At 40.4% G+C, this 143,586-nt stretch overlaps 4 protein-coding genes across 5 annotated transcripts; 2 read left to right on the forward strand and 2 right to left on the reverse strand.

Annotated features, from left to right (window-relative positions):
- Positions 1-18,847: 18,847 nt before the first annotated feature.
- Positions 18,848-42,679, reverse strand: CGA (glycoprotein hormones, alpha polypeptide). The gene is given in 4 exon segments (XM_008495380.2): positions 18,848-19,260; positions 20,736-20,920; positions 22,646-22,748; positions 42,560-42,679. Coding segments are annotated over 4 exon segments (486 nt in total). The 3' UTR covers positions 18,848-19,182.
- A 10,035-nt stretch (positions 42,680-52,714) lies between these two features.
- Positions 52,715-105,337, forward strand: ZNF292 (zinc finger protein 292). The gene is made up of 8 exons (XM_030447331.1): positions 52,715-52,876; positions 78,517-78,671; positions 79,187-79,265; positions 80,681-80,816; positions 91,068-91,270; positions 94,061-94,197; positions 95,416-95,557; positions 97,221-105,337. The coding sequence occupies exons 1-8, from the start codon at positions 52,715-52,717 to the stop codon at positions 104,397-104,399; spliced, it is 8,193 nt and encodes a 2,730-aa protein (XP_030303191.1). The 3' UTR covers positions 104,400-105,337.
- Positions 105,338-105,527: 190 nt separating this feature from the next.
- On the reverse strand, positions 105,528-111,670 carry GJB7 (gap junction protein beta 7). The gene is made up of 2 exons (XM_008495383.2): positions 110,977-111,670; positions 105,528-105,657 (listed from the first exon to the last, which is right to left on the reverse strand). The coding sequence occupies exons 1-2, from the start codon at positions 111,668-111,670 to the stop codon at positions 105,536-105,538; spliced, it is 816 nt and encodes a 271-aa protein (XP_008493605.2). The 3' UTR covers positions 105,528-105,535.
- A 16,284-nt stretch (positions 111,671-127,954) lies between these two features.
- On the forward strand, positions 127,955-130,582 carry SMIM8 (small integral membrane protein 8). 2 transcript variants are annotated; one of them, XM_030447629.1, is made up of 3 exons: positions 127,955-128,009; positions 129,061-129,190; positions 130,106-130,582. In XM_030447629.1, exons 2-3 carry the CDS (start codon positions 129,083-129,085, stop codon positions 130,262-130,264), a joined length of 267 nt encoding a protein of 88 aa, XP_030303489.1. In that variant the 5' UTR covers positions 127,955-128,009; positions 129,061-129,082; the 3' UTR covers positions 130,265-130,582. The 2 variants fall into 2 exon arrangements, with proteins under 2 accessions (XP_030303489.1, XP_030303488.1); XM_030447628.1 differs by lacking the exon at positions 127,955-128,009 and adding an exon at positions 128,066-128,283.
- Positions 130,583-143,586: the final 13,004 nt, after the last annotated feature.

Consider the following 143,586-nt stretch of genomic DNA (forward strand, 5'->3'; position numbering starts at 1 on the left):
CAGTTCAGCCACAGAAGAAGGCAGTAATACTTACACTCCAGCTTCTGCTGAGAATGTTTGCTGACAGCAAATTTTAAATTTGCTTAATATTTGCTGAGTAAACACTGGCTGCAGAAAAATACATGGGAAGCAAGCCAAAATGTTTGGCTGTAGACAGACATTCAGTGTTAAGTGCAAGAAACCACACACTGCAAAAGGAGATATTTAACACCAGTCTTCCCCACCATCTCCTACCTGCACCTTCAGCCAGGATCTGCATCCTGGACTCCTCAGTACTGTTTCCCAATCCATCAGCCTCATCCTTGAGGCATCACCTTTCTTAGTGTCCTAGTCTGCCTCAGTGCCCAGCAGTACTGCTGCAGAGCCCAAACCAGCAAGCTAAGCTCTATGGGGTGGATGCTCCTCTAAAATCATGATGTATAATATTGGCAGCACTTTGAGGTCCATTTCACCATTAGCCACTGGTGCTTGTAGGAAACATGAAGGTGGGATTTGCTTCCCCTATTTTTAGCCCTGCACAAATGAGGCACCTGAGCTACTCACGTGGTCTTCCTCACTGTGCAACAAAAAGATTTTACTCTACCAAAGACATCTTTTATAACTAGAAGGCCTACAGGGACACATCTTTCTCTCCAGTGGCTACAGAGGCAGCCCTGGTACTTAGGTGATTTAACAAATTCAACTCCTGGTGAAGAGAAATATTATCCATCATCAATCCATCATCAAAGCCATTGGATTTGTTTCCAACAAAGCACAAACAAGGAGTGAAATGAACAAAATACCACTCTCTCACACCTAATAATGAAGAGGTCAAGGTCAGTATCAAAACCTGACTGCACAATTACCATTTCTTCAGATGCTTTTTTTTCTGCACATCTTGGTACACAAGGAGCCCAAACCTCATGAGTTGTAAGTGAAAAAAAAGACCATGAAATTCCCCTCAAATCAACAGGAGTAGAGGACAAGAAACCAGCCTATATTCAAGATGTTATTCAGAATCATAGCATGTAGAATAGTTTGGGTTGGAAGGGACTTCTAAAGGTTCCTGCTGTAAGGAGGGACGTTTTCAACTAGATCAGATTACTCAGAGCCCCATCCAACCTGACCTAAAATGTTTCCAGGGATGGGGCAAGAATCATAGAATCATAGAATCATAGAATCATAGAATCATAGAATTGTCTGGGTTGGAAGGGACCTCAGAGATCAAGTCCAACCCTTGATCCACTACCGCTGCAGTTACCAGACCATGGCACTGAGTGCCACATCCAGTCTCTTTTTATATATCTCCAGGGATGGAGAATCCACTACTTCCCTGGGCAGCCCATTCCAATGCCTGATCACCCTCTCCGTAAAGAAATTCTTTCTAATGTCCAACCTAAACCTCCCCTGGCACAACTTGAGACCGTGCCCTCTTGTCTTGCTGAGAGTTGCCTGGGAAAAGAGACCAACCCCCCCTGGCTACACCCTCCTTTCAGGGAGTTGTAGAGAGTGATGAGGTCTCCCCTGAGCCTCTTCTTCTCCAGGCTGAACAGCCCCAGCTCCCTCAGCCTCTCCTCATAGGATCTGTGCTCGAGTCCCTTCACCAGCCTGGTTGCCCTCCTTTGGACCTGCTCCAGGACCTCAATCTCCTTCCTGAACTGAGAGGCCCAGAACTAGACACAGTACTCGAGGTGTGGCCTCACCAGGGCTGAGTACAGGGGCAGAATCCCTTCCCTGGACCTGCTGGCCACGCTGTTCCTGATACAGGCCAGGATGCCATTGGCCTTCTTGGCTACCTGGGCACACTTTCTTTTTATTCCTGACACACTTCCTTTTTATTCCTCTTTAGCTAGGAGCCTATTTCAAGATGTACCTACAAGTCTGCGATGCCCCATGCAGTGTATATTAACTGTCAGAATACTCTTCAGCAACTCTTATCTCAGGAGAGAAGTGTTCCAACTAAGAACAACACTTAAAAAAGCATGTGTTTACCAGGAAAAGAAATTACCTTTCATAGCAAGTTTATACCAGTATGTGAGCATCAGGCTTTACATCCAATTGCTTTCTAAATGCCTGGTACGTATACATGAAAAAGTTGGTTTCACTGACATACAAAAGCCCTGTATATATAATAACCATTATATAATATGTAGATATTATGTAGATAATATGTAGATAATATATAGATAATATATAATATTATGTAAATATTATATATCTAATAACCATTTATCCTCAGGTCCCATTCCCAAATATCCCTGGCAGATGCTGACTACAGAAGGAAAACACAAGTGATTCCCTGCTCAGCTAGCAGATGGGATGGCAATCCATACATCTAGCAGATCTAGGACTAACTTATACAACAGTGCCAGTCCTTCTCACCTGAGTCTGTCTTCTTGCTCCATATATATACACTGGTAGCTGAGACAGTGTGAGGTAGGAGAGTGCATATCCACATACCTAGGACTGGATGGGATGACCATGTCTCTCCCCTGATGTTGTCCCTCAAATGCCATGTCATATCATATCATATCTTTTACAAACAGACCACATGCCACTTCAGTCTGTTTCTTTGTCCACCTCAGAACAGAAGTCCACTGATCTGATGGTGGTGGAAACTTGAAAATCATTGTTCCTCAGCCCATGGGGCCTCTCCACAGCATCCTTCTAGGATGGATCTAGATTTAAGATTTACCTTTATATTACCTTACTTACCTACCCTGACAGACTGTGATTTATGTGTAAATCTCCTTGCTTCTTTGCCCACCCCACCACATTACTTCACAGACCAGCAGCAAATCCCCTTTCCATCTGCAGTCTTTCTGAATGTAAACATCAACCAAGTTCAGGGCCTCAGACCTTTTTGAAAAAGTAATTCTTTCTGGCTATGAAAGATATTAAGAGAACAGCTCTAGTTCCCTTTCATGATCCTGAGGCAAGGAATACCTTTTATTCTTCATTCATACAGTACACACACACACACACTTTTGGTTATTACCAGTAGCAGACCCTACCATAATAATTAGCAATGGCTCAGAATTAGTATGCCAAGATTTTACAGGTTCTACTACATGCTAAATATGCTATTTAATAAAAACATCCTTTGCATAACTCAGTGTGTAATTTACCTGAACTCTTCGATAACAAGAATATTACCATTCAAATACATAAATATGTATAGCAATTAGCTACACAATTAGCAATGGCACAGAATTAGTATGCCAGCATTTCACAGGTTACTACTACATGCTAAACATGCTATTTAATAAAAGCATCCTTTGTATAATTCAGCATGTAATTTACCTGAACTCTTCAATAACAAGAATATTACCATTCAAATACATAAATATGGGCATGCCCATTCTTCTCATTTGAACTTCTCTTTACCTTTAAACTCTTTCACAAGACATTACTGTGGTAACCAAAATCTCAGACTGAAGGCCCTCCTCAACTTCTAAACCTCCTACCAGAGTTCACTGCCTGATTTTGGGTACTGAATACATCCAGTGCAGCTGTAGCTCCTACAGGTGTTCCCCACCTCTCTTCCCCAGGTGACAACTCCTGATGGAGGGATTGCTTAAAAGGACAAATATCTCCTCTTCAGCAGTTGCAGTTTACAGTTCAGTGATCTAATAATGTATGTAACATAGCATTAGCTATATAAATAAACTATATATATTCTTCTCTGCCTCCTCCGTGACAGAACAGACAAATGGCAGCCAGTGGGAATTTTTAAAAGGGCACTCAAGACAATCGAGAATGACCATGGACTAAATGGACTAAAGTCCCTTTCCAAGTATTTAATTCATCCCTTGGATGAAAAAAAAAATAGAAAGGAATCTATTTCAGGAGATTTTCAATATAAACCAGCAATATGGCCCTCAGCCTCGCTTACTTTGGGAATCTTGAAACTGCAGTCATCTTAATTAATCTCAGTGTTCAATCACTGATGTTTATTTGTCAGCTCTAACAGTTCCTTGAAAAGAGCTTTCATGAAACAAGTGGTAGAAACTGTTTTCAGAGTTGGCAGACTCCCCAGAAAATCAAAGTCTAGGCTTCACTTGTGGATGCAGAAGCAACAGCAAAGCAAACGACTTCACTAAGTGGCACTTCAAGTTTGGGTTCATTTGCATTGCAGTAGAGCATTGACAGGCAGCATTTGCTGGGGAAGTTTTGCAGATGATTTCTAGAAAAGTATTGACACACTTTCCAGCAAGACAGTAAGAAAGGGTTCCTAGTTAAAAGTGTAATGGACAGCTACAAACTTCTCATACACGTTCTCCCATCTGTCCTTGATAGACTGAACTCACCATTTGGATTTCTCTTGACAAAGAAACTAAGTGAGAAATGGTGTGGTCATCCAGTTCAAGGGAAAAGACCCTTCCAGACTACAAACTGATTCAGCTCATTGTCCTGTGAGGTTGTTTAGTTTAGGATGCCCCCCAGTCCTTGGGGTCTCCATTGCTAACTATTTTTAGCCTACTGCTATTTAAAGCTCCTCTTTTCCAAAAGCATTCCCAAACCATCAGGGCAGAGCCTCAACTCTGCACTGACTGGAGTCTGACTTCTCTTTCTTGCTCAATTGGGATTACTCTGCAGTCTTAGTTTTTTATCCACAATCTCACCCCAGCCACGCACTCAGATAATTCACCACAAGTCTTCAGGAGAACAGCTGAGTTGCATCCCCACAGTGATGGGAAAAGTCAGTCCACAGAAGAGCAGAAAAAAACTCTTCAGCTGACTTCAGGTTGGGAAGGTTGGGTTCACATGAATGAGACATAAATAAAAACTCGAGGTAACTGAAGGAAACTCAATTAATTCAGAAATCACTTCTGGGAACACAGGTAGGATGGGGCTGTGCAGTTCCCAGGTGAGAGATCTCTACCTTTCACAGCCACTGCCCCAAGCACCTCTTGGCCACTGGCAGGGGGATGCTATCTTCTCATTGATGTCTTCACTGAGTATCTCCTCAGTGATGACTAAAGCAGTCTGTTCCAGCTGCCAGTGTAGTGTATTTCCCTGATTTTTTTTACCTAAACCTTCTTGACTGTACATTAAGCTGTTTTTCATTTTTTTAGTTTTCTCTTATCACACCAGCCCTTCTACTGATACCTATCTGAGAATTCTGTGTCTGCTACGTGACTATTTAATTTCCTCCAGTCCTCTCTTTCCTGGGCCAAGTAAGTCCATATCTTCCATCTTTCCTTCAGAGCCTGTGTGTCCTATATCTCTGAGCAACACTTGCAAACTTCCTTGCAAGCACCCTGCCCCCTGCCCTGAGCTGAACAGAGGTAAGTAAATACCTTTTTCTCTCATAGGTTCCTGTGTAGTTAGTTCAGTACAAGCTGTCATTTGCCTTTTTTTTTTAGTTTTTCCATAAGTAATGCCAGTTTCATTCCCTGCAGCTTATGACAATTGGCTTCTATTCTGTTGCTGCAATGATTTTACACAGATAATTAATTTTAATGCTTTGCATTAGACTTCTTAAGTATTGTGCTTTCACTTGTCTTTGTTTTTATTTCATTTCCTTGTTTTTGGAATTTTGCTCAACTTATCAAAATCCACCTGAATTCTTCTCCTCCAAAGTACATAAACCCACTGTCCACTTAATGTCATCTGCAGGCTTTGCAAATATCCTATCTAGTTTGTCATTCAAGTCATCAATGAAAATAATGAATAGAGTTTCCCTTAGGTCTTGTCTCACAGGACTGCATTTGCAAAGTCCTCCTTCTTTGACAGTGAATCCTTGAAAATTATTTGTGAGCAAAATTTTTCAGCTCATTGTGCACCTATCTAGGAATGAAAATTTTCTCTTTTGAAAACACTGTATGTAGTAACTGTACCAGAAGTTTGGTTTAAATGCAAGTTAAGTTATATTTCTCATTTCCCTTCATAGAGCAGGCCATTATCCTGCTAAAGAATGAAACTATTTTTTTTTGTCACAATTTACTTTCAACACATCTATGCTATTTCCTTTTAGCTAAGGAGATGTATAAAGATTGATTGCTTAAGGTGTCCTACACCTTCTTAGGTGTCAATTAGTCTGTCTGGGCCCGTAGAAGGATTTTCTTTCTTAGGAATGATACTATTCAAGTCCTATTTGCACTTTTTCTAAATGCAGGCACGTTAAGCTTCCCTGCACTCCTTCAGTTTGTGGTGATAGATGTTAATTATACAGAGGTGGCTTTGACTAGATCTTTTCATGCTTGTTTAATTGGATGCAGTCAGCCTGAAGACATCAGACTTGTATGCTCTCGGGATTAACTCAGTGTAAAAGTCCCATTCCCTCTCTGCTCCCTCAATCAGCTTCCTCTATTCAGGGGGCATTAGTGGCTAACTCCAAAATGGAAGGGAGATGCTGAAATCCCTGGGCAGCCAGCACTGGGGAGCAGAGGCAAACACTGGAAGGGCCAGCAGGTAGCCCTGCCTGCCTCTGCTTGTGTCTGCTTGGGTGCTTTCCTCCAAGATGGATACAAGGAAGGCAGGGAAGCTTGAAAAGATGGTACCACTAAAAGCTGTAAAGCTAGCAGGTAAATAAATTCACAATCCATTGCTGCAAATAATTTCATTACTTTTACATTAGCCTCTCAATTTCTGAGGCTTGATCTGTGCCTATTTTTGATCACTGTGAGCACTTTGCTTCTTGAGAGATGTGGCAGAGAAAAGAGAGATGATTTGCCTCATCAAGAGAAGCATGTGCATGATCTTAATGAAAAAGGCATTGGGAATACATCTGTCAAAGCAAAGCGTAAGGAAAATTAACATCAGCAGAACTGAGTGATATCTCTTTCCTGGGATTAGTGTTCAGAGACAGGCAGATTTGGGAGTGTTAATCTCCCAGTGCTGTTGCAATAGCTTCCCTGAAAATTGTAGCTCAGGAGGTCATCAGCTTTGCTGACCCCATAGAACCCATCCCATAGCATTTTAAAAAGTCAAGATGAAAAGCAAGCAGGAGTAGGTACCATTTCATGCCTCACTACAACAACTGAGGATTGAGTAGTCATTAATGCCATTGCCAGACATAACCATAAACACAGTCTGAGACTCAGAATTTATTTGAGTACTATATTCTGTCCAGGACTTGTACACAAGAGGTGCAGACACTCAGCCATCTAACAGTACAATCCTTGCTCCCTGTTCCTAAGGCTAGCTGGCATGGCCTGTTCTTCTCCCAACTTGTCCTCCAAAACTGGGACCATCATGGAATAACATCCCAATGTTCACTCTCAAACCAGGTTTGGGATTACTGCTAGATGGCATAAAGCAACACATCATGGAGGATGCTAACAGGTCACCAGGATGAATTATCAGGTAGCAAGGGAAAAAAGTACTGTTAGATGGAGACAGGTGGAGATGGAATGTCTCTTATGTGCTCCAAATCCCAGCGAGGCAACTGGTGAGGAAGGGTCCACATAGGAGCTTGAGCCTTCAAGATAAGAGCTGACCCTCACTGTCAAACTGGTGGTCTCAGACTGGGCAGCGTAAGAAATCCCAGCTCAGGGTGCAAGTGGGGAATCTTGCAGGAGGACAAGAAATGAATTTGCCATGCTTCTCACTGAAAAGCAGGGGTGACTGGGCAGAAAATATTTTTAATACAAAAATTTGCCCCAGATGACTGTAGAAAAGCTACGAACAGCTTTGAGAGGTTCAGAAATACTTTGAAAATGAAAATTTTGCATATATATATAAATACATATGCATATTCTTCTTTGCAGGAAGAATTTATAAAGTAAGAAAATGTTCCCTTTTTTAATTAAATTGTTTCATTATTTTTTCTTTCCATTTACATCTTTGCTCATTCTATGTTGCCATCATTAAGTGGCAGGGATGGGAAAAGCAAAACTAGGTGAGAAAAAACAGTGAAAACCTGACTTTGTAAACTGTAGTTTAAGAACTGAGAAATGATATCTATTTGAAGAATTATATGTATTCTGTATGTTGTCTAGGGTTTTTTTTATCAAAAACAAACTTTTCAAAAACAAGTATTTTTTACTTCGAAACAAACATGTTGTTTGTTGGACAGCTTAAGAGTTTGTTTTTACCTGCAGTCTGTATTTTTGCAATTGCTTGGAATCAAATCCTGACTAAATTCAAACCACGGGAAAATCAGAAAGTACTTTTACTGAATATTCACTCAACAAGGCATATTTTACAATGCCCATGTGTCCATTTCTGAAATATTAATTATTCCAAAGCTTTGTATGGAGCTGGTTAACAAATCAGTCTTCCTCCATGTGAGCTCACATTTTAGATCTCTTGATCTGGCAGCCCCCAAGAAAAAGTTCTATCCGAAAATAAAAAATGATGGAAATGAAAAATTCATCCCTTGTAGTTGATTAAAGCTTAAAGATGTTTAAAGCTTCAGCTCTAAGGGTAGAAAAATTCAAATCATAAATAGGGTCTATTTTAAAGAGCTGTGGAACAGCAGATGGCTTTTCTGTTGCCATGACCTGCCATATAATATATTTTTTTATGGTTTCTGATTTTACTAGGAATAGGGCAAAAAAATGATATGCTGTTAATGTAAAACGAATTTTACATGTGCACTTGCTGTGTCTGGAGGCAGTTCATCAGCAGGCTGGAAGATGCTCATCCCACCACTGGATGGCATTCAAGGGCCATAAAGACTCACACTGGGAACTGCAGCAGAAGAAAAAGCTGCTTAGAGAACTAAAACACAGTGTCCAAAGACTTTGCATTCTCGGCAATGCTTCTGTAATATAGTCGTGTTCTTGAATTTCCATGGGAATAAACCCGGAAAAATGGAAAGAACAGTTTCTGAAGAGAAAGGAGCTTTCCTCTGACATGCAACTTAATATGCATGTAGGACACAGGACAGAAGAGCTGAAAGCAGTATTTCTATTGGGAAAATCCAACAGTCATAATTAGGCACCTTAGCTTATACCAACATTACTAAAGGTTGGTAGGAGACAATTGGTTGGGACTTTTTTTTCCCTTCACCTCGAGTACTGTGTCCAGTTCTGGGCCCCTCAGTTCAGGAAGGATATCGAGGTCCTGGAGCAGGTCCAAAGGAGGGCAACCAGGCTGGTGAAGGGACTCGAGCACAGACCCTATGAGGAGAGGCTGAGGGAGCTGGGGCTGTTCAGCCTAAAGAAGAGGAGGCTCAGGGGAGACCTCATCACTCTCTACAACTCCCTGAAAGGAGGGTGTAGCCAGGTGGGAGTTGGTCTCTTTTCCCAGTCAACTCTCAGCAAGACAAGAGGGCACGGTCTTAAGTTGTGCCAGGGGAGGTTTAGGCTGGATATTAGAAAGAATTTCTTTACGGAGAGGGTGATCAGGCATTGGAATGGGCTGCCCAGGGAAGTAGTGGATTCTCCGTCCCTGGAGATATTTAAAAAGAGACTGGATGTGGCACTCAGTGCCATGGTCTGGTAACTGCAGCGGTATTGGTTCAAGGGTTGGACTTGATGATCTCTGAGGTCCCTTCCAACCCAGCTAATTCTATGATTCTATGATTCTATGATTCCAGACATAGACCCAATAGGGAGAGAAAAAGTGAGACGTATTAACTTGACCATGGGTCTACACAGCCACAACACCCTGGTTGTGCAACACCTGAACACACAAAAAAACCTCTTTAGAAAATTTCTGCCTTTGTTTTCCTTCTTTAAATCTCAGACCCATCCCAGCATCACTGAATGCCACCTGATCTCACATCTCAGCCAGATGTGAGCAGGAGGTAGGGCTGGAGACCTCCTTGGGTCTATTCCCACCTGAACCACCCTGTGCTTCCAGGGCCTCATTAAGAATAAAGACAGATTGGCATTTTTTAATAGATGAGGAGAAGCCTGCAGCAGGACCAGTATTTGCAGGGTATAGATGCAAAGGTTTGAAGTGTGAGTAGGGTCAGGTTTGCAAAGACAACTGATTCTACACACCAGATGATATACCCAAAAAAAATAGTGAGCTCTGGAATAAATGAGCAACTCCACAGATATGAAAGAGCACAGTAAGCTTCAGGCTATGTGCAGAAAGACAATATTTGCTGAGTTTCACCAATTAAAGGACATTAAAGAAAAGGATCATTTGCACCTCTGTGGTACAAAGAAAGAATCAGAAGAGAGATGACTGAGCCACAGCCCCTGTGGTGTAAAAGACAGGGCAGAAGCAATGGAAGACTCCCCAGGAAAAGCTGTGGTTTTCTAGGAAAGCAGTGCTCCTGCCAAGTCTGTAATGTTTGCAATGAAGGCCAACTATAAATTTGAGGTCTCTCTTTAACTTTTCTAAGTCTTCCTTGGGAAACCACTGTTCCTGCCACTTGCTGGGAGTATGGCTGGTGGTGGTGGTCTGGTGTCATTCACACAAAGGTGTGTGGTGAGCTGTGTTTCTTAGGTTGTACTCCCTGGGGCACTTACTGAAGTTGTTTCTAGTGTTTTAGACAGGATTTGTTGCTCTGCTGCAGTTTAGATCTATTTGGGGGATGATAGTGACATGATATATATGCTTCCAGAGAGGATTTTGCCATGGCTCAGGGATTGATACCTGAGGGTAGAATGTGGACAGTCTGAGAATACCTAAGTTAAAATATCATCTCCTCCAGGGCACTTTGCAGCACAGAGAAGTGTGCAGTATATGGGGATGCACTTTCCTAATATAGTAAAAAGGTAGTATGTAGAGTTCAGGTAGGCAGGGAAAAAAAAAAAAAAAAAAGGTATGTGTATATATATTCACATCTCTGGAAACATGTCTTTTGTTAGATCCCCAGCAGGCTGGTGGTATTTTAAAGCCTAGCTACTCACAGCTTTTAAAGGTGTTTGTGTTTGGCTGCTGGTTTTCTGGAGAGGACCACGTTGCTATCTGGCTCTTTGATATATGGTAACTTGTAATTATCTCTCTGATATAGGATATGAAGCCTAGAAAGAAGATGAGGGAGTTACAAAAGTCCTGCACATACAACATTGTTCTCCCAGCCTGTGCACTATTCCCCAAATCAGGGCTTGAGGGAGGGGAGAGGTTCTCAGGAAGCAATCTTCCTGACATCTTTTACAACATCTGCCCAGAGTACTCCTTATCAGATACAGACTTTGTCCAAACCCTCTATGCTGTAAGGCCCACTTATGTTACCTGAAGAGGTGGAAATGGGTGCACTGGTTTCCAGTCTTAAACTGTTACCTACTCTGCACAATATTTTCTGCCCAGTCCATTGAAATGAGGTTTTAAAACAACAAAAGCTGGAAAGCACTTTTTTTTTCCCCTGGAAGAAAATAGTAACAATTTTACATGACATTTATAGTAAAATGTAATATAAACTGTGAGAAATAGGAAATACAAAGAGCAGACTTTTAATTGTATCAAAACATGGACTGCAAATCAGATTTTAGAAACTACAAAGCACTGTTCAAATATAGGAACGTTTCTAAACAAAGGTTATTTACACAACAAAGGCATTATGTTTTAACACATCCTTATTTAAGACTCCTAGGGATATCTTCATCCCTTAGCCACTCTCTAATCAAACAACTCAAAAGGGAAAAAACCCTGCACTATGTTCATTGGCACACAGAGAGCCATAATCCCATCAGCTAATAAGAGATCGTAGAATCACAGGAAATTAGGGGTTGGAAGGGATCTCAAAACATCATCCAGTCCAACCCCCCATGCCAGAACAGGGTCACCTACAACAGGTCACACAGGAATGTATCCAGGTGGGTTTTGAATATTTCCAGGGAAGGAGACTCCACAACCTCCCTGGGCAGCCTGTTCCAGTGTTCTGTCACCCTCACAGGGAAAAAATTCTTCCTTATATTTATACGGAATCACCTACGCTCCAGTTTATGCTCCAGTTCATAACCATTGCCCCTTGTTCTATTGTTAGTCAACCCCAAGAAAAGCTCGACTCTATGTTGATTCACAGTCATCAACTTCTGCCTGTAGAGCCCTAAAATCCAGTTTGACAGCTGGGAACTACGACTCCTTCCTGAGCTGATCCGCAGCGCAGCCACCAGACTGATTCAGAGCATAACCACGGGACTGATCCATAACATCACCGCCCTTTCTCTTTCCAAGCACATCACAGAAATCTATCACACTGATGACACCAACAAAAAGCGCATGGGCTAATATTTCCCAAGGATGGCGAAACTGCAGAGGACAGCAAGGGTGGTTGTTACAGTAAATAGCTTCATAATATCTCCATCAACTCCTTTATTATTGCAAGCACTCTGCTGGTTTTCAGCCTCCCTTCACTCCCCACCACCTGACAATACATTCAGAGCAAGATCATGATTTCTCCTCTGCTTGGGACAGAAAATATTCAGTAATACTAAGAAAATATAAAGGATCTCAATTAGGAATGCTGTCTCACTAGGAACCCCTGTACCACCACCCCAGCAATGGTTAAAATATCACAGCCAGGGGAAGGTAAAAAAGTAAAAATAAAGAAAACCCATCATGAACAAATGTATGATCTGACTAAAATATAATAGAGAAAAACACTGTCCTAAATGCCTACAGGGCCAACCTACTTCTTTGAACCACTGGATGCTTGCCTTTATCTTTGCATTCATGGCCACAAATGTTACTAATGGCCAAGCAATTCTCTTCTAAACGTGAAATTAAGAGTCCTTTCAGACTCTTTACTTCCCCCTCAGGCCCCCAGGCAACTGCCCCTTAGTTCTTACCTCTCTGCAAGAATCCACAGCTCAATGTTTTGCGCTTCAATTTATTTGGTGACTTTTCTGAATTGCTTTGTTGTTGTAGCCTCCTCCGGGAGGATATTTGCATCAAAGGAACATTATGAGCCACTTAGCATAAAGACATAAAACAAGTGAAATGACAAACAAATGTAAAAACACAGCTATTCCAAGTAAAAAAAACTTGCAGGGAAAGAAAGATAATTCTACCTTCCTGCTCTCATCTTGTCTAACCTTACTTGACAAATCAGTGAATGTATACTCAGGTTAGGAAGTGAGAACAAGGAAGAACATCCTCCATCCCTGCCTGCTGAGGATGAGTGCTGACAGGCCTCTGCACTCACTTGAGTACCACTATGAATAAGATGGGCAGAGAATGATGGGGACACAGAAAATTAAAAGAAAAAGAGAGGAAAAGAGCATGTTGGGTGATTAGCTTAGTGATTAGTTTGTCTGTGACTGTGTGGTAAAAGCCATTGTGTTGATACAGGTTAGCAGTGACTTACTGTAATAATTTCTGGAAGGAGAAGAAAGAGGAATAGGAGCTGTAGTTCGAATGATTGTTCTATTTCTGGAGTGGTTCTTCTCTGGGTTCTCTCCATGTGGAGGTGTGGATGTGCAGGAAGTGGTGATGCATCCAGGAAGCTCAAGACTTGATTTCTCTGAGCCTAACCATAGCAAGGCTTGCTCCAAAAGGACACATCCTTAAGAAATTTTAAAGGAAGGAAAATAGATTCATCCATAAGAAGACCTGACTTCCAGCCCAGGTAGAGGCAGTCAGCAGCCACTGGGCAGTTGTTAAATCTTTCTGTCAAGCAGCAGTCTGAGACAGCTTGAGCTGGATACTAGGATTCAGAGAGTTTTACAATTATAACACCACAGAAAATGGAGACATCAGAACACTGGCATACACTGGAAAAGTGTTTTTAAAGAAACTGAAGTGGCGACAGGGTTGGAGGAAAGGCTTTTCTTATGAAGCAAAAGCTAGCTAAGGGATAGGCAACAAGAGGTAAGGCTTTCTCCTTTCAAAGAAATATGCTGGAATCAGTTTTCTTCAACATATTTGTCAGAGATCTAGTGAAGGAACGTCTGAGTATTACAAAATAATGAAGACAACATTTCAGAAGTAAGTTTAAAAGACATTGAAGTATTTTTTTATATTCTATGACTTATTGTGACAGATAATATCAGCAGATTCAAACCAGACTAGATAAAGTAACAGATGAGAAGTGCATGGGTAGGTACAGAGAGGAACAAAGCAGAGAAGTACTCTCTAACACTCTCCAATAAACAAAAGTGGAAAATGGTGACGGCACAAGAGCTGCATCACTGTAAGAAGTGACAGGACTCATGAGCTATCCTAAACAGCATCTGATCTTGCCGTCAAGTCAGAAACAGTACCTGGGCTAGAAGGGTTATTGCTTTGACCAGAAAGACATTTCTTGTGCTTTTAGACCACCCAAATCATGGACACAGATTATTTAAACACAATTTTTAAAACAACAAAAAAATCCCAAGTTCCCAAGTAATTACACTGAGCTGAAATCCTCTCCCAAAGCAAAATTCGATCACTTTTTTGTTTCCTTCAAGCAAAAAAATGCTGGTTCATTCATATTTCAACACCCAAAATGGTTTGGCAGAACTGTAACTGCTACATTTACTGCTTACATGTGTGCATATAATGAGGTGGCATCAATTCCAACCTGACTGTGTGCCAAGTGCTGGGTTAACATATGCCAGAGATGTGGGAAACTGCAGAGCAACAGGGAAACCCCTTAAATGGAGACAGCCTTCAGACACTACTGTTCTATTCCATCACTAAATATGTTTACGTTTCCAGACATCACCTTCAAATTTCTCTTATTTTCACAGCCAGACACTATCCCTTCTACTTCAAGAGGTTCCTGCTATGTATTTAGGTGACTACCAAGTTAGTAAGGTGCTTTCAGCCAGTGTAAAAGGAAGACATATACCCTGTACCTAGCCATCAAAAGCCCTGGGACAGCCTTCTCTTTCCCTCTCCCCTCTGTTTAAAAACATTGCTTAGGGAGGGTGGCAAGGAGAGAAAAAGAAGGCTACTGCTCACTTGCAGCTTTTAGGGCTTACTAATGGTAAGAAGTCTGGTCTGAAATGTCAGTTCATTAAAATCCCTGCAGCTCGACAGCTTTATCTTTCTGCCGAGGAAGCACCCGTCCTGCACTCCCCAGCTGTGGGATTTTTAGCCTGCCATCTCCTGACAGGGAGGTACTCACCCGTCCGTCTGTCTGTCTGTCTACAAAGCTGCCTGAAAGCCGCTCCCAAGCAACCTTTTAACCCTTTGGTTTCTCTTTCCAGCTTTTTCGGATGATGGTTGATGATCTCAGACCTTGGAAGCTCTTAAAAGTTCTCTGAAAATCAACACCTGTTAATGCCAAGCGTAAAATCTTGGCTGTGGTTTAAAAGAAGACAAGAGCAGCCCTAAGAAAACACCCTGGATGGTCAGAGGGTGGGCTGGCCCCGGGGGATGGCTCTGCAGAGCTCAGGGGGGCTCTGGGTGGGGATGCCCAGGGAGGAGCGAGAAGGGTTTGCTGACACTGTGGGCAAAATGGGGCTTCAGAGAGGCAGGGCACAGATTGTGACAAAATCAAGCTTTGTTAGTCCCTCTGCTCCCAGAATGAATTAGTTATTAGGGCTATGGTAATACGGGTTTATATAGGTCACCGTGACAGTAAAACATACCATTTTTATCTTCAGCTTGCTTGATCTTCAGCAATTTTAATCTGCAGTATCAGCCTGACTGATTTATTACTACTTACAAACCACACCGACAAGGACTTCATTTTAACTCCCTGCACCAATACCCTGTTACTAAAACACAGAATATTCATGCTGGCTATCTGTAAACAAGAGATTAGACTCTCTTCTGATTTGTGACATTGTGCCCTTTCAAATATAACTGATCTAGGGTCCACCTCAGCCGTTTTCTAATATAAGGGAAAAATATATTATACCTTCTTTTTTTTTTTTTTTAATGTTTTTCATTCCTACTGGAATGTCTTCCAGTATATATTCCCATTCACACATTCCAGTATATATTCCCATTCTATTTATTTTCTTTTATGGTCAATTGTATTAGCTTCCAGGCAGCTGGACTTACAGACTACAGATGACCTAGAGCACTGCCTCTAGCTGCACTCACATAAAAACCAACAACCCCTATACTAATATTAGTAAGCTCAGTCCTGTTCCTCCTCTCTGATCAGGATTGGAGTCCTCTATGAAAACACGTGCCCTCACCTTCCAGATCCACAAGCACACTGATATTCACAGATCCTCAAACACCAGCCCAGCCTGTAAACTGCTCTAATGTTCATGCCCAGACTCCCTTACTAGGTAAGCAAGTCTCCTCTTACTCTCCAGCTAATCCAGTTTGAAGTTTCCTAGAAAGCAGATGCATGTGCTACTTACTTTTCTCACAAGTGTCCCCACAATCATGGATCCCTTGAATATTCCTTTGTCCACCTCTGCCCAGACCCTGGGTCCCCCTTACCTAGCATGGGCCCTGAGGTCAAGTCCTTCCTGATGTAGGCTGCTTCTGCTCACCAGCAAATCCATCTTACAGTTTGCTATACAGTTGCACAAACACAGCCACACAGGATTAAATTAACTGGGGCAAAAAAATAAATACACTTTGGCATTTACAAGTGATGGTATTTAGACCTCTCCTACACAAACATACAGCGTGGTCCCTTCATTTGCTAACACCTGGACCTACAAGCTACACAGCCTGGTGTTCCTCCAGCTGAGACCACCCACACCCTTCTTACATATTGGTCTCTCTACTCGCTGGCACCAAAGACACAAAGTGAGATTACACAGAAAGTCACCCATAATGAGTTTTGCACAGCTCATGGCTGAGGAGCTTTGCTCTCTGTCATTGTCTTCCACCTGCCCGCTGTCAGGTCAGTGTCTTTGAGTGTTTATTTTATCACTTTTTTTGTCATGTGCTGTTTCTTCTAAACTGTGGAGTTGGAGCCAGTTAATAGGGCAGATGCTCCCGCGTTCCACAACCCTCACAATATACACCTTTTGGGAACTCTTGATGTCTGAGGTCACTTTAGGGGGAGAGGGATCCCTGAGCTAAATTCATGACTTGAGCTAAATTCATGACTTGAATAGCTTTGTACCAACAAGAAGGAAAAGCTGCTGAAAAACACACTGGGCATCCTGGAATGAAATGGAGTTATAGCATCTCACATCTTTAAAGCATGATTTTCACTCCATTTGGTTGCTGGTTTTCAATATTTCCATGGCTTAATGCAAAATATAGACGTTGATTAAGAAGATGAAACCAAAAGTTCATAATGTCATCACCTTGCTGATGTTGGCAACACAGGCAAAGATAGACAAGCAAGCACTTGATAGTTCCAGGAGCTCACTTGAGTAAGAGGTCATCCACGAAGCTTGGCAAGATGAAAAGGCACAACCTCTCTGAGAGTGAATTTGAGAGCCTATGTTTCCATGCTCTCACTTGCAGTCCTGTCAAAGTTATGAGAAATACAATACTATTCCCAAAGGTAATAATCTTGCATCTTACTCCTCTCTCATAGCCCAGAAGTCTCAGGAAGAACCGGGCTCTCCTGCAAAAATACCTGCATCAATCATGTTTCATAAAATTGTAGAACTTGGAGTTGTGAGTCAGCTTTAGCAGCTGCTTGATGGGTATTCCTCTAATGTCTTAAGTGATGATCCAGAATGATAAATTAGACTTCTCACTGTGAAAACCTGTTCTGCTGACATTATTAAATTCATCCTAAAGGCCACCCTACTGGACTACTTTCCCTTTGACCAAAAGTCATGTTGAAGAAAATGAGACATGGATGAAACATTAGGGAAAAACTTTCCAGAAGACTGAAAATTTCCGGCTTCATAAGAACAGTAAAGCAACAAGATCAGTTTCCTTGGAAGATTCTTGAATAACCACTGAAGGTTTTTTTAAAGAGTGAGTCAGGCAAGACACTCCCAGGAATGGCATGGTGCAGCTGATTTTGCACTAGGGACATAGAACTGGACCAGACTAGTGGTTCCCTATGAAGAGAGACTGAATCAGGGGGTTAGGGCATGTAAATCAGGCCCTATGTTTACTAGACATATGCTGAGCAAGAACCTCAACTCCCCTATCTATAAGAAGTCTTTTCTTCTCCATAAAGCCCCATAATTGTAGTCTTAGAAAACAGCACTGAATTTGCACCCCAATAGACAAAAGAGTGGATGAATAGCTGATCACTACATCCTGCCAACCTTGAGCTGCTCAGGTGCCCTATCATAGCTTAGCCCTGGAGACCTGTCTAAAATACTTCACTAATTTGGCACTGGTGAAGACATCATCCACGGCCGTGCCCCAGGAAGGACCAGCACCTTCACAGTCTGACCCCAAGAAACCTTCCCTGTACTCATCAGAAGCTCTGACTGATGTCTTCACAACATCTGCTACAGGGGAACCCCCCCCCAAATAGGCTTTTTCAGACAGCACATTTAAGCCCTTGCAGCCAGCAGTCATAGCAAGACTGATGTTCTCACACATATCAAGGTGAAGGTCAGGGTAATTCCTTCACTTAAGTTCTCATGAGCAGGCTCCAGACCTGCAAGCAGTTCCTCCAGAGACCCCAGTCCAACCCACTACAACCAAAAAAGTGCCATCTTTAAAATCCCAGCTTATGATATTAAAGTCATGTACTCCAAATACATACTCTGTGGCCCACTTCTCACCTGACATATTCCCTACCTTTCCCCTTTGTATATCTGGGTCCAGCACATTGCATTTGGGAATTACTAAAGCCCTACACCATGTTGCTCAGACATACCCTAAATAGCTAATACTGTTATAGCACTCTTCTACTGTACTATTGATACACCAAGCTGTACAATTCTTCATAAAGTTCAATCATGCATCCATTTAGCTATATAAGAGAAGACTAAGTCAAAAGAAAAATAAAAGATGGCACAGAAGGGCAGAGCCCTGCACATGGATGGTATGCTGTCAAACTTTCTGCTCACAAGGTAAAGAAAAAGCAGAAGAGAAACAAGAGAAACAAAATGTGAGTTTTCAAAAAAATCTAATGACTAAAGGAATATGGGAAAATTATTGCTTCTTTTTCTGTTCACTTTCCCATCCTTCCCTTCCTCCTTCCCCCCTCGCCCACAAAAAAAAAAAAAAAAAAAAGAAATCTAGAAACTAACTGCAGCAAAATCTTCTTGTTTGTTTGTTTGATACTATTAAATCATCGTTTTTCCTCAAGAAACATTGATGATTTAAAAGATAGTTTATTTTAAAAATAAATCAAACCTTTGGTTGTCATGCAAGCGCTGTATTTTATCCCTAACGGAAATAATGAAACTTACTTAAATGCATGAAGAAGCAAAGAGGAAATAAAAGAGCCATCCATCTTATTCAAAGGCCTATTCAGTGTCTTGAACAGAAAATATAAGATTTTACACAGCGGTGCTGTAAAAGCTGAAAAACAAATATTCCATTCATCGTTGTCCTTGATCATTAATAAAGGGACAGGCTTTAGGATTTATGATAGTAGCAGGTACTGCAGTGACAATCTGTATGGTTCTCTATCTTCACATTGTCCTTAAGGGTAATCTTGAAAAAAAAGAAAAAACACATATATATAACAAATAATTAGGATTACCTCAATAGTAAAAACAGCATTCTCAAGTAAAAGATGTCTGAAGCTTTTTTCTTAACCACAAGGTACACAGGTTCTTTGGGGCACATGTACTAGAAACAGCCTGTGAAGCTGCATCATCAGTGGTTTCCAGAGCTGTAAAAAGAAGGTTTTCAACAGTGACATAGTTTGGTGTCCTTAATTTGGCACTTCTGAAAGCATCTAATTTTCAAACAGTGTAAAGTAACCAGTCAGGAAGTGTTCTTTGAATTTTTTCACATGGAGATTATGAAAACAGAGACCACAAACATGATGAGTCATTTTTACTCTTCATCACAACCAAATTCTAGTTGCTGCTTCAGGGGAAGCATTATGTCACTGGTCTAGAAAAAGATCTGTGCTCTCCTCAGGTGAAGAGCCAGTACTCAGCCAGGTTCAGCTGTAGTTGTCTACAGGTAAGTCAAGCACCTGGGCTCTCATCACAGACAGAGGAGACTCAGAGCTCCATTCAGCTGCACACACAGAGCCATCCACTACCATTTGAGATGTCAGGAAATCCTACCAAGCCTCCAGCTGCCACTCCAGAAGGTCTTTTATGTGTCCTCTGTCTGCCAGTTGTACACAGATGTCTCAAATACCACAAAGTGTCTCAAAAGGCACCAGATCTGTGGGCAGGGAACTGAACCTCTAGTCAACACACTTACCAAGCCTGGTTCAGATCAGATCACCACAGGACAGACACTTTAGGCACCTTAGCTTGTTTCAACTAGATCATTCACCCAGAGCTGAATCACTCCCAAAACAATCAGCTTTAGCAGAACCTGTCTTTAAGAGAATCTTCCAGAGGAGAGCATTAAATGCTTGAGGTAGCTGCACACGTTTAAAGTTCCCTTTTGGTTATACTATTAAAAGTAAACACAGCCTCATTTCATTTAATGAGCACAGATGGGGTTTGTTCCTCATTCCCACATACATAACTCGTCACACTGACCAGCCACCTTCCCAGAGAACGTAAGACATAAGGAAAGACCTTAGGAAAATGACATAAGGAAAATGACATAAGGAAAGACATAAGGAAAACGACCCATTAAAATCAAATACACACTGTATTGCATTAAAATGGAGGCACATCCAGGAGAGTTAAAAACAAGGAGACAGCAATTCACAGTCAAAACTTCAGGTGTCATGAGTCAAAACAGTTACTGAGTTCAGTGACACTGCATCAATTTCCACATCCCAACTGAGTATCAGACTCAATACTGCTTGACACTTTCATTTCCTCTTCAGAAAAAAATAAAGAATCCAAAAGCAAAGGATATAAATGCCAAGGATGTTTCCCTCAAGTAGCTCTCCAATGTCTTCCAGCAAAAATATATCCTTTCCTATTCACTAGTTGAGCCAAATATTGCATCCTACAACAAGCATAACTGAGTCTCATTTGCAGGCTCACCTTGGTAAAAGCCTTTGCTACACAGCATGTTGCTTCTGAAGTAATGTTCTTTGGAACCAGCATGGTCTTCTTGGACCTCATCGGTGTGGGATAGGCCCGGGAGAAACAGCACCCAGTGCACTGGTAAATGGGTGCTCCTGGCTTGGAAAAGAATCTGTTCTCCCCTAGCTTGCACTCTGGACAACCTGCCATAAAAACATAAGGAAGAAACTTTAACTTGGTCTAGAACAGGTGGGTCCTGAGGCCTCATTAGAACTCCATAGGGAGTGATGCCCCCGGTGTAAGCCAGATCCCTGTTAGCATTCTAAAAGGACTGCTGGAGAGGAGGGAGGCACTGATGATTAGGGTCTGCATACGCCCTAGGGTCTGGATATAGATAGAGGTAAGGATTGGGGAGCAAAGCGGGTGAGGTCTGCTCCACTTGCTTGATGTGATTATGTCTCAACCATGCTTACTAAGCCTAGAAAACAAGGGGAAGCATTGGTGGGCCTCAGGAGTTTCTTTGACACCAACCCTACCCTATGTGCTGGCCCAATGCTGGATCCAGAACCTGTGATTTTCTGTTCTCTCTCTTTTCTTCTCCTACCCTCTCGCTTTCTCTTTCTCTTTCCTAAAATTGTGAAGTAACCACAATTTTTCCAAGGTTATGCAGCTTTAACATCCATGAATTGTGGCTTTTTTGAACTAAATAATCAGCTTCTATGATTGCACAGCCTGAATACACATAATACAATATCAGCTTTTGTGCTTTTATGTTCCATGATTCTATGATTCTATTCCTTCTATAGTTCTAATTAATTCTTACATTCAAATACAGACCTTGAGTGTTGTTTCACCTTAACCTAACCAAGGGGTATTGCACAGTCTGAGGGGGCTGCCATCATTTCGTTACCCTCAAAGGGTAACCTTTCCCTCAAAAGGGAAACCCAGGCCTGGGAGAAGAAATTTCCTTTGGCTGTTGTCTGAGTTAGGTCACAGACATGGATTTTGGCTGTATTTTCATATTCATGAAGAAAGGGAAAGTGCGGGTGGTTAAAGGTAGCATTAACCAAATTTTGCTACTTGATGTCTGCAGAAAAGAAAAGCACAGATGGCAAGTTCTCCTCTTTAGGGTCCTTCATCTCTGCCACATGCACTACCTGTAAAACTTGAGCATGGCTTTCTGGGTAAGGTACAAACATCATTGTATCTCTTCTCATTTTCTAACTTAATTTTATTGACCTTTGATGGGGGTGGAGGGTGGGGGTCTGTATGTCTACTTCACCAGCTATCCTGAGAGAACTTCCTACCAGCTATAGTTAAATAGCACCAGCAGGATTTATGCTTCTTAGACATTTCCTGTTTTCAGACAAGATTTTGTTTTAAAAAGAGCTTTGTGAAAAAGAGATTTGTGTAGCTCACATTTTTCTACATTCAGTTTGAGGCTGAATAGAAAAAAAGAAAGAAAAACCTACCCCCAAAAGAACTCTAAAATCTTTTTAATATGGCTCTTTCATAGAATGCTACACCACCGTAGTCCCATATTCTGGGATCTATAGAAGAAAAATATTCTGCATATTATGAGGAGAAGCTATGGCTCTGCTATTCCCTACGTTAAATTGCCATTCAGGACTTAGAAGTAAAACAAACCAAAATGTTTCCATTTGATAGTACTTCAGGGATTATGATCACCCACGTCAACATGAGAACACAGTCATCTGAGTGACTCTTGACCTGGAGATATCAAGTTTAGAGAAGAAAGGAAATATAGTCATAGCAGAATTATCTTGATTTATTACACCTTCATATCTCAGTGTCAATAAGTGCAACTGAATGATAACATTTATGACAATATTTATAAAACATGTGAAAGTTTAATTAAAATTCTTTATGAAAAATTGCCTTATTTCTGAATGCTGAAAGCAGCTTACCCTGCATGAGAAACTCCCCATCTGGGAAAGCATGAAGAAGATGCAGAAATACAGACAAAATGGTCAAAGTGACAGCTGCATACTTCCTGTAGCAATCCATGATCTGTCTGGAAATACAAATACACATATTTTTTATGAACTGTTTTGCATTGGGTACAGTACCAGTATCTAGGCTACACACTGATACAGCATTCAGTTCAAGTAACAAACACAGTTTAGAACAGTGATTGGAAATGGAAAATGCAGTGTACTGAGGTACAGAAAATTGACTTCATCACAGTAACAAAAATATGTCTTTCTTTCTGGCCTTAACAATTTTTTTTTTAAATATTAGCATAAGCCATAGCACATAAACTTCAAATGTCATAACCATCTAATATTTGTGGTAGACAGGATAATGCCAGCAAATGCCTGCAAAGAGGATGAAGGAATCTGCAGAATCTAGTATTCAGGGAAGGACTCATTTCAGGGAAAACACTTTCAAATCAAGATATAATTTCCTGAATCAAGGGTCAGATTATGTGTACACACACTGACAGAGCCTCAAGTTCCACCAAGGGAGATTTAGTTTGGATATTAGGAAAAATTTCTTCACTGAAAGAACTGACAAGCACTGGAATGATCTGACCAGGGAAGTGGTGGAGTCACCATCACTGGAAGTATTTAAAAGAGGTGTAAATGTGGTGCTTAGGGACACGGTTTACAGGTGACCTTGCTGGTGTTAGGTTTATGGTTGGATTCTGTGATCTTAAAAGGTCTAAACAATAGACTGAGACAGTAAGGCTGAAAGACAGAGGTGGGGCTGTTTAGTCTGGAGAAGACTGAGAGGGAATCTTATTAATGTTTATAAATATCTGAAAGATGGGTGTCAAGATGGGTCTAGAGACTTTCAAGACCCATCTGGATGTGTTTCTGTGTGACCTGACTGAGGTGATCCTTCTTTGGCAGAGGGGTTGGACTTGATGATCACCATAGGACCCTTCCAACCCCTGCCATTCTATGATTCTATGATTTCTTTAGTGCCAAAATTTCCATAAACAGATCTTCACAGTGCTGTACCTTGATGGCTGAAAGCTCCTCCAATTTGTATAATTAGAGAGGCCCTACATGCTGTGCTCCAGAGCAGAGGAGCTGGCACTGAGAGAGAGGTACTGAGGGAGGTACTGGTATTGAGAGGGAGGTTCGGAGAGCCTGAAACAGCCCCAGGACCTTCTACATCATGCAGGGTCAAGGGGGTCCCAGAGAGCTCAGCACAGCCACAGTGTTCTGGATCAAGATTTCTTTTAGGCTTTGTTTCACTGATGCAGAAACTTGGCTTTTGGGTTCTGAGTAACAGAAAGCTGGTCTGGTAGAAGCAAACCCTGGGTGGCTCGAACTTTTCAGTAGATTAATTTTGTGCAAGAAAGCTACACGTGGCACTGCACATCTGTCCTTCTGCAGCTAGCACACGAGATGAAGTGGCCATAAATAGCATATTACATATTCTTTGGGCAATTCAACAGAAACACAGTTGTGTGGTTGTATTTGATCCAGATCAAATCAATACCACAGGGTAATGTGTATCTCTGATATGAATAACTGGTGGAACCATAACATAAAGATGCAGAATATCTAAGTCACATCTGTTTGAATATCACCCCAAATTCTCTGTTTGATTTTCTTAAAAAAAATTTTTTTTTCATTATTATATGTGATAAGATTTCATGGAGGTGGGCAGGGGAAACACACACATCAAACTTCAATTCTGTTCATATCCAAACAACAGATGTACTAAGTAAGGGCTACATGCAGATCAGCAAGATGCTTTTTTGGTAATTACCTTCCAATTTTTAAAATTATTCTGAACCATTCTGCACCAGGTTGGCCAGAGACAAAAAAAAAAAAAAAAAAAAAAAAAAAAAAGTCTTAAACTGCTCATAAGAACATAAGAAACTGGTGTTTCTTTTAAGCCAGAGAACTATGTGCCTGTGGCATGGGAGGACCTCCCTCACTGGAAAGTCAGGCAGGACTGAGTCACCATCCCTGGAGGTATTTAAAAGACACATCGATGTGGTGCTTAGAGATATGGTTTAGTGGTGGACTTGGCAGTGCTGGGTGAACAGTTGGACTTGATGATCTTAAAAGTCTTTTCCAACCAAAATTATTCAATGATTCAATTATTCTTTTCCAAGATCTGAATTAGGCTAAGGACACCACATGCTTTTTCATATCTTCATTTTATAAGCATCTGGTCAACTAATTCTTCTTCTAAAAATCTTAGATTCATCTGAGCTATAAACACATAAAACAAAAAAATGAACCTCCTTCCTCTTCCTGTCAGTTTCAAAATGGAGTATTTTAGGCATGAAGTTTGTAACCTTCCTTCTCAAACACTAAGCCTCCTTATTATCTGGCAATTTCTTCAATTTTCTTCCAAAGCATAGGCCCAATACCTTCCTTTAGGAATTAATATGAATTATTTATATCCCATTGTGAAGTAATTGAATCCATGGAGAAAAGAGCCATATAAAGGATGCTTAAGTATTAAATCCTAAACCAGGGCAGCCTGTGTGAGCAACAGAGACATCAGCACTCCTTCACCCAACCTGGCTGGCCAAGGACAGCCTTGCCTTGCAGGATTGAGTTTCAGGTCTTTTTATTAGAATCATAGAATTGGCTGGGTTGGAAGGGACCTCTGAGACCATCAAGTCCAACCCTTGAACCACTACTGCTGCAGTTACCAGACCATGGCACTGAGTGCCACATCCAGTCTCTTTTTAAATATCTCCAGGGATAGAGAATCCACTACTTCCCTGGGCAGCCCATTCCAATGCCTGATCACCCTCTCCATAAAGAAATTCTTTCTAATATCCAACCTAAACCTCCCCTGGCACAACTTGAGACCGTGTCCTCTTGTCTTGCTGAGAGTTGCCTGGGAGAAGAGACCAACCCCCCCTTGGCTACACCCTCCTTTCAGGGAGTTGTAGAGAGTGATGAGGTCTCCCCTGAGCCTCCTCTTCTCCAGCCTCAACACCCCCAGCTCTCTCAGCCTCTCCTCATAGGGTCTGTGCTCGAGTCCCTTCACCAGCCTGGTTGCCCTCCTTTGGACCTGCTCCAGGACCTCGATATCCTTCCTGAACTGAGGGGCCCAGAACTGGACACAGTACTTGAGATGTGGCCTCACCAGCACTGAGTACAGGGGCAGAATCCCTTCCCTGGACCTTCTGGCTACACTGTTCCTGATACAGGCCAGGATGCCATTGGCCTTCTTGGCCACCTGGGCACACTGCTTGCTCATGATCAGCTTCCTGTCAATCCAATTGCTGAGATACAGAGCACATTTCAAGAGTGGGACCTCCAGACTTCCTCTGCCTTTGTAGATTATCCTCTGAGGGCTCCTGGGCTGAGCATTACTCACCTTTACCCTGAAGGGAGGGTGTTTGGCTGCGCAGCAGCAGCCGATTCACGGGGCCCAGTTGCTCCTGACTGGCTCCAGCTGAGCACCCCAGGCAGCCTCCCAAACCCAAAGCTCCTTATCAACAAACTTTGCACCTGCATTCTTAGAAACCTTATCTGATCATGCAGATATCCTTCCCCCCTCTGCAAGCCATTTCCCCAGGCTATGCCTGAAGCTAACCCACAATTTATTTAGGCTCTGCCTGAGCTGCCTCCAGACTCTTGTGACTGGATCTTTTGAATAGTTTCTGGTGTGCCTGCATAGACCATTTGAGCCCCACTTTAAAAGACTGAAACTGCCACACAAGTGCATATGTACTAATGACTGATGTTTGGGATAAGGCCCCAAGCTGACAACACTGATACATGCATTTTAGCATTCTAGATCCTGGAAGCTACTGTGCTTAGCAAGCAAAATATAATAATAATTAAAAAATAAAATAAATAAATAAAACAAAGAATAAAAAATTCAATCCTAACTACCTAAGAGCTTCTCTTCTTTCAAATATACCAGTCAATGCTGCTACTCCATGATAAATATTCTCCAGGGACAGATCAAATTATGGTCTTAAATATTTCTAAAAATGAGGTGGCAATAAAAGGAGATTAATGCCAACAACAAAGAATTTAACCTTGAGGTTTGATGTAGAGGTTATAGAGGTTATTCAAGCATTCTATACTGACCAGAGAAGGCACTGCCAGCCTTAACCATGAAAGATGGGAGAAAATCATGTATAATTAAACAAAGAATGCTTTCACTTAATGGAAACTTACCTCTTTGCAGATTTTGCACCTTCTCAGCAGAATCCCTCAGCCACAATGATACAAATATACAAATAATGCCAGCTTACATCTGGAGGGTGTGCAAAGGTGAGGTGCTTCAAGAAGTGATGCCACTTGCCTCGTATCATTATCTGAGGGTGAACCTCTAGCACTGGGTTGTGTGCAACGAAAGTATTGATTAGCTGAGTGATGCTCCATCACTGCAAAAATTCCCAAAGATATATTGGGATGCCAGACTGCTACACACAGGTCAAAAGGCCTTGTTTTATTGATTAAACAGACATCCCACACAGTCATCAAAGGTAGCAGTGAAGATGGCAGTGAACTTACAAGGTAGCTCTGAAACCAGGAAATAAAATCAAAGAGAGCTCCATCCTTGCAGCAAAGAAAGATCATGCCCAGGCAGATGGAGCAGAGCCCAAAGGCAGGATGACAAGAGCATGGCCCTTGACTGGGGTTAGCAGAGTGGAAAGAAACAAAGTTTATGAGCAACACAGGTACTATGCTCTCTGATACAAGACTCTCTAATTTAGACAGCAAAAACTAGAGGCAAGAGACTGACCTGGAGCCCAGCTAAACTGAAGAACTAAGAGGTCAATGGGGTTGCAGTTAACAGGTGGCAAGGCTTGGGTGCTGTGTAAAAGTAACTTTGCCTTCTTCTTCCCACATGCCCAGAAAGTCAGTCCATGCTGGCAAAAAGTCCAGTTGTCATGCTGTCAGAATTTCACTTGACAAATTAACTGTCTAAGCCTGAGTTACTTGCTCTAGGCTGCTTTTATAGTCAGTGGAGAAAAATAGCCCGAAACATCTATTTTGCTACAGAATTAAGTCACTTTTCTAGTGCCCCAGAGTTAAAAGCAGCCAAGAATGAACAGGAAGAAAAAGCACAGGCAGCTATTGTGGAAGCACTGGAAAGAAGCATTTGGAAGAGGTATCAAAAAGCCAATTCAGTGTATGTATGTATCTATATACGTATATGTATGTATATGTAGGTATTTATATACGTACATATATACAGTGTGTGTATGTATTTACAAACATACGTATGCATGCAGGGTGAATACAACCTGTAGTTACTCATCTCTGCTTGCACTTTTACCAAAACCCATCCAAGCACAAGAAATAACCTTTGGATGCCAGTCAGAAGGTGCAATGAGGGAAATGAGGGGTGCCATTAACATGGTAGCCCCATGGGAGTGTTGGACATGACTCTCAGGTTTCTGAGCAGCAGCTGCCAGCTCCCTGCACTCTGTTCCCTTAGCAAGAATCATCTGTGTGCCCAGGACAAAGGTGGTCTCTCACACCATTTAGATCCACAGCCTCCTATGGTCCTGCTAAACATTTTGGGAACTGAACTGGGCTCTGTCTCATCTATGGAGGCACCTTGAATAAATTAACTGGATCTCTCCCTCCAGCAAATAAGGGGTTTTTAAAGGTTACTTAATGTAAATGCTCTTTCCAGTCCCATAGAGGGTGTGTGACTGCTGGCAGACTTGCCTGACCTGGAACACAACCCCACAGGATAACATCAAGCCTTGCTCTATCCAAGGGCACATTCCCCAGAGAGCAAGGCGCTGGCTGGAGGGGCTCATGCCCCAGCAGAAGACAGTCAGTCTGCTACATACAACCTGTTTCCACGTCATCCTCAGCCTTCTGATAGCCTGGATGCACCAACAGCTTCAATAAGATGCTAGCCACAGGAATAATACCACAACACTTGATTGATTATGCCACGATTTCCTGCTCTTTCCTAAGGGCGCAGTGGAAATCTCCATTTTAATTTTTCTAAGAACATACAATGCTGTGATTTGGTATATTTTAAGTGTTTAAGATAATTCAAGAGGGAAGCTGTTTAAATTACACTTACCAAAAGAGTAATTGAAATTGCCGTTTTGCACTTCCTTTATTGAGCCAGACTTTCAGACTGACACCAAAAACACCAAAGATACCTGTCAATAAAACTCAGATGTGATCTTCTCTACCCTTCTAATGCAACAGGAATTTTGCCTGATCATCTCACTTGTTTTTTTTTGACTGTGCCCATGCTGCTAACAGAGTGTCTACACTATGCATTTTATCTCAACATCAAATCAAAGGAAGCTTTTACTTTGCTCTATTATCTTTCTTAATCTACTGGGATATGAGACAATGCACAAATTTCAGCAGCTCTTTAGAAAGTTGGTGATTTTAAGTCTTTCTCAGCAGTCTGAAGTCTCACCTCACTATTTACAGTATCCTGCCTTTTCCTGTAAATGATTTAACATATTATCAGTTCTCATCATAAAGACAGGCAATGATCTGTATTTGCAAACAGCTTTCCTGTCGAGGCACACGTGGGACTTTGTGGATGTCTTTACACTTATGTCAAGTTCCACCAGATCAGACCTTCCAGCAGGCTTTTTTTAATAGGCATTCTTTGTACTGACTTGTATGAAACACCCTAATTTTTCCAGCATAAACTTAGGTGCTCATTTCTTTCTGGGATGCTCGGCCATGGGTTGTGGCTGTGTCACAGCAATGAGGAACTTCAAGTGCCAGAGCTTCACTTGCAGCCCAGTGTCGTGTACACAGTACCCTGTCAGCAAACCACTGAAGACTGAGAAATACTGACTCACTTTTTATTTTCCCTTTCCTTAACATTGTTAATCATGACTGGCAATTTAGGGACTCTGAAGCATGCATTAGTACCCACATTGTGTAATATTTGGTATTTGGCAGAAATAACATCGATACAGAGAAAAACACAAGGTTACAGATGAATTAAGAAATCACAAAATATCACCACTTAGCTGCATTACAATTCTAGAATCTGATTTCCTCTTATTACAAAGCTAGTTTAACCCTTGGTGTTTTAGTCCCAAAGCAACATTTTAAGTTAATGTTCGAATTTCAACAGAATGGAAGAAGAAGAGAATTTTTGGAAAGAAGAGAATGTCAAAACCCAAGTAATTATTCCTCTTTAACATCAAGAAAAATATAAAAATGCATTACCTTCCTTGTTCAACAAGAATAACCAGATGAGAAGCTACAGGATAGTGTCTAAAGGTGAGCTGTCAGACGTTTGGATGTATGTCTCAGAAACTGATGTATGACAGAGTTGCAGCTTCCTTTTATACCAGTAAAACTAGATCATGCTCCTCGCCCACATCTAAGCCACAGGATCAACTGTACATTTTATCTAATGACTAATTGTTACTTTATGTAATTACCAGCCCACCATGCTGATCTTATCTTCAACTTGGCTTTCATAAAGATTGGGGTTTTTTCTTACATAATGAAAGAAAGGTCAGTTTATGAGCAAAAACTCCATGCTGATGTCTGAGTTTCCTGGGGAACACAAATACCAAGCATCCAGTTACTTGCTGCAGTTCTTAGTGAACTGCATTTATATTTTAACTGCATTTTATATAACTGCATTTTATATTTTTAAAAAAAGAAGAGTTACTAAGGTTTCATAATGCATCTTTATTAAACTGGAGAATCATTTACAAAAAAAAACAAACAAACCCACTTCTACAGCAATGTCATAACAAAAAGGAGCAGCAGAGATCTACACAAACATTTAAAAGAATAATCTCTATTTGAATTTAATTCCCAGAAAACAAATGCATGGATAAACACGGAAGGATTACCTTTTTAAATATAATATTGCTGGCATTATCTGACCTTGTTTTAAGAGTAAAGCTAATGCAAATGAGGCCCTTATGAAAACTTCACCAGAGTGCAGATTTTTAAGGCTTAAGGACTGGTAAGTCCTCACTGACAAGTGACAGAGTCCATGTCAGTTCTGGCTAAGCAAGACAGGTCCCTCTCTGCCTTCTGTCACCCATGCCCAGCAGTACAGTGGGAGTTGCATCCACTCAGCTCTCTCTTCTCCTTCCCAAAGAGGGGCACACATCCAAATGCCCACTGGGAACATCCTCTGGCAATGCAGACAGTGCTGGGTGGGTTCTGAAGGCCATTCCTGTAACCCTATTGTGTGTTCAGTCTAGGACATCCAAGGGAAATTCATATCAGATGCAAGTTCACTTCATAAGTTAACTGCCTAACCCTGACTTACTTGTTCTAGGCTGCTTTTATAGCCAATGGAGAAAAATACCCCTAAATATCTATTTCAATACAAGATTAAGTCACTTTTCCACCTATTTTTTACCATTGACAGCCCAAGGTAAGTTGTTTGGACTGCTCTCTGTTGGACCCATAGAGATTTACAGATATTTTATAGCTTTAAGAAACTCCTAAACATCCAAAGACTTAAAGCCACTTTTTACATACCTAATTTCTGTCACTGGACGTGTGATATTGAAAGAGACCCCTATAACTTCTTATGTTCATATGAAAATTAGGTTTAGATACACAATTCAAATAATTTCTTCCAAAATCTTAGTCTGCAGTCAGGATTTGGTGAACAGTATCTGTCCAGATTTCTTTCATTCTGTTCTCTGGTCTCTTGCCTCAACTCTCTTTTTAAAAGCAGCAGCACTCCTGGATTTTGTTAGCTGCTTCAGACACATTTATCACAACCATATCTGTTCTACCTTCACTAACATCTTCAGCTTCAAGGTTTCAGACACCTTACTCTCTTCTACTTGTTAAGCTGATCACTATAACAAAGTTAAACTCAAAACAATTGTACCCAGACTACACTGGAAGCTTGTCTGGGCATGAGCCAACAATATGAGCTGGTCTAATAAAAAGTAAAATGAAAAAAGTCTGTGTCCTGACCATCTTGCTTCATTTAATAACAAAAGCATAAGACTGAAATTTGAAAGCTACTGGTAAACACAGTTTACTGAGAAATATTCCCCTGGGATGTAGGCTAATATTTCATGTCATTCAAAGTCAAACTGATGAAAATCACTGAATTTTATAGCTTGCCTCTGACTGAGCTCTGTCCCACCCATTTCATACTCACCCCAGCTCACAGTCCTACAGGAAACCCGGGATGACTTGTGATGCTTCACAAAAACTAGAAAGCTATCTTCATCACCAGGACAATAAGTAATGATTGCATTGTATGTTCATATTTGGTACTTTTTTACCTATGCCTTGTAGCATGTCATCAACTAGTAATAACAAAATGCAATACAAAACAGCTCTTCCATTAGAATCACAGAATTGTCACAGTTGGAAAAGACCTCTAAGATCACCACGTCCAACTGTCAGCATTCCCCATGAATAATGTACATGGACAAATATCTTTATCACCCGCTAAAGCATGTTCCAGAGTGCCTAATCAACATGGGTTTCAAATACCTCCAGGGATGATGACTCCAACACCTCCCTGGGCAGTCCATCTCAGTGCCCAACTACTCTCTCAGTAAAGAATTTTATCCTCAGATCTAGTCTAAACCACCCCTGGTGCAACTTGAGGCCATTTCCTCTAGTTCTATCATTATTCACCTGAGAGAAGAGGCCAGCACCCACCTCCCTACACCCTCCTTTTGGGTAGGTGTAGAGAGCAATAAGGTCTCCTTCAGCCTCCTCTTCTCCAAACTAAACATTCCCAATTCCCTCAGCCTCTCCTCATAGGGATTGTTCTCCAGACCCTTCACCAGTTTGGCTGCCCTTCTCTGAACTCATTCCAGCAGCAAAATCTCTTTCTTGTAGTGAGGGACCCGGAACTGAACACAGTACTCGAGGTGCAACCTCACCAATGCCAAGTACAGGGACACAGGGATCACTTCCCTGCTCCTGATGCCCACACTATTCCTGATACAAGTCAGGATGCTGTTGGCCTTCTTGGCCACTTGGGCACACTGCTGGCTCATACTCAGCCAGCTATCAACCAGCACCCCCAGGTCCATTTCTGGCACTCAGAAACAATTACTCAAGAAGGACACTCAAAAAGGACTCAAGCACAGTGTCACCTCCACAATGTAAAAGAAAAATAAAAATGCCCACAACCTGGTACTCTTTTCCTATCAGAATGTATTAGGAATAAATCTTGTGAAGCCAATGGAATTACACTGGTATAAAAGATAGTTTGAAAAAAGCTCCTATTTTTATTAAGAGGATTTCTTACTTTAGCCGCTCCAAATCTCCAACTAAAAATACTTGGTCAAATCTCTCTTAATGTGTGAATGAATGAGAAATGAGAGAATGTGGTTCTCTGTATTAGAAGGGTGGAAAAACCTCTCTAGTCTATTAAACAGTGTACCTTTTACAGGATATCACTTAGCAGTACTCTCACAGTTTTTGCTGCACCCTGATATTATGATTATATGGTCTATATAAGTCTATGGATGAGTAATAGGTAAATATCTACTCAAAATGGGGCAATTGGATTTGCTTTGCCAAGATCAGTATTTTGTTTCCTATTTGTCGGTGCAGAAAAAGCCACTCTGAGGTGGAAAAAGGCAACAAACTGCTAAAAATTTTCAAGTTTCTTTGAGGCCATTATGTTCTGAAATAGGACTGGAACTCTATTAAGGAGCGCAATTGAAACTAAATATAGCACTTTTTAAGACTGAAATCAGTGTGAGCTCAGAACTTTTAGCTCTTTTCTAGGAGCTGAGTCCCTGCAGCTCCTCTCTAGCTTTTTGTGGAATGGAGAGTTCAGTGTCCCTTCCCTTGCTCTGCCAGATGCTGTCTCAGGGTATCTGTCCTACTTCCCTACTTAGCAATATCTGCTTATGTACCAGCTGCTTCCTGATGCTGCCTCTTCCTCACTAGAGGAAAGCTTTTCTACTTTGCCACTCAGCATTGAGAGTGCTGGGCATTCCCCAGCTCTGTCAGTGAAAGCATGGGAAGAGGCTCCCTTGCTTCAGAAAATAAACTCTTCTGTTCAAAAATAACTCCACTCAATCAATAAACAGGGACACACTCCCCAGGCGGGGTCACAGATTCGCACTATTAAAGAGTCTACCTACTTTTAATAAGGGTTATACAAGATTTGCTATACCTTACCCCAGCAGAATAGTAAGCACAGAGCACAACTACTGTTTTCTTTTTCAGTCACTGCTGCATTCATCAGAACCAATCCTGCCTTCTTTCTTGGCCTTCTTGTTCTTTGAAGATAAGCAAATGAAAAGAAACAACCTTTAAAATGAAGTTCTGATAGCATTTTTGGCTTGGATGGTCAAGTAGGTTGAGTTCTAGAGGGGTTTTTTTGTTTTTTTAATAATAATTAAAACACATTTCAGAACTTCCTCCATCTGCAACCAAAATTCACCCTTCATCATTCATGCAAACTCAAAAAACAGCAGCCCTCCTGTCTGAAAAAGAATGGTTCACCAACCACCAGACACTCCTCTTTCTTTCTCCCCTGCAAACTCTGAGTAACTCCTTGGCTCTTTTACCCTACAAACTCACACAGTGCTCACAAGTCTAAGCCTGCACCAGTAGGCATTCTGAAGCACTGGTACCACACACTGGTAAAATATCTTGCATTCTGGGTGTCCCTTCCTTAATTTCTCACCTTATCTCCTAAGCATCCCAGGAGAAGAGAGGCTCTTACAAGCCACTCTGCACTGACACAGGCAAATTATCAGTTGCTGAAGACATAGCAACAAAAAACCCTACCACAACGAGTGAGAGCATATCCTGGAGAGATTTGCTGAGGATTCCAAGAAAAAAGAAGTAGCTTGACTGTTAAACAAAAAGATATGCAGGTATTTTAGCATTTCACTGAGTGTCCCTACTCCTTCCCAGTTTGTAACTTTTCCAGTTTCCACCCTTTTCCAGAGGTAGTAACACCAGCTCAGTAGACCAACATTTAAACAAAAAATACAGATAGACACCATTTTGAAGTTAAGGGCTCCTGTCTCCTGAAATACTGAATATCTTATTATGTGACAAGTGAGAGTCAAGTTTTCTGTCCTTTTGCAGATGTTTTCAACTGATTATCTAAAATTATCTCTCAAAGCAATACTTTCTGGCCTCATTCTCCTGCACTTAAAATCAATAGGAGTTCTGCCATTATTTCACTGGATCAGGACTTTCAAGATTAGCTATTAGTGTTCTCAAGCTTCAGCCAAACATTGATTATTCTAAGATAATAAGGCTTTCAGTACTTATTGCACATAAATAATTGACTACAAAGCCTCTAATATTCTAAAGCCATAGTGCAAAGAGGGTTCACTAATACATTATCTTTTTTTGTTTTTTGAAGGGATTAGTATTACAGATGATGGCACTTCAGAAATATGTGCAATAATCACTATTTCACCAAAGCTAAGTATAAATTGTGCCTCTGAAGAAAAACAGTAAGATTATAAGAAATACATACACTTTCCTCTCCCCTTTTACTGTGACTTGTCAAGTCTAAAATGTTTAAACAGGGCATATTATTAGGCTATTTATGGCACCAACAAGATAATGGCTTCTGTTTAGCTCTGGTTTCATGCTTCTTTTAGGAAAAGGTTTATTTGAAATCCAATTCCTTTGAGCAAAATTAGAATAGATAATATTACAACTGTTAAAGCATTGTGAAAAAGTAAACAAAATGTCATTAGTGTGTCAATTTGACCTCAAGGCCTTCAGAGATTGTATTTCAGTATTCTTTTTTCTCTACTTTTAATTAAGAAAAGTAACTACACCTGATATAAGGTCAGGAAGGACTGTTCCTATTACATATAACATCGCTCAGCTGAAGTAACCAGGATTATTAGGCTCCTGAAACAGTGTTTATCATCAGACAGGGGTAAATCATTAGGTTAGGGAGATTACAGATCTAACTGATTATGTCAGTGAATGTATTCCTGCACCATACAGAGATTAATAATGGAGTCTTACTTTAAACATAAAATTACCATGTGGATGGATCATTGCTTGTCAGGCTTAGATCTGATAAAACAGTCACGTAAAAGTGAAATGTACACTTTCAGTGTAGCTAAAACAAAGGATCTTGATCAGTAATCCAGGATGTCTCGATTATACAACTAGCAATTTCAGGAACTCTCGTTATCTAATAAAGAAATAATTATTCACATAATTCACACAATTAGCTTTCTCTAGCCCCAACTCTCAACACTTTCATATGCCTGCTGTACCACCTCTTCTATCAGGAGAGATTTCTATTAAAAATTGCTTTCACATTTCATAGAACCCTATTTCTTGCTTTGCAAAAATGAAAGCAGAAAAAAATCTAAAGTTCATCAAATTCCAATCGAATTGCAGCAAGCAAGCAGTAAGCAGCCTACAGTCCTGCTGATAAAAAGAAAAAAGGCACTGACATAGAAAGGTAGCTAGAAAATAGAATCTGAAGAAAAACACTTATTTCCATCACATTACCAAGAGGCTTGTTACCAGGTTGCTGCTGCCCTCTCTACTGTCACTGCACAGAGAAACCTGGCTGCCAGGTCATTCAGCTCAATAACTCATTCACAATCCTTACAATCTGTATTGTAGCAGCACCTAAGAAACCCAGACAGAGCCTGAGCAGTCATGGGGCTGCACGGCACAGAGAGCAGCAGATGGGTCCCTAATGATACAGAGGATCTCATTATGCTCTGCACAGGAGAGCCAGGAAAAGGTGGTCTCCTGCCCATCTCATACCAGGTTTGAAGCAGTAAAGTCATTCCCTCAAACTCCTGTTGCATCTAACTGGATATTTTTTTGAAGACATCAGACTTTGAACTGATGTTCTGGGCTTTGCTGATATTTCCACACAACGTTCTCATCAAAGAGGTAACTTCACCCACACACCTGCCCCTCATGAGGAACTGTGCATTGCATACATTTCAGATCTGCCAGAGACTTCCAGAGCAATGAATGAAGGGAATTATACATGGTGTTCAGTTTTCAGTGTGACTTAACACACGGAAAATGGGCATTATAATTAATGCCATATTAGAAAGTAAAGGACAATACTGCCCACCTCCATGCAGTTACCTTTCAGAAACAATAAGGGTTTACAGTGACACAATAGCACCTCAACACAGAACTTTAAAAGCTGGGTATTGAGAGTTGATTTCCCACAGAGTTGAAATTTAGCTGCTGTCAAGAGGCAGAACAGTAACCATTTTCCTGCCAGTAACACGACATGGTTGTCCTCAGAAGGCCAGCAATGAATCTTAGCAACATCTCAAATTCAAGCTAAAAGTCTAAGTAGACTGTAAGAGTCTAAGTTGTAAATCTGGGGAGAGGGAGAGTGAAGGGAAGAAAGTCAAGAAACTAGTAAAAATTTAAAGATGCTATTTTTATTATTTTGTGGTCCAGGCTGCTTCTTAAACTAAACTTAGATTATAAAATGAAAGAGCTGAGAAAGGACTAAATAAAATCTCCTACTTCAAATGGTCTAGACAGTGCATGTGTCCTCTTTCCAGATACAAGAAACACAGTGGGAAATGCTTCAGCAGACTGCTCCCTGCTTCAACAATCAAGAATTCTTTTGTTCATGCTAACTTCTATGTGCAACTCAATAAAAAGCTGTCAAGAAGCACCGTTTGCTGATATTTTACCCTTGCATGAGTGCACAGAAGGAGAAAGGAAACCATTGTGGGATTCAGTTCCCCCAACTTCAGACATCCATGCTACAGCTGGCAAATATCCAGGCTGGTTGCTCTGTCTACCTCTATTGCCAATGGGAAGAGACAGACATTTTCAGGGTGCATTTCACCTCTACAGTATTAGTACCCTCCTTAGAATGAAATCAGTGATGCCCTCTCATTGCTTGGTTTTCTCTACTGGCTACATACAGAGCCAAGAAAACTGTCTTGGTCATATCCATTTTTCAGATGTCTGCACTTGACCAGCTGAATCCAGCCCAAATCATCTTTCATTTTAGAGCTAATATGCAAGGAATAGGTACCATCATGGGGTTTTTACATTTAGACAACCTGAGAGCCATGCTGTTGCCCTTTAACTTCCTACAGCCCATCCCCAGGAGGCTAAGAAGGAGAGAAAGGTGGGAAATCATCTTAGCTATTAATTGCTTTCTATATTCTTTTCCTCTGTGCTCATCTGTCATCTCTTTTCTTTTTTGTTATTTAGCTTGAAAATTCTCTGAAGCAAAGGCTGTCCTTTCACTCCAACTATTTTTATCTGTGACTAGGGTTCCTAGACAGCAGAACTATTACAGACCAACACTCAGCTTGCTCAGTAGTAAGAAGGGAATGCCCCACACCATGTTAAAGGATGGTGCTGCAAGTGCTGGTGCTGTGGTGAGCAGATTTTCAGAAGTATAATCACCTTCCCAGAACTATTCCTAGGTAGGGGTGAGTACCCAGAGACCTGCAGCTTGAGAGAGAAGCCTACAGACTAACACAAAACATACTTATCAGCACTTGTTTTAATTTCACAGAAATATGCATGAAGGTCCTTCATCTTTTAGAGTCTTTGGTACAGGCAGATACTCTCAAGATTGGTGAAAAATTGTGCTAGTAAGTGCCACACAAGATCCTGCAAGCAAGCCTCAGTTCCAAAATCAGGATGCTGGTGTCTTTTTCAGGGGTGTACTACACAATACTACAAGAAGGCAGACTGAGGTTTCAGCTAGTAACATAATAAAAACCTTTCAGTGTTTTTTCTGCTAACTGACCATTTGCTAACTGACTCTATTTTTTTCCTGGGAAAACCCATTACAGATTGTTGGTAATTTTTAAACATTTTAGATGCCATATCTAAATGTTAGGAAATTCAGAGAGAGCAGGATTTGACTGCTTCTATTGGCTAGTACCAAATATTGTGAAGCAAAGGATCATTACTGGACACTTGGACTTGATGATCTTAGAGGTCTTTTCCAAGCTTGATGATTCTATGACTCTGATTAGGTAACAAATGTTAATATTTTATATGCCTTATCAAGCTTAAACATGCATTTTTAAATCTTAAAAAGGGCTTCACTGAAGCAGGCAGAGAGCACTGGCAGTGAAACCAGATTTGCTGCTGCCTGATCTCCTTCAGAACATGGCAACAGAACTAATTCATTACAGCAGATAAGGTCACAACTTTCCCATTGATTTATTGGTTTAAAGGGTTGCATGTGTGAAATCAGCTCACCCTGACAGGGGAAAGTAAAACTCAGTGTCAGTGGTTTTGTACTGTAACAATTTCCTGGCTGTCTGCTTTAGCTCCTCCACCAATGTTGCTTTAACACGTAGTGAAACAGAGAAAGCAATGGGAAAGTCCTTGGGAACTTTTTCAGCACTGTTAGTCATAGCAGTATGTCTTAAAAAACCTGTATTAAGAAAATAATGAACAGGGCTCATAGATATACAATCACTAGTTCTCAGAATGCAACTTAAAAAATTGCTCTGTGCAAATAAGGGGGGCAGGGAATGCCGTAAGTGATGGGTTTGGTTTCCCAGGGTGTACAAGGGAATAGCCTGTGCCTGCCTTCAGTGTATGTTAAATCTTACACATTCTGCTGCCTAGAAACCAGTGCTGTGTCACAAGCTAGCTGGGTTGTAGCCTAGAAAATGTTTGCATGAAGATGTCTAAACCCTAGATGCATGCTTCCCTTCCCACTCAGGCAAATCCCACACAGATAGTTGCAATCAGTACCATATACAAATGAGGAATGAGCAAGCACTAACCAAGGAGAAAGTGATTCATTAGTCTAGCAAATTAAAGTCTAGCAACATAAAACTGAATGCAAATGAAAGAGTGGGAAAGAGAAATAGGGAAAAAAGCAGGCATGGATATTAAGTGATCCTTTCATTATTTACCATATGTGGTATGCATCTTTGAGGGTATGGCTACACATGTTCTACAAAATTTACTTGGATAAACCTGAAATTTGTCAGTTTGAAGGCAGGATACTGCAATGTCATCTAGACACCTGAGCAGACTGTTTAGAATCCCTCAGAATCAAAAGACAAAAAATGGATTTTTAGACCCATTTTTGACAACCATCTCAGCACAAGATAAACTGACCACTCTCCTTGATTATAAAGGAAACTGAGATAACTAGCTCAGATGTAGGAATCTCAGTGCACTGCAGATTCTTACATTTGGCCAGACAAAGCTTATAGCAAGCCCCAAAAGGCCACTCTTAGCATCCTGCCTAAAGTTACTCTGTTTGTTCCCTATTTCAACTGCTACAGCCCTTCTCAGAGCATCACTACGGAGGTTCTGTAAGCAGAATAAAAATTTCAAGGAGGGTATCAGTGCAAGATCTAGAGGTATTCTGCAGGTGCTGGATGGCACCAGGGCTTCCACCTGTGCAGTACGGTCCCACATGCAGACACCAGCTTGGTCTTGAAAGAAAGCAGAAACAAAGCAGCATGCTGCCACTTCTGAATTACTAAGCTCAGCTGAAAAGCAAGGCTCGCCACTACAGAAATATAGAATCATTCTGGTTGGAAAATACCTTTAAAATCATTGAGTCCAACTACTAATTCTTCTAAGTCCAGTGCCTAAACCATGTTCCTAAGCAGCACATCTGTGCGTCTTTTAAACACCTTCAGGGATGGTGATTCAACCTTCTCCTTGGGAAGCCTGTTCCAGTGTCTAATTACCCTTTCAGTTAAGATGTTCCTTCTAATATCTATTTTAAAGCTCCTGTGGTGAAACTTGAGGCAATTTTCTCTTGTCCTGTGGCATTTCACTCGGGAGAAGAGACCAACACCCACCTCACTACAACATCCTTACAGGTAGTTCTAGAGAGTGGTAAGGTCTCCCCTGAGCCTCCTTTTTTCCAGACTGCACAACACCATTTCCCTAAGATGCTCCTCATAAGGCTTGTACCCTTTATCAGCGACGTTGCCCTTCTCTGGACTTGCTCCAGCAACTCGATGTCTTCCTTGTAGTGATGCAGCCCAAAACTGAACTCAGTATTCAGGGTGTGGCTTCACCAGTACGAAGCACAGTGTCCTGGTTTGGGCCAGGATAAAGGTGATTTTCTGTCTTGTACTTTTGCTTTTAGCTAAGTCTCTTGTAAGTAGTTGCACTTGCTGAAATTAACAGCAAGTTTCTCAGTGTCTGCTTCTAGGACTGATAACACTTGATATTTATAGTTACTGCTAGAGACTGGTGTGCAGAGCCAAGGACACTGCTCAGCTCTGAGGAAAACTTTTACCCTCCAGAAGGAAGAAAGAGGTCTCACCTGCAGCCCTCCTTTGGGGAGGAACAGACAAGATAGATGCCAGAATTGACCAAACAGAGTATTCCATCCCATATACGTCATACTCAGTATAAATTTGAGGCATCACGAGGGCCAAGCCAGATTTCCTGCTTCCGGCTTCCAGCTGCCTGCCCTTCCTGCCTTTCCTGCTTCCCTTCCTTCACCCGGCATCCTGGAAGGATTCCGTCCGTTCCTCTGCCTGTGGTCCTGATCCGTGCCAGCCCATATCTGTGTGTTCCTGCCTCCAGTTCCTGACTGCTGCCGACTCCAGGAGTCCAGCCTGGACTTTCCCAGGGCTGCCCTGCAGCCTCGGTGGTGATGTGAGAGTTATTGGGGAAAAAGGGGGAAGGAATGTGGTATCCATTTTCCTGTATATTTGTATATATTTAGTAATTTTTCCTATTTATCATTACTGTTTCATTAAAGTTGTGTAGTTTAGTTTCCAACCCATAAGCCTCTCTCCCTTATTCTCTCTCCTTTCTTTATCAAGGAGGAGAGAGAGATTAATAGAGAGCGTCTGTTACTCGGGTTAATTGCCAGGCCAGTGTTAAACCGTGACACACAGGGTCATGACCACTGTGCTGGCCACACTATTTCTGATAATGGCAAGGATGCCACTGGCCACCTAGGCACACTGCTGGCTCATATTCACAACTGCTGGCTCCCCAACAACAGCCTCCTCTGAGCAGCTTTCCAGCCACTCTTCCCCAAGCCTGTAGCACTGCATGGGGTGGGGTTGTTACGGCCCAAGAGCAGGACCTGGCACTTGGCCTTGTTAAATCTCATAGAATTGGCCTCAGTCCATCCATCCAGCCTGCCCAGGTGCCTCTGTAGAACTTCCTGCCCTCAGGCAGATCAACATCCCACCCAACTCATTGTCATCTGTAAACTGACTGAGGGTTGATCTTCTCATCCAGATCACTGGGAAAGATACTGAAGAGAACTGGCTGCATCACTGAGCCCTGGGGAACACCACTGGTGGCCAGCCTCCAGCTGGATTTAACTCCATTCACCACAATTCTTTGGGCCTGGTCATCTAGTCAGTTTTTCACCCAGTGAAGATTACACCAGTCTAAATCATAAGTAGCCAGTTTCTCCAGGAGAATGCTGTGAGAAACAGTGCTGAAGGCTTTTAATTTACCAAGTAAACAATATCCACAGCCTCTCATAGAAGGAGACAGAAGGGTCATAGAAAGGGATTAGGTTTCTCAAGCAGGACCTGCCTCTCATGAACACATCCTGGCTAGGCCTGATCACCTGGTTGTCCTGCACAAGCTGCATAATGACCCTTAAGATGATCTGCTCCATAATCTTTCCCAGCACCAAGGTCAGACTCACAGTCCTGCAGTTCCCTACATCCACCTTCCTGCCCTTCTTATAGAGGGGGGTCCCATTTGCCAGTCTCCAATCTACTGGGACATCCCCAGCTAGCCAGGACTGTTGGTAAATGATGGAAAGTGACTTTCACCAGTGACAAAAATATCCCAGTGCAACTGCATTGCTTCTGTACCACAGATAAGCACAGGTTATGTGCCTCTGTACATGCTTCCTTGCTTGGCAGGGACCTCACTCTGCCCAAGGCCAAAGACAAGACCTGGTGCTTGAGGACAGGCTGGGACACTCCCCAGCTTCACACCTTGGCACACAACCTGTTCACACCCAGCAGTGACTGTGCTCACCTCTGGTACTCAGAGAATTTCCAACAGGAAGATGACATTCAAATACAATTCAGAGCTGGGGATCACATCAGGTCTCCTACTGAGCACCCTGAGGTTGTTTGCAGAGCAGCCACTGGTGTGAAGTTTCATTAACTTTGGTAATGTAGCAAGTCCCAGAGACTTCAGAATCATTTAATCAAGTACTTACATGTCAGCTGAACAGGGGTGTAAACAAACACACATGCTTTGCTAATTACAACTTTTTTTTTTTTATACCAAGCACACACACTGCAGAATGGTATGGGGATTGTCAAGTACAAACTTACAGAGCCCAACTCTTGATCCCATGACACTGAGAAAATAGAAACTTAGAGGTGTTTAAATTAGTGGGCTGTGACAAAATTCATCATGAGTGTTCAGTGAACTAGCTGAAGTAGAGTTTGAATCACTGATGACAATTTTCAAGAAATCACAGCAAGCAAGAAAGGATCAAAACCCTAGAAAAGTATAAATATCTTTTAAAAAATACTTTCTTCTATTTAAAAAATAGAAGATAAGGACTTAAAGCATTTTATACCTGTCAACCTGACTTTCACCCTTTGAAACCGAATGAAGTATTAAATAAAGAATTTGTAAATACCTGGAAAATTATGATGATATATATTAAAAAGCAGTCAAAATGGATTTGTCATTAAAAGAATCATATCAATTTGCACTACTCTCCTTCCCTGACAGGAGAATTGCTCTACCAAATAACTGGAAATAGCAAATACAATGGATCTTGACAATGATGAGCTTTTGTCACTGTGCCACACAGCATTTTCCTAGGTAAGCCCCAACACCTCATTCCAGGTAGTTAGCAAGCCAGCAGGGACACAATACTTGACAAACTGTTCTCAAAGTTCAAGAATTGATGGTTTGCTGTCAGTCTGGGAATATTTCTCTGGAGAAGAGCCTCAGATAAAGTCTTGGGGCAAGTGTTATTCCTTACATCCATTAACAGCCTGGGGGGTGGCACATGGGTGCACTGACACCCGTGGTGGTGGTGACATCAGGTTGGGTAAAGTGGCAAAAATGCTTTTGAAGGATGGAAACAGAACTAAAAACGGCTCTTGAAAATTGAAGCAGCCTGAAATTAACAAAATACAAGCCAGACAAACCTTTGAAAGCCAAAATCTAATGAGGGAATAAAGTTAAATATGGAACAGGAGTTGTCTTTGTAGGCAGAAAACAACGTGGGATACCACAAACTAAAAAGTCAACAATGTAACAAATGACATGAAGGGTAATTAGTCCACTTAGCCCTTACAAAGTGGTGGGTTTGGTATTGGGCACTGTAATCCAAGAATGATGGTGACAGTCCACTAGCAGGCAGACTGGGCAGCAAGGAGAATTGAGGAAATAGCAGCCAAGAGGAAAACTGGAGGAACAGGAACAGGGTCTACATGGCTTAGAAACAGAGCAGTAAATTGATAAATAAAGAGATCAAGGTAGAACATTATAGCAGCACTCCAAAACATTGGAAGCTGCTACAAAAGATTTGGTGGCCATTGTTCCACTCTGGCAACTTGAGGAAGGAGAAAGATCAGCAGAATTCAGGGCAGCAAATGAAGTTGGGCTTTATGAATCCATTGAAACAGGAGTGTGATGCATTGGAACCAGCTTTTTCAGAGGCTGTGCAATCTTCCCACCAGAAGTTCTGGTCTGACTTCTTTCGAAATAGCACATAGCAACTTTTTTTGTATTATTAATAAACATACTGAGGTTGTATGTAGACATCGGTGAGTTTGAAAGATCTGTTTAGTTTCCATAAGCCAAAAGTTGCTCAACCTCTAGTAATTCTACATCATTGCAGCTCCACATCACAGTGATTCAATGTTTCTGTAAACAGGGGCTGGGATGGCAACCGGATCAGACCTACATTTTTCCTTCCACAATGGTGGAATGTGTGTTTCGGATCTCTAAATGTAACATAATTTAATGTAGTTTTTCATATTTGAATAACATGCATAAATCACTGCAGAAAGAACTATCTCACTGTAAGAGAGCTACTAAACTGTGTGTCCTAGACAAAGGAAATATTTTTCAAGTGGTTTGCCTCAGGGGGGATTTAACAGAAGAGGAAGTTAATGCATTCCAGCAAGAATCTCCATCACTATAATACCAGTGGATTAATTGTAAGTAAAGCTAAAGCTGTGAGTGAGGAAAATTTGCAGCATAAGGAATGCTGATGAAAAGTGTGGGATGGTTGTTGAAGATAAATACATAATTTGAAATGAATTTTATTTTTAAATGGTTATATTTGTTCAGCATTTTGTTATTCCCATTACTAACTCTCAGATATAAGAATGAGTTTTTCATTTTGTCCGAGAAATCATTTTTAATCAAGAATTCATTACATTTCCATCTTTTCATTTCCACTGCAGTAGTTTCTTTCTCTGTGCAATGATTTTATCATTTGATTGCAATCAATATTGCTGTAACAGGCAGCATATGTAGTACATCATCAGTCAGAGAATGGTAAGGGATTACAGAGCATTTCTACTAACCATGGTTAAAATCCATCCCTCTACCTCCTCCTCCTGCCCTTTTCAGGCTGCACCTTTTTTCCTTCTATCGACACTGAGATTTGTATCACACTAAAGGTTTTCTGTATTCGTCTTCTGAAAAAAATCAATTACACACTTTTTTTTTTTAAAAAAAAAAGGTTTCTGAAAAACATACTCTCTAGAAGCATTTTTTATGCTTTCTTACAGTGAAGAGCTGTGTGCCACTACTAGGTAGTAAACTGATTAAAAAATAGCTAAATCACAGAGTGGGGAACACAGATCAACATGGAAAACAAAATCTTCTTTTAACTGACCTCACACCTACCAGCAAATTCTTCCTTTACTTCTTAGCAAGGTATTCACAGTTGTTAATTTAAATAAACTCTCTCCCAATGCTCTCAGAGTTGTTCACAAAAATTGCCATATCCTGATGCCCAATCCCTCTTTTTCTGTGCTTATGAAAAAGAACCAGCTCTTAAGCAAAATATTAAAAGAAAAAAAAAAAAAGTGTTTCTGTGAAATACCCCTAACTTAAATGTCTATCATGCCACAAGGGGAGGGGAATGAAAACGAGAAAACGAGACTGCAATGATGGGAAAACATATCCACCTCCAGGACACCCTTTCCTTCTTTTAATAATTTTTTTAAGTACAACTAGAATTCTGTTAGATTCTTTCAACAAGGATAAAAACATCGAGGATTAAGGCAATATACATTAAAGCACTGCATTAAGTCAGTGGGCATTGGGAAGTGAACAAAGGAAAATTATAAACAGAAAGAACACATGAAAAAAGAAAGACACAATTAATTACAGGTAATAGTATTGTGGTTTGTATCATATTATTTAAAATGAGAACACAACCACTCCTCTGCCTTTAAGGTAGCTCTGAAATGATTTTGTAAAATTCCCTTTTGAGAAAACAGTTCGACCTATGATCCAGGCTTCTTTTCAAATGTGCTGTTCTCCCTCAGAATCACAGAATTATCACAGTTGGAAAAGACCTTTAAGATCACCACATCCAACTGTCAACATCCTTCCAATAAAATAAAATATATAAACATAAGAATAAAAAATACACTTATCAATATTTGTATCACCGTGCCCACTAGAGCACATCCTGAAGTGCCTCATTTACAAAGTTTTTAAAGTCTTCTTTTTAAAACCTTCCTGGGCAGTCCTTTCCAATGCCTAACTACTTTCTCAGTAAAGAAATTCTTCCTCAGATCTAGTCTAAACCTTCCTCTGGAATCAAAAGTTTCTCAGCACAATCTGAAACTTCATGTTGCAAAACTCTCCTTTCCTCCCCTCAGCTCATGCAGAAGATGACCTACAGACCACATTCTGCATTGCTTGGTTTTTTTCTTGCTGAGGAAAAATTTAGACCACTTTGTTTACTGAGAAAAACGTAGACCTACAACAGTGACTTCGAGTATGGGTGAAAATGGCCACAGCCTTGACAGAAGCCAGCAATACCATTAAGAAAGAAGTGACTACATGGGATAAATTTTCTTCCCCTTTTCAGAGTTTATATTTCGTTTGCAATAATTTTTTGTGATCAGATCCCCTTGTGAAAATCTACAATTTTATTGTTTTCATAACCTTTCTTTTGTAATGTTGCAGAGGAACACATAAATGCCTTAGAAATAGGACTATTGTTTAATAAGATAGCTACGTCTGTTTCGACATATTCAGCAACCATTTAATACCATTTTTTCCTCACACAGTGCCACCCACTAGCTCGAAAAACTTCTGTCCTAACTGATGCTTATTTTAGTGTTTCTAGACAGAAGTCACACTTCTCTTCACCTTTCGTTTCACTAAGATAAAAGAAACACTTTTATTGTCCTCTCATAAAATATTCTCCATTTTACTGATCATCCTTTGAGTTATTCTCTATTTTCTGCACTGTGATATAATTTTTTCTGAATAATAGTGACAAGAATTGGACAAATTGTTTCAGATGAAATGAGACACACATTTTTTATCTGCAGTATCTAACAGAAATATCTAACCTGTGGTATCATTTTAGTAACTTTTTTTGTAGCTGGATCCTATTTTCAACTTCATCATCATCATCATCATCATTCATCATCAACTAATACAATAAGCACTTTCTAGCTACAGTCACTTCCAACTAAAGAGGTCTTCCTTCCCAGCAGAAAATACTCCTATTGGTTTTCTTCCATGTTGTATTATTAAAATTAATCCATTATATTGTTCAGATTCTCAAGGTCATCCAGTCTTGTTCCCTCTCACATTGGAAGTGTCTCGCTATTTTGTGCCATCAGCACATTTTATTATTGCAGCTCATGGTTTTTTACCTACATCATTAATGGAAATGTCTGGCTGAATGAAGATCTGATGTTTCAGATGGGTATGTGATAGGTTTTTTGCTTTCATCTCAAATGTGGAAACATTGGTTCTATATCTTCTTTCTTGCTAGCCCCTGGCTTTAATTTCTTTGTAAGGAAACTCAGCTGGGCTTCTAACAATTCTCACTTTATTCTTACCCTTCTTAATTTTTTTCAAGCAATTATTGTGTTCCTTTCAAGGTTTTGATTGTTCCTAATAGCCTTTTTGAAGAGGTTATTTATCCAGCTGGGGCTGACCATCCCACTTGTTTGAGATATGAATTCCAGACACTTTTTTGCAGTCTTGACAGATGCAAAACCTTGTCCATATCCAAGTCCTTGACCACCTAGATGCAGTTGTTATCACTAACTCATTCTCTTAATCTCTCGAAGTTTGACCTTGAAGTTAAAAACTTTAGTTATGAACCTGTTTTTCCTCCAAGCATTTCCCAATCATCTTACAAAAACTACTTCTCTTCAGACTTGAACCCAAACATCTCTATCATGTCTTCATGCTCTCTAAAAGAAGCCCTTTGCCACATTTCCCCAGTACTGACTCAAACCAGTTCTACTTTATCTTTCCTATTGCTGTTTCTTTCTTTAGTATTATCACACTGCAAATTCTAATCCTCCACCAATCCACAAACATTGCCTCTCAAACTGCATGACTGTCTTAGTATTTATGTGTTCTTGTCCTAATTTCTATTGCCATCAAGAGTAAGAGAGCAGGGAGGAGTACCTGGATTCCAAAGTAATTTTTGATGATGAGGAATCTTTACTGGCACAGCCCTTATCCTAAATCTTTATTTCTAACATACTCCAGTAACAAGCCTGTCAATTCCTCTTAACAAGAAATTCCATCTTTTTACTGGTGTAAAATTCAGGTTCTCAAATTGTTTTGATGGATCATTTGGGGTTTTTTTCCCCTCTCATGGGAATTATTGTCCTTCCCCATAGACATAACTTCCCCATCTGCTTCTTTCTTCTCTGTATTTTCCAATACAGCAAATGCCTTCCCTTACCATGTTTCCCCTGAGGTACTAAGCTTCCTCTCTCTTACACTCAAATTCCTTCACTGTTGTGAACACTGTTGTGTTCACTCCTCCAAGTCCAAGGAGAAAACTGAAATTCTGTCTTTTCTGTGCAATCTCTTTCTCTCGTGTCAGGCACCAGATCTTCTCTTCTATCAGCTCTACCTATCACAGTGTAGTTTCTGCTAGGATTCCAAGCCAGGATGAATACCACAGCTCTGTATTTGGCTGTGCCCAGCAGTTTTTACCTCTTCCTCAGGCCACCACCACGTTTGCCTCAGACAACATGTTCTCACTGTTGTCAAACAAGAAAAAAACTCCTCCCTTACTCACTGCTGTTTGTGTCCATTCCTTCTACTTATTACTTCTTTTCTAGAGCTCTTAGGTGTAAGATTAGCAATTAACTACCTACAAATCATAATTAAAGACCTAGGCCTGGAGACCTAAGTGCAAGTGCACGACAGCAGGACAGGCTCCTTTTCACATGAACCAGATGGGAACAAAATAAAGAACCCTGAGCCAGCAATGTGCCCTTGTGGCCAAGAAAGCCAATGGCATCCTGGGGGTATCAGAAGGTGTGTGGTTAGTAGGTCCAGAGAGGTTCTCCTCACCCTCTACCGCTGCATCTGCTGAGGCTGCATCTGGAATATTACATTCAGTTCTGGGCCCCTCAGTTCAAGAAGGACCAGAAGGAACTGCCTGAGAGAGTCCAGCACAGAGCCACAAAGATGATGAAGGGAGGAAAGGCTGAGAGCTGTGTCTCTTCAACTTGGAAGAGACTGAGGGACAACCTGAATTAATATTTACAAATATGGTAAGGGTAAGTGTCAGAAGGATGGAGCCAGGCTCTTCTCAGTGATGTCCAGTGACAGGACAAAGGGTAATGGGTGCAAGCCAGGCCATAGGAGGTTCCGTGTAAACAGAGGAAAAAGGTTTTACACCATGAGAGTGACAGAGCACTGGAAAAGGCTTCCCCGGGGAGGTTGTGGAGTCTCCTTCTCTGGAGACATTGAAAACCCTCCTGTATATATTCCTGTGTGACCTACACCTGGTGATCCTGCCCTGGCAGGGGGGTTGAACTCTCTGATCTCTTGAGGTCCCTTCCAGCCCCTAATATTCCATGATTCTGTGAACCCTTGCCCTACCATCTCTGAGTGCAAATCTTATGCATGAGCAAGAAACTCGTGCTTCGTATTTCTCCCTCCTTCCTGACCTGGACTCAATTCAGAAAACCCTCCAGGCAAGGAGGAAACAAGACAGCAAGCTAAAACAAGGGCAGACTATTAATATGAATTTGGCTAATGTGGTTTACCTTTAAGTGAAAATAATTATAAATAGCGCAATACTGAGTTACCCAGAGGAGAAGATATTTTAGCTGCTACAAATAAATTAAGTGATTGAGAAAGAATAAATAGGTCTTTGTGCAGATGTTTCTAGTATTTGCATCACTCACTGGTACTGGTGTTATAGGCAGTTTGGTGGTAAGGAATACATGTGTAACAGTACAATTTTTCTCATACTACATTAAGCCTTAAGTGAGAAAGCCAAAAGTTTTCTCTGCTTCTGCTTGGGACAGAATAGGCTTTAATGTACAGTACGAATCAGAAACTTTGAAAGTTTCAGGCTTACACTGGCAGATAAGGTATATATTTAGCTGTTCGTGTTGGAAACTAGAAATGTACTACTTTGAGTCTACTGTTATGGCCCAAAAAGCTGTCATTTTTGGACCAGATTCCCACTCCTGTTGTGAAGATTTTGCATATCCCAGACTCTCACTGTGAACGTCTACAACTGCAAACTAATGTTTCTGCAATCTCAGAGAAAACTTCTTTCCTCCAAGCTCCAATTTAGTGTTCATTTCATCATATGCCTCAGCTTTCAACTGTATGCAAGAAGAAAGTAGTGCTACTTCTCCCTGGTGAGAAAAAAAACCAAACCAAACCAAACCAAAAACAACAAACCCCCCCCCCACAAAAAAAACACAACCAAAAAAACCTGCAACCCCCCCCCCCAATAATCAAATCAATGGTCATACAAGATACTATAAGGGGTGTAGGATATTGTATCAAACCTGGGCTGACGAAGACTACTAAGGAATGTGCAGCCCCAGTCTCCTTCATACAAAAAACTGTTATACTTGATTTAATTTAGTGCCAAAAAAAGGGCTTTCCTTGCTTGCCAGGTGATGTGAAATGCCCAGCTCAACACAGTGCACTTTCTCTCACTACTGGCTGACTAAGAGAAATGATCCAGTCTTGACAGACTGTGCTTTCCCTGCAGTAACACATTTTCTCCTCACTTCCTTAATTAACAGTTGCATTGCAAGAGTGTGAAGGCACCAACCTGTGTCAACCTATACAGTCTAGAAGACTGTGAAACATCTATCCATGCCAACTCAGTGGCCAGCAGGTCCATCTTTTTTTCCTCATCAGATTCAATGTTTCAGTCCAATACAGGTCAAAGAACAACAAAGCCCTCTGGAAACTCCAGATCTCAATTGCTTCATCTGAAGAGCAAAGCTGTACTTCTCACTTCCAGTTACACCAAAAGCAGAATGATGCAGATAGAAGAAGACAACTCAGAGGAATTCTTGAAACTAATACACCCCATTGCTTCCCACTGGGGAAGAAAGAGGTAATGAGATCCAGCACAACTCCAGCAGTATTGACCATAGGTGGCCCAGCAGAGACTGGAGACACAGAGCACCCTCAGACAGAAGCAGGGAGGAAATAATCCATTCAGGACCCTGCTGAGAATTGCAGCCCTGCTCCATGCAACTGTGTTCAGTTTGCAGTCCCTCACTACAAGAAAAACATTTGAGGTGCTGGAGAATCTCCCAAGGAAAACAGAGGTGATGAAGGGTGTCTGAGCACCAGTGTTACAAGGAGTATGTGAGGGAACTGAGGTTGTTCAGTCTGGAGTAGGCTGAGGGGAGACCTCACTGCTCACAACAAACCTAGGAGGTCGTAGTGTGGTGGGTGTTGGTGTCTTCTCCCTAGTAACAAGTGATGGAAATGGCCTCAAGTTGTGCCAGGAAAGGTTTAGACTGGATCTTAGGAAAAACATAGAATCATAGAATTGGCTGGGTTGGAAGGGACCTCAGAGATCATCAAGTCCAACCTTTGATCCACTACTGCTGCAGTTACCAGACCATGGCACTGAGTGCCACATCCAGTCTCTTTTTAAATATCTCCAGGGATGGAGAATCCACCACTTCCCTGGGCAGCCCATTCCAATGTCTGATCACCCTCTCTGTAAAGAAATCCTTTCTAATATCCAACCCAAAACTCCCCCGGCACAACTTGAGACCGTGCCCTCTTGTCTTGCTGAGAGTTGCCTGGGAAGAGACCAACCCTCACCTGGCTACATCGTCCTTTCAGGTAGTTGTAGAGAGTGATGAGGTCTCCTCGGAGCCTCCTCTTCTCCAGGCTTCATCTTCACCTAAAGGGTTGTTAGGCACTGGAGCAGGCTGCCCAGGGAAGTGGAAGAGCCCTTGTCCCTTGGAGGTACTTAAAAGATGTGCAGACGTAACACTCAGGGCCATGGTTTAGCCGCAGACCTGGCAGTGCTGGGTAAGCAGTTGGGACTCGAAGATCTTGAAGGCTTTTTTCAGCCAAACCAATTCTCAGCTTCAGCCAATGCCCAAAGGACACTCAGCGGCAGCTCTGCTTCGAGCAGCTCCCACACAGACGCGTCAAAGCCCTCCCAGCTCAAGGGCTGGCGGCGAGGCGACCCCTGAGGAAGCCCCGTTCGCAGCAGCCCCCGCGGAGGCGCGGCCACCCCACCCCACCCCGCCCCGCCCCGCCCCGCCGTCCCCGCCCTTTGCCGCCATTTCCCGCCATCTCCCGCCAAAACCCGTCGGCGGGAGGGCGGGAAGGGGCCGTCACGTGGCAGCGCGGCGAAGGGGCGCGTGGCGCGGCGTCACGTGACGCGCGGAGGCCCCTCCCTGCGCCGCGGGGGGACGGGGAGCGCGCGCGCGGGCGCGTCCCAGCCTTCCACCCTCCTCCTCCTCCTCCTCCTCCTCTTCCTCCTCCTCCTCCTCCTTCTTTCCCCTCCCCCTTCCTCCCCCCCCCCACCCCCCCCGCGCTCTCCTCTGGCACGTGACCCCTCCCCGGAACGTGGCATTGTGTAATCACGTGACCTGGAAACGGCGCGGGGGGGACGGAGGGGGGGGGCGCTAGGACGCGGAGGCAGAGACCGGGGAAGAGGGGGGTTGGGGGGGGGCTGCGTACGCGACGGAGCGGGGTGCGAAGATGGCGGACGAGGAGGCCGAGCAGGAGAGCGGTAGCCAAGGTGGCGACCTCCTGGAGCTGCGGCGCCTACGGGAGCGACTGGTGGAGCTAGAGACGGGGCTGCGGGAGAGCCCCGAGCCGGCGGTGCAGGCAGCCACCGAGTACTGCAAGCAGCTCTGTCAGGTCAGGCCGCCTCTTCCCTTCCCGTCCTTCCCTGCCCCCGCCCGCGCTCTCCCCTCCTCCCCCGCGGGGTGTGTGTATATGTGCTTGTGCCCGGGCGAGAAGGAGCGTGGGGGGCCGGGCGGGAGCAGCGCCGCCCCCGCCGGCTTGCCGCGGGGAGAGCCGCCGCCGGCGGCCCGGTAGCGGCGCTGGGTCCGGGCGGGGTGGTGGGGGTGCTGGGACTCGGTGCTTCGGGCCGGGCGCCGCGGGGCGATTGACGCCGCCGCCGCTCATTGTGGGCTGAGATGGAGCGGCCCGCCCCCCCCCCCCCTCCCTCCTGTACCGGGAGCCGCTCCGGCCTGTCCTGTAATCCCCCGCCTCTCCTCTCCTCCTCCCCTCCCCGGCGGCCGCCCCGGTTCTCGCGGTCTCTAGGCCCCTTTGTTGTGCTCTGCGGCTCGGCTTATCGAAGGCCCTTTGTTCCTGGCGGTGGCGGACCGAGGCTCCCCCCTCCCCGTACCCTTCCCTCCCGCACGCCTCCTCCCCTGAAGGAGAAGCGCGGGGCGAAGGGAGGGAAGCGGCGGTCCGGGAGATGGGGGCTCCGCTTCTCCGTTAAGAGGCCGGGGAGGAGCTGAAACTCTGTCCTGAGTCCTGTCTGCGGGAGGCTTATCTGTGCCCGAGTGCTTCCCCCTGATCCCTTCCCTGCCTCGCACCCTGGAGGGATAAAGGAGTTCTGGCCATCCTGGGAAAGAGAAAGCGGTGGAGTGTTGGGGCACCAAACAAAGTCGCCCGTGATGGTGACGGCTCTGTGGGGCTGCGATGCTGCGCTCCGTTTTCTCGCCCTGTCAAGGGAGTGCAGTCCCACCTCAGCAGAGAGGGCCCCTGAGCTGGCACTGCTTGAAGCACCATTGTGTGTGTGACTGTTTCGGCTTTGGCTGCCGCCGGGAAAAGGCCTGGGTCCCCAGTGCTTGGGCTGGTCCCGAAGCAGGGATGTTTGCAGGTGTTTCTTCTGAACTGGTGACCCTGCTGAGTATCCCTTTCTCAACAAACTTTGTGGTGCTGGCTTCTACGGTTAAAACAAATCGCTCCGGTTTAGTCACGTATGTGTGTCTGTAGCTTGCCCTGATTTCTCTTAGATGTCCTTTCTCGGCATTACATGTGACAAATGTATAAAACAAGTTCTTAAATATTTTAGGCCACACAGATTCACGGAAAACACTACTTCTGGAGCTTTACTATGGGTTTAATGGTTTATCTGATAAAAGTAGTAATGTTTGTTTACACGCTTCTGTCACCATTCACAGAATGTAGGCAAATAAGGTGGAAGAGATAAAAGTGAATTTACATGGTGGGTTTGGAATAATGGAATTGTGTTGTTTAGAAAAGACCCTGGAGATACCTTTTTTCTTAAAGAGTCGATTCTTGGTGGTAGCCATTGTAGCATGCTAATTTGCACATCTGTCGCTTCTGTATTAACCTGGCCTCTGCTTTTTGTTAGCCAGGGAAATTTGCTACTAAATATTTTAAGCATGTTTCTTTCTCATATTTTATTTGACATATACGTGAGTCATATTTCAGGTTCTTTTTCTGTGGTCAAAATTTATCATATTGTATTTGGATAGAATGTCTGCGTAGACGCACAGAAACAAGGTTGGTTATGTTGGTTCAGATCACAGTGTTCTCAGTCTATTTAATCTGTGTGCCTGCTTTATTAAATTCATACATTGGGAGGTGGAAATCTGGATTTTCTGGATCCAGCTCAACTTCCAACTTGTGAATGAGCTGTTCATTGCATTGAAGTAGTTGGATAGGTGGGAATGAAGATACCATCCTTGATACCAGAGTAGATTACTGGTGTATGAAATGTATTTATCAATGAAATTATTCTTGTGTGTGCTTAGTGACTTCAGTAGTTGGGTGACTGATTTGAAGTTTAACAGTATTTTGATTTTAATGGCTTTTGCAGAAGTCCATTGTAAGGCCCAAGTTTACCAGTTTTCTTATACATACACCCTGTAAAAACAGGTCTCACTGAACAAAACACTTGCGAAGTAACTGACTTAGATAAAAATCCATGATTTTTTTTTTGTCCCTTTCTGTCCCTTCTATACGAAGATTCCTAGGAAAGCTGAATCATAGAATCATAGAGCCATAGAATGTTAGGGGTTGGAAGGGACCTCTAGAGATCATCTAGCCCAAGCCCCCTACCAAAGCAGGATATAAACTAGGGCAGGCTACTCAGAAATGCATCCAGGTGGGTTTTGAAAGTCTCCAGAGAAGGAGACTCCACAACCTCTCCGAGCAGCCTGTTCCAGTGCTCCATCACCCTTGCAGTAAAGAAGTTTTTCCTCGTGTATCTGTTTCTTCAGGCTGAAGTGTAACACTGAGAGCTGAGCCATGCCATTTAATACTGAAAGAGCCTACTTTTCAGATTTGAAACTGAGGTCTAAATAGATGCTTAATATACTAAAAAGTACTGTTGCTGGGTGATTATCTATTATACTGGTTCAACAGAGATTTTAAAAAATCTGTTCACCTTTGCTGATGGTGCCAGAATACCTCCTCAACCTCTTCTGCATTTAATCCTCTATTTGGGCTAACATGAAATAGTATTCATTATGCAAGTACTAGATTTAGCTACTTAGCTTGCTCTGCATGGCAGAGGCTATAGAAAATGCATGTAATAGTAAAAGCTATCTCAGAAACCACTTTTAAATAACAATTTAAAAGCATCTGTCATTATTTCAAGAATAAAGTCATTGAATATATGTGCATGAAAGAATAATTTGACCGGTCATACATACAAAATTTAGTCTTAATTATATCTTAAGTCTGTAAGTGCATTGCTGAAGAAATATTCCAGCATTTATCTTTGTATGATTTCACCTGCCTTTTTTCCCCTGTGTTTAGTTTCTAGGCATGAAATAACTACAGAGAACTTGGCAAGTGTTGTGTCCTTATTTTATTTTGCCATGTAGTGACTCTAGAGCCCAGCAACCACACAGCTTGTTCCCATAAATTAACTTTTTTTTTTTTTTTTAAATTAAGTGGGTAGCATAATGTTTGAGAAATAAGTGTATTTTCATACTAAAGGAAGCTAAAGAATGTGCAGTAGAGCATTGAAAGATCCTAAGGTTGAAAGATGAATAAGGGTTTTAAGAATTCTACTTTCATTAAACAAAGTGGGAGTTGTACAGCCAAATACCTTATCTGGTTTTGAGAAACACTAATTTGAACTATTTCAAACAGTGCAGTACAACTGTGATAAACACAGAACAACAAGACCCCTTGTACCTTGATGGAATATAGTATTAGAGAACTGTTTTCTTCTCTTGTAAGAATAAAGTTTACTTTGATGTATTTTATATGCAGCATGTCATTAACTATGAATATTTTCACATTTTGCTGCTGATTGCACTGTGAAATGATGCAATTGTTCTTATATTTTAAGCAGATTATAGACTGGACCTTAGCTCTATATCATTCCTATGTGAATGTAGCCTTGCTCTTCACTGTCAGCATGCATTATTTTTGTTGTATGGAAATTCACATCCATACACATATACCTAAAATGACTTTTTAATTATGATTCATGCTCTTTTGTTGTAATTTGGTAATTAGCAAATCCATGACAAACTTACGTTGTCAAAAACAATAGGCTTGTAGACTGGGCAGGCAAAACAAATATCCTCAGCTGTGGTGGCTTGACACTGAAAGTGTGAATTCTGCAAGGATAGAGTGGTCCAAAGAAAGATTGCTGCTCCTGTCACCATGTGGTGGCTGATGAGATTCTTTACAAACTTTGCTCTGAAAGTGATCTGTTGGTTGTATTCAGTTACAGAAAACCAAAATACTTGGTTTTGTCTGGGGTTTTTTTGGTATTTTTTGTTTGGGTTTGTTTGGTTGGTTGGTTGATTTTTTGTTTTGGTTTGGTTTTGTTTGGGTTTTTTTTCCTGAGAGCTAGATGAATGATGCTGATGGGTTTATTAGAGCTCTTCACTGTGGGCTTTATTCCCTTCCAGTTGGTCACTAACCTTTATTTTCTTCAGTAACAAATTGCAGGCTGGTAACAGATTTTTTTTTGTAGTTAGCTAGTTGTGAAATATTTGTGGTACCTCTACTTATCCTGGCTATTTTTCTGTAGATAGAATAGTTCTGTACATAGAATGGTTTGGTTGGAAGGGACCTTAAAGATCATCTAAAGTTCCAAGCCTCCTGCCTTGGGCAGGGACACATTTCACTGGACCAGGTTGCTCAAAGCCCCATCTAACCTGACCAACTTATACAACAATTCCAGGCAGGGACCATGTTTCATTTTGAGTTTATTAGTCTTCTCTCCACTGTTATTTTTGAATTTTCTTTCCGAGTCTGCTTTCAAGGGGTTTGTTGTTGTTGTTGTTGGTTTTTGTTTTGGTTTCGTTTTCTCTTGCCATACTTTGTCATATAAATTCTCCCAAACCATAGGGTGATCAGTACTGTTTTACTAACACAGAGGTTGTCAACATATAATGAATCCAAAACACTTGGACTGTTGTGCTGTCCTTCTTCACCAACTTTGCCTGTATGTTTTTGTCTCATCTAGTTGTCTTGTCATGTCTGCTGTTTATGACAAAAATCTTGTGTTAAAATATGTTAAAAAGTGTGCTTAGCTGTCAGTAGACACATTAAAGCCCTTCTAGGTTATGCACGTTTACTCAATATTAACTAGGATCTTCTTAACACTGGCAGCAAAAGTGTTAATGCTGATGGAAAAGTGGGGGGGGCTGAAGATTTTTAACTGTTTAAAACTAACCAGAACTTCTTTCAAAAGCCCCCATCTTGTTCTTAACTGATGTGATTGCAGAGGGCTTTCTTCCTACTGGTTTAAACTGATCTTTATTGTGTGTTCAGGTATTCCTGAAGTATCAGTTGGAGAACATGAGCCTATTGGTCCTACCTTACAGTCCTTCTTTTTTTCCTATGTGCTGACAAGCAAAGAGTAGATCTTGGTAATGTTGGGAAATAGATACTGTACTAATCCAAATAGAAGATGTCTTTACTAAAGCAAACTAACTAAAAAACATAGCTCTACCTAAGTAGTTTTTTCTGTTACATGCCTGTAATCAATATACAATAAAGTTAAGAAATTTCTCAGTAATAATTTGTTTCTTTTGGAGGTTAGTCTTTTTCCTCTTACACCTCACTGCAGTTTGCTTTCATTTTTTACACCTTGCAGACTTTACAACTTTCTGGTGCTGTCAGCCTCTTCACTCTTCCCTTTTAGTGTCTGTATTCTCTGCTTCTCTTCAGACTCTAGATGATAGAAATAATAATCAGTTCTGTCCAAAGATTTTGGAATAAAGCCTTTCTCAAACCTTTTAGCTACAACTTCTGGATTTATCAAACCTAGTCTGTCTTTATCCAGTAAAAAAAAAAAGTGTTTCAGTAGGCTTCTTAATTTTTTCCTGTAGAGTTAGGATATGATCTCTTGCCAAGAGTCTTTTTGTGAATAAATACCTCAGCAGTCTTTGAAGGACTTCCTGGCTATTTTGTCAAGCACCTGCAGTTGGGAGGGCCTTCCTCCTGATGTGACTGCAAGATTGCTATTCACTTGCTTGTGGAAAATACCAGCGAAAGAAACATCAAGTACCGTTTTTATACAACTAGAAGACATTTCCCCTTTTTCTTGATACCATACCTGGTCTCTTGCACCAGACAGCATTCATCAAACTCTTCATTGAGTGCAAGTGAACAATATACCCTTGATTTTTGTTTCGCTCAACAGCTAATAGTGATTTTACATAATACAGTCACAAATGGTGACTGTGAAATGTTAATGTTGATAAGGTTACTATTTTTTGAGCTTTCAGTTTAATGATTTCCTGTGTAACCAGGTCTCTCTCTTTGTTTGACTGTACAAATTCTACAACTTCTATAAGCAAAAAGCGTTTTATTTTGAGTCCAGTGAGTGATTTCTACACTGAACTAACCTCTGAAAGCTTCTGTTCTGATGTTTCTGCCTGTGCCTCTACCACACTGTGTTTCTTTGTGGTCTCACAGTTGCTAGTTTTTTCTATATGTTTCCATGAGTGTAAGATTTCAATCATATCTTCTAAATCTGTTCCATTTTGCTTTGGCATTTGTGGTCTCTGGATGATCTGCTATTCAGGGAGAGATGTAGAGCTGCCAGAAATCACAAGGAATGCTCACAACTATAGTACACCATTCAGATTCCCACGTGCTTGAAGAAAAACAACTGTCAACACTGTGTCATCTCATGCAAACTTGGAGCTGCCTCAGGCATTTCTGTGCTTATTCATTACTTTAAGACCTTCCATGTCAGTCATACTATCTTATTGACCTGGGGGGTGGGATAAAAATCACACTCCCTAACTTTTTAAGTAAGCGTAACCAATGAACATAATTGTTCTAGGCTGTGTCTTCAATAGTGGCATCGAGCTTCAGCATCATGCCAGTTTGGAGCTGGTCTTCATTAGAACTTCTGAGCTCTGTGTTCTAAGTTTTCAGTAATATCCATTTTCCTGTATGAAAGTAAGTGTATGTGACTAAAACAGTTAATTTTTTTCTACTTGTGTATCTCTCTGAAATAAAAATCTCATTGATTTGCTTTTCTGTTCATACTGATATCTGAGATTTCTGCCATGATTTTCATTGCCTTTTTTCTTTCCCTGATAAGGCAACAAGTTCAGCATGCATTTAGTTCATGAGCTCATGTCTTACCAAATGTAATGATCTTGTAAAATGTAGATTTATATAGTTTATTAAATTGTTTCCATGTTACATACTAGGTTACTTGGACAACCGAAAGTACTGCAGTTAGTTTTAGATGTGTTTTCCTTATAATCTGCTTGTGAAAAAAGCCAAATCTTTAATAACATCATTTTAATGTTCCTGTTCTGCCCATCCTGGGCAGATGAGGGGAATCTTGAACTCATTTTGGTGACAGTTCTGTTTTGAAGGTCTGCTATAGTACAAACGTTTTCATTTGTGTAAATTGACATCTATGTAAAAGGAATCACATTTTTTATTTTTAAATTTAACGAGTATTAAAAAACTCCTTAAATATAGGTAGACAGTTAAGAAAGAACAGTTAGAACAATATTGTGGTTTAGTTTTGAAAATTTCCCTTCTGAGTTAGTTGGGTTTGGCAGTATTTTCTCCATATGGAACATGTATCTGGAAGGGAACTTAGTCAGCTAGACCCCGATTCCAAAGCAGGATTAATTATTGGTAAGCTATAGTTACAAATGCTATAGTTAAACAAACCTGTTCTCATATTTTTCCAGTAAGAAAGATTCCAAGAAAATTCCCTGGATAATACATTTTAGCATAGTTATCTTTGTCTTTAAACATTGTGGGCTTTTTTCCTCTTACAGTTTAACTTGATCTCTAATCTTTAGTTGCAATTTAAGATAACTGTGATTTATCCTATCTCATGTAGATATGGAAAGTAGTATATTACTTTTCTGTTGGAAGCACCTCTTAGGTTTTCAAGGCGATTTTCAGTCTTTCTCCAGTTTCTACTTTTGTGAATAGAGATTTTGTAGTCCTTGATTTGAATGTTTTTTCCTATTTCTTTTTTGCTTTGTTACCATATGCTTAGAAGCTATGTGGTTTTGAAGTACTTACCTGCATGCAAGGCAGCAATCTAGTAAGAATTCAGTAAGAAGGTGACAGCCCGTGTAAGACTTAGGATTTAAGTACTTACTCTGTAAGATACACTGTTTATCCTTTTAAGTACAGTCTAGAGAAGAGCAATGGTCCCCAAAAGCGTAACAAATTAAGGTAGTTAAGGAGATGACAAAATATAAATGAAGGTATTAAAATTAATAAAACATGAGAATCTTTATAAAAGATCACCTTTTTATGTAAGATGCTGCATATGATACTAAGATCTATCATTGCACTTGGTTACTGTGGGAGAGAAAGAAACCTTGCAGTTTGGCAAATAGATGCTTAGTTTCATAGTTACCCTAATGCACAATTTTTCCTGGGTTAGTTTCTTAATACTGAAGTTATTCAGAAAAGTACTGTTTCTCTGGTATACTTCTAGCCAAAAATTAATACTGAAAACCTATGAAGTATGGTTACAGTTAGTCTTTCTCCATAATATCCTTGATTCTCACTGCTATTCCCAGTCTGTTAGCCATGAGAAAAAAAGTCTGAAGACCTTACTGTAGACTTTAATTTACCCATTTACTAAGTTTAGTGTAAACAATAGCTCTAGATCTATGCTATCATAACAAAACATACTAGATACTTTCTATATTGGTGTGTATATTTCTTCCTTTACCTTTTTCCACAAATCCAGACTTTTTTCCCTACTGTGGATAATGTGTATCAATAATACCTGAATAATTGCAGTTATTGCAGATTCACTGTTTAAAAAACATGGAATACTGGCTATGGAGAACATCTTTACTATGCAGGATTGTAAATTGAGTGTATTAAGTTCAGTAGGGCATCTCATTTTATTAAAATACCCACTTTATGGGTCTGTTTCTTGTTAAGGAAGCTATATATCTATTTGAATGTTCAGTCTGTTTTCTATGCCTAGGTTTGTTGGGGTTTTTCTAATTATTATTATTTCATTAGTGAATACCTCAAATCCTAGATCTTCAGAGAAGGCAGCAAAAAAAAAAGAGGTGCTCTTCTAGTGAGTCTTTGCTTACATTGTCACTAATAATTGGGGAATTTAATCTGGCCTTTCCCATTTACTCTGCCACTTGAATGTCATGTTTACCCCAGGCTTTATGCAAACATACTGTATATTTTACCTGATTTCCACATAAAACTTCCCTAAACTAGGAATCAAACTGGAACTGCTAGGAAACGTTAACCTACTGTTTCTTCAGTGTGATGCATTACTTGAACTGAAACACAAGCCAAAGAAAGTATTTGAAATTGATTTCAGTATGGAGGATATCTTTAAGAAACAGTGCTCCAGGCATTGGTGTCTCTCTAACAAAGTGATGTTTAACAAAAGATTTTTGTTACCATTGTTTTTTATGACTTTAATACAAATCTTCAAGCAGTTACTCTACAGTGTGAATTATTCTTTAGTATTCATGAAGAAAACTAGCATGGCATTCTTATACCATCAGCTTTCCTAAAATGATGATGTACAACAACTTGCATATCTAAATTTAAATCAAATGTAAACAATATGACTTGAAGCTATCTTTTGAAATAGTACTCCCCATTTCATTAAGCCTGTGCTTGTGCATGTAAGACTTTAATGTCTCTTGTTTTAAGAAATATGCAGGTGTGGGATTTAGGTGTAGAATTTTTTTTCCCTATTTGTCTTTACAAATATGCATTAAAGAGAACACAGAGGTATTATTTCTGGGATCTTTTATTTGTTAGGGTGAACTGCACAGTTAATCTAACAACACAGTACTTGGCATAACAAATACATCCAGAAAGAAGATAAATGTAATATCAAAAAGGCAGTGGAGCTTTATAAAATTATTATCTGAAAACAGGCCTGATCAAATAGGAAGCTGGACTAGCAAAAGCTATGAGTCTGTAGTTTTTGGTAAGAGCAGTTTTATAAAATTTCTTCATCATCTCTTCTGTAACTGTTGAGCAGTCTTCTGGTATGTAGTATTTCTGGCTTCATGATTCCCTGTAAAGTAAATGAATCTTTCATCTGAGAATCAGAAAAATCTTGTGCAAACTGATGTAGTTCTCATGGGTTTATTTTGTTAATTATTCTGAGTTAGTCACATAATTCTTTGTCCTGATTCTTTGGGACTGATTTACATGGACAAATTCTACCAAACCTCCATCCAGTTTCAGATACTGACTTCTAGTATTCATGTTCTCCTAACTCTTGGATAAATACATTTATTGCTTTGAGACTTACCTCCCTGGAGTAAACCTCTGTAGCATTTCTTTTGGGATAAAGACCAGTCTTTATTTCCTAAATCTCTGTTGTCTTTTAGGCTGAATATAGCAATTCAGAGGTTTGGTATGAGCTGACAGCAAATAGTATTGCTTTCTCACTCTTCTGTGTAAGAACAGCATTTGGTAGGACTTATTTTATTTTCTCTTATTTAGAAAGATGGAGATAATATATTTTGGTGAATAGGTAAATACTGTTTAATATTTGTATATCTAATGCACTGAATACTTTTTTGATGGATTCAGTACTCAGGCATTCAGTCAAGTTACCAGTAAGGAGTTCCTTAGTCTTCATGATTCCTAGTGGTCTCAGAAACTTTTGACAATACACCTTACATTTGTATGTTTATAACAGAATGTATACAAGGGTGACAACAAGAAGAGATTAAATGTTCAGAATCACAAAGATAAAATCTGAACTTCATTTTTACTTTAATCATTGGAGTATAGCTCTTACAAAGGGAATAGCTGGGATAAAAAGTAACTTCTGAATATAAATCCATAATAATGAAGGCATTAAAACTTACCTATCCCAATTCTACAGATATGGAACTTGCATAGTGTCCTAGCTGAAACTGGCACGTAAATGGAATCTTGCTTTTTGATACCCTGCCAGACTTCATGAACTTCATCAGTGTGATGACAGGAGCTGCAAGTTCTGCTTAGGGTTGCTAACATGTTCAGGAGAAGGTATAATCTTGCCTCTTCTCCTTCCTCATATGGGGACACAATGTCAGTACCTTGACACTGGTTAAATGGCAAGTATGGTTATTAGACTGTGTGCATCAGGTAGACATTGCCTCGTTCTTTCACAGGAAAAGTACATCAAGTGGAAGCATCCTTAGGGATGCCTGTTTGTGCTGAATAGACAAACTTTAAATAGCAATTAAGTAACCTTTGTGTTGAGGAAGAAGATTATCAATTAAGTTCTCATCAGAATTAGAAAGGTTTGAAGTAGCAGCGGGAGAAGTTGCAGTCACCTGATAAAGACAGTTATGAAAATCTGATGAACTACAGAAATATTTGTAATATCTCATTTCACTCGACTTAGAGCAGGTTCAAGTCACCTATGTTGCAGGAAATGCACATATTTTCAAATTAGGCACAGTTATTACAGGCTATCTTCCTATTTTTAACCTGCCCATATGCCAGTCTGATAATTAAAGGAATAGATAAATTAGATTTCCTGGCAGTGGATAAAAGTTGACTGTAATGAACATCCCACCGCATTCCTGAAATGCCAGTCTAATAGCCAACTGCTGAATATTGCTTGACAAGATCAGAGAGAGGGTATTGAGTGCACAACATTGAAAGACTTAAGGCAAGCCTAAAGAAGGTTAATTTCTACTACTGTATATGATAAAGCATGAGGCTTAATGAAGTTATTTCCTGATATTTTAAACAATTTACTTGTATTAGAGCAGTTTATGGGTGCAAGGAGAGACTGTCCATTAATTTTCTAAAAGTAGGTATGTGTAAAATCTTAATCAAAATAGTGATGCCAATAACTAAGAATAGCAGGGAGAACAGTATTAAGGTGATTTCTCTTTTGTTTTGCCATTTTCAGTTTAGTAAGTTGCAGTCTGATCTCACACACAGTGTATGGCATGCCCAAGTGAAAAACATACAAATTGCTTTTGCTTTGACTTGGACAGAAATATCTAACAGTTAGCAGAAGTTTCTGTGTGCTAACTATACTTTCTAGAGTCAGTCTCTCTTCCTTGGTGTGTTTTCTGTGTTTTGGTGATGGTAGATGACAACTACTACTTTGAGAGCTGTAGCAGAGCCCCACAAGCTTTTCTTCTATTTCTGTGTCTTCTGAGGTGTTCTTCTTTTCAAACATTCCTCTAAATGAAGACTGTGCTTTAGAAATGTAAATGCGTTCTTCAGCATACTTACATCTGACTTGGTTTGTATTAGTAAATTGGGGGCAGTGGTATTTCTCTGATGTTTCAAAGTTCTGCACGTTAGAAGACAAACCTGGATTTTTTTGTTGCTATGTTATCTGCCTAGTGAAGTAGACATAGTTAGATAAGAGACATGATTAATCTCCTATGCTTGTGTGCTGAAGATGTAGGTTCCTAATTTCCTTACAAGTTGAATATTAAAAGTAGTTAAAAATATTCAGAAAGTTAATCTTAAGGGTGAGCTTCTTTATGTTGCCCTTCATTATTACGTGGACTCTTCCTGAAATTAGTCTTAACTCTCTTTACCAGAGAAAAGTGAGTTAAGTAGTTGTAAAGATTCATTGTAAAGAATTGTTAAGGTCATTAACACCTTAGGTTATTAATAAATGGAGGGAGTCCAATCTAATGATAATTCTTATTAACTTCCTATCTTTTTCAAATTTTGTGTTTTGTTATTTTCATGTTTCATATTTTTCATGAAACTACATTCAAGAAGCTTACTTTTCATAATAAACTACTATGTATGGTGTATATAGCTGTACCTTATAAACGAATATTAGGTGTTGGAATATGTAGGGGTTGAACAGTGAACAGAAATCATTCACTGTAGGGTAGATGATCATCTTTGCTGGATTTTAAATACGTTCTAAATCTTTCATTTAAGTAAAAAATTAATTAGGAGTTTATAGCAGTTCTTTAACAATTACCTTCTCCATGCATGTGTTTCTCTGAATGTCTTTGTCTCTGAAAAATTCCAGGAGGATACCTTTTCTTCAGTATTAATATATACATGAGTTACTGCAAGATAAATGTGTAATACCTGATTTTGTGCTGTTCCTGTGCATCTGTTTTCCTTTGTGAGGCTTGAGCATAAAACTTAGATCTGTATCTTTTTGTTCTTGCAGTTTGCCACAAGAAAATTGAGCGGTTATAATTCAGTTTATTTTTTGTGTTCTGGTTTGATAGACAACATCTCATATTTGTATGGTCATTCCAAAAACTCTAACTGAATAAAACATGAGCAGGATAGTGAGAGGAGGATGTTTATTTTAAAGAAATGCAGCTTGTAATATGGGTAGAATTTACAACACTGTTTTGCAGATTACCTTTCATAATAGTTATGGAAACTATTTCTTGAAAGCATTTGAGCTAGTGTTTTGCTCTTTGGTTTTAGTTAGTTTAGATAACATCAGAACACTTTAGTTCTGAACAAGTGAAGCTGTCTATGCCAGGGATTGTATACCCATGTATCTGGGTACTGAAGATACCAGTTATAAAAATCAGTGCTTTGAGGTTTGTGGTCGTTCATTCTGAGTAAAGAACAGTGTGGGGGTTTGGTTTTTGTTTGTTTTCTGTAGAAGGAGAAACACTGAATAAGGACAAGCATATAAAAACATAAATGCTCATACACTATAACAAAACTTTTATATTTCTGAGCCTCTCTTCACATAATGAAAGAGTGGTTGACAGAACAGTTTTCACATCATGTGACATCTTATAGAAGATACGTGTGAACCAAAATAGTGAGTGTATGTACATTAACACTCTGGGTCAGAGAAGTTCATTTTGAGAATGTTCTTTGGATCATCCCTGCTTACCAAACTTTATTTTACATTGTGGAGCACCTTCCAAGTGTGGAAATTGAATGTATTTTGGGGTGAAAATAACCCACAAGCTGTGCTTCGGAAGGAATTGCAGGCAGTCTACTTCAGTTACTAATAGGTATATAGTTAACAGAGCCAGTTGAAAGCCAGTCTGAAGTAAGATCTGTAGTGGATACAGTGGAGACTTGGGTTGTCAACAGCATCTTTTATGTTCTGTGTTATTTAGTGTGTTGCACTGAAGTCCTGTAGTCGTTGTGAGGTTTTTTTGTGGACCTTTACTTAACTGCAAATTCAAATGTTTGTTTTGAACTTCATCTCTGAATGAGTCTGTCTTGACTCTGAGTGTTCCTTGGACTCACTGAGTACTCCCTAATCTTGACTTGACTTTCCTGTGCATTCATCTGCTGGATAGAGAAGCTGGTAGTGTAAGGATGGGGGTAGAAAGAGTAAAGGGAGATGGAATTTTCTGTTAGAAGGGAAAAAAAAAAACCAACAGTGAAGAAAATTGGCACTTCAGCCTGCCAGTGGATAAAAGGAGTAGTAATGGAGAAAAAAAAAATTGGATAGCTCTGCACCATGCCTGCAGAAATTGAGAATGAAAGCAATTGCTTAAATACAATTTTGTAGTAAGGGGTGGAATTAAGAATCTGGCTTGTGTCCTCTGTTCTGGGCACAAGTCAATGTCTCCACTAGAATTAAAGTAACATCAGCTGACTCTTTAGCCAAAGGCATATGGGATTTCCAGAGCTGTGCTTCATTTAACAGCTTTATTGTGAAACAATTCAGAAGGCATATTCAAAGTAAAAACAGCACATCAACAACTTAAAATGTCGAAAGGCTGAAAAACTAAAATAGATTAAAAATTTGGATTGATTTTCTTTGATCATAACCATAATTCAAATAGCACATGTACACTAGAAAAGATAATACTTGATTTTGTCATCCTTCGTTTTGTAAATGCAATCTCATGTTCTGTATGTGCTGAAGTTTTAGTATTAGATGCTGGATTGTGTATAATAAACATCTAAGAGCTAAATTCTCAGCAGTTCTTGTCTAGCTGCAAAATCAAGGTAACAGTGTTATGGCTTGGTAAACAAGTACCAATCAGTTAACTAGTACCAGTTTTAATTTTCCAATTAAACTGCTTTAAAAATTAATTAGAAGTACAGTGCTGTGTTGACTACTTGTAAAATGACTTTTCTGTGCTCCATTCTAAATAAATAGAAACTGATTTTATTGACTTAAAGTAATGTGACCTAGTTCTTTGTTTTGTCATATCTGTAAGGGCAGCAGTATCTCAGCTGGTGCTGTTCTGATGCATGTAGTGGACTCATTTGAAAAATCTTTGCTTTTCTATTTTAGCTTTGTTTTAGTCTGAAATCAGTTTGCCTGTAGAGCATTCCAACAAAAAAAAAAACAAAATGGAAACTGGTTCTTTGTTGGATGCAAAGGTGAAAGGGAAATAAAGATGGATTGTTGTTATTATTGGGAGAAATGCCCTAATGAGAGTGTTGTCATACCTCAGAGGTAGAAATAGGCAAGCTTTTTGGGTTTTTTCTGTGCTCTTTAAAATGGGAAGGAAGTATGGCTTGGTTCATACTGTATATAATAATTTAGCTTGTTCTTTTAAATGCTTTAAAATCATCTGTTGTAATATTTATTACTAACACCCTAAATAGTAAAGTCTTACAGGCAATTGGAGGTACACTTGGTTTAAATTAGACTTTGTATTAATAAGGTTTATTTAACATGCTGCCCTAGTTCAAGAACTATTCAAGTTTTTACTTGAATATTTTATTTGATTGACATCTTAGTTGGGCAGTACAATCTGGACATAAATGCTGGTTGCATCCTGGTTACTACTTAGTTGCCTGTAGCCTCCTCCAATTAAAGTGTGTTTCATGGGAGACTTAACACCTTTTTTTTAAAACAAGTTTCAACAGTTATCAAGACTTTATATGTGACAGTGATGAAAAGCTTGTTCTCCATCTTATGGTAAAATGCTGAACAGGCATGAGAGAAAGCAGATCCTAAAAAAAGGTGGTCTTTAACTCTAGGAACTGTCAAAACCTGTAAAAATTGTTTTGGTGTGGGACTTCACAAAGAGGTCATCTGGCACTGATGCATTGCTGCCAAAGCCTCTTGACTCCAGAGATGTCTAAATTTGGATATCTAATATATTTTTAGTATCCCAACTACTTCATTAAAAAGAAAACCTGTTATAAAGCTATTCTCAACCAGTCAGTCCATTTGCCTCACGGTGCAGACAAGAGGCATCACAAGCTAGGTTGTTAAGTTCTGATGGTCTGGAAATGCTTCTTGAGCAAACTCATTTTTAGATGCTGTGAGGCTTTGAGGATATGGCTCCCCAGTGTATCTCCTTTTGCTCATCAGTTGTGCCTACTGTCATCCTACTCATACTCTAATTTACAGTGGGTTCTTGGGGCAGAGATGATTCACACCAGTTTGGTTCCATTGACTGACTGCACTTGATTCCGTAATGATACTGGCACAGGGCTGGAGTTGAACAGCCAAGTTGAGGCCAGAAGCCCAGCTTAGCTTGTAAACTACCATGAATTGCACCTTAAAAGTAGACTGTTACCAGCTTTCCAGGAATTTGAAGAATGCTATTTTCATCACATTTGCAGTTCTTTAATGGTCACAGCATCCAGTGAGATTGCATCAGGCTCACAGGCTTTTACTCGGAAATACACAGCCCTCAGAAATGGGCTGAAACCCCAGAAATGGGTTACATTTGAATGAGATGAAGGTCTAGCTCCAGTCAAAGAGTCAGCATATTAGTTGTGTTCCCCCCCTCAAAAAATAAGCCAAAAAACAAAACAAAACAAAACCCAAACAAACAAACAAAAACCATCCAAATAAAGCACAAAGACCCAACCCCAAACCACGCAACAAACCTTTTTATTCCCCTGTTCTTAAGTGGGAAGACATCATGAATATATATTTAGCTGCTTCATGGAGAATGCAGATTACGTCACCAAGTTTATTGTGTTTCATTTTACAGTTAAGGGGACTTGCCATGAACTGAGCTGTCTTGCAATTTGTAGCACTTCATTAATCTGCAGTACCCATGTTAAGGGGCTTGTCACCTCTACATGCAAATGGAGAAATTTCTTCTTGCCTATCCAAAAGATTAGAGAGCATTTCATCCTGATTTATTTATTCCTTGAAAAGTGTTTTATATGATGGGCATTCAACAGTTTTTGACTCCTTTGATAAAGGTGTTTTATTTCTCACCATATTGTTCCATCCCTGATCTGGGGAACTGATGTATGTAAAATAGCTTTATTTTCATATCACAGTTTGAAATAGCCTAACTCACTCATCTGTGAAATACTTTTTCCTTCTATATGTCTCCTGTAGGTGTTTCACTAGAGAACCTCAGTATTAAAAGCACCAATGTATTTTTTTTTTAGAGAAATTTGCCTCTGATATCTCAAAGGAACCTTATACACCTATATATCAATGAACTATTTTTTGAAGTTTCTATACCTGATGGCCTAGCTGCCAAAGTTATACTGAGATTTCAAAAGTACCTTGGTGCCCTTACTGTCAGGATGTGTGCAAACCCCTACTGTGGTATGTCTGCAGGAACTGGGCCTGTGCACAGTTGCTTTACATGCTTCTGTCTTGGAGTGCCATACATCTGAGGTATATCTATCTCTCCTTTAAGGTAGTGGTCCAGAATGCAAGAGCTTTCAGTGAGCATATTTAGTATTTATATGTAACTTTTGGAGACTTTCCTAGTGTGAGCATAAAGTTGCATCTGTGTGTATGTTCTATATCTTCTGATGAACAATATCTCTTGCGGAACCGTGGATACTGCAAGAAATTTACTGGTTTAACAAATATTTTATAGTGGTCTTAACTACCCTGGGAAAGGAAAGTTAACAGCAGTTTGAAATGTTATCTTTTGAATAATAGTTAAATGTAAGCAATTTGTTGCATCTTACAACTACCGTACCTGGAGATCAACAATGTGAAGCATGTGCATGGACAACCCTTTGTCAGAGAGAAACAGATAGGTTTTACTTTTGGAAGTGGAAAATGACTTAAGGTTATAGACCATTGAAGTTAGTACTGGGGAGGTTTTTTAATCTTACTAAATGGGCTATTTTTGTAACTAAAGAGTAGGCAGCTCCTTTACTAGAGAAGGAATACAGCAGAGAGAAATGGTGTAGGCCTACTAGTGAGACTTATGTTCAGTTACTGGTTATCTGCAAGAGGAAAAATATTTTTTGCAAGAGGTATAGTAAATCTCACTTGTCTGAGCTTCAGTAAAAGTACTTCTGAAGTGTCAAAAGTGGAAAGATGGCAGTTCAAGAATGAGGAAATGTGTAGGGTACTGATTCAGGGATACACAGGGGGCAGATTTTCCGCTTTAATTTCCACTGAAATTTGGTAAGAGTCTTGCAGCTTACTTTCAGGAATGCATTTCAATTTTGTAATGCAGATGAGAGGATTGTGCTCTCAGCAAAAAAAAATGGGATATATCACCTCTCTGACTTCTTCACAGGTCAGTATGGCTGTCTAGTCAGTGTTTTTCACATGCAGCAGCAATCATTTAGCAGAGGGGGATTCTCAAAAGCCAGGATAAGTGCTTTCATATCCTTAGAGCTGCAGTGTCTGGCTTTGGCTACTTCACCTGGCTCATCATTGCATTCTTTAGTAACTTGAACACTAACAAGCAGGAAGTATCTTAGATTATAATTGTGCACTGCATTCTTGAAATACAGTTGTATATGTTTGAAAGGTAGTTCTTGTTCATCTGAAGACGTTTGAGGAAGTGAAGGTTGAAATAATTGCAAGCAGATAGAATCACATAGCTTTTAAAGGTTAAGGTATTAAAGTTCTTGCTCTGTTCATTAGCTGACCACAGACAGTGTATTTCGTGTCCTGAAGGAAATAAATACATGCAGCTTTGTATTTCCCCAGTTTGAATGAAGGAAACAGAACATGGTACTACAAATTCTACTCCCCTTCACTTCTGTTGTATGTTTTTAAATACAGTGTCTGGCAATGGTTCCGAGTTTATAATAAGATCTAATGTAGAAGACAACTGTTTCCAAAGAGCATCTATTTACATCATACCAATCTGCATATCTCACTCTCCTTCACTCAGTCAGATAATATTGCCACAGTAAGATGATTATTATTTCTTCAGGTAAAAAAACAATCTCTGTCTCTGGCAATACTGGTTGACCATTAACTTAGTTCTGTGTGATCTCTTTACTTCTAGCATTCCAAGTGAAAGTAAGAGAAATTTCTGATTTTTCTAAGCATCTTAAAAGAGATGCAGGATTTTGAAGGGAAATATCTTTTCATGAATTTTTTAGAAAAGGAAAAATAAAGATTTTGGCAGGTAATAGTTTTGAACTACTTGGCAAGAGTAGTTAATTGAGATTTTTCCTGTAGCATTCCTGTCTAGGAAATTCAAACTCTTAAATATTAGACATTCGAATACAGGAAAAAAAAAATCATGGATATATCTCTTCCTGTTCTTCTACATTTCTGTCCCCTGGGTTGTAACTTTCTAGGGTGGAAAGAAAATAGATCAATTTTTATGTTTTGTCTCCATGAATCAAGAATAATGTAAATTTATGAGAACTGTTTGAATGTAATAGTATTCTTACTAGATTGATTTGAAGATTGAAAAATAAAGCAGGTACAGACTACAGGAGCCTGCCTAGGGCAGGGAGCATAAATCCTTGGGTCTTATATCTACTGTTGTTGCTTTGCAAATCTTTTCTGAGCGAGTTGCTCCAGATAGGGTGCAGTTTCTGCAAGAGAATAAGCAAGTGACATTTATCTACTGCTGAGCTGCTTAGTAACATACTGAGGTTACCAAAGAACAGTGATTAGAAAATTAACTCTGAAGACTCTTCAGAAAGCAAAGAAGACAATTTCAGTTCTATGACCTGTGTAATTCTTGGTAGTTTGATTACTAGTTACAATCAGTTTGTAAATCAGGAATTGAATGTATATGAAACATCTTTAGCTAGTTTTTAGTTTTCATACTGCTTTAGAGGAGATTCTGGTAGCTCATTTCAAAAAATGCATTAAACAAAGTGCTTCTGAGTTGAGTGTTTCACAATTATTAGCATATAGGAGATAAAATTAAAGAACGTATAAAAAATGCACATGTCCTTCAAAACAGTTACAGTGAAAGTCAGCACTTGTGTTATTGTTGTTCAAAGAAGAAATTGGATAGATCTGCTCATGTTGTCCCACTGAATTCATGCAGTAGTTTGAGTCTAAATACAACATTTTCCTGAAAAGAAATAATTCTGCAGTCTTTGGTTCACAAATACTTGAGTCTACACATGGAACGTATTTCAGCTGATAGTAATTTAACAGTTGCTTCTTGCTGGTTAAGGATTAGTTCTGGTCATGTATTTCTCAAAATCCTGATAGCTCTTACTTCATAAAAGTTTGTTAAAAGATGATAAAGAACAAAGATTAGGAAAATGGCTGTGTACCCTACAAGTGAAGTTACTAGTTAGCACAGAAACACAACTTCTTTAAACTGTCAAGAAAGAACACACTACATTCTCTGTGGGAGTTTGATCTTTCAATACTGGAGATGTAATTTAGTGTTTTGGACTACAGCAGCCCATGGGAGTTGCTATTTCCTTGTTGGAAGCTCTGGATAACTTGACTTCCAGTCTTTGTGATTTAAGGCACATTAGGATATTGCACTGCAGAAAAAATGAAAAAACTGTTCCTTCTTGAGGTTGTGTAAATCTGTGAGCAGCTGTTACTTCCACCATGGAGTTGCATGGGGAACAATAAAAGAATGAAGATGTTGCCAGACCCTTAAATTGGAGGAGACAGAACAAAAAGGCAGTGAGTTGGTGTCATGTATACCCTTTGTATCTTGGTCTGTTGTGGGAGCTTGCAATGGTTTTGGTTTTGACTATTTTTCCTCAGAGATGTTAGAAACTGTAAGCAGTAAAGACATGATGTGTGCTTATGCAAGAAACCATAACTACTGATTTACATGATCTCTATACTGTGCTGCTGCTTCCACCTACTTCTCAGGTTTTCTGTTTTGGAATCATGATGACACCTCCTACCAAGAGAGGGGGGGTGAGGTCATTGAATCCACCTTACTGCCTCAAGGGTCTTTGTCAGAACTGGTGTTCTGTGGAGAAGGGCAGGTTGTGTGCCATTTGGTGCTAGTATTTATTAAACCTGGAAGTTCTATTCCTGTACCAGACTACTTGCTGGTCACATTGACAGGTGGAAAAACGTCAGGGTTTTTTATTTTGAAATTACAGGTGGGTTTTAATTCTGGGAAGTTAGAAGTGAAAGGTTGTAAGCTTGGCTGAGGTGATTCATTGAGACTCGGTATCTAACTGTGTTTGAGTGGCAATAAAGACAACATTAAAACTTTTTTTTTCTTAAAAAAAAAGTCAGTGAACACCTTAGGGTATCGCACTATCCTTGATAATTACTTTTATAATTAATATTTTTAGCTTTTTTAATAATGTGTGGGTTTGATGGGCTTGGCTTTTTAAGAGTATAGGTGTTGGTCATATTCCTTGGTTGCTGTCTGTGGGTTCACATGCACAATAAATGTGGGAAATCTCTTTTTTTTGTTGTTGTTGTTGGGATTTAAATAATCTTTCTGCCACTCTGAGAGGGAACACAACACTCTTCTCTGAGGAAGAAGCATCGGTGTAGCTACTCTGATGAGAAGTTATGATGGTTTGTTTTGCATTCATAGGACAGTTTGGCAATAATTCCCATGCATACTGCAGTACCGTGACTCCAGAACGTACCAAACATGATCGGAGTCCATCAAAAAAATTGTAACATGTAAATTCTCTCATGCTATAGAAAATGCTTTGTTCTTACTATCCTCACAACCAGTTAATATCTCATATCATCTCCATCAACCAAAAAGTATACATTTTTTCAAATTACATAAACTATTCCATTTGGTTTGGCTCATTTCAGTACTGCTGAACAGCCTATACAGCAAGCAGTATACATTTTGCTATATAAAATTTTCAAATGCCACAAAGCTGAGTTTTGAACTTTAATCATACGATATGCTAACCAAAAATATTCACCACGTATGTTAGCCAATGTGCTTATCTTTGGTTTTTCAGAGCAATTGAGTTCAGAAAAGGAGTAGTTTTCTTACAGACTCAAATCAATTTTTTTTTTTTTTTTTTTGAGTTGTTGCAGAAATACTTTACACACAACATACCTTGTGGCCTCCATCTGTGATACTGTGTTCATTTCCTAAATTTACTTTTAACCCCCTTTGGTTATGTAGCCTACATGTCCAGTTTGTTTTTTCAGGTAACAAAAAATTGGTTTGAGAACAACAAAATTGTCATAGTCCCAAAGCAAAAAAGATGTAACTGAAAAGAGTTTTGTCTTAATATGTGTATGTATTTGCACATATGTGAATTACGTATATGTTTACTGAAGGCAGAGAATCACAGAATGTCTTTGGTTGGAAGAGAACTTCAAGATCATTCAGTCCAACTTTGGACCAACACCGTAAGCTCACCACTAAACTGCCTAAGGACCTGATCCACATGCTGCTGAAATACCTCCAGGGATGGTGAATCCACCACTGACCTGAGCAACCTATTCCAATGTTCGACAACCCTCTCAGTGAAAGCGTTTCCTAATATCCAGCCTAGACCTTCCCTAACATAGCCTGCATCTATTTTCTCTGGTCTTGTGACAGTTCACAAAGGAGAAGAGGCTGTCTCCCTCCTTGCTCCAACCTCCCTTCGAGGTGCTTGAAGAGAGCTATAAAGTCTCTTCTCAGCCTCCCAGACTAAACAGCCCCAGGTCCCTCAGCCACTCCTCATAGGACTTGTGCTATAGGCCCTTTATGAGCCTCGTTGCCCTTTTCTGGACATGGTCCAACACTTCTATGTCCTCCTTATAGTGAGGTGCCTAGAATTGAATGCAATATTCAAGGTGCAGTCTCACCAATGCCCAATGCAGGGGGCAGTCACCTCCCTATTCCTGCTGGCCACAGTGTTTCTAATACAAGCCAGGATGCCATTGGCCCTCTTGGGTGCAGACAGATGCTGTATGCCCTAATGAGCCTGACACCATAGCTACTTCAGTCAAATCAGGTTCCACTGACTATTCTGGTCTGGTTTAGAGTTGGATACCTAGGATTAAAGGGACCGAAGGTAAAAAGATATACCGTAAGTTGATCCAGAACAAAGACATGTTAGAGACAAGATCAGGACCAAAAAAAAAGATGTTGCTTGCTCAGTATAACTTTTAGAAGTAGAAAAGTATCTTCCAGCAGGGGCATTGCTGCAGTAACATTCACATAAGGGTTCTGAAAAAGAATAAGCAGATAAAACATATTGCATGAGTGTTAACCAATGCTAAATATTTTCCACAATTTAAATCACAGATATAATACTTACTGATTTTTACTATACAAATCAATATAATTTCATTTTTTGAACATATTTGATTCTGTAAGATGCTGCTGAAATAAAATGCAGTTTCAGTCTCAAAGAAGAGGAGAACTTTGCTGCTGTGGTCTGAGTACAGTACTTGGCTTGATTAACAAGCATGTCTTGACTAGGGAGATAAATAACTTAATGAGGCCCAGGGCTGGGGGTAAAATTCTTTCTTTTTATGGTTGCAAGCAGAGCACAACAGTGATTCATTAAGCAAAGCAGAATGAATTTGATTTTCCTTGTCCAGTGGCAGTGCTCTACAGTCCAGGGAGATCCAGAGAAGGAAATCTGTCATTCTGATGAATACTTTTTAAGGGCGTGGTGGGCGTAAGTGCTTAATATAGTTCATGTAATGGCTTGGAAGTGGCTGGTCTATATATACAAGATAAAAATAGCATTATTTAATGCTGAAGCTAGTGCCACTATGTTACATTACAAACTTTGCTTGCTTTGTGCAGTGTGTACATGCCACTTTTAAAGGACATTATTGGTAGTAACAGTTCACCAGAATACCAAGTATTTTTTACTAGATGGTGGATTCTGAGAATTTGCTAGTGTGTTGATTATGTCTTCTTTTGTTTAGGTAACTACTGCTGAACTTCAAACTTTACATTTTCAAAATTTTATTTGCTTCAGTTTATCCTTATTAATTGGGACATGGATTTGAGGTAGTGTTGGTTGAGCTTTCATAGATTCTGGAAGTGCTTTTGCAGTTCTTTCCCAGCCCAATTTTCTGGTATTAATGGCTACATGGTATTTCTGTAAAGTATAATTATCTCAGTGAATTCCAGCTGGGTTCCATCATAATGGACCTATATGGTCTTCACATCCTCCCTTCTGTAGATTGGATGGTGATACTGCCCAGCTGGAGGTTTTTTAGCATGCTGACTACCTGTAAGGTCTCTTTTTCCTGCCCTATATAAAAGGAGATCTTGTGATCTGGTTGTTAGCAGTTCTCCATGGTCACTTGTCATGGCTTGCTTTATAAAGCAGTGTCTCTACAGAGGCTGTTGATACCACCTTTAGATTCTAGGTGTTGCTGTCTTTGCAACAGGTGGTGACAATCCTCTGAATGATTCTTCAGTCACACTTCTCAGATCACCAATTGCATAGTTTCCTCTCCCTGTTTTCTTCTTCCCTCTTCTGCTCAGCTTTGAGACTTTCAAGATACGATGTCCTCGCTAGGTAGCTAACTTTGAAATAGCCTTCACTTGCAAAAGCTTTTATTAATCTTCTTTAATATAAACTTACCTTACTGGCAGAAGATACTTGGCAGATTTATTATGGCCAGGCCAGCTCTACCAAGTTTGGACAATTAACTCGATAAAACTGAATGGTATTTTATGCAACCTATTACTCCATTGGTCTGATATGTTAGGTACCCCTTGTGTCTTTTGGTTTGTTGTAGGGTTTTTGTGGTTTTTTGTTTGTTTGTTTGTTTGGCTTTTGTTTGTTTTTTAATATATATGTTTAGTCTAAAAACATGTTGTTTCAAGATCATCAATAAAGGAAAGTAATTTGTGATGGCAACTAGTTTTAACTGTTCATCTCCAATTATGAAACTGACTCCTTGTTTGAAGTAGGTAGGATTTCAAGCTAAGGCTAATTTTCCCAGCATATTCAAGAATCTGCATGAACAGGTAGTTTCCCTGAAAGTTTGTCCTGCCTTTTATTCAGTGCCACCAGCAATTTGTTTCACATTTCCCCTTTACGGAGGTATAAAATTGGTTAAGCTGTAATATTTATTTATCAAAAAGCAGTCGTGTGTTGTTTTCTCCAGTGCAAAAAAAAAAAAGTCAAACTTGAGCACTTAAGTTTGTTCCATTAGGAAAATTGATTGTATGAGTATGCTTTTAATTTTTTATTTTCTCTAGTACTACACTGCACTATCCATCCAAAACATTGTTTAAGATTCAAAGAGTGCAGGTTCTGAAGTATTCTTTCATAGGCTGTTTTTTATTCAGCTTTGCTGCTTTACCACTTAAACATGTTATCTACTACAAATCAATAATTGACATCATAGCACATCTGGTTATGTGAGTATTTGGGCAGGAGACCTTCTACTGACATTTCTTTCAAGATTCTTTGAAGCTGACTTCTTCTGATTATTCTAATGCATTGATTGCAATGCCAAATGAAGCAGATGTTTGCTAAGATTGTTAGCAGCTTGTTTATCCCATCCTCCTTTGTTGCTTCTTCCATGGTTTTGCTGTATTTTACTCTTCCTTGATTTTTCTGCCATGTGAAGTGATCTGTGGTGCTTTTTTGGATCATGTAAAAAGTGATATCCTGAAAATACCTGTGTTGGCATGGTGGCAAGAGAGAGGAAATGCAAAACTGTTCCTGAAAGTAGAGAAGTTAATTTGAAAGCATTAGCCTTTATTTTAACTTGCTTTAGAAACTGAACTGTAGAGGTGAATGTCTCAAAAATCAATTTTCAGTCCCTTAAGTATGTCATGTTCCCAGATACGCTCTTCAAGCTTTTTTATTTGGATAATATGAATGTAAACTGAATTTTGTGGGGATATCGTAGGGGGGAGGTGTCAGTCATAACATTTTATATGTTAAGAGAATGATTTTTGTGTGAAGATTTCAGTTCCAGTTGTTAATGAACCAGTAAACTTCAGGAAGAAAGTAATGTTTTGAGAACCCGTAATTCATATCACAGGAGATAGAATGAATCATTAAGAAGGGTAGCATTCTAATGAGTATACAACTAAAAAGTTAAATTTGTTCCTGAACTTTGGGGTTATCTGTTCCTCTTCCTCAAACAGACTTTGCTGGAATATGCAGAAAAGTGGAAGACATCAGAAGACCCTCTGCCCCTGTTAGAGGTGTATACAGTGGCTATCCGAAGTTATGTTAAAGCACGACCTTATCTTACCTCTGAGTGTGAAAATGTAGCCTTTGTGCTTGAACGTTTAGCACTGTGAGTATGTTTTTCAGTTACTAAAACTAACCTATATGGTATTAACTTTTCACTGTCTAAATGTTTTCCCAATCTAGTTCACAATTAATAGAAATTCTAAATAGGTTGGGAAGCACCTTCCTTCCTCATGATGATGCTGTATGTGTGAGAGAGGATTCCTGGTTGGAAATAGAGCAGTTCAGAGAAGAACTTCTCTGATTTAGGACAATCCAGCATTCCTGGGTTGAAACACATTACTACTGTTGATCTGCATGCACTCTGAAAGTGCATAAATTTACACACACTTCAATGATTATTTTTTTTTTTTAATTATTAGTGGGTTTTGTAGAGTTTGCTTTTATAGATTCTGCAAGCGTGTTCCTGACTGTCTTTTCTTTAGATGTCCAAACAAACCAGACTTTTATGGCCTTGGTATTTCAAACAAATAACTGCTTGGATAGTACAACTAAGCCTTGTAGTTTATACATTTTAAAAACCAGAACTTGTGTCAAATAATATTCCTGTTTGCCTTCCAGAAGCTGTATTGAACTTCTGCTGTGTCTGCCTCTTGATTTACCTGAAAATAAATGGAAAGAATTCCAGGCTTTTGTACAGGTGAGTTTGTTTCATGAAATGAAGATTCAGTAGCTTTTAAGAATGGTTTGAAAATGTAGGAATATTAACTATAGAGCATGTATGTAGACTTGTTTCCTGATGCCTGCTAAAGATCAAGCCCTTCAGCTGGAAATTCTACATACTCTGTAGTAATTGCTGTCAGCCATTTCACTTGACTGCAGAGAAAAATGTTTAGATACTTGAAAGAAAGCTCATGTTCTAAAAGGTATTTGTCTATTAACACTGTCAGAAATGAAATAATATAATGTAAGACATTCTGTACAATTTATAGTTGTACACTTGGGATTTATTACGAATGAAAGATTTATCACTACTGCAGGACTGTGAGATCTCTCAAAGGGCACCAGCAGGTTAAGGAGGAGAGCTTTGCTTTAAAGGAGGGTGTTGAAACAAGTTCTGTTACTTAGTATTTATCAGAAATATTTAATGGGAGGTCCTGCCTACAGTTTGGAGAAAAAAACTAAAGTGAGGGTTAAGGAAGAGGAAGAAAAACAGTTATCCCAGGTTTCTCAGCCTAAATAATGTAAGAAGATGTAAGAACTCTTTTAGAGTTGAGAGTGAATTTTGACTAGCAACTGCCTGATATAAATCAGTTCTGAAGAGCTGTGTTTTGTGCAGGGAGGTTTCAGTACCCTTTAGAGCAGATGAACAAGTAAAAGTAAGATAGAGATGAGGCCTTCTTGTTTTTTAGAACCAGTGTTAGTTGCACATTGCTATTCAAGTCATGGATTTTTCAAGATATTTAATTTGCTCCCAAGCGTATCTCTTTTCAGAATCTACCCTGGTATCTAAATGCAGTAGAAATCATTTTAGTGGATTTTAAAACTCCAGCTTGCCTTCATCATAGTCACATAGAGCCATGCAGTGATGCCTTACAGCTTAAATCTTTTACCTTTAGAAAAATACTTTTCAGCGTCTCCAGTGCATAAAAATTGATCTGCTGAAGAGTCTGAAAAAAAAGAGAGTTTGAGCAGCTGGTTCCAGGCCAATATGTGGAAGAGAAGATTTGCTCACCTGTTTAAAGGGGGAGCCTATTTCAGAATCTAGTTACTGAGACTGAAGATGAAGCCTTTTAGTAAATCTCAAGGAAAGTTTGAGGCTCTCAGTCTCTTTGTTTCTCTGCTTAAATCCTAGGTGACAGAGACAGAAATAAAGCCAACTTCAGGTGGTGCTGCCCTGGCAGGGGAGTTGTACTTGATCTCTAGAGGTCCCTTCCAAGCCCTCACATTCTGTGAATCTGTAGCTCTATATAGGATGAATATTGTTTTTTTTATACTTTTAAGTCTTTATCTAGTAAGGTTTGGTGGTTTTTGACATAAGGCATAAAGGAGTATAAAACACACACTCCTAGTTTTTTCTTAACAAGACTTTGTTTTGTAAAATACATCCTCCAGGCAGCTCATAAAAACTTGATGGAAAATGGCAGCCGGGAACTTCATATTTTAACTACGCTTACAAAAGAGAAAGGAGTGTGGAAGAACCCAGTATTGTGTAGTATTCTTTCCCAGGAACAGTTGGATCCAGATAAAGGTAAAATTTAAAACAACGTTTGGGGTAAAATATACCTAATTTTTTGTAATATATTGAAATATTATGAAGATATATGGAAGTATTTTATTCTGTAATTTTGTTGAATGTAGTTTATGTGATAATTCATAAGCTATACAAATAAATAGACTTGTAGCATTATCTGAATTATTAAGACACTGTTCCTAGGAATATGGAAATAATTTAATGGTCGCATTTTGCATAAAATTTAATCATAGCAGCAGATTTTGTGCTGTTTTCTTTATCAGCTGGATGAAGGGAGATTGCATATAGGCCATTTCACAATGGGGTAATCTCAGTACTGGTAGATGAAATTAGTTTGACCTAAAACAAAAAATAAAGAATACTTTTTTTTTTCAAATGAGTATGACGTCTACTCAGTTATGAAATGTAAAGAGGGCCATTACTGAAGATTCGTTTAGACCAGAATTCTGAGAAGGCTAACAGCAGTTGCATGTGGAAGAGTATATGATCAGCAAAAGCATACAGATGTATTTTCCTGATGTGTTTTTTTTCCCATTGTTAATGGTTTGCAGTTCAGAAGTTGTATCCTTGTGTTAATAGGTTGTAGCTTTTTTTTTTTTGAGTCTTTGTCTAATTGGTTTTAGAATCTGTATGAACCATGCCAAGCATATGTGACAGAGTTGTGGAATTTTCACATCAAGTAAAGTAGTTCCTTTTACTGTCTGACTCCTTTTAGCCTGCTGCCTGCTTACTTCTTGTGATATTCACTATTAAAACGTAAACTATCCTTGCATCTTTAGATGTGTGCATCTTTTCAGTAAGACATTATTTATTAGACTGCTGTTATAGCCTATCTTCCTCCTTTTGTATTGTCTTTATTCCATACCATCTTCTAGATTTATTGGCCTATTACTTATATGGAAGACTAAAATATTTATTCAGCAGTGAGCATGCAGATGTACTGATTTTCCACTTCATTCTGCAAACCTTTAGTAATCTTTCCTAGTGGTAGACTTCATCTTTGTCTGAGCATTGAACTAGCGTTTTCTTAAAACTACCTTAGTCAAGATTTCCCTCTTGAGACATGTAGTTATTTCAGCATTAGGATTTCCCCCTAACACACAGCCTATTTTTTATATGTACAGTTAGGACTGCATTTTTTCACCATGAAAATCACTTTGGAGTTTAATATTTTAATTTTGTTATAGCATGTTACAGAGTGTAGTCCACTTCAGCCTTTTGCAGTTGGAATGTTTTTACTACACTGCTTTTATCAGCATGTTTTGTCACCTTGTTCTCTACCCTCCTTTTCCAAATATTTATAAAAATGCTGGACAGCAGAGGTCCTGGTACAGATTCTCAGGGAACCCACTGAGAGTTCATTTTGTTTTTTCCTTTTTTTTTTTTTTAACTGATAATGAGTCCATGTAAATATCTTTTTACTACCACTTTTACTACTAAATATCTTAGGGGTTCTGAGGGACTTCTTTAATGCCTTCAGGAATGTAATTAGATCTCCTTTATTCATATTATCATAATTCATCAGATAAGTTCAGTAAATGTATAATGTGGAGGGTGGTTGTATTTATTTATTTAACAAAAGTTGTGCTTACTCTTCTACAACATCTGCATTTTGCCACTTTTAATAGTTTATTGTACTTCGGATATGTATGTTGGATTAGCATGCAGGTCTCAGAGTCCTCTGGAGGACTCTTACTAGCTTCATATCAACACCATCTAGTCCTCTTAGCAGCAAGATACTTCTAAGAGAGAGGTTTAATTAATATTTTACTTAACTTATATTTGAAGTTTTTTAAGAACTCCCTCATGATTCTGGTTTTGATGACTGTTTTATCAGTGTTTTCCTGTAGAGGGTTTTTTGTTTTTTTTTTTACAGACATTTCAGGATTGCTTTTACTCTTGAATAGTTCTTACTCAAGGATGCCCCTGCCTTGGGCTGTCTGACTCCTGTTACAGTTATTAGTTGTCTTGATGGCAGAAAATGCTCCTTAACCTAAGTAGCACAATATTAAATGTAATGATAAAACATTATCCAAAAAAGCTTCCCCTTTTCAAAGTAGTGAAAAAGAGAAAGATCCTGACAGGACTAACTCCTGTAAGGAGAGGAGATCAGGCCAAGCTGTTTGTGTGAATTTACTTTATGTAGAATTAAAACTTGTAATATCTGTCAATGACTTTGTATTCATAACCAGTAAAATTTAGGGTTAAACTGAGAAAGAAGTGAACAAAGCAGCTGAGACTTGTCATTTCCCACTAGAACAATGTAACCAATACAAGACCCTAAGGGGATTAACTTCTGTCTTGTAGATAATCAAAAGTGTAAGTCTTGTTCTTAAAACAAGACACTGCCAAGGCCATTTAGGCGCTAGCTGGGCACTGGGGGAGTGCGAACACCTGCACAGAGACAGGGTGAGGCAGCCACAACCAGCAGATAAGGGAGAAATTATTGCAAGGGTCCAATTAAGAGGATGAAGTCATCGAAAACAGGAGAGATAAAGATTTCTTACTTCATCCAAAGACCCCCATCCCACCCCCCCCGACATCTCCGCCCAGGCTCCGCCTGTCATGAATATTATAATTATATGTTGCAAACTTAAGAATATGTATGTCACCTCCCCTTTTACTGTATAAATACCCTAACCCTTTCCCTTAACCCTTGGAACTCTTTGTCCAGCATGAGCTGGGAGTTCCCCGGATCCGAAAATAAATACCTTTGCTGTTTAAAGGCTCAAAACTCTGTCTCTAAACAGTTTTGCTTGGCTTTTTGAGCTTCAGTAGGGAAGGGTAACAACTGTGCTGGTGATACATCAGAGGAGGAGAATTCTCAAGCCACCCATCAGCTTCCTACTCTTTCACTGACCCTTTATCTAATGGCCAGTTCTGTTAATGGCCATCAGTATAGGGTGCTTGGTGCTTAGGAGTTTGACTTTTTTTGTGTTCAGAAGCCTCATTTGCCTCTCCATCCAGGTAACAATGCAAACAGTACAAACCATTTTTCACATCTGTACCAGTAATTTTTGTGGGCTTGAGATTCTGTGATCCTGGTTATAAGAATAACTTGCTTTCAGGGAATTGACTTCCTTCTTAATGTTACTGGGACTGGTGCTGGCTCCAAGCTGTAGCTTCTCAGAACACTTGCATGGAGGACCAGAAGATGCTGGGACACTGAAGAAATTTCTTTTTCTCGAAAATAATTAGATCTTGCAGTTTTGCTGTTCTGAGAGAGGGCCACATGAAGGTACCTTCATCTTTTTGAATGAAGATGAGTAATCTTTTGAACAAAAGAAGAGTTGTCAGTGGTTTCAAGGTATTTTCTTAGTGTAACTTCATTCTGTTCAACTTCAGGGTCCAGCTTGGTAGATAGGTGATGTTTCCAACCTGGAAATTGCCAGTTAGCCTTTCATAATTTTCAGTCTTATACCATATTCTCATTCAGCCATCATGAGCCATTTGGTTGGGGGTGGGATGCCATCCTGTGGATATGTTTGGAGGTTCTTTTCCCCTTGTGGTATCAGGGGCAAGATTGTTACACTACATACTCGTACTTTTGGTACTTAGATGAAAAACTGTTCTCTAGCTATTGGCATCTTCTTTGATACTGCAGTGTTTGTGTAATCTTCTTGTTCCTTTGAAGGATATTTTAGTAATACCAAAACTCCACTGCCCAGAGAACTGGCTTTCTTGTCTGTAATCCAGCATTCCCTCTGGCGACCACTTACCCTCTTTCAGTGGACAACTGCCGCTCATAATTCTTCAACCTTGGCTCCAGTATAGCAGTCTTTGGAATACTTGTAAACTTTGATTACAGGATTCTGGTTTTGTCCATAATGTTGCCTTTACCATTCACTGTTTTGGGAGTTCACAAGTATTTAAGTAGTCTGCTTGTTACACTGGGGTGTTACAGATCTGATCAGTTGGGTCTTTGACTAGTGGTTTTTGTAAACAAACATTTTATCTGTTGGGAGATGAAACAGCTAGTTAAGACTGCAGGTGCTTTTCAGAGTATCATCCTCTTAAGCTTTTGTTAATATATTTTTTTCACCTCTTTCTTTTTTTTATTTTATTTCAGTCTTGGTAGTATCAACTATCATAGAATCATAGAATCATAGAATTGGCTGGGTTGGAAGGGACCTCAGAGATCATCAAGTCCAACCCTTGATCCACTACCGCTGCAGTTACCAGACCATGGCACTGAGTGCCACATCCAGTCTCTTTTTAAATATCTCCAGGGATGGAGAATCCACTACTTCCCTGGGCAGCCCATTCAGAATAATTATAACCTGTTCAGAATCTTGAATATTACCAGGTATTGCTGAATTTTAGGTCAGTGGTTATCTCTTCCTGAAGACCTCTGTTGTTGACTCCAGAAGGTCAGTTTGCATCTACTATAGGGATATGTCAGAGAAAGACCCTTTTTAAATCCCCTATTTGAAAATTGTTCAAATTCAGGACATAGTGTTTGGGAAAAATTCATTTCCTGTGATCATACAGCACAGTTCATTTGTTTTGATAAGTCAGGCAAATGCAGGCTTATCTGAATTGGACTCTATTCTCTTGTTCTTTTAGTTTTAGGAATAGATTGCATGGGTTCCACCTAAATGATGAGGAAGGACTCACTTCCTAAGGTGTCAGGGAGACTTCTCTGAGTGGCATGTCTTTAAGTGTGTTATTCCTGGCTGCCTTGGACACAGCTCAGTTTTCTGATTAATGTACATCTGTAAGAATTTATGGACTAAGGAGCTCAAAAAAGCAGAGGGTGAATACTGAGATGTTTGAAGCACTGATGAGAACAGCATGCCTGTCACTAATTCTTTGATGCTGATAGGTATTACTGCATTTCTAGAAGATATTAATACAGTACTAAGATATAAAATAGTAAGATGTATCTCGAACTGTATTGCAGGAACTGCATACATAGAGCATGTACAGATACAGATTTGTGTGTGTGTGTGTGTGCATATGACATCTTTTCATACTGGAAATATTTTCTGGCCACTCATCATCACCTGCTTGAGTGACAAATGCTGGCATTGCCCTGGATTTTTAGCCCATCTCTGACCACGAATGTTGGGAAACATGGCTTAAGCTACCGAATTCTCTGCAACAGATGTCATCAAACAAGAGATTCTCCTCTTGAGAACTGTTGTAATGCCGATACCCCATTTGAGTGGTTTCTGGGCAAAATTTGTCTCTCTCCCAGCATTATCATTTGGGGCTTTGGTTGTTCCCGTAATGCTAGTCTGTTTTGTATGGAAGACCAGCTTGGAAATAGCTCATCAAGGATCCAGATTCCTATTTTTTTTCTTATTCATGACTGATGACTCCAAAGAGAATTTATTTGCAGAAACTTTGTCAGCAGGGTCTTTGGATGTCATCTGTGGACCTCCTAAGTGGACATCTGGAGCTGGTAAAATTACTCATGGCTACCATCTGAGAGACTTCCTGAGTGAAACTCCTTTTGAATTACTTGAATCTGTTTGGTATTGTCATGAATCAGTGTACATGCAGTTAAAGAATGTCCAGGCAGTCTTCAGCTCCCTCAGAGCAGTTCTGAGCTGAAAAGAGAGATCCTTCCCCCAGTTCTGCATATATTGTATTTTTCTTGCTTCTGTCCCTTGCCTATGCCTTTACCCAGCAGGACCCACAGCAGTGTGTGAGTAGGTCTGCAACTTCTTGATTGAAATTCTGTTTCCTCAATGGTATTACATTTAAAAGTGTTCTCAGGAGCTGTAAGCTACTTGGCTGTTCATGTAATTTTTTTTCTTTTCCCACTGAAACCGTTCCCGTGTCTTTAAACAATGTGTATCAGATTTAGACTTTTGTCTGTATAGCATCAAGGACATCTTCAACTTGAGATCACTCAAAGTTACATGAACTCATCAAGGTACAAGAATAGCAAAGTACTAATCCTTTCAAATATTTCAGAGATCCTTTATGAACACATTGGTAACATTCCTTACCATGGAGCACCATTCAGCCAGTATCCATCAACCTCAAACAGTGGGAACAGTCACTGAATCAAAACAGAAAGAAATTTGGAAAGCTACCTTAGCTATGAAGAAAAAAATAATCTTATCCTCATTAAATTCAAGATGGCAGTATTAGCTGTGATAGCTGACCAGTCTGAAAGTAAATGGTTTACCTGCCTTACCACTTGGCTGATGTTTTCATATTGCTGTTCAGACTTGAAGATACTTCAGATGTTCAGCTGCATAACTGCTTTTTTTTCTTGAGACTGCATATGATGAGCAAGAAGTGCTTTAATTTGGAGAGAGAGGAATTTTCCATGTTTCTATGCTTCTTAGATTGGTTAGGGAAGAAAATCTTAGTTAAGATCATCTTGAATTCTTCGAATGATAGTGCGTCCGTGGTCTTACCTGCCTCCTCCTGAATTACCAGATAGCTTAAGTTGAGATCAGAACTAATTTTTAAGCCAATCTGAATTTGTGACAACCCAAATTTGTTTCTTGAAGTTGTTTGGATAATCTGGACAGCCTAATTTTGTCATGTGCCAAAGCCTGAAAGTGAAAGTATGTCTTAAGTGGTTTGTTTTATGTGATAGCCTATGCAATGGTAAAACACTCTACCACTGCACTTCAACCTTCAGTTTCTGTTAGTGTGGCTTGTGTTTCTCAGCATGGACCTTCTTTTCCATCTTCAAGGCTCTCATTTTCTTGTAGTGATGGTGAAATCCATCAAAGCTGTCACTGTTGTCTCCTTCACTGGCATTGAGGGTGAGTGGAGGAACTGTTTTGAGGAAAAGGATCTGAGATAACCCTACAAAAACCAGTCTGCTGCCGCTTTTTTATCTGATTCTTATTATCCTTAAGAGATTTAAGCCTGGATGTCAAGAATAAGTTCTTGAATTTTGCATCAGTTTAAATGGAGTAGGCAGACTTCTGAAATATTTCTCACTGAAAAGAGGTTCAAGCATACAGCCATCACTCTTCAGCCAGCATAGAACTGTTTTCAGTAGTCAGAGCATCTGCCACCAGAAGTCAAATTGTATCAGCAGCCTCATTTTAAAAAAAAAAAAAAAAAGTATTTGCATCCCAGGTATATTCAAAGCAGCCACCTGGAACTTCTTTTACCCTTTTACCAGACAGTATGCCATCGTAGAAGCATCCAGGATTGGTGCTGCATTCAGCAGAGTTGTGCTGGGATGTTGTTTGCATGAAGGATTCTGAGACCCAGCTCCAGGTAAATATGAAAGCATTGAGTACAGTTCAGACTTGCTTACAGTGTGAACGCACATGTGGACTAACACTTGAAGATGGCTTAGAGGTTACTGACTGGTAACTGGAGTTCTTTGAGATGGATAGTCCACATGTACATTCACCTACTGCCTGCATCCTCCTTGGCCAGAGTGACATTGAGAAGAAATTAAGGTCTATGGTAGATTAATCTCTTATCTACCCAAGAATTGGCGAAGGGTAGAGTTAGTGGGATTACAAGTGCTTTCAGTAGGGCAAAAATTCTTTGTTTTGTGCTCTACAAGTCCTCCAGTCAGCCAACACGTGACATACATGTGGACTGTCCACCATAGAGAACTTATTACTGCAGAACTGTGCTTGCAGCTTATTCATGCTCTTGTGTGCTACTAATCTACAGATTATCTTTTCTCTTTTAATTTATGTATGGTATAAGCATTACCTGTAATAAAAGTTCATAGTAGTTCTTATGGACTTGACATGCAGTCACTTGACAGTTTGATCTGAGCCTCCAGCTCTAAGGTTCAAGTGAATAATGGGGAAACTGTGTCTAAAAGGTGAGATTCAAGTATCTCCAAGTATACTTGCCAAAGTTAGTGGATCATAGTATTGTCTGTCAGATGTCATCTGCTCATCTTTTTTCTCTCATGTTAATTTTATGAATTATCTGAACGTTCTACAATGTTTTATGAATTCTGTACACGTAAGTTTGTGAATTTTAAGGAATGGTAGAGCGCTGCACAAAAATTACAATTCTTTGAATAATCATGACATTGGTACACTTTATTATTCTTGTTAAATATTTCAGGTTTTGTGCTTGCAGAGGTTAACTGACTTGTGCTGAAATAGCAGTTTGTCTTAAAGCATTTTTACCAAGCTATATTCCTTATGGTAAACTAACAATTTGTGTACACTAGCTTTTAAAGTAGACATTGCACTATGAAATGTGTTTTGCAAATGTTTTAAAAAACAAAACAAACCCAACAATAAAACAAAAGCTTATGCTTAAGACTCTTCCCCCACACAGACTTGCTTATTCAACCTCAGCACTGTTTTTTGTCTTTAAATGTTGTATGTAGTCCAGTTACAAAACAAATATAATTGAAATGTGTTTTGAATGAGAATTCAGATGTTAACTGTAATGATTATAATCACTTGGATTAGAATAAAGGCTTAATAGCTAATATGTAGCTTTGACCCTGAGGTCTTCCTGTATCTTGTTGACAGGATAACAGAAAATGTTCTGTTGCTTATGCAAGGTAGACTGGCTGAAGCAGCAAACATGAAAGGAAGGGGATTACTGAGGTCTAGTAGATAGAACACAATCTCTAAAATATTAATTGCAGTAATTACAATAATAAATCTGAGGGAAATGTCTTGGGTTACCTGTATAGCTTAAAATCTTAAGGTCTCGCTGTATCTTGTTACAGAAATAAGCTAAAATGTCCCAATGTTACTCCAGGAAGGCTAACTGGCAGTAAAAGCTGTGGGTGAAAGGATTACTGGTACCTGGTAGGAGGAAGAGCAAGGCTAAAACTGTTTAATATATTTAATCACCAGGTCATTTGTGGGTTGACGAGAGTATGAGCTCTTTGTATAAGGCATTAGTAATGACATTAAAGGAGCATTTATTGGGCTGCTTAAAAGGCAGATGTCCTCTAATAAACACAAAAATTATCTACCAATTATCTGCTAGTGTGTTTCAGTTTTCACTTGTTCCTACATGAGTAAATATCTGGTTATGTCTTCATCAACATGGAGGGAGGAAGAAAGAGCTTTTTTTGACTAAATATTCTTACACATCATTGAGCCACGGCTGACCATTTGTAATAGTGCATAAGGATCCTGTACAAGTAACTAACAAGTTGGTTGAAGTGATAATTCAACCATGAATCTGAAAATTCATGAAAGATAATAATGGGGTCTAACAGGCCAGATTTCTGCAAAAGGCAATATTTTCTGCACTAAAGTTCTGTGCCTTAAAATGATACAGAAAACCATTGACCCAATTTTGATTGTGAGATGGGCTTCTTAGTAATATCCTGTAAAAGCAGCTAAAAGAAAATCATGAGATAAAATTAAAGACGGTCATGAATAAAAAACTAGACAGGATGGGAGAAAGCAAAGAAATAAGATTATAGTTTTTTCTTTCAGTAAACCTCATGTGTGCTGTAACAATACTCCAAATACAGGACAGAAAATTTATTTTGCAGATGCAGAAATTAATTATTTCATCAAGAACAGGACTTTGAAAGGCAAGAAAGTATAAATTAGGTGAATGGACATGATTCAAGTGAAAGTCAAGGCGAGTAAACGAAGAGGATTATAACAAATGTTTCAACTAAGATGTGTTAGCATCTGTGAGCATGGCAGAAGCCCAGAAAATTTCAGGAAGGGGTGATGAGAGTACTTGAGGGCTGAAAAAAAATTCAGAAAAGCTCAAGATTCTGCTTTGATTTTTAAACTATACACAGTCAAATGTACACAAGTCAAGCCTCTTTTTTGTAGGAAACCTATTTGGCTGAAAACCTTTCAAAGGTGTTTGACTGTGTTGTACAGCTGTGGAATACAAATATTCAACACCAGTAAAGGACTGCAGAGGTTTCCACAGCTGTCATGTTGATCCCTTTGTAGCAAGGTCTTTAAAAGGCAACTATGAGCAAAAGCATAACACAAACATATAAATAAGGATGTGATAGTAGAGGCTTTGTGTTTGTTATACTACAGAACTGTAATTAAATGGTAACTAAATACTTTATTACTTACATGCTTTCTAAATGTGTTTTGTGTGCAACTTTTTGCCAAAAATTAGAATGAATTAAAACCTGAAAATAAGTAAAAGGTCTGTAGCCACCTATCCTTGTAATAAACAAGTACAGCATCTCGAAGACACTTCTAATCCATCTGTGCTTTGTACCTTTTGTGTACCTTTTGGATTTGTTTATATTTTAGTGATTAACCATCAATTAGTAAATGCCATCTGTTAATTCCTGCTGTGAAATGTGTATGTAATACTTTGGCTTGTTTTTCTTTGAAGTGAATGAATTTTTAGTGTTTGAAGGCCCTATCCTGCTGGATATGCGAATTAAGCATCTCATGAAAACAAAGCAATTAACACAAGCTACTGCTCTGGCAAAACTGTGCTCTGACCATCCAGAAATCAGTGCAAAAGGCAATTTCAAGCAAACCTACCTGGTCTGTCTTTGTTCAGGATCACCAAACGAAAAGCTAATGGAAGAAGTAAGTAAAAAATTAAGTACTTTAAAAGATTTATTTCTTTACTAATAATAAAATCACTAATCATAGGCTGGTTTTCTGTAGGAAAGGGGTTTTGAGTTGTTTTAAAAATCATTCTCAAATAGTTTGGGGTTTTGTTTTTTCATTTGAGTTCTTTTTAAACTAATAATGACTCCATTAAAACATTTATGGAAGTGTAATATTAGGTCACTAGCAGGCATTTTCTGCTCTGCCCCAACTGCATGGTTGATATTGCTTGAAGTATTTTAAAACTACCTCAGATCCTGTTATTAAGTAAAAATAATATTTTTACCACTCTTAGTATTTTAGCTATATCTTTTTGTGTAGTAAATAGAATGGGGACCTCTAGATGCTATTCTCATCTCAGTTTAGAGGATGTATGTAACCTTCTGCGATGCAAATGCCCTGGTAAAATTGAAGAGAATCAGATATTTGATCAGCTTTGAAATAAAATCCTTCATATTTAAACACAAAACTCAGAGATGACAGCTTTGCATTTCTTCATTCTTTCAGGTGACATCTTTATTTCTCACCCCACCCCGAAGTTCTGCCTAAGCCTTTTTCCTCCCTTAAGAAAAACTAAATGCTGTTTTCTTAACTGTCTGCATGTGTCTGCTGTCTTTGTCTCTGTCATCTTTTTATGTCAATAACTACTAAGCATGTTGAAATTGATCTTAAAGGGGTTAATCCTGTGCAATGATGATAGCTGGAAAAGTTTTGTGCTCCAGATACGAACTAAATTTTAAGATGAAAGCTTCTCACTGGACAAGTTCTTCTGATGCTCAGAAGGATGATACCAGTCTTGTCCTCCCAGCTCTGGCTGCTTTAGGTCCTTCCAGAACAGATCAGCAGGAGCTGTGACAGGGCTGTGCAATCTTGTGTTTGCTTGCTGAAAACTGTCAATACAACTTGGAATTTGTGACCCTGAAACATGCTTCTCTCATTACCCAGCCCTACCACACTCCCAAAGCAGAATGGGCTCAATCAGTGAATAAACAGTGAATCCCTGGACAAAAGGAAGGGGGTAGCCATGTTTCTTAGGATGCTGTAATGTACAGATAAGGTCAAACTGGGTTATCACACAGAACCCATTATTCAGATATTTCCAAACCTTGGGTTGCTTAGCTTTGGAGTTTCAGCTGCAGCATAGTTTGCAGTATTACTAACCATTCTGAAAAGTTCATGTATTACTGGGAGAAGGCAGATATGCTATTAGCATGGCAAGATGGACTTCTGAACTGGGGATAGTCATGTTGTAATGTGAGAACAACAACATAGGGGAAAAAAATGGTAAATTGTAAAGCAATACAACTTGCTCTTTAGTGGTACAGAAATTTTGATATCCATTCCCAATAGGCAGAAAAGTGGGATTTGAGCTGTTTTCAGCTTGGATTAGTCTAATAGTTTGCTTCAAAAAGGTAAAGAATTCAAACCTGCAGTAAGTGAAATGCTAGACTGACGGATTTGATAGCTGTACCTATATAGACCTTTGCTGGAAGCTAGGTCCCTTAGGAGCTCTGAGAACTTGGAAATTTTTTTTTTCAAAATTAAAAATGAAAATGCCTTTATTGTAAGTTCAATTTTCCATATTCTTGCCTGAGCATTTAACTCTTGGTCCCTCTCTGAGATGGGACACTGGTCAAAGGAGATCTTCAGCCAAAACTGGTATGACACTTATGTTAATCCATCCTCTCTGAGGTCTTGACAAATGTGTGTTTCTTTCAAATATGACTTTAAGGTTGTAGAACCTCAGATGATGTTCAGTGAAGGGTTATTAGTATATTGACAAAGTGTCAATTTAGATGTAAAAATTACTTGTTGTACTTTTTAAAACTGGTTTGGTTGCTGAACCAAATACCTGGATACCATGGTGCTGACCCAGGCTGTGCTGCCACTTTGTCTGAAGTTTGGGCGCTTCTTGCTTTGGGTGCTCTTGTGATTTCTCAAGAGAGACTTCCAGCAGTGCTGTTCCAGTGGTCAAGTTGTTCAACTGCCAGTGTCAAAGAATAGATACCAGCATGTCCTGCCAGATGCACCAATAGATGTAATCAAATCAGTCTGCTGAGACTAAATTAGATTATAGCTGTTGTAACAAGTGTGCTGGTTCAGTACTGGTGCAAGTGTCTAGTACTACTGGGTGACTGGTTTTTCCTTTGTTTTGGTGCAAAACTTGGTGCTTCCATTGTTGCTTGAACAAATAAGCTTCAGAGACTGCAGTGTTCTTTTAGAAAAGCAGTCAGTTGGTCTCCTTCTTACTGTAGAGATTTCCTTTTTTTTTTTTTTTTTTAAAATAATGGAACGTGAATCTGGAAGCTTCAGATTCATTAGTTATTCTGCTATTGAATTAAAGCAGTAGTGACATCAGTGGCTAATAAACTGGGTTAGTGTTTTTGTGTTGGGCTGCAGTTCAAAGTTGTAAATCTGCATATTACAATTACCATATGTAAATAATATATATGAATAATGTACATTAATTTTTCAGTGACTGGGACAGTCAATATAAATCAGCCTTATGCCTGAGAAACAAGCTTTTATTCACTTCAATAAAACATGCTTTTTGGTAGCATAATCAGTTTTGACACCAAAAATGCACTGATTTGCTTTCGAGCTTCTTTCTATCTGATAGAGTTAAATACTTGATAAGCTCTAAATTACTGTCTTTCTGTAAGTATTAGATTACTAATAATCCTTACTCTGTAAGGATTAGATTACTATGTCTGAAAATGAAACCACTTCCTTAGTCTTGGTCTTCTGTTCTTTCTTTCTCTCTAGATTGCAGAAGTAGATTGCAAAGATGCTCTAGAAATGATCTGTAACCTAGAATCTGATGGAGATGAAAAAAGTGCTCTAATTTTATGTGCAGCATTTTTATCTCGCCAGCTGCAGCAAGGAGAGATGTACTGTGCCTGGTGAGTTTGAATACTGTTTTCTTTCTAGTGGAATAAAAATTAGTTTTGGGAAGATATAGCTGATAGCTTACCCATAAGTTAACATTCATTAGCTGATAGAATCTATGAGCTAAACAGGAAGGAGATAAGGCTCTTGGAAAACTTAAAAAAGACAAGTGTATCTTCCATAATGTGAATTTGAAGACTGCATGTATGATGAGGTATTTACAAATACTAGTATCTGATTAATATTTTTTCTTGACAATAACCTAACACTGTACAGATAAGGAATGTGTTACCTACAAGCAGTCAGTCAGCACTGTGCCAACATGTAATGCATAAGGACTGTTCCCATCTGTCTTTATTTCATGACACAGTATTTATTTCTCTCACAAACTTGTAGAGTGCAAAGAACTGAAATAAGCTAGATGAAGATACTTGCTGTTTAGGGCTTGCTTTTATTAATGTGGGAACAAATAACTGGTTTTTCTTGGCAGATACTTGAGCTGTTAGGGTCTGAATTTCCAACTGCTAGCAGTTTGGTTGTACTTCCAAACCTGTACCATTCCTGAAGGATTTGCTTTGTTTGTGCACTTCCTTTGCATATACAACAGCAAGAGAACATCTGCTAATGCAGGATTTTGCTTTAACAGATTCTGCTAAAGTTTTGGGGGTTACACCATTCCACAAGGTACTAAACACTCTTGCCTATTTGCACCTAAAGGGGAATGAACTAATAAGTTAATGTAGATACCATAATACTGCTTGGCTTTTGGGGGCTAGTTTCTCTAAACAGTTAGATTCAGTTCTTAAAGCAAAGCAGCTCAAGAAAAATGTATCCACCACAGAGAAAAGCCATCCTCCTATAGCCATTAGTAATTACTATGAATTCAGAAGTGTGGACTTGTAGTCTGTGGAGTGAAGAGTTAAATACTATGCAAGACATTTTTTCAAGACCATGTCATGACTCTGTAAATTATGTAGCATAAATTGTGATAATTACGGTCTTTTTTTTCCTGATCTGTCCTTCTGGCATTGAGTCATTGTAATCATTTTGCAAATTAGATACTAATAATGTGGAGATGTGAATAAAAACTTTTCTCTGTAAGATAAAGTGTGAAAAAAAATTGGGTTTTTCCTTTCCCAAAGACAAAATAGAAATTGTTCTCAACCTTGTATTTCTTGTGATCAGATTAGTGGTTGCCTTGCTGGCCCTGAAATATTGTTCTCTTGTTCTAGGGAACTGACTCTTTTCTGGAGTAAGCTGCAGCAAAGGGTAGAGCCTTCTATTCAAGTTTATCTAGAGAGATGTCGACAACTTTCCGTGTTAACTAAGACCGTTTATCACATTTTCTTCCTGATTAAAGTAATTAATTCAGAGGTAAGGATACTCCTGAAAGAATATTTTTGACACTTTTAATGGAATTGTAATCAGGAAAATCTATGAAAGCTGCTAAGACATCCTGTCTCTTTGTGTAGCATTAGCTTTGGGGCAATCCTGATTTGTTTTAGGAGAAGGCCATAGCAGCTTCCTTCAGCAGGTAAACTGTTGATTCATTTTGAATCATTAAAGCTGTTTTTTTCCTTTGGAAAAAAAAAAAAACACAAAACACGGAATAAACAGAAATCCAGAAGACCTGGATGATACAACTGAGATGGATGGGAAAGCTAAAGGTGAGGTTATAGCCTTCCCTTGTCCATGTCTTCTTAACAAGGCATTTGCTGTTAGAACGTCCTAACATTCCTCTTCATTGGTTTACATATTTCAAATATTACAGAAAATGGAGAGGAAAAGGTTATGAGGGGATGAAATGAAGGCTGTATCTTAATCTATAAGAAAATGACAGAAAGGGGTTTATTTTAGGAAAAAACACAACTTTTGAATTGCCCCAAGAATGCAGTTTGTTTTGATAAATTAAATGCTTGCCTTTTGTGAACTTTAAAAACTGTTCATCTGTCTCAGCTAACCTTATAATCTTACTTTCCTGCTTTCTTCTCATTAGTAGTTGCACTATTTAATGTTTATAGCTAAATTAGGCTCTTTAAAAAAATTTAGGGGGATTTCTGTAACTCCATATATTAATTCTAAGAATAAACATTCCTTTTTTCTTTCGGCAGCGTTCTGCTGTGGCTAATCATGAGCTTCTAATCTTAAAGAAAACTTTTACAAAGATCAGAATTAAATTGGTGTTTGGCAGGGAATAAAAATAACTTTTACTTGTGGTATTGACATCTCTCTGCTCCGTGCCATCCTGATTTTCCTCTAGTGAGTTGTGTGTGGATCATTTAATTCATAGCAGAAATTGGACACCATGTGGGTAGTAGACTTGTGCATTCATAAATTTGCTGGACTTTATCCTCCAGTATACCACAACAACTCATAAAGGCAGCATAAAGGGACTGTATAATGGACATAAATGTAATTTATGTTGCCTGAGGCTATAAATGAGAAAACACCACATGACCTTTGGAACACTTAAATGATGGAACATTTAACTACACTTTCTATTTTAACTTGGAATGAAGCCATGTGTTCAGTTGAGGTCAATTGATTTTGACGTTGCATGATCTTTAAAAATAAAAATAAACCTTTTGTACCTGAAGTGATTTCCAAATTGTGTATCTTTTTGAAGATGACATCCTTCTCTTACTTTAGCTGTGGCCCTCTTTGCCATTTGAATTCTACCCAGTGTTAACTTAAAGCTCCACAGAAGCTCATCTCAAATACTGTGGCACAACTACCAGGCTTTATGCCATGGAAAAGGCTCGATGTTTCTCAAATATAAACTGAACACCTCTAACAGAATCCTAAACTCCTCAAATTAGACAGAACATATATTTGTATTTTGGTTGTGTGTAAACTTTCAGATTATTTTGGTGGCATGAAGGCAAATTATGCAACTTAAGGAATGGCATCTAAAGGTAAACCATTGTTTCTCAAAGCAGTTGAGAAAACTGGAAAAAATATTAAGAAGTTATATCTCATTTACAAATATAACGGATTATGATAAAGCTGACTTACTAAAATTAATTTTACTTTACAGATTGATAGTGCTGGACTTGCAACCTGCATTGAACTGTGTGTGAAAGCATTGCGCTTGGAATCTGGTGAAAATACAGATGTCAAGATATCTATTTGCAAGACTATCTCCTGCTTGCTTCCTGATGATTTGGAGGTTAAACGTGCTTGTCAGCTGAGTGAGTTTCTCCTCGAACCCACTGTAGATGCATATTATGCTGTTGAAATGCTGTACAACCAGCCTGACCAGAAGTATGATGAAGAGAATCTTCCAATACCAAATTCTTTGCGCTGTGAGCTCTTACTCGTCCTGAAAACTCAGTGGCCTTTTGATCCAGAATTCTGGGACTGGAAAACTCTCAAGCGTCAGTGCCTGGCACTGATGGGAGAGGAGGCATCCATCGTGTCATCAATAGATGAACTCAACGATAGTGAAGTCTATGAGAAAGTGGAGGGTTGCCAAGAAGATACTAAAGAAACTTCTATGAATGGGCTTGCTGGCACTTTTGATGAAGCTTCAAGCCTTCTCAAAGATATCGGAGATGAAAAGCAGAAAAAGAAAGAAATTAAAAAACTGAGAGAGAGGGGGTTCATATCAGCTAGATTTAGGAACTGGCAAGCTTATATGCAGTATTGTGTTTTATGTGACAAAGAGTTCCTAGGTCATAGAATAGTTAGACATGCACAAAAACATTATAAGGATGGGATTTACAGTTGCCCTATTTGTGCCCAGAATTTTAATTCTAAAGAAAACTTTGTTCCTCACGTAACTTTGCATGTTAAAAAATCCAGCAAGGAGAGATTGGCTGCTATGAAGCCACTGAGAAGACTGGGAAGACCTCCTAAAATAGCAACTGCCAATGAGAATCAGAAGAATGATTCTGTATCCAAACAGGAGCAGCGACCCATTAAGAAGAACAGCCTCTATTCAACAGACTTCATTGTGTTTAATGATAACGATGGCTCAGATGATGAAAATGATGACAAAGATAAACCTTACATACCAGAGATAGTGCCAGTTCAAAAGCCCCTACCTGTTAATGAGTTCACCTGCCCTGTAACGTTTTGTAAAAAAGGCTTTAAATATTTTAAAAATCTAATAGCACATGCGAAGGGGCATAAAGACAATGAAGAAGCTAAACGTTTTCTTGAAATGCAAAGCAAAAAAGTGATTTGCCAGTACTGTAGACGCCATTTCGTAAGTGTTACTCACCTGAATGACCATTTACAAATGCACTGTGGCAGCAAGCCTTATATCTGCATACAGATGAAATGTAAGGCTGGTTTTAACAGTTACGCTGAACTGCTGACACATAGGAAAGAGCATCAAGTCTTCAGGGCAAAGTGTATGTTTCCTAAATGTGGTAGAGTGTTTTCTGAAGCCTATTTACTCTATGATCATGAAGCACAACACTATAATACCTACACCTGCAAAGTCACAGGCTGTGGAAAGGTGTACCGGTCTCATAACGAGCTGGAAAAGCATGTTGAGGATCACAGCAAGGAGCCTGAGAAAGTGCAGCAGACTGAAAGCCAGACTAATCAATCTGATCTTCCTCAACCTTCTAATGCTAATGAAAATACCAATGGAGTTGCTGTTAAAGAGGAACTGACATCTCCTCTGGCTGACAACCAAAGTAGTGTTACTGAAGGAGAAAATGTTATCTGGAATCAAATCAAAGCAGAACCAGTAGGGAATGAAAGTGTGAATGCATCAGTGAGTGTACTGCAGCAAAGTGATTCCTTGCTTGATGCTGCTTCAGAGCAGTCTCCTAAAGGTTCAGTGAAGGCAGAAGAAGCAATTCCAGCAAGTGGTGTTAAGGTGTCTGCTGTTAGTCAGAAGATTCAAGATAATTTTGTAAAAAGAGATAAATCAGATGCTACTGCCAGTAAAGTAGATACCTCTAAACCTGAAGCCCAGCAGCTGTGCTCATCGATTGACTCTTGTCTTCCAGTTTTTCAAGAGAAAAAGGAAGAAGGCTGTCTCAGTCAGACTCAAAATATTCAAAATATTTCTGTGACCTCAGACACACTAAAACCAGAAGCACTTGAATCAAAAACCTTAGAAAGACAAGTGAGCATTGTAAATCCATTCAGCATGCAGAATCAGACAGGATATCGAAACAGTGTACCCATTTCCAAACTTGAAATTGAAGACAGTATTAAGGCAGCAGCCAATCTATATAACCTGCCTTTAAAAACTTTAGAAAGTATTACATTTATTCCTTCACAGCCTAACATAAATAGCTCCTTAGCTCCAGCTGTGTCACCAGCAGCCCCGATTCAGAAATTTAACTGTCAGGTGGAGGGGTGTACTCGAACATACAACTCATCACAGAGCATTGGCAAACATATGAAGGCAGCTCACCCTGACCAATATGCTGCTTTTAAACTGCAGCGTAAAAATAAGAAACCACGAAAATCCATCAGTCTGCAAAATGTTCCAAACGATGGGAAGATTATTTATCTGATGCCATCTCAAGTGGGCAATCCCAGTGGTGCTGCTTTTACTGCACAAAACAAACCTAATCTGAATCCCACCTGTTCCAGTCAAGTGCAGCATGTCACAAGTACACTTTTTCCAACTCCCCTTGAAAATTTGGCCAGTCCTATGTTGCCTGTAGTGGAAAGTGTCATAAATCCAAGTTTGTCTACTCGTATTAAAAGTGAGCCTGAAAGTGTGTTATGTTCACAAGTGGAAAATCTGTCTGGTGCAACCTTACCTTCCCAGTTGGATGATCTGGCAAAAACAGTTATGCCTCTCAATATCGATGGTGGTTCAGATCCTTTTCTTCCTTTGCCTGCAGAAAATGGTCCGATGTCTCTTTTCCCTTCATCAGCGGAGAATCCACCAAATTCCGTCTTCTCACAACTGGAAAATAACACAAATAACTTTTCATCACAACTAGAAGGAAGCACTAGTTCTGCTTTCCCAAAAGAGGAAACTGTTGATCAAATATTTCCCTCAAGATTGACTAGTGAAAATAACTTCAGTGAAACTAACTCTCAACATCCAGCTTCAGAAAAGGTGAAAAAAGATTGTAGCCGGGGCCCAAATGGGAAAGAGAGGAAGCCAAAACATAACAAGAGGGCAAAGTGGCCAGCAATAATTAGGGATGGCAAATTCATCTGCAGCAGGTGCTTCCGAGTTTTCACTAATCCTAGATCACTAGGTGGTCACTTATCCAAGAGGTCTTACTGTAAGCCTCTTGACGGATCAGAAATTTCTCCAGAGGCTCTGCAGGCTAATGGACAGTCTTTGCTTGCCAGCATGATTCTTTCCTCAAATTCCTTAAACTTGCAGCAGCCCCAGGAGTCTGCCTTCAATCCAGAGACGTGCTTCAAAGATCCGGCATTCCTTCAGTTACTTGCGGCTGAAAATCGTTCCACAGCTTTACTGCAGACTATGTTTCCACGGGCCAGTGTGGCTACCTTCAGTACTGCTGGGAATGAGGAAGGAAATCAAATTATGAAACAAGCCTTGGAAACTGCAGGCATCCCGAGTACCTTTGATAACACAGAAGTACTCCCACACGTAGTCACAACAAGTTGTGTCACTGCTACGACTCCGATAAATCCCCCTGTTCTCCCCAGCTCAACTGCGTCCCCTCTGCTGCCGACAGTCTGCAACCCCATTACTCTGCTAACAGACCAAACCAGGACCCTCAGTGTCAAAATTCCTCCTGTAAACGAATGCAAGAGTTTGCCTGGTTTTGCAGCTGAGGACTTAATGCTAAAGACTGTTGAAAATGGCTTGTGTCCCAGCTCGTTTGCTAATACTGTCACAGCAGCACCGCAGAACTTTGCAGGGAACAGTTCACGGGTTTCAGTTATAAGTAGTCCCAAGAATTCGGGATCAAGCAACTTGAATAAGAAGGGAACCAGTGCATCAAAGAGGAAGAGAAAAGCAACTACGCCCATGCTTTTACCCAGTACATCACAGAAGGTAGCAGTAAATAATACAGCAACTATGGGACTTCTAACCAAAAGCACTGAAGGAAATGTGCAAATACAGGGAGAAAATTTTCAGTCCAACTTACTGGCAAATTGTGGCCCTCAAGTGGTGATGGAAAATCTCACACAGAAACTGAGTAGTGCTGACAATCAGTTATTTGTGGCCAGTATCAAAGAGAACTTCAAAACAAATCCTGAGGCTCATACAGCGTTACCCCCTTTAACAGTAAAAACTGAAAATGGGGATTCCCAAATGATGGCTGTAAATTCTTGTGGGCAAGCAAATTTGGAGGAACAGGCTCCAGAAGACAACGTTATGCAGAACTTTGAAAAAACCCTGGAAATAATTAAAACAGCTATGAATTCACAGATACTTGAGGTGAAAACTGAAGTTCAGGATACCATTGCTCCTCCAGGACAGAACTTGCAAATAAATAATAATGCACAGACTTCCTTGGGAACTTCTGCCCATGCTGCAAAACTGCCAGCTCCCACACAGTTTGCTGTGCACGTGGGGAATGTCACTGGTGCAAAGAGTAGCTCTGCTCAGCCTGAGACATCTCAGAAGGATGATACCCAAATGTTGGAAATTTTGGAGCGCTTGCAAAAACTGAAACTAGAGGATGATTCGCCCATTCAGGTCTCTGAGACTGTTTCCCAGTGTCTTCCAGCAGATATGCTAGCACCAGCAGTTCCTGTTGTACCAACTGAAAATAAACCTCTCATCCAAATATCTTCAGAAGCAAGTAACATTCAGTTTAGTGATAAAGTTAATAAGCCTTTCGTGTGTCAGAATCCAGGCTGCAATTACAGTGCTATGACAAAAGACGCTTTATTTAAGCACTATGGCAAGATTCATCAGTACACTGCAGAAATGATACTAGAAATTAAGAAGCATCAACTGAAGTATGCCCCATTCAAATGTGTTGTGGCTACCTGTCCCAAAACATTCACAAGAAACTCAAATCTTCGAGCACACTGTCAGCTTGTACATCATTTTACAACAGAGGAGATGGTAAAATTAAAAATTAAAAGACCTTATGGCAGAAGATCTCAAAATGAAACTGTAAACACAGCCCCACAACCTGTTGAAATAAAAACTTTGCAGACAGTAATAATAGAAAACAAAACTGTGGTGGCTCCACTAGTCAAAGAGACTCAGATAAAGGAAGTTGTAGAGCCTGTAAAAGTCTTGGAAAATCTTCTACCAGAAAATAATATTCCTGAAAGCCTGGAAAAACCTCCCGAAGTGATTTCTGTTCTGCTAGAGCAGCCTAGCGAAGCCTCTTTTGCTAGTACAGAGGCAGAAGCCAAAGCACAAGCAGTTAGGAGGTACAGGAAAGAAAAAGAGGAGAAAAAACGTAGGAAGCCTGTGACAAAATCTCTGGAGTTCCCCACCAGATACAGCCCCTACAGACCGTACCGATGTGTCCATCAGGGCTGCTTCGCAGCTTTTACAATACAGCAAAACCTAATCCTTCATTACCAAGCTGTGCACAAATCAGACCTCCCTGCCTTCTCTGCCGAAGTGGAGGAGGAGAATGACCCAGGCAAAGAGGAACGTGAGGAGGTGGAAACCAAACCCACTGTCAGAGAGTTCAGGTGTGAAGTGAGTGACTGCTCTCGGATCTTCCAGGAAGTTACCAGCTTGATACAACATTACATGAAGCTTCATGGCATGACGGCAGAGCAAATTGGAAGTATTAAATCAACTCCAGAGGCAGGAAGGTTTTCTTGTGATCAGTCTCAATGTAAGTCCTCGTTTACAACATATCTTAACTACGTTGTACATCTTGAGGCAGATCATGGTCTTAAAATAAGGCCAAACAAAGTAGAAGACGATGGCGTGTTCAAGTGTGACTGTGAAGGCTGTGACCGTATTTATGCTACTAGGTCTAACCTCTTGAGGCATATTTTTAACAAACATAATGACAAGCATAAAGATCATCTAATACGGCCCAGGAGGCTGACACCAGGTCAGGAAAACATTTCAAGCAAAGCAAACCAGGAGAAACCATTGAAGTCCAAACAGAGAGGTTTAAAAAACAGATCTGGAAAAGAAGGTAGCAGACTGTCAGGGAAAACAAAACGGAAGAAAAGCGTGAACTTAGAAAACAAAAACTCCAAAGAGATAGAAGTGCAAGAAAATAAGGCTTATTCACTGAAACGTGGCAAGCATGTGTATTCAATAAAGGCAAGAAATGATGCCTTATCAGAGTGTACGAGCAGGTTCATAACTCAGTATCCATGTATGATAAAAGGATGTTCGTCCGTAGTTACAAGCGAAAGTAACATAATAAGACATTACAAATGTCACAAGCTGTCCAAAGCATTTACCTCCCAACACAGAAATCTTCTTATTGTCTCTAAAACGCACGCTGTCCCACAAGTAAAGGAAGCCTCTTGTGAGCAAGAAGAGGCTGATAAAAAAAGTGATGTGAAAGAGCCTGAACAGAGTTTGATAGTGAGCAATAATGATTCAAGCACATCTACGTTACCGCAAAAGGAAACTGAAAAAGGTGAGAAGGATGAGGTGGATGAACTGACAGAACTATTTATTACTAAACTGATTAACGAGGATTGCTCAAGTGCTGAAAACCAAGCAAAAATCTCTTCCAGTGTAAATAGTGACTTGCAGGAGAGCAACTCCTGCCCCTCGGAAAAGCAAAAAACGAACAACTTAAAAAGAGCAAGCAAAGAAAAAAACGTAGCTCAGAATAAGAGGCGGAAACCCGAAAAAACTGAGGAAGCGCTGCCTGCTGATGTGAGCAGCGTGCACAGGGAAGAGGAGACTGCTGTTGCCATTCAGACAGCTGAAGAGCAGCCTGCAGCTTTTGACTGGAGCTCGTTTAAACCCATGGGTTTTGAAGTGTCATTCCTCAAGTTCCTGGAAGAATCCGCTGTAAAGCAAAAGAAAAACACTGAAAGGGACCACCATAGCAGCGGAGCCAAAAAAGGTTCCCATTCGAACTCCCGAAAATCCAACGAGAAGATCTCCTTAGCAAGTAATAATGTCACTTGGTCATGTTCTGAAACTGAAACCCTTGTGCCGTTTGCCAACCCATCACAGCTTCCATGTGGTGATAATGTAAAGATAGTTTTGGACAAGACTCTTAAAGACTGCACTGAGCGAGTGTTGAAGCAACTCCAGGAAATGAAACCTGTTGTCAATTTGAGAAAATTTGAAGGACGTTGGGAGGATAATCCAGAGGTTAAAGCTGCAAAAGTAGTTGTTATTGGTACTAACTAAGGGGAGTCAAATTACTGAAAAACTGTTTAACCACAACCTGTAATAGCATTTATTTTTAATAGGAAGCCATCAAGCATGCTAGTAACTGTGGAGCTCTTTTACTTTGAAGTGGTTTAATCTAGCAAAAAACATGACATGAGTCATGTAAATTTCTTATTTGTTTTTATCCCTATGGGACTTGAAGAACAGAGTAATTGCTTCAGTTTTGTAAATACTTGATTGAAACCTCAACTTTCTATCAGATTGTCCTTTCCATGAGCTAAATCTTTGTGAGTTGTCTGTGATTGGTATCTTTCACCAGGTCACCGCTCATGTATAACAGTACTCTTTATTTGTAGATACATCTTTTTTGTATATATTTATTATTGTAAATCATTTTGCTGCCACCAGCAGTCTGTAAGTCTAAACTATTAAATGACACATTTATATTCGGAATTTTAATTTGTAACTAAGTGAGCAAGTTTTTAAAACTGTCCTTTAGTCATTTTAAATTAAGAACTTTTGAACTAAAACTAACTAAGTCTGTCATATCCAGTTTATTTTGCATAAAGCATTTATTTACAGGAGAGGAGCTGGATAAGATCACATTTCATAGTCTAAACATACTGACAAACTCATTTTTTGTAAACTCTAACATCCAGTATCTATGGATGATACTCATATGTAGTTAACTCATAAATATAATAGTTTTCTTATAGCTACATTTTTCATTGCTTTTAATTGGATACAAAGCATTTATGATTCCATAATAGAAATGGAAATGTGAATAAAAATAGTTTGCTACATTGGAGATTTAAAATAATATTTGGTATTAAAGAATCCGTTGTGAATGTGATAGAAAATTAGTAGTGTGGAGCAGTGTATATATTTGAGGTGGTGATTTGTGAAGTAGCCCAGTATTGCCTTAAATAAAATCACATTTCATTTCTTGTTTTATACATGTGATCTTACAAAGGTTATTTTTGTTTCTGTAACTTAGATCGGTGTATAGTTTAATTTTTGTTAAAAAAACAAAACTAAACAAAAAACTTCAGAAGCCGTTTTTGTAAATAGTGGGTTTATAAAACAGATGGTTTATTTTGATAATACCAGTTTGGTATCTATCTATAAAATACATGAGTCCTTATGCCATACCATTAAAAACTGAATAAACAAGGCACTTTCTGAAAGGGAAGTGAGATTGTGATCTTGCAGATACAAGGTGGTTGTGCTCTGTCGATGGCATAGGCTCTCCCCATGCTCTTCTGCCTCTTGCTGACTGTTCCTGGTAGCACTCTCGCCACCTCTCCCTTTTCCACACTGGAATTAGCCTCAGAAGTGGTGCTGCTTGTAGTGCCCAGGACTGAAGTGATTTCTCTGTATGCTGCTAACTGAACTGACAGGTATCCAGTTTGCTGAGTAACCCAAAGCAGGAACGTGCATTGGCAGGAGCTGTCAGTACCCAGGAACTCCCTGTGTTGGTTTTTCATTCTTGGTGATGCTTAGCTCGGATGTGACAAGCCAGCTGGATTGAGTGGTACCAAAAATTCTTCTTGGATTATTCTCATTACTGGATGTGACCTACCTTCGGTAACATGAAATAGTTTTTATCTTGGGAGAGATTGGGTTGATTTCTTTTTCTATAAACTTGTCTTGGCCATGTAAAGCTTTGCATTAAATGCTACACTTGGTTGCTCTTAAGCTCTTCAGTTGGAATCTTTGACAGTTTACTTGGATATCAGTGTAGAGGGCACATTCCTGGAACCAAATGAAGTGACTTGCTGTAAGAGAGAGGATTAGATAGGAGAAAGTGGAAAGGCAGTAGTGTTTCAGCCTGGGTGTAGCCCTCGGTTTTCCTGTCTGGTGCTAAATTTTTAGCATGCTGTCTGGAAAGCCCGTGCTTCCATATGAACAGAGCCCCTTCTCTGGTTTTTGATCCCTCGTGAGTTACTATAAACTGATAATTCTGCCAAGTTAGTAAATCAAAGGTGCTGAGAATAATAAAACCAAAACAAATCCTTGCTTTTTAACTGTAAGAGAGACCACTATAATGATTATGAGCTCGTGATGCCACCTTGTACCTACCAGAGACCTCCCTTGAGGGAGTTGCTGTGAGGTGCCAGCTGTGGTGATTGAGGGGATGTTTTGCAGGGGAGAAGAGGGCAGAGAACCTCTCTGGAGAGGATCCAAAAAGCCTGCCTGAAATCTCTTGTTTTCAGATGTACCTGACCACTGCAGTCACTGCCAACAGACCCCACAGCTGTCAATTTGTGGAAAAATTCTGTGTTGTGGAAGTTAAATAGTTAAAACATTGTCATTGCCAATGAGAGCTACTGGATCATTTGCAGTTTTTAAAACTGTCATACAACTACTTAGCTACATGGTGCTATTCTAAAATGCAATGGGAAAAAAAACCCAAAACCAAACAAACTGTATCACACATATCCAGGAAATAATTTCTGGTTTGGATGTAAATGCAGGGTCTAAATTTCTGAAAATTAAATTTTTAATATTATCTCATTCATACCCCAGTTAATCCAATTGGGTAGGTGCTGTACTGGTATAGTTGGTGTCCTCCATGTCCCACTTGCTTTTAGGTGGGTACTGGAAGCTTGTCCAACAGGTAATCTACTATGGTATTTTCTTTCCTTGTTTTTAAAAAAAAAAAACAAAACAAAACTATTTTAACCTTAAAGTGGGAGGCTGAAGGCCAGGTCTGATTGTCATGGACTGCAGCGGGCAAGCGGGGGTTTGGAAAAGCCACCCACAGAAGTCCTTGAGGAAAGAAAATTTGTTTGTATTTTCATTTTTAAAAAATATTTTTAGTGGTCTATAAGACCTGCTGTAGCTGTGTCAGCTTGTCTGAGATGAGGGCTGTACCCCTGCCCTTGGGGCAAGGTGGTGGGGGTGGTTGAGGTCAGTGTGGCCAAGCTCAGCTCTTCCAGCACCTCCTCAGCTTGTGGGGTGCCCTGACATGGCAGGTGCTGTCAGCCCCTGCTCCACTTCCTGGTCCCTCTCTTGTCTTCTGCCTTCTTTTTTTCCTTCCTTCTCTGTGTTTCTGTCTTCCAGGGCTGTCTCCCATGAACTGTGGTTTATTTGAGCAAAGATGCCTCCTTGACACCATCAGGAATTAGCTATCTGTAACAGTGGTTGTTGCTGATAGGGAGGCAGCCCCATCCAGGAGTCTGAGCACAGGTTGTTTTGTGATGGAAAGACATCTTTAAACCAGCAGTCAGCCTCTCTTGTGGTTAAAGATGTTTATAAAGAAATCCTATCTTGTCTGACTCCTAAATCAGTGTAAATGAGAGTAGTGGGTTTGTTTTGGGGTGGTCGTTCTCAGCAGTTGGGAGGGACAGCTCATCCTAGAGTGTTGTGGCATGTCCTGTCTGTGGCAGCTGGACAGGGAGAGAGCAATGCTTTTGAAATTTAACTCTGGAAACAGAGGGAAGATGGTTGGCTATACTCTTGCAATTAGTTTCTGTGCCAAAGATTTAGTATGGCTGGGGCTCCCACCTGCATGGGCATACAACCCTGAGGTCTAGGCCACCAGGGCTAGAGAAGCTCCCTGAAGCAGGAGTTTTGGGGCAGCAGCTCCTGCTATTGCCCTGCTTCTTTCTGTGACATTTTTTACAAACCTCTTCTGTCACAAGGCAAGGAGATTACTTGGGTTTTAAAGAAAATGAGGATCTGTCTAAGGTTTGGATCTTTTAACATTTGCAGAGATGTTTTGAAATAGGGATGAGGGTAAATATTTTTGTATGAAAGTGCACGGAGTGATTTACGGTTTTCCATTAGAGTATGGGCTCAGGTCAGCTTCCTGCCAATTGCAATATGATTGAGGAGACTGTACTACTAGAGTTTAAAAAGAAAAAAACATAGCACTTTTTTTTTTTTTTTTCCACTTTGTCAGTCTGTGATTTGGAAGTTGAATACACAAAAAAGCCCTTAAACCATTAGTTTAAGAACCAAGCCTGTTTAGGGAGTGAGTGTACAAACTCATTTGAACCAAAAAATGTAAGAGCAAACGACTTTAGGGGTGGATGGATGGATCGATGAGTGAAACTTAGACTGAAGCACAAAGAAGTTATAAAGGTGGGAAAAGAGCTGTGGAAGGGAAGGAGCCAGTAAAAGACCAAATGCTGGCCAAGAGCAAGGCTGTACAGAAAGTAGATGAGTTTGTCTCTGTTCTCTCAGGTTAAGTAAAATCTGACAGCTGCCTTGTCTCATGCTCATTTCTTTTTCAATTAGTGGCTCTGTCAAACACTCCTCTCATTTTGCAGTACATAATGTAAAAGCCACCTGGCTGTGTGCTACAAGTGAGTTGGGGGTTACACAGGGTTTGTCCATAATAATTTTTCAGAATATTTTTCACATAAGGTACTGGATTTGTCAAAACTGAAGTATCCTCTGACACTTGAAACCTACTGATTTTGGATTTTATTTATTATTTCGTAGCTGTTGAAGATAAGAATTAAGAAATAAAACCTTGAATATACATTCCAAAGAATTAAAATAATTATTTCACTGGAATTTTTTTAATCGAAGTGCGTAGCTCTGAGCAGCCTCAGAGCTTTAGAGACCAGCTAGTGCACAAATTTAATCAGAAACCTGTGTTGGATGAACTGTGTGTGCTTATCTTCATTTTCTCTCAAATAAACCTTGCTTTAAAAAAAGAACGAATAAATACTTTTTCATTATTGTGCTGTCTTAATCTCTGTTCTCAATAATTAAAGTCATTTGGAAGCATTTTTAAATTTTGATAATGTTGCCATCACCTTAAGAAATGGTACAAAGGGGCTGAGGTGATTTTGAGGCTCTCAAACTGTGGCAGTCACAGCTCCACAGAGCTGGTGGGCAGTGGTTTTGCTTCAGGCACTGCTTGGTGGGATTTCTCCAGCAGCTGCAGAAGAGTTGCTGACTGCAGTTCTGTCCTGAGCCACATCCTCTGATCATAGAGATTTCACAGACAACGTTCTGGATCGTGTGAAGCATTTTATTTCTGATCTACAGACTGATTCAGCATCACCCAAGATGTAAAACTTTAACTGGCCACAAGCTGGCAAGCTAGTAGCTGAGAGACTGCTGTTGCTGTTAAGTTTAATGGCAGCGAATGTTTTCCACCTTTTATAAAAGCAGGTTTATTTTGGCAAAAAAAAAAAAATAAAAAAAAAAATAAAAAAAAAAAATTAAAAAGGCCTGAAAATCACAGTCAGAAGCAAGTAGTTTATTCATCAGTTCTTAATCCTGCTACTCATAAAAGTAATGGTTTTTTAACCAAAGCTGGGTTTTTTGGGACTGAAAATTATCGTTCTTTTGCTTCTGTCTTCTCTTTATTCCGGCACAAAAAATTTGGTTCAACCTTCAGGCAGCAGTAATAGTTACCATGCTTTTACTGATGTTTCCTCCCCTGTCCTGCCATGAGCAATAAAATGAGTTCAGCATTTCAGCAGCTCCACTTATTCCAGGTAGTGCTTTTCTCCTAAAGCGTGTGTGTTGACCAAGCTCAGCACTGATGTCTATTTCATCCATCAATAGAAAGAGACCACTACTCTGAAATCTTACCAGGCACTCATTTCTCTCATCTCAGAAGTCTGGGTTCAACAGAAGACCCCCCCCCTTAGCTAATTTCTGTCCCTTTTCTCTTAGCCCAAGCAACACATATAACAAAGAGCAGAGGTGTGTGGTGCTTTAAGAGTTATCCTGAAATTTGGAGGGGTGGAATAGGTGATTCATACTTCTTGCATTTTCAGTTTTCACATCAATGGCAGGGGAATCAACTGAAGGAGCAGCAATACTTGCAGTCTTAATAAAGGGACCTGACTCCAGGCTGCCACATACTAGCACTACTGGCTACTGTTGTGATGTATGTCTCTACTCAGATCCTAAGGAACTGAGAATCATCTTTTCCCTCAATACTACAGCCACAGAGCAGAAGAAAACCCTAACAACTCAGGAGCTGCTTGGTGGAGGTGACAGGAGTTCACTCTTTACTCTGGTATACGCTGCCTGTGCAAGCACCTTCCTTTACAGGATGCATCCTGATGCTAAGTAGCTTAAGAACTGTTAAAGGGCTCAAATACCTCCAGAAGGAAGTGCTCAACCAATATCTTAATGCCCATCTCTGTCTTTATCATTATGGGCTAAACTAGATGTGTCTACCTCTCCCTATTTTTCTATTTTCACAGTAGTCCAATGGAACAAGCTCGTCACCATCCAGCTCACTTCAAGACACCAGTAGCCACTGGATGTGGCCGTACATCCCCTTGCTCTTCAGCATCTTAATCCCTGGTTCTTCCAGCTTTGCATACCAGAAGCCTCTTTTTGCTTGTACCAAAGCAGGTGTGTGTATTAGTCAAAACACAACTGGTTGAGCAATTGTTTCACCATGTTTTATAATCACCTGTGTTACTTTATGGAATTTTTAGACTTCTGCACCTCTTGTTTCAATGTGAAAAGATTTGGATGATTTGGAAAAGCAATTTGTCAAATGCAGCTTGTGGAATGGGAAGATGGCTCTCTAGCCTTCTCTCAAGTCAACACAAACTTTTCCCACGTTTGTCTTGTATATTTAAAGGCAAGGAATGGGATCTGTTGTGACTGATGATTTCTGATTTCTGGCTATCACTTTTAGAGCCTTGATGTTTCTTGGTGTACCTCTTCAGATAACGTTTTATGGAGTATTTGAAAATGAGGTAACTCAGTTCACTTAGATTCAATACAATGCAGAGGCATGAAGTTGCACCCAGAAAATAGAGGAAAATCATCTTCTCTGTGGGTTTGGAAATATAGCAGTCTACAGTGTTGGGACATGGGTTTATGTCACATTTCACAAGACGTGGCACTTTGAATCCATTGTACAATTTATAAAACAGAGCAAGAAAACCTATTTCAAATCCTATTTTTAGAATAAGGCTGGTAAGGTAGGTACACAGCAATCCACCATCTATACGTCTTGGACTTCTATAAAGTTTCTGGTTGTGGTGTTTCTCTCTGTTCTCTCGGTAAGCAACATGAAAAACAACCAAGAGTGAAGGGGTAGAGACCATGATTAATTGCAAAGCCCAAAGTCTGATGTGGGAGACAGGGAAGAAATGGTCAAAGCAGACATTTTCACAGCCAGGCTGCCTGATACTGCATTCAAATTCATCATTTTCATCTTTCCAGATATTTTCTGCAGCCACAATGTAAACCAGTAGACGGAATATGAACACAACTGCTACCCAAATTCTTCCAATTGCTGTTGAGTATTTATTCACTCCACTCAGCAGATCACAGAGGAATCCCCAGCTCATTTTTCTCCGCATGGAAGGAAGGAAATGCTGTATCAAAGAAACAAGATCAGAGAAATGCTTTTACTTGGGTGAAGAGAAATGAGAAGCTCATTCAAGGTGAAATGTAACTAGTAGCTGAAGCAATTGAAAATTATTAAAATTACTAAATTATTAAAATATGAAAAGGAAAACAGCAACAAGTTCTTAGTTCTGATAATTTGTACCTTCTGAGGCTACTATACAAAATTTAATTACTGTTAGAGGATGCTTTATCTATTAGGCTATAAACCATTCATCCTGGTTGAATGGCGAGCGCTGTGCCACCGAGGTGTGCTCGACTTTGCACTGTCAGTTATGCAAATACAAAGCACTGTCAAATCTGATTTCACTTCAAATTTATGTATAGAAGCCATGCATCCCATAATAAGTTGACTACCAAAATGGAAATTGTTTTCTTTTTGACTGCTGTCTAATTTATTAGTAAACTTCTGTGATACTTTAAGTTTTGTCCTGCTTCACTGGGTGTTATTTGTTGTAGTACTTATTGTTTAAGAAATGCACTAAACTTTACTCCAAAGTTGTTTGTATTATATAGTTTCTTTTCCACACAGCTCCCTGTCCTAGCTCTGAAATTCTTCTTTTGGAAGAGCTGCCTAAGGAGCCATTGGCAGCCAGACTCTCCTCAAAGCCAAGAGAACATCTGAGATAACCACCAAGAGCCTTCCTTGAGTCACCTTCCCAGCTGGCCCCACCTCTGAGGTCTGTGTTGACCCTTAAGGATCCCCAGCTCCTTCATTTTCTAAGAGCAAAAAATAGATGTATTCCCAGGAGAGAGAATGCCTGGGAAACTGAAAATCTTCCAGATCTGTGTGTTCTATCTTTCCATGTTTTCATCCAATTTTAGCAGGAGGGAAAATGTAGCCCTCAGTGGCACATCATAGAATCATAGAATCAGCTGGGTTGGAAGGGACCTCAGAGATCAAGTCTAATCCTTGCTCCACTACCGCTGCAGTTCGCAGACCATGGCACTGAGTGCCACATCCAGTCTCTTTTTAAATATCTCCAGGGATGGAGAATCCACTACTTCCCTGGGCAGCTCATTCCAATGCTTGATCACCCTCTCCGTAAAGAAATTCTTTCTAATATCCAACCTAAACTTCCCCTGGCACAGCTTGAGACCGTGCCATCTTGTCTTGTTGACAGTCGTCTGGGAAAAGAGACCAACCCCCCCCTGGCTACACCCTCCTTTCAGGGAGTTGTAGAGAGTGATGAGGTCTCCTCTGAGCCTCCTCTTCTTCAGGCTGAACACCCCAGTTCCCTCAGCCTCTCCTTATAGGATCTGTGCTCGAGACCCTTCACCAGCCTGGTTGCCCTCCTTTGGACCCACTCCAGGACCTTGATATCCTTCCTAAACTGAGTGGCCCAGAACTGGACACTGTACTCGAGGTGTGGCCTCACCAGGGCTGAGTACAGGGCTGAGTACATCCGGCTGGCACTGCCGTAGCTACAGTTGGTGCTGATTTAGGACCAAGTTTTAATAAAAGTAGTTACCAGGACACCACGTCATGAAGCTCAGGACAGATGGAAAGCTCTGTACTTATTTTGCTGTCCTTTTATTCTGCAGCCCATTGGGAGCTCTGCCTAAGGCCAGATTTCTGCTAGAGAGGGGGGTTATTTGTGTATTCCTACATGGCTACCATTAGAGCTTGTGACTTACGTGATGAGCAGAGGGACAGCTGTGGAAATTAATGTATTGCTGATTTATACTGGGAAGGATGTTGAGAAAAAAAGATGTTCTCCTGAAGAGCTGTTGTCAAGCTTCTCTTTTATCCTACAGGTAAAAAAGAAGAACAGGAATATCATTTGGCTTGTATCCTGTCAGATCCGTGTTTACATGCTTTAAAATATATTTGTTAAAGTGATGACTTTGTCATTAGAGAGCTAATTCTGTCCTTCATGCCTGCAGCTAGAGCTCAAGCAGAAGTTGAAATCAAGCTCTTCAGCACATCAGGACTCTGGCTTAAATGCTTCCTAGGCAAGTAACACGTAGTTGATACGTCAGTCTCAAAGGAGCTGAATAGGAGTTGTAAAGCACGGGCAAGGAAACAAAACATTCCTGTGAGTAAGCCTGAATCTTACCATTTTTTAACTCATCTTGTGGATGAGGAGTTCTCTGGAGGAGGAAGAGACTTAAAGGAAAGCCTCCAAAGGCCTCACATAGGATTTTAAGATGTGGGCAAGCAATAGAAGGGAGGACTGAATTTTCTTACTCCATTGGAATTTAGTATGGCTGTGGGCTCCTGCTAATGGCCATAAGAACTGCACCATCTCTTTCTAATTTGGAAAGCCTAATGTCAGCTTCCAGTTTTGACTCCATCTGTACAGATCAAGATAGAAATAAAAGACAAGCAAAGCACAAAAAACAGTGGGAACCAACACTGATGGAAATCAGGCCATGGAGATTTATAATTGCAAACTGAAAAATTTACTTTATCCCACAGCTCAGTTGCTTTTTCCTTACCTGAGCAGCAAGAGGAATTAGAATAGAGCAACTTTATACCTTCCTTTGGCAATCCCACATCAAGGAGAAGGATGTTAAGGAGAAAAGTCCTGTCTAAGGAAAATGGGGATTGATGATTTGGTGAAATCAGCAGATCCTGAGCAATGGGCAAATTCTAACCAGCCCTAAGATAGAATGGATGAAATCCCCACAAAGCTCCTCTGACAGACAGCAACACATTCTAGTACCTAGATCTCTGGCAGTGGGGCAGCAGGGACTGCACAGAACTAAAGTTGGCTCCTGGTGTATGTTTTATGTTGGTGAGAAACTGCAATTTACTAAAGAACTGCAGGGCGGATCTGTCTGCTTCTGCTGTCAGAACTCTTCAGGGTTTCAGATATATTTTTTTCCCACTTGCAGCCTTCACTTTTTGGTGAGAAGTGGTTGTATAGGATAACCTTCAGCTGCAAACCTATAGGGCCACAGAGCCTGTGTTGCATTTTTCAGGTGGCAACCAGCACAGCTCCTCTGTTCAAAGGAGCTGCAAATGTGCCTTGAAAAGGTTACACCTGCTTTAAGCAGCACTGTTGCTACAGCAGATTATGGATGTTAACTGGTGCTTTGTGTACCCTTTGAAAATACAATTAATTCACTGAAGCATTGCGAGGAACATATGAAACAGAAAAGAATACAAGGGTTTTCAAAGATAAGGAGTTACTCAACAGGTGAACACAAGAAAATTGATTTCATGGGACAGCACAGACAAAATGGTGAGAGGTTGTTAGCTCAGGCTAGAGAAGACAGATTATATGGGCTATGTGAAATTCAGAACAAAGTGAGGATTCAGACTACAGCAAAACAAGAAAACTTCAGATATACACACTGAGTAAGCAGGAATAAGATGACAGTGGTGTGATGTTTTGTAGCATTTGTACAAGTGGTAGTACACACAGAAGCAGATACCAAGAGTAGAATCATAGAATTGGCTGGGTTGGAAGGGACCTCAGGGATCATCAAGTCCAACCCTTGATCCACTACCGCTGCAGTTACCAGACCATGGCACTGAGTGCCACATCCAGTCTCTTTTTAAATATCTCCAGGGATGGAGAATCCACTACTTCCCTGGGCAGCCCATTCCAATGCCTGATCACCCTCTCCGTAAAGAAATTCTTTCTAATATCCAACCTAAACTTCCCCTGGCACAGCTTGAGACCATGCCATCTTGTCTTGTTGACAGTCGTCTGGGAAAAGAGACCAACCCCCCCCTGGCTACACCCTCCTTTCAGGGAGTTGTAGAGAGTGATGAGGTCTCCCCTGAGCCTCCTCTTCTCCAGGCTGAACAGCCCCAGCTCCCTCAGCCTCTCCTCATAGGATCTGTGCTCGAGTCCCTTCACCAGCCTGGTTGCCCTCCTTTGGACCCGCTCCAGCACCTCAGTCTCCTTCCTGAACTGAGGGGCTCAGAACTGGACACAGTACTCGAGGTGTGGCCTCACCAGCGCTGAGTACAGGGGCAGAATCCCTTCCCTGGGCCTACTGGCCACACTGTTCCTGATACAGGCCAGGATGCCATTGGCCTTCTTGGCTACCTGGGCACACTGCTGGCTCATGTTCAGCTTCCTGTCAATCCAGACTCCCAGGTCCCTTTCTGCTTGGCTGCTCTCTAGTGTCAGGGCACGACGCTTCAGCAAAATTATATTCTGACTAATGTAAGGACAAGATAGCAAAAAATGTGATCCAAATCTTGTAGCCAAAGAGAGTTTCCAACCTTAGCTTCTGGAAGGGGTTCGTTTTGTGCAGAATGAAACAAAGGGAGTGAAGAAGGTAAGATGGCCAAGGAAATTAAGTAGAGAGTGGAAAATGTTGATGACATTAATTTGCATCAAGGTCACCTCCAGTGTTAAGGCTAACTAGGAAATGACTCAGAGGTTTAAAAAAGCAAAAAAAGGGTCAAAGGAAGGTCTGTTTGGCACTGTAAGAATAAAGACCGAAAAAATACTTCATCTCTATAAGAAATTACAAAGGAAGTACTGGAGACCTTAAACAGTGAAAGAAAGATTATTGGCTCCAGCTGCTCAGGAAAAAGTTGAATGGAGCAAGAAGTAAAGAGCAGGGAGCTGAGGTTAGATTTACTTCAACCCCCTGCTCCATACACACCCCCAAAGTGGGACAAAAGCTGAAGATCAAAGATACCTTGGTTTGTTGTACTTATTTCTGAAGTATTAGGGATGAACATGAAAACAAGTGCCTGGGCTGCTTCTACTACCACCCCAGAAATTGAGCAGTTCATCTCTCTTCCTCCACATCAGTTATTCCCTAGATTTAGCTAAACACTCACTACCACCACCACCACATACACCTTTTCTCTTACTTACCAGAGGCATAAATGACCAGAAGAGCTTCCACACCCCTGTCACGTACCAGTGACTTTGTTTTACCTCTTAAAACTGCACATTTGCTCTGCTAAGCAACCAGAGCAACGTGAACATGCCATTAACTTCTGAGTGTGCTGAATGTAATTGGAGTAAAGGGTTTGGATAATGCTATTGTTGTTGAATACATTCATCACAGAATCACAGGATGTTTAGGTTGGAAGATCCAAGATCATCCAGTCCAACTTTTGACCAACACCATAAGGTAACCACTAAACCATGTCCCTAAGGACCAGGTCCAAACACCTTTTAAATACCTCCAGGGATGGTGACTCCACCACTGCCATTCCAATGCCTGACAACCCTCTCAGTGAAAAAATGTTCCCTAACATCCAGCCTAAACCTCTCCTGGCATAGCTTCCATCCATTCCCTCCTATCACAGTCCACAAAGGAGAAGAAGCTGTTTCCTTCCTCACTCCCACCTGCCTTGAGGTACTTGAAGAGAGCACTAAGGTCTCCTCTCAGCCTCCCCCAGACTAACAAATAATCATTTCTATAGTTCAGTGAGGTCTACAGTCTACAGAAGTTTGGCTAATATGCATGATGGACCTAATGCATCCATTGAAATGCATAGGGTTCAGAGAAGTAGTTCACTTAGGTTTCAATCAGCTCTGCTGATTTAATTACTTTAAAAGCAAAAAAAGTACCTTTGTGTAGAGGAATATTGGGGGGGAGTAAGAAAATGCAAGGGCAAACTGACTGAGTAGAGAGAAAGTGGGGAAAGCATCTGAAGTGTTAGGGGCACAAAGAGGGCAGGCATCTTGGAGAGCTGGCAAACTACAAGAAGAAGGTGCAGTTTACTGGAAAAGGAGATGAAATGGTGAGAAATAACTGAACACAAGCCTGTTAATGGTGGATCTGTGAATTCTGTACAAGCAAACTGAATTATCCTCACAGTCTGTGCAATGGAAAAACACTTTCTGATATAAACATTACTAATAGTATTTTACTGCTCCTACAACTTACCTTTTTTCTTTTTTCTTTTTATTTTCTTACAGGAGGAAAGAACTGTGACTAGTGGCAAAAATATAAAGCAGAGGGTAGAAGTAGAAAATCTCAGAGGATGATGTAAGATAATAAAAAAAGCAGAGCTGATAACAATCTGCAGGGTTCATCTTCTCAATTATTTTTAGAATTTAATAAAAATATCGCAGTGTGTTGTTTTGGTTTCTTTTTAAACACTGAGGATTACCTCAGTGTTATGAGGAAAAGAAAAAAAAAGTGTTGGCATAAACAAATAATGAATGTTCTTTTAGTAACTGGATTTTCCCCTCATTTTCTTTCTTTGTTATAAGGAAGTGTGCATCCATTTTATAGCTGCTGAGTCTCAGTGCTGTTTGATGGGCTACCCACTGCTTCTTTACAGATTACCAGAGGTCCACAGGCTGAAAAACACTGATTTGCTTCATTCTCTGGCTCAGAGGTGGCTTCGTTATGCATACGCTGTTCCTGACAGCTCAGTCTGCTCTGAAATTGTCAGAAGCTTGACTTAGCCCTACCCCACACCGCTGTGGGGCATCTGTTCCAGTGCTCCACTACACAAGAGGAGGGAGCAAGAAACCTCCTGGGAATGCCGGGGTAGAGAATAACTCCATTCAAGGTCACATAATAAGCGGCACATGCACCAGCTATTCGAACTGTTGCAAATCTGCTATAGGAGCTGAAAATCTATTGCTGCAAATCCCTAAACCTGCAATGTGTTTGTTCTTGTTCTGCAGTAAGAGTGGCAATGTAAGGTGATTTCCAGGTCCTTTTGAAGGAGCCAACAAGAGAAAACAGGTCATAACAATTAACCTTGCTTTGTTCAGACAACTCATCTCTCAGTGTAAAATAAGCTGTAACATCAACATAGTATTGGTTACTCGTTGCTTTTAAGGCTTTCCAGAAACAAGCCAGGTAATGCTTGACAGCCCATGAGCAAACAGCCCTCCTGGCCTGCATGCTGCTCAAGTTCATAGAATCATAGAATTGGCTGGGTTGGAAGGGACCTCAGAGATCATCAAGTCCAACCCTTGATCCACTACCGCTGCAGTTACCAGACCATGGCACTGAGTGCCACATCCAGTCTCTTTTTAAATATCTCCAGGGATGGAGAATCCACTACTTCCCTGGGCAGCCCATTCCAATGCCTGATCACCCTCTCCGTAAAGAAATTCTTTCTAATGTCCAACCTAAACCTCCCCTTGCACAACTTGAGACCATGTCCTCTTGTCTTGATGAGAGTTGCCTGGGAAAAGAGACCAACCCTCCCCTGGCTACACCCTCCTTTCAGGGAGCTGTAGAGAGTGATGAGGTCTCCTCTGAGCCTGTTCACTTCTTCCATGGCTGCTGCTGGGGGTAGTGCAGCCAAGTCTGTGGTTTTCAGGCTGATGTGAGCCAGAGGCTTCCCACCTATTTCATCCTTCAAATGTTTCAAGCAGAAGTGGAGACCCTCAAATGGCAGACAGGAATGTACTGGCAATAGCTCGTTCTTCTCTCACAGATGGACAAAAAATAATCTCTTGACACTTGATTGAACTTCCTTGGTATAAAACCTTCACTAACAGGGAATGGAGTTGTCTCCTCAAAGCACCAAAAATCTAGACAAAGAAAACACATTTGTAGAGGAGGAGACTTCCTCCAGAGAGGTGCTGTGGTTTATTCAGCATCACTCAGCACATCGGAGGCAGAGATAAGGGAAGAGCCACTGTCACTCATAGCCCCATCCCTTCCTTTCACCTCACTTAGCTTACTGATTCTAACCTCTCCCTTTTCCATGCCTATTACTAACGTGTAACTCCTTGGAGCAAGAAGTAAACCCTTTGGTACATTTGGAGACAAACCCATAAGTACTCTAATATTAGAAGTAGAATTCCACAAACAAATAGTGCTTAAAATATACATGTGGTGTGCAAAAACATCAGCCTAGATATTTATTTGCTAACTAACAAAGGAAGGAAAGAAAAGACTTGATGGAAGAGGGCTCAGCTGATCATTTAGCACCAGACCAGAGCTGGTTGCTTTGGGTTTTACCCCTGAGTTTCACATAGGCTTCTGCAGTGGCTTGAGACAAACCTTTCTGGGCTTCAGGATATTAGCTGCCAAACATTCACTTCTCTGAAAAGACCACTTCTAAACTCTACCTTTTAGTAGGCTTCATAACCTGAAGCACATCTGGCATTCTTTCTTACAGCCAGGGGGGCAAAATCCCATCTTGTTTTGTATTTAGGGAAACCACAACTTCTACTGAATAACCCAGCAGCTACTGAGTGTGATGCTTTGCCAGCTGCTGATTGCTGTGGTCTCTCCTCCACAGCTGTAAATGGGTCTGGATAGAGGGCAGACACAGTTCACTGTTTTCTTTTTTACTTTGGTAAACTATAATTTAAAAAAAATAAAAGCAGAAGTAGCCAAAGTGTGTTTTTTTCTAAAGTCCTGATGTCTGTTTCATTCACACAACTGCTACTGCATTTCTCATCACCTTTGTGCCAAACACATCTAACTCATCTCTCCTATGCTCTCCCAATATAAACAAAAACTCCCTCTGCAGCAAATGATCTTCAACATTAATAAATATTACTACTCTGCTCAGGCTACTGTTTTAATGCTTTATTCAAATTGTTTAAAAAAACAAACAAACAAACAAACAAAAACCAAAACAAAAAACAGGCAAAATTAAAAGATTGCCACCTGAACAAGTGATCATTACAGTAGCACCTTAGTAGTAATAAAGTACTGCAGTGCAAGGGAAAGAGGATTATTCTATCTTTGGTTTATGCTGGCTGATGGGACACTTTCACAAAGCTGTTTTCAAGCCTGTTTGACACCAGAAAAAGAACTTCTCATTCAGTGAAAGCCATATTTTATAATATGAAATCATATAACTTACCCCCCTCTCAGTGAATGATTACAGCTGGTCTCCAACTTTCAAGTGGCATTAGCAATCAATGATTCATTTCTGAGAAAGGGAGTTACTGCTTCAAGCCTTGAAAATGGAAACTGTCTCCTAGGTAATATAAACTAAACGAGTGAAACCTGATCACCTCTCCTGGCACAGTGTTCAAACCAGAACCAGAAGTTATCTTGTATCATCAGAAAGATAGGGGTAAATTACAGTGTTTGTTGATAGCCCCAGGATTTATCTGCATCTTTTGAGCACTCATCAGCCTCAGCTCTGCTACTGCACACTTTGTGCTTCCCCATTAGCAAGGGCACAGCCTGCAGACATCATGCTGGGGTGTCCAAGGCAGCAGGCAATGATCAGGGTCACCTCTATGAGACACGTGTAGCCTGGGGACTTGCAAGCCAAGAAGTCACTTGACCATGCCAGTCTTGCATGAACATGAGCAGAAGACTTCCCATGAAGAGCCTGCCTCTCACACAACATTCCTACAGGAATGACCTGGAGGACCTGGCTCCCCACATCAGATGCTGCCTCATTACTGAATTTCACCTCATCCCATTTACAATCTCTTCCTGATACAAACTTTATTGAAATAGCAAAATAGCAAGATGGGCCTTCATTAAATGCTTGAGTCTTAGCACCCCTTCCTGATACACCTCCTGCATTTGTTTTCCAGAAAAATTTGCCCATGTGCAAACCTTGAAACCGCTGCATAGAATGATGGTAACCTTCTGAAATCATGATCTAGGACCCTTAACTCCCTCACTGATTGCTCTCATTTTACATCAGATTTGTATTTGGTTCTCTCGGGTCAGTAAGTTGTCTGCTAAAGACAAACACTCTTTTAGGCATACATTACTCCTGACAGTTCATTAGGCAAATGTTTGGACAGGTCTTTCTATTAAAGTTTTAAATTTCACGTGGTTTTCCCAAGTAACCAAAGCCTATTTTTTATCATTAAAATATATTTTGGTTGCTTTACATGCTAATCAGTAATTGGAGTAGGCAGCTAAGCCACTCCACATCACAAAGCCCATAATTTTAATAACTAAACCATGGAATAAATGTTTATGTCTCACATCTTTGTGAGATGTGTTTGGCAATCATTTTGCCTGCCATGTGGGTGCCCTCCTCCTGGTATTACTACTGAATGCCCAATAAAAGCCACAGAGGGTTGAATACAGCTTAGTTGACATCAGTAATAGGAAGAACAAAATCGCTGTGATTACCTGTAGTACCAAGAAAGCTAAACTTTAAATCCAAAATTTCTTAAGGTATTAAAGACACCTGAGTAGCTGTGACTGAAGAAAAGCCCCTGTTGGGGCTCATCTTTTATTAATCCCACCATTTAAATGTCAAAGCTGTTTAAGAATCTGCATGACACCCACAGTTACATCCCCATTTTATCTAGTATATAAACATTAGGCACTGACACTGTACTGTATTTCATTAAATGGTGGTATTTATATATTAAAGACTATATTAAAAGGCAACTGTAAGGTGCAGAAAATTTGAAGAGTTGAAGATTACAGAGTGCCAGAGTCCCTTACTACAGAGTTCATTCCATTAAACCTGTGAAATTTCTACCCTCCAGAATCTTTCTAGGAGCTGTCTGAGATCTGAAGGTTGCCTAGATAGGCGAGATCACTGGCTGAAGGATTTTAACTCACCACAGCTTAACCTGATTGGGAACCCCAGTACTGCAAGCAGAGGTTGATCCTGCTCTGTGCCCCCACTTCCAGTTGCCTTCCCAACTGCATTGCCTGGCTTACATCAGGCAGTCTCACCCATCCAGATGAAAAATAAACTTTTTTTTTTTTTTTTCCTTTTCTTTTCTCTTCTTTTCTTTTCTTTTCTTTTCTTTTCTTTTCTTTTCTTTTCTTTTCTTTTCTTTTCTTTTCTTTTCTTTTCTTTTCTTTTCTTTTCTTCTCTTTCTTCTCTTTTCTTTTCTTTTTTTCTGTCTTCTGGCAATGTTAGTTTTCAGCTGGACTAAGGAGCAAAATTGTCTTACTCAGAGGCTGAGCAATTCTGAGTCCTCATGCAAGGAAGGCCACAACAACTGCAAGGGAAAATACATCTCCCCTTTCTCCCTTTTTTTTTTTTGGAGGTGCAGTCTTAGGTTAGCTCAGGTTTGTCTTTCAACCCTAGCCTAAGGTATCTGTCTGTCTATTGCTGAAGTGAGAAAATTCAGTGCTGCACACGTTTCTCTGCTCTTCCTTTTTGATAGAAACTACCTTTTTCTTCCCAGAGGGGATACTTTGGATTTTATTCTGTTATTATTTTCCTCCCAGTTGGAAACAATTTGCCCAGTCATTAATTAAAGTAGAAACAAACAGAGTGCCTTTTCCCTTCCATATTGAATTAAATTAAAAAGATTTATAAGCTTGATCAGTATTTGAAGAATAACAATTGGCTGAATCTTTGCTGGAAAGCTTGGCTGGCTGATTTGTTTGTCAGAGACACAGCTGGCTTCCAAGTGTTAGAGAAGAAATACATACACATAATTCACTCTAACAGACTTCTGGTTTTAAAATGCAGATGGCCTTAAAACTGTTTTGGATTGTCAGTAGTATGTCCTAACCACTGCATGCTTCTGTCTGAAAACTCAGCTTTTTTTCAAGGGTAATGATACAAATGAGAGACAGCAGCTGAAAAACAACGTAAGGGCTCTTGAGACAGACATGAGCTGAGCAGCAACCACACAGAAAGCTCTCAATGCCACTTCTGCATAGCTGGAGAGCTGTTTTTTTTTTCTTTCCTTCTGCATTTATGTCCTTAATATGTCAATACTGTCCCACACACCTCGGCGCAATAATAGCTCCCCTCACCATTAGCTGCAAGTAAAGTGGAGGAAGTACTTGTAACTCATCATTTTCACTTTCCCTTCTCCTCCAGGCTTGTTCAGGACAAAAAATACTGCAATTGTCAACCCTAATTAAAAAATCATTAAAATCACAGTGCGTAGAACTGTAAAAATCAGGCAAAATAGGAATGCAAATACAAAGCAGACATTCATGTATAAAGAAATCAACAAATGTGATGGAAGTTGCCCCTCTCACTGCAAGTCCCATCGGTGCTGCATGTCGATGCAAAAAGAATTCCTTGTGTCCCCAGCAGCTCTGCAGCTGTGTGTCTCTAAAGCAGGGATAAGCTTATCAGTAGCTCAAGGCATCCTATCTTTATTGTGAAGATACTGTGAAGCTCTGTTCTTCTGCAATACTTGAAATAAACAAGGAGCTGTGAGGTGAATCAGCAAAGAGGTGCAGGCAGACTGCTGCTCCCTGCTCTGCATTTGGCTGGAGACTGCATTTTAATGGCATCTGCAGGACACAGAGTCAGATTTGCTCCATTCCCTACACTGGCTTTGTTTTTCTTTTTTTCTTTTTTCTTTTTTCTTTTTTTTCTCAAATGGTCAAGCGGCTATGAGGCTCAAGAAAAGCAGAAACTGTTCTTAAGCCCTGAATGGCCACAGCAGACAGCACAAGAACGAACGTGGAATCCCAAAGGAATTTCTTGAAGGGGGAAAATAATTCTCAGCGACAGCCTCGGGTTTGGAAAAAGAAAGGGGTTTTTGCACGGCTGTTTTCCAGGAGAGATAGCTCAGCTATTAAAAGGATGGGTGACTCAGAAACACCACAGATGTTTACAGTTCTACCTTTTTATAGATTCTCTTCTATAAAACGATGCCAGACTACTTTATAAGCCTTGATGGGTTAGGCATTTCAACATCCTGTTGGGTCAGATGATAGCAACGTAATATTCACATAAAAGATAAAATAAGGCACTTTCCCACAGTCATAAAGCAAGAAACAGTAGGCATTCCAAGCTTTTCTTTACTTCAGAGTTAATCTGATTAGGTGGTACCTGCCCAGTGTGTGCCAGCATTCACATCAAAACCCAGCCCTCAACATCCATCTTTGCTTCTCTTTTTAGGCACAAAGCCTTATCCCATCCCACAACACTTCATATGGAGAATATTTTCTCTCCAGCCAACAGTGTACTTTGTGCTGTGTATGATTTCTTTCCCCCTCTCTGATGTCTGGGACTTACCTGTCCTTTATTAAAAAAAAATTGAAAGTACTGGCGAAGTAGCAGCAGCCCCCATTATCAGGCAAATGTGTTCAGACAATATCTCATCCTACCACAACCTGGAAACTAAAGTTATAAACTTAGCTGACTTTGGGTCAGAAGTTTTATTTGCATGGATGGAGTGAGTTAGTGACAGCAATTGCTAGGAAGAGGTGTATGTGCTGCTAAGTGTGTACACTTCTCAATGCAGGGTTGTAAATGTTTTGTATTCCCACATCCATTGCGTCAATCACTTGGGAGATGTATGCACAGCATCTTCTACAGTACTATAAAGATTCCCTCTTCCCTCAAGAAAACCAAGCCGCCCTCCCAAAAAGCAAAGCTTGTGAAAAAAACTTTTACTGGCTTTGAGCTATGCAAACATGAAAAAAGAGCCAGCAACCTTCACTCAGATATGACTTTCTACCCCATGGTTTCCAAACAAAATCAGTTGTGTGGCATATGCTGCCAAAACAATAGCTCCCAGATCAGCAGATGGCATGTTGTGAATTAAATGTTGACACAAAACACAGACACACCACTCAATCCTCTCTTGACACCAAAACTTATTTCCCTACTATTTTTCTCACTTAATGATACTTACAAACAGCGAAACCAAAATTTCTCTAGATAATTCATCTGGATTGAGAACGGACAAGCTAACTTGCAATTGCTCTGCTTTCTTTAAAAAAAAAAAAAAAAAAAGCAAAGCAATTTGATTACTGCACAAAAAACAAACAAACAAACAAACAAAAAAAAAACCCCAAAACATGGAGCAAGTGGTTCTGAGAGCCTGGATACCTCTATATTTACATTTGTCTCCCTCAACCTCCCCGTCTGCAATAACCAGATGCTCCACCATAGTCCTCTAAAACACTCTTTAGATGTGGAATAGTGTGAGCTGGGGTTGTTGAGTCCAGAACTATGTATGTACTTATCCTCCAGCTGGATACAACTACACCTCTGTAACATTATCCATTGTAGCTTAGCCCTTCCCACCCCAGGGAGCACTAACATGGGTCTCTCTGTACTCTCCAGGTATTATTTTTTCCAAAGACTAAAGTTTTTGCCCTTCTTTCTAATGGAAAACTGTCCAATGGCTTCAAAGTCAGTAGAGGCAGAAATGAGGGTATGAGGAGGCAGATGTGATCACATGGGCTTTGTTTCCTCTGGAGTCTGGGTATTAATTTAATTTATTAATTTTACTGTTTAGAAATAATAGGAAACAAAACATTACTGCTTTTTCAGCTGGCATTTAAGTGGCCAGCAGTTACCAAATGCCTGAAAATAATACTGAGTTAAGGTCTAAGTACTAGAAACTGAATGCTTAAATTGCAGCATATATTTCTGCTCAAAATGACAGCACTTCCAGAGGTGTATATCTGAAAAAATACACCTAAAAAGCCCTTTTCCCACCTTGGCACTTGAGACCAACAGAGGGGGAAACTCACTGCTTACCTTTTTTTTTCCATTTCCCACATTTAAAAAATAACTGCTGCCAACAAGTACCAAGATTTGCACCAACTGGATGAATCATGTGCAGCTCTGGGAAGTTTTCAGGGGATTACCAGTGTCAGGCTGGTATTGGGGCCAGCAGTGAATGCCCACCTGCCAAAAATGCCTGCTCCTGGGCTGGAGTGTCACAGGGGAGGGTCCCCATCCAGGCCCTGAGGGCTGAAGTGCTCATCTTCTGACTAAGCCAGCTTCTTCCCCACCTCCCAGTAAATATATGGACCCGTATCCAGCTGGTGGTTGATCAAAAGTGGTGTTTCCCATGGCTCACTACTGGGGTTTGCTCTCTTTAGTATCTTTACCAATGATCTGGATGAGGGGATTGATTGTGCCCTCAGTTGTTTTGCAGATGATACTAAATTGGGTGGGAGGGTCAATCTGCCTGAGGGTAGGAAGACCCAGAGGGACCTGGGCAGGCTGGATCAATGGGTCAAGGTCAAGTGTATGCAGTTCAATAAGGCCAAGTGCTGGGTCCTACACATAGAATCATAGAATCGGCTGGGTTGGAAGGGACCTCTGAGATCATCAAGTCTAACTCTTGATCCACTACCACTGCAGTTACCAGACCATGGCACTGAGTGCCACATCCAGTCTCTTTTTAAATATCTCCAGGGATGGAGAATCCACTACTTGCCTGGGCAGCCCATTCCAATGCCTGATCACCCTCTCCGTAAAGAAATTCTTTCTAATATCCAACCTAAACCTCCCCTGGCACAACTTAAGACCATGCCCTCTTGTCTTGCTGAGAGTTGCCTGAGAAAAGAGACCAACCCCCCCCTGGCTACACCCTCCTTTCAGGGAGTTGTGGAGAGTGATGAGGTCTCCCCTGAGCCTCCTCTTCTCCAGGCTGAACACCCCCAGCTCCCTCAGCCTCTCCTCATAGGGTCTGTCCTTGAGTCCCTTCACCAGCCTGGTTGCCCTCCTTTAGACCCGCTCCAGGACCTCAATCTCCTTCCTGAACTGAGTGGCCCAGAACTGGACACAGGACTCGAGGTGTGGCCTCACCAGGGCTGAGTACAGGGGCAGAATCCCTTCCCTGGACCTGCTGGTCTCAACAACCTCATGCGATGCTACAGGCTTGGGGAAGAGTGGCTGGAAAGTTACCCAGAGGAAAAGGACTTGTGGTTGTTGGTTGATACCCAGCTGAACATGAGCCAGCAGTGTGCCCAGGTGGCCCTGGAGGCCACCAGCATCCTGGCTTGTACCAGGAACAGTGTGGGCAGCAGGAGGAGGGAAGTGATCCCTGTGTCCCTGTACTCGGCACCGGTGAGGCTGCACCTCACGTACTGTGTTCAGTTCTGGGTCCTTCACTATAAAAAAGACATTTTGGTACTGGAATGAGTCAAGAGAAGGGCAACGAAGCATCTAGAGCACAAGTTTTATGAGAAGCTGATGGAACTGGAGAAAAGGAGTCCAAGGGGAGACCTCAGCGCTCTCTGGATGATTGTAGCAGATTGTAGCGAGCTGTCCCTTAGTCTATCTTCCCAAGCAACAAGCTATAGAGCAGGAGAAAATGGCCTCAAGTTGTGTGGGAGGAGGTCTAGATTGGGTATTAAATAATTTTTCTTCACTGAACGGGCTGTCAGGCACTGGAAGAAGCTGCCTAGGGAGGTAGTTGAGTCACCATCCCGGGATGTATCCAAAAGGCGCGTCGCTGCGGTGCTCAGGGTTCAGCGTGAGGTTTGGCAGCGACCTCAAAGGTTTCCAACCAAACCCATCCCGTGCCTCTACCTACTCCCTCCCACCCCCACCCACACCCTCCCGCCGGCCGCCGGACGGGACGGGACGGGACGGGACGGAACGGGACGGGACGGGACGGAACGGGACGGGACGAGACGGGACGAGACGGGACGGGACGAGACGGATCGGGTCGGGGTCCGCCCTCCCGCTCCCACCTCCTCCCAGGAGGGGGCGCGAGTGCGCAGGCGCTGGGCGGCCCCGGGGCGGGGAGGCGGCGGCGGGGCCCGGTGAGGAGCGGCGGAGCGGGGGGCTGGGGCGGGGGGGGGGAAGGAGAGAGGGGGAGGACGGCGCTCGCCGGTCACGGGGCTTCAGCCGTCACCCTCCGCCTCCGGAGCCGCCATGGGAGCGCGGCAGACCGGACCGGGCCGATACGATACGTTCCGGGCGTCCCTGCCGGGTTTTCTCTTTGGGGAAGTGCCCCGTCGCCGGCCTGAAGCCTTTAATGGCGTCAGGAGCCTCTTGGCCTCCTCGGTTTCTGCTCTGACCCTCGTCGGCCTCACGGTTTGTGCTGCTGAGGGGCCGAGCCGAGGGGCCGGCCCAGAGCTGCTGGGCGGTGGCGGCGGTGGCGGCTGACGTACGGGCTGTCAGGGCTGCCCTGTGCTCGCCTTCAGCTGACCTCAGCCCTGCCCTGACCTTCCTGCGGGGTCTCGGGCCGGTTGCTAGGTTGAGTTTATGAATCCCACCCCTTGGCCCCCGGTTGAGCTTCTCTTGTGTGAACTATAGGGCAGCGGTTCCTTTAGCACCGTGTCTCAGCCCCTCAGAAAGCGGGTTCAGGGAGAGGTGTGTTTCTTTCATCTTTGCTTGGATGGTGTCTTGCAGGTTACCTGCCCTTGCTCTATAAAAGTGACAGCAGAAGCCTAGGACTGGGATGGGTGGATAAAAATTAGTGCGTTACCGTGGGGTGTAGGCTGTTGTATCACATGTAAGGCTTTTGGAAAAAAAGTTCCTTGGTGTTGTCTTCCTAGTCATCTGGAGACTACTGGTTCCGCAGGTAGCTAAAGCATTAGGCAAGGTCAAGTAAAAAAAACAAGCCTGGAGACTTATGCTTGCTGTAGAAAGATGTGCATCTCCAAAAGTTATTTGTAGGATGCACAAAACTGTCAAGATTATTGTTCTTAAGCTAGGAATGGTAGGTGGCACCAAAGATAATTGTTAATGGATGTACACAAACTAAAAATTGTGCTGTAAGCAGGCAAGCTGAGTGTGAACTCAAAGTCAGTGGAAGTAGTTATTTCAATTTTTTATTAAGGTGTCATCTTTTTTTCCTTCTGTTTTTAGGAAGTATTCAGCATTAATTAAAATGTCTTCCACCAAACCTCCAAATGAAAATGAAAGAAAACCAGGACTGAGCAGTGTTCGAACAACTATGCTTTTCCGAGCTGTGAATCCAGAGCTTTTCATTAAACCTGTAAGAGACTTACTTTGAGAGAAACTAAATATGCTTGGAGAGACACGGTTGCTTTAAAACAATCATCACAATTCTCTGTGCATTATATAACTTGTTATGCAAGCCACTTATTAATGTAACTAAAAATATTTTTGCTTTTCCCCACTGTCCAGAACATTACGCTGTTTATTCCAGCTTTTATTTCACTATTATATTGTCTTGATTTTTTTTGTACCTAGCCACGTTGCTTTCAGAAAGCCTGTTTACAGGCATATCACATGTAATGTGGCAGAGTAAGTAATGAGAGTCTTCTTTAATATTTAAAAGGGAACAAATCATAAAATGCAAGCTTTTGGATATGAAAGGAGGGGAGTTTTGGTAGCTTTTCAATGTTTTTGATTTTTCTTTTTCTTTTATAACAAGTTGATGATAGGGTTTATTTACTCTTGCAGAAGTCAGCAAAACTGGAGGGAATTCAGTGCATATAATACAAAAGTAGATGTTATGATGATAATGCATGATCTCTTTTAGAGGAATATGAGGAATATAAGTGATGGTTGCTTGGTGCATTGTCCCAGTAGGATATCCAAATGAATACCATAAGAAGTTTGTAGTAGTTACCTTTAGTAATTAGCTGTGGCCTATTCATTCATGCTCAAGCAGCAAAAGACAGAGCAACAGGTAATAAAATGTTGTCTCCAGAATGCATCTTCCTTTTCAAAAGAAATCCCTTTTGCTATCAGAAAATCAAATCTCCCTTCTTGCTGCTTCTCAGAGTTACTTGAATCAGTCTGCAATAAGGCAATGATGACTTTTTGCAGATGTCACAATAGTTTACTGTTTACTTTGTAAGCTAAGGTAGAGGAGTGTAATGTTTGTGCTGAATGCAAAATGTTTTGACTAAAAACAGGTACTAATTTTTTTCTTTCTTGTCAGAACAAACCGGTGATGGCGTTTGGACTCATAGCAATTAGCCTCTGTGTGGCCTACCTTGGCTATTTGCATGCAACAGTAGAGAATAAAAAGGACCTCTATGAAAGCATCGACAGTGAGGGGTCCAGGTATGTGAGGAGGAAAACTTCCAAGTGGGACTGAGAACATAAAGAATGAAGTGAGCAAATCAGTCACAGAACTTTTCAAGGCAACTACTTTTTTTTTCTCCGTCTGTGGAAATAATGGATAAATGTCTATCTTGCTATCTGATCCAAATTAAGTTTATAAAATGCCGTGCCTGTACAAATAAATTGCAATCAAGATACATGAGAAGAAGTGAATTGTTGTCTGTGATCTCTACAGCATGTCAGAAGACATGAAATTAGCTTGGACATGCGGTCAAGACTGGTAAATGCCTTAGAAATTTACCTGATAGTTCAGCTCGCTTCTTTTTCTTTGATTAAATGAAAATGTGTTGGGTTTTTTGTGTTTTTTTTTTTTAACAGCCTGATGTGTGTGAAAAGCAAAAATAGATCTCTTGATCTGCTGGATGTTGATAATTAACAGTGGTGCAAGTAAAATAATTTTAAGGCAAGAAAGATCTGATAAAGCAGTCACTTTATTTAAGAAGGATTTTATTTAATAAAATAATCTTTAAAATACTGGCCAAAATAATCTTTGGATGCTAATTTGCTCTTGAAAAATGAACAAAAAATCAGTAGCTAGGTAGGAGAAAAAGTAAAGCAAAGGTTTCTGTCAAGAGAAAGGCAGGAAGATCTCAGCCTTTACCTCGTCTGTGTGGCATCAGACAGCAGACCAGAGAACATATTACTATCAGCTTGCCGTTGATATGTTAACTCCACGTTAGCCAGAGCTTGTGTGGTGTTCTTGCCTACTCAGCAGGACAGGTTTATTTAAGCTCCATTCAAAAACTGAATTTCTCTACATTGCAAAGTGCATTTTATAGCACTATTTTGTATGGATTACTGAACTCAAAATAAGGAATGGGAGGTCTGAGATCAACAACAGACACGAAGAAAGGAACATACCAGCCTGAACAATCCCAGTCTTGCTGAACACCCCTACCTGTGGGTTTAGGGTGACCCCTGGCAGTGTGCTGGTTAGTGCTGCAGGTGGTGTTATGGCATTTCTTCAGCACATGACGTGGTCCCTAGTGAGCCTTTACCTTGAGCAAAATGTTCATGTGGGTGCTTGCCTGTTCCAGCACTGAGGCCTTTTCCTCAGAGCTTCTCCAGCTATGTCCTAGATGGTATCCCATTAACCAAACACATGGTTTGGTTAATCCAGAACACGTGGTTAGAGGGCACATACCAGGCTGTGCCCTTTTTCCACCATAGACCCTTATTAACATTCTGCTTGCATTTTTCAATTAAGTTCCTCATATTTACAACCCCATCCAGGGCTCCCAAGAAGCTGAGAGACTTGTGTTAAGCCTCTACTGGCCAAGGTGGCTTCTGTAGAAAGGACATGAAAGGATATGTGCTTTGCCACTCTTGAAATTGCTTTGGGTTTTCTCATTGAAAGCCTTTTTTATTGAAGGTAAAAAAAGGTGACCAACTGCCTTGAGGAACAGCAGTTGCTCTATGGGTTGTCATTTTCCTCCCGTTCATGTTTTACAGTTACCTGAATCCTAACTTGAGCTGGGCCTTGGCTATCTCCTCCCTGAGAAGGGAAGTGACATCTGCCTTTGATAAAGCTATAAAAAGTAGCATTTTAATAGCCTTTTAAAGCATAGCTCTGTAAGCCTCACTGCCTTAAAACAGAAGGTCTTGGGCAAATCTGAAAGCTTGCAGGTGAGGAAAACATTTGCCTTTTGATGGGTGAAGGATTTTCAAGGTGGATTGATCAGATACTCAGAGCTGTCACATGCTGTGCATATCCTGTAGAAAATGTTTGATAGGCAGCATTGGAACTTAAGAATGAATCTGTTGTTTTAAAAGGGGTCACACAGCATTTTAGTTCAGTTCATTAAAATGCACGAGTCTTCTAAGTCTGCATGAGTTTAACTAAGTTATTCCAATCCAAAACCAGTGCTCCAGTAAGCATTTTAACTTGTTTCTCTGCAGGATTCTAAGATAGCTGTTTTGGTCCTTTTACCTGTAGATGATTTGAAGTGAAATATTTTCACATATTTGGGAATAATCCAGGATTTGGTTCTCAAACTTTTGAATTATGTTTTGTGAAGTGCATATAGATCTGGAAGCTACTGAGAGAAAAGGAAAGGGAGGGTGAGGAGGTCAAAGGGAAAGGTGTGGGACTGATCTGGTCAAGGTGATGTGCATGGCACTTCATAGAAAAGGTGTCTGAAATGAAGCCTTTTAGCTGTTTCATGGAGTAAATTCCCATTAACCAGGTTAACTTCCCAGCTGAAGGAAGAGTGAATACTTAGACTTGTCCTTATTTTTAAGGACCTTCTCCATATTTATTTGTGACAGCTGCTGTACAGGTAACTTACTGTTACAAAAATTATATAAAGGAGGTAGAGCAGTGAAAATAAAAAGAAGAAAGTAGTAAATTAATAGCTGTTATAGTATAAATACTGGTATTTGCTGTTTTAAGTACCCAGTTTATATATACATTAAAGCTACGTGCGTATATGGAATAAAGGGAGAAAAGCCCCACCTGAGCACAAGTACATCATTAACAAAGTTTGTTAACTCCATTCTGAAAGCACAGCTATCCTTCTGCATCTAGAGGGTAAGTAAAAATCACCAGTTCAGTTGCTTTGTTGCATTTTTCTCAATCTCATCTTCAGTATAGCAATAATTATCTGCAATGGATGATGACAGGAGCTGGTTCTGCACGTCAGTCCTTGGTGCTGCAGACCAGCAGGGCTACCTGTTAGTTTTCATACCATGCTCACAGAGGGAGATGGCATTGCTAACATCTTATTGAGACCCCATAGATGTTGCTCAAGGGAGTATCCCTGACCTAGGCCTTGTGAAGTGGTGAGGCTTGTCTCTGTGGTGCTTCACTCCCCCTTCCTAGAAGACTCTTGCAGTACTGGGGCTGCTTGGGCCCTAATCAGACACAGCAGCCCTAGTGAAAGGGATTACTTTCTGTGAGCATAGTTGGTTCCCAACAGCTGAAATACTCTGCAGCATCCCCTCGAGAATATTTATTGTGTACCCCAAGAGTGGCATGAAGGAATCTGAGGGCATCTTGGGGCAATAGACCTCACTGAAAGCCTTGGAGAACAATGAGGGCACTGGAAGCCAAGGGGCACCATCTTACCCATAGCATCTAAAGGGAACAAAGCCATCCCCTGAGCTGCCTCAGTATTTGCAGACAGAAATGGTGAATCATTGCCAAGAAAGCTGAGGACTGGCCTCTTAGAATCATAGAATTGGCTGGGTTGGAAGGGACCTCAGAGACCATCAAGTCCAACCCTTGATCCACTACCGCTGCAGTTACCAGACCATGGCACTGAGTGCCACATCCAGTCTCTTTTTAAATATCTCCAGGGATGGAGAATCCACTACTTGCCTGGGCAGCCCATTCCAATGTCTGATCACCCTCTCTGTAAAGAAATTCTTTCTAATATCCAACCTAAACCTCCCCTGGCACAACTTAAGACCATGCCCCCTTGTCTTGTTGAAAGTCGTCTGGGAAAAGAGACCAACCCCCCCCTGGCTACACCCTCCTTTCAGGGAGTTGTAGAGAGTGATGAGGTCTCCCTTGAGCCTCCTCTTCTCCAGGCTGAACACCCCCAGCTCCCTCAGCCTCTCCCTCAGACTCGAGGGTCTGTGCTCGAGTCCCTTCACCAGCCTGGTTGCCCTCTGGACCTGCTCCAGGACCTCAATCTCCTTCCTAAACTGAGGGGCCCAGAACTGTACACAGTACTCGAGGTGTGAAGAGAGTTCTGTCTTTTGCTGTCATAGCATCTGGCAACTCAGTTTCTTTTACTTAACCATTCAATTACTTGCTGTAAGTCTTGCATATCTTCATAGACCTGAATGCTCAGGGTGTGAAGATGCAGCATTTGCCCAGATAACATTGGCTCCAATGACTGAAAGGCAAGGGAGCATTTACAGAATTTCACAACAAAAGAAGAGATACAACTGAAGTAATTGCAAGATGGTTTAGATTTGGTGATTTGTGTTTCTTTCAGTTCAGTTTAAGAGATGTCTTAGCATTGAGCTAATTGCTCACTGGCAGCTAACTTGGAGTGGTGGTGGTAGAATATTTACTCAGCATCTGTCTAAGCAAACAGATAGTGGCAGCCACCAAGATGTCTCAGTGAAATAGTGAGTGAGATGTTTTTTATGTGTAGAATAAAAGTCCAAGACAACTGCTTTCAGCTGGTAGCTTCGGGAATGGCGTTTTACAGCGATGCTGATGTGGCTGTTCTGCCCCCACTAATTGTCAAACAGCTTTTGTTAGGCTTTGTGTAGGTGGGTCCCATTATTGTCCCTCCACTTGCCAGCAGTAGACAAACAACCAGTATCCACTAAAATACAGAGAATACAGAGCTGCTAGCTTGCTGTGCAAAAAATTTACAGCAAACCTCTTGTAACTCTGCTTATCCTGTGTTAGAAAACCCACCAACATCTAAGCAACCAGAGCTTTCTCAACTATGTCTTGCCCCTTCACACAGAATGCTCTTGTCACAGGACTTGGAAAGAACTAGGAATGGTGGCAAAGCAGTGAAGACAAGTGGGTAGTGAGTTAAGTCCTGGATAGAAAGGTTTGGCATGGCCTATAGTGCCAAGAGAGGTTTTTTGGTATATACTGAGTTGTTTGAGATTCCAGATGTATGTATGTCCATCCAGACCACCTAAGATCAGTGTTGTCATACCTTCATGTATCAGTCAGACTGAGCAATATCTCACTGACAGGCAAACCAAGAATCAGGCTTCTTCTCCATCTTGCTCTAAAACTATGCCACTGACTATTGGAGTTTGGGAAGAAAATATCTGGGAACTTTTTATGCTGCAGTAAGTCACTGTAATTGCCCTGTAATATTTTCCTGAAGTCTGTTCTGCTGGGCTTTGCATATGGTTAAAAGACACCTGAGCAATAAGCTGTTGTCACTTCTTACATACAGTTTTAACTTTGCTTAAGGTAGGAGTGAGGAAGGCAAAGGTGGAAGTTCAGCAGTATGTGTAGGATGAGCTGAAGAGAGGGGTTGAGCAACTATGGGGCACCTGCAGAAGATGTGAGTGGTGGCTGAAGCCAGGAAATGGCAGAGATGGCTGTGAAGGGAGCAACTAGGGCCCACAGGCTCTTAGTGTGTTCCCCTGACTGGCCTGGCAAACACATTCTGAAGAAAATGCCTGGAACTGGATCAGCGTCGCTCAGATCCAGTCTTCTAGAAAGAGATTCACAGACTCTTTAGAAAAAAACATATTTTAGAAATATCAAGTGACCAGCAAGAGTTGCAGGCTCACTCTCTCTTGCTGATGCCCTAGATAGAAATAAAGCATATTTTTTTTCTAAAAACAAGTATCACGAAACCAAACAGTGATTCAGAAGTTTTGCTTTTTAAGGATGATTTAGGGTCACTAGAAATAAAGATCACAGAGGACTGTTCTGCTATTCATGACATCTATGCAAAACTGAAAAAAAATTGTTCATATGGAGGTACAGGGTGCAGGAGATTCTACCATAAGGATTAAGTATTGTGAATTAAACAGCTTGGATATCTAAATAATAACACATCCCTCCCCCTTAAGAGTAGAATAGACTTCATTTTTTTTGACAGCTCAAGCTAACAGTTTCTAGGACTTTCATTCTTAAAACATGCTCTCTTTCCCTAAAATATGTCACATAAGAGGAGCTGATCTCATATTATCAGAGTTCTGCAACAGTACCTCCAGCAAAATGGAGGGAGCAATAACAGAGGCCAGAAATTATTATCTGTGCATTGAAGTAGTTGGCTCAGTAACCTAAATGGATGCCTCATGCACCACTCTTTATGTGTCCCTGAGCCAATTCTGGTGAGCAGCACCCAGGATGTTTTGACTACCTAATATAAGTTACATGTTTTATTACTGATGTGCTAGCACAAAAATGTTCTCAGTGCTACTTCAACAAAATGACAGATACATCTATACTTTAGAAACCAGTTCTTGAATTTCACTTCAAGGTAGCATTTTTTACTTGGGGGCAGAATTGTTTAAAGTCTGTTTGAAAATCAGTGTTTACTGAAGTGCTAAGAGAGACCTGAATGAAGAGTGAAATAGTAATCCTTCAAGTTTTATTTTTAATTTGGAAGTGAGCATCACTAAATTATTGCTGGATGTGACACATACAGAAATAGAATCTACTGCAGCTGCCTGTCTCTGCATCATCCGTGGCTGCCTTTTACCCTGTTTTCTTTCAGAGGTTCATCAAGTTCTGATTTCATGTATATACTTAGAGTTGAATAACAGGTTTTACAACAACTTGAATTAGGCATAAATTGTTTTTCAAATCATCTTTATTAACAGGTGTTCAATATAGATCTTCTTTTTTAAGTAGAAAGCATTTACAGGAACTCAAAGAAGAAACTGTTAGCTAAAGGAACCATATAAGAAGAGTGTAGAGCAATTAAAGAAAGAAAAGTTTCATCATATTAATATTGGTCTGGGTATTGCATGAAAAAGAATCAGATTGAGACTGAAAAATGCCTCAGAGAAGCAGAAACTGCATTGTGAGGTGCTGGAAAAAGTGATAGTTATGCTTAAAGCAGCAGAACAGGTAAACACACAAAAACTGGGAAAGGTGGCAGATTGGAAGAACAGCCTGGAAACTGAAATACAAGCAACAAGACAACCTTTTCAAAAGCATGTTAATGCCACATTTTCTAACCTATCCCCTGTACAAGCAGGTTTTATTCTGTCTTTCAGAAGAGCATTCTGAACAGAAGGACACCCCAGAAGAAGCAGAGGACAGTGACAAGGACAATAAGAGAAGTGTGAGATTCACAGGCATGGGTAAACAGATCGATGAATAAGTGATGATGAAAAATAAATTCCTCTCTGTTCACTGAATTTGATGAGTGTAGTTAGAAAGATACAGAGAAAAAATAACCACTGCTATATTAAATAATGAAGTGATGAGCCATGCTTAGAAATTATGCATTCATTTTTGTTTTATAAATGCTAGGGCAGAGGTTGGAACATAAAGCATTTGAGGAGCTTCCCACTGAGTCCTTTTGTAGAAGGAGAAAATCTGAAAACATGATTAGAAAATCTGCCTTTTCACTAAGCATTAATGATGCTTGGACTGTTTGCTCTGCCCCTGAATGCTGGCATGTGGGGTGGAATAAGACACACAAGCTTTGAACACTTGAAGCTTGGGTTCTGAGATTATGGGGCAGTTGTTCCAAGTAACAGAGGGTATGTCTGTGTGAGTGGCTACATGATATGAAAACTCACCTTGCTAGAGGGACAGTTTTGGGGCAAAAAGGGTGTGCAGAAGGCGTGCAAAGTAACTTTCCTGTGGGAGTACTCAGGTTTATCTGTTCATGTGTGCTTGAAGCCTACATGGCTTTAGGGCAGCCTCAGTACATTGAGTTTCATCCTGCCCAAACATCTGCTTTGTCTTCACTACATTTAAGAGTTCTCAAAGCATTCACTCAGTATTCACTAAAGCTTTCTGTCTGTCTCATACGTTACTTGCTAAACTGTTTAGCACCTGGAGTGTGAACTGAGGAACATAAAGGAACTTGTCTTTCCTGTAGGAGATCGAAAGTATAACATGGTGAAGTAAACTCTCAGTAAGCACCTTGTTTAAGGGTATTTTTAAGAGAGCAATCTGTGCAGCTTTCTTGTCCTCATGTTCAAAAACAACCCCAGGAAATAAAAAAAAGCAGAATAATTTCAAAGATATCCTCACTTCACCAAACCAATAAGTGAAAACAAGTGAAGTCATTGGTCTCACATTCAATAGTTTAATTCATATAAAATACTTTGAACAGATACTTGGCATACTCTGGCACTTTTTCTGACCTAAATGTCTGTAAAACTTTACCTCACTGAATTGTGGAAGCTCTTTTTGTGGAGAGCTGATGCTCCCTATTCATAGCCCTTCTTATGCTCCCAATGAAAAGAATCCAGACCTCATATTCATAGTTGTCAAATACATAAACTGCACAGAGCCCAGGATAAAATTCTTTAAAAGTTCTTCAGGAGTCTCCAATACTCCATGAGCTCTATAAACCATTTTTTAATGGAAACATTTACATGTGCATTAAACATAATAGTCTTTTGAAACTACAAGACTAAAGTATTGCTACTGGAACTAAAGCGTACTATCAGCCACATCATGAAATAGCTGAAGCTGGTGAATGCTCTTTGGGACTAGGTGATTAAAGGCTCCCCTCAGCACACACCGGAAAGCAGAGGCACAGCAGCAGCAAGGGAACCCCAACAACCCAGTCAGAGGAAAAACCTCCAAACTGGCCCTTCCCAGGGAATCCCAGAAGGGCATCAGCCCCGTGGACTGGTAGTGAGACCCATCACTCTTAAGTCAGCCAGAACACCCTGGAGACTGAGGCTGGACACAGAGTGTCTTGGGATTGTAGTGGGATTGTACAAAGGCTTATTTGGGATGCTCAGGGGAAGCGGGGATCAAGGTGGTTTGGGGGAGAAAAGGTGGGAAAGAGAAAGATAAAGGGTTAAAAAAGGCTGCATGTATCTGCATGTCAGATGTTTAATCTGAATCTATGAACTATTGGTAGCTAATAAGAATTGGGAGTTCAGACATTCAGGCAAGACTTTCACTGCATGAAGCAGAGGCAGCATATGTTTGTTGGATTGATTTTGTTCATGTTTGAGAAGGATTGCAGCATGAAAAGTAACACTACCCACTTCACTTGCACTTTGAATCAGAGAGAGTGTGAATAGATGCTTCTTTACTATTTGTCAGAATGCTGCAAATACAGAAGCTTTCAGATAACATCTGGGCATTGGGGTGCCAGTGATGGCACATATTGAGAGAGGAGTGCATGAGACAAAACTTGGCACAGGGAGCTGTAATGCTGCAATGAATAATCCAGAAAGCAGGGCTTCTTTATTAGTCATTCAGGAGATGGCTAAAATTGCCAGAAAGTCTCAAAAACAGTAAAACTTTCTGTCTGTAGCAAAGCTATAAAAGCCTGAAAAGTTGATTGTCTAATTACTGTAGCTAAGCTGCTGAACTACTAGGGAGCTGTGGAGTACCACTGATAAGCAGCTAATTAATAAACTCAAGACATCTTGCTCGTTAGTCCCTCAAAGGTCTGCAGAAGAGATCTGTGATCCTCCTTAAAAGGAGGATATGCAGTCTGTGAATTTTCTGACTGCCTGGCATGGAGAAATGAAGTGTGAAAGGAACTAATGATGCTGCCAGCATTTGAAGTGTGAGCACACGCTGTCTGTGCTTGTGAGGCAATTAAGGATCCACAGTGCTTCACAGGCAACAGACTGCAGAATGAATACACACTGTCTGTGCATGGAGGTAGTGTGCCCACACAGCTATAAACCAAGTCATTTTGATATAGGTTACTGATGGGGTTTTCTTTGCTGGGCCAATTAACAACAGTTCAGCATTAGACTTGCTGCTACCTAAACTACAGATTGGGTAAAGGAATATGAATAACTAGTCACAAAGTGCATTGAGTGACCAGTGAGAGTCACAGGTGCTGGAACACTATTAGATACAGAGGGTGTTTTGGAGATACCTGGGGAGATACCATTCCTCCTGAGGATGTGTGAGCAGTGACCAGAGGGAAAGACAAATCCCAGAAGGAAGAATGGGCCAAAAATGACAGAAACATCCTGGGAAGTGAGGAAACTTGTACCTTCTCCATTGCAGTTTACTGGGAATAGCAGTTAACACATCACATGAGATTTCTCTGGCCAGGCAGCAAACCATGAGTTAGATGAACAGCTTGGCTGGCAATGGATAGTAAGCCAGTTCCAAGCAAGAGGATAAATAGAACTGCTGTACCCCAACAGTGACATGGCCTGCACAAATCTTGGTTCTTCTTCTAGCTGACTGTCAACAGTTTGTTAGATCTTTATTCAAACAGTCTCTAGACAAACACATTCCCTTATGTTCCCAGCCTGGCTTGATTAATTATCTACATAACTGTTGTTTGCAGACATAGCTTTAAATAGCCTTGGAAAATGTCTTTTGAATGTCCCAACCATCTTCCTCTAAGGCCCAGCATCTTACTTCTGACCACAAAATACTTGCTTTTTCTGGCTTGTGACTTTCAGTGGCTGCAAGGTTGGAGGAATCAACATGCCAACAATTGTCAACTAAAACTCTTTAAAAGGGGAGAGTTGAGAGTCTAGGCAACACAGATATATGTAGAGCTTCTGTTATAAAACAGGACCTTTGCTCTTGATTCAATAGAAAACAAGATGAATGCTTACTGGGATGTTTCATGCATTATCTTCAGCCATGTGGGAAATGCAGAGAAAGAGCTGGCTGTCATGTTTGTGTTGAGCTTTTCCTAACACCTTTAATCTCTGAGACTGACTCTGTGTTGTTTTGGTGATGCTTTTTTTTTTTACAAAACTTGTTTCTCCACCAGAAACTAAAAGTCACGTTAGTGATCCCTTGTGAGTAACAGCTTGGGCGAGTCAAGGTTTAAAGTTAAGTCCCTGAGGTGTGTTTCCTTATGGGGCAACTCTTGAATTCCACAACAGAAAATAAAACAAACTGTAAGTGTGTTTAACTTCTGATATTCATCTATAAATATATTAAACTCAAACATTGCATCCTTGTACCAACGAAGAAGCAGAAAACAAAGAGAACAGACACCATCACTGTAATGCGGAAGACAAGGCAGTTCAAGGAAATAAAAAATAGCTGCATCTCCCATTTCTTAATATGTTTAATCAGTCTCAGAAAATAGCTGTTACATCATTGTTCTCGTAACCAGCTTATATTAGTTACCCATTTGTTTAGGGACTGATCAAATAAAAAGAGTAATATCTCTATGGTAATTGAGAATGGAAACTGGGTAACATTCAAGTATATATATATATGCATTCAATAATATCCATCTCTTGGTTATTGAACAGATAGTGCTCTAGACAAGACTTACTGACTTCTCCTAGATAAAGATTCCAAAATGGTTTGGAACACTCTATTTGCTAATGAGAGAAATCCAGTCTCCGTCACCCACTGGGCTGATCCTTTCTTCCATTGCAAACCACATTTTATGAAACTGATCACTGTAGTCAACAGCAGAAACTTCCCATTCCATCTCACAAACCATGTGAAAAACTGTTTCAAAGCATGACTTGGATAAGCCTGTAATACTCACTTCAGTAAGCTGAGCTTTGTAAGCAAAAGCTTGGAATTACTGACTTTACTGCCAAGGAAACTTCTTACGCTTTTAATTCTGCTGCCAAACAGGGCTGGACTGGCAGGGTGCTGGAGAGATCCTGGCTGACTTTGCTGAAAACTTTGCAATGCTACAGAAACCATCAGCCACCCGGTCTGCTGCCTATGGAACCTGGACTGTAATTCACTGACATTAACTGGTCAATTAGAGATGCATTTGTGTGTCTGAGACCCTGATCTGTGTCTATGCTGTGCCAGCTGACACATGATGCTCTTGCAGGCTTGCCAGTTCTGACCTGAGCTCCATAGAGACCAACCTCTGCAGGGCTTTCACTGAGTACAATGAAGAGTTGGATTCCTTTCTTGGCATGACGTGGGACCACTATGATCTCAACAGAGGATTCCTGGGAAGCTGCCAAAAAGGTAGCAAAACTTTCTTTTATTCCATTCAGGAGGAAGATAACCTGGTATTCTCTATGCAAAGAGGAGCTCTTTCAGCATGTGCCCCCAGTCTGTGTAGCTTTAAATCCAAGGTTAAGATGTTGGAACATACATTGTTCAAAGATACTCATGAACAAAAAGTTTCTAATACTGTAAAAGCCTGGAAGCCTTAACTTTGTCCATTCCTGTGCTTGGTTCTATCTAAGCAGCAATATGTTGAGTGATTTGGAGTGAGTCTTGAAGGTCTGGCAGTGGAAGAGAACTTTCATGGTGTTGACAGGCTGCTTGAAAGAAGGCTGCTCATTTGGCAGTGAATAATATGGGTTCCACTCTCTAAGCCCTGTACATTTCTAATGTCCGTGCTGCTTGCCTTTTTATGTTCTTCACTAAAATTATTTCTTCTTTGAGAAAAGTAAAACTGCGTGTCTTTCTTTTCCTTTAGTAAAGAAAAAAAAAATCGGGTTTGGAAACTGTAATCCTGGATATAAAATTGATATGCATCTTCTTTTAATTGCCATGCAGCTTAGGACAAAAAAACCCTGTGCTTCTGCAATTTACTGATCTGTTCCCACCCAATTGCTAGCACAGGAAGCAAACTGGAAAACCTGAGAGGTACATTTTGGTCTAAAGCCCAGGAAAATAGCAAGACCCATTATGATCCCACAGGGAGAATGGCACCTGCTGTTAGGTGGTGGCTTTTTTCTTGATTCTCAATATGTTCCTGTCAGGCCTCTCTCCTCTGGGACACCAAAATTCACTTTACAGCATGGAGTGTCTGAGGTCAAACATGCTGTGTGGATTTGTCACACTGTGAGCAAAGCCCCCAGTGCTGCTGCAGGTCTCCTTCTACAATTCATACAGTCAAATGTCCTGCAGGCATGATACTAACCAGATGATCACTCAGATGACCCAGCTTAATTACTTCTAAGAACAAATATTCTTTGTCCATTACCAGGGGGCTTAAGTTTGAATAACATGATGTTACACATATATTAAGCTAGGACTAACCAGGAAGAATACTATAAAAAAACTTGGTTGAACAGAGAGCACTCTGCTTTATGGTTAGCAGGTTCAAAATTTGCTTCAGTAACATAATCCTGTTCAGTTTTCAAATGGAACATGAACGTTCAGCTAGTCAAATAAAATAAGGTTGTAACAGAAGCTATTGTGAGGCTTGTTTGTGCACATAAATATGGTGTTTACACCTGTTTGTTTTAGTTCAAAAAACTACCACCAACAAATTTAAATTGTCTTCTAAAGCAGAAGCAAATATTCCATAGTAGAGGAAAAATCAGATCTCCAGAGATTTTAGTGTAGTATCTACAATGCTTGTTCTCACATGCAGAATGCCCACAATTTGCAACACTGCTGTGAAATACTCATCTAGGTAGGTGAAAGTCCTTATGCCACCCTCAGAGTAGGAAGTAAGTAGGTGTTTCAGGAGTCACAAGAATTGCAAAAGGTAAGACTTCTGAAAAGTGAATCAACTGTATACAGTTCAACCTTGAAAGGATTGCTTGACTCCAGCAGGAGTGAAAATGAGATTCACTTCCCTCTTGACCTCACCCTGGGTAACAGGACCAGGGGCACTTCTCCTCTGAGGCCAAATACTGGCCACACCTTCTCTTGGTTTGTGTCTGGGTGGGCAGAGGAGTTCATTGTTTCTTGGGCTTGAAGACTTGTGCTACAAGGTAAGACCTAGAATCTGAAAGTTAAATATAGGGATGGAAGTCAAGACATGCGATTTCCCCACCAGT

This window comes from Calypte anna, chromosome 3, assembly GCF_003957555.1.
Source record: "Calypte anna isolate BGI_N300 chromosome 3, bCalAnn1_v1.p, whole genome shotgun sequence".
In the NCBI taxonomy this organism is placed as follows: Eukaryota; Metazoa; Chordata; class Aves; order Apodiformes; family Trochilidae; genus Calypte; species Calypte anna.

Excerpts from the sequence above, each read along its gene's own strand:
- SMIM8 (XM_030447629.1), top strand. The coding sequence starts at position 129,083 with ATGTCTTCCACCAAACCTCCAAATGAAAATGAAAGAAAACCAGGACTG. Across the intron at positions 129,191-130,105 it reads CAGAGCTTTTCATTAAACCT|AACAAACCGGTGATGGCGTT; the intron begins GTAAGAGACTTA and ends CTTTCTTGTCAG.
- GJB7 (XM_008495383.2), bottom strand. The coding sequence starts at position 111,670 with ATGAGCTGGGGATTCCTCTGTGATCTGCTGAGTGGAGTGAATAAATAC. Across the intron at positions 105,658-110,976 it reads CCAGAAATCAGAAATCATCA|TCAGCAAGAGGCAGAAGAGC; the intron begins GTCACAACAGAT and ends TACCAGGAACAG.
- ZNF292 (XM_030447331.1), top strand. The coding sequence starts at position 52,715 with ATGGCGGACGAGGAGGCCGAGCAGGAGAGCGGTAGCCAAGGTGGCGAC. Across the intron at positions 78,672-79,186 it reads GTGCTTGAACGTTTAGCACT|AAGCTGTATTGAACTTCTGC; the intron begins GTGAGTATGTTT and ends TTTGCCTTCCAG. Across the intron at positions 91,271-94,060 it reads ACGAAAAGCTAATGGAAGAA|ATTGCAGAAGTAGATTGCAA; the intron begins GTAAGTAAAAAA and ends CTTTCTCTCTAG.